The sequence below is a fragment of the Lepisosteus oculatus genome, chromosome 29 (assembly GCF_040954835.1).
Source record: "Lepisosteus oculatus isolate fLepOcu1 chromosome 29, fLepOcu1.hap2, whole genome shotgun sequence".
NCBI classification, from domain to species: Eukaryota; Metazoa; Chordata; class Actinopteri; order Semionotiformes; family Lepisosteidae; genus Lepisosteus; species Lepisosteus oculatus.
The window spans coordinates 9,680,373-9,783,696 of record NC_090724.1 but is presented as its reverse complement, the minus strand read 5'-3'; the positions used below and the strand labels follow the sequence as shown (position 1 = coordinate 9,783,696).

The 103,324-nt window shown below is 49.5% G+C and overlaps 7 protein-coding genes across 13 annotated transcripts; 4 read left to right on the top strand and 3 right to left on the bottom strand.

Annotated features, from left to right (window-relative positions):
- Nucleotides 1-11,969: 11,969 nt before the first annotated feature.
- plin3 (perilipin 3) lies at nucleotides 11,970-18,938 on the top strand. Its single transcript, XM_069185903.1, is given in 8 exon segments — nucleotides 11,970-12,083; nucleotides 14,000-14,095; nucleotides 14,275-14,470; nucleotides 14,983-15,065; nucleotides 15,438-15,552; nucleotides 15,555-15,722; nucleotides 15,808-16,157; nucleotides 16,411-18,938. Coding segments are annotated over 7 exon segments (1,347 nt in total). The 5' UTR covers nucleotides 11,970-12,083; nucleotides 14,000-14,017; the 3' UTR covers nucleotides 16,768-18,938.
- A 539-nt stretch (nucleotides 18,939-19,477) lies between these two features.
- Nucleotides 19,478-33,377, bottom strand: hdgfl2 (HDGF like 2). Of its 2 annotated transcripts, none has more exons than XM_015365804.2 (16): nucleotides 33,182-33,377; nucleotides 32,227-32,303; nucleotides 31,536-31,674; nucleotides 31,145-31,318; nucleotides 30,002-30,133; nucleotides 29,581-29,643; nucleotides 25,024-25,204; nucleotides 24,582-24,681; nucleotides 23,964-24,252; nucleotides 23,719-23,834; nucleotides 21,628-21,698; nucleotides 21,194-21,264; nucleotides 20,996-21,097; nucleotides 20,747-20,906; nucleotides 20,547-20,664; nucleotides 19,478-20,409 (listed from the first exon to the last, which is right to left on the bottom strand). In XM_015365804.2, exons 1-16 carry the CDS (start codon nucleotides 33,251-33,253, stop codon nucleotides 20,310-20,312), a joined length of 1,965 nt encoding a protein of 654 aa, XP_015221290.1. In that variant the 5' UTR covers nucleotides 33,254-33,377; the 3' UTR covers nucleotides 19,478-20,309. The 2 variants fall into 2 exon arrangements, with proteins under 2 accessions (XP_015221290.1, XP_015221291.1); XM_015365805.2 differs by having other exon boundaries at nucleotides 24,582-24,675.
- Nucleotides 33,378-35,349: 1,972 nt separating this feature from the next.
- On the top strand, nucleotides 35,350-42,003 carry ubxn6 (UBX domain protein 6). Its single transcript, XM_006639896.3, has 11 exons — nucleotides 35,350-35,535; nucleotides 36,071-36,225; nucleotides 36,405-36,463; nucleotides 36,672-36,800; nucleotides 36,928-37,025; nucleotides 37,402-37,477; nucleotides 37,573-37,657; nucleotides 37,739-37,958; nucleotides 38,066-38,196; nucleotides 38,615-38,760; nucleotides 39,029-42,003. The coding sequence occupies exons 1-11, from the start codon at nucleotides 35,456-35,458 to the stop codon at nucleotides 39,152-39,154; spliced, it is 1,305 nt and encodes a 434-aa protein (XP_006639959.2). The 5' UTR covers nucleotides 35,350-35,455; the 3' UTR covers nucleotides 39,155-42,003.
- A 934-nt stretch (nucleotides 42,004-42,937) lies between these two features.
- chaf1a (chromatin assembly factor 1, subunit A (p150)) lies at nucleotides 42,938-53,185 on the bottom strand. 2 transcript variants are annotated; one of them, XM_015365682.2, is made up of 16 exons: nucleotides 52,857-53,185; nucleotides 51,335-51,385; nucleotides 50,441-51,159; nucleotides 49,957-50,013; nucleotides 49,492-49,712; nucleotides 49,306-49,366; nucleotides 49,049-49,117; nucleotides 48,552-48,772; nucleotides 48,257-48,425; nucleotides 46,592-46,672; nucleotides 45,729-45,827; nucleotides 45,307-45,562; nucleotides 45,073-45,217; nucleotides 44,676-44,997; nucleotides 44,293-44,380; nucleotides 42,938-43,222 (listed from the first exon to the last, which is right to left on the bottom strand). In XM_015365682.2, the coding sequence occupies exons 1-16, from the start codon at nucleotides 52,915-52,917 to the stop codon at nucleotides 43,125-43,127; spliced, it is 2,718 nt and encodes a 905-aa protein (XP_015221168.2). In that variant the 5' UTR covers nucleotides 52,918-53,185; the 3' UTR covers nucleotides 42,938-43,124. The 2 variants fall into 2 exon arrangements, with proteins under 2 accessions (XP_015221168.2, XP_015221169.2); XM_015365683.2 differs by having other exon boundaries at nucleotides 49,957-50,004.
- A 2,557-nt stretch (nucleotides 53,186-55,742) lies between these two features.
- On the top strand, nucleotides 55,743-70,586 carry sh3gl1b (SH3-domain GRB2-like 1b). 2 transcript variants are annotated; one of them, XM_015365590.2, is made up of 10 exons: nucleotides 55,743-55,971; nucleotides 63,266-63,334; nucleotides 63,492-63,564; nucleotides 63,714-63,857; nucleotides 63,976-64,109; nucleotides 64,199-64,357; nucleotides 64,769-64,872; nucleotides 65,051-65,190; nucleotides 65,542-65,589; nucleotides 67,403-70,586. In XM_015365590.2, the coding sequence occupies exons 1-10, from the start codon at nucleotides 55,927-55,929 to the stop codon at nucleotides 67,594-67,596; spliced, it is 1,110 nt and encodes a 369-aa protein (XP_015221076.1). In that variant the 5' UTR covers nucleotides 55,743-55,926; the 3' UTR covers nucleotides 67,597-70,586. The 2 variants fall into 2 exon arrangements, with proteins under 2 accessions (XP_015221076.1, XP_006639957.1); XM_006639894.3 differs by lacking the exon at nucleotides 65,542-65,589 and having other exon boundaries at nucleotides 55,745-55,971.
- Nucleotides 70,587-70,758: 172 nt separating this feature from the next.
- On the bottom strand, nucleotides 70,759-76,746 carry mpnd (MPN domain containing). 2 transcript variants are annotated; one of them, XM_015365589.2, is made up of 13 exons: nucleotides 76,108-76,742; nucleotides 74,721-74,923; nucleotides 74,235-74,456; nucleotides 74,052-74,148; nucleotides 73,889-73,970; nucleotides 73,695-73,791; nucleotides 73,288-73,360; nucleotides 73,114-73,190; nucleotides 72,838-73,006; nucleotides 72,674-72,744; nucleotides 72,488-72,577; nucleotides 72,223-72,315; nucleotides 70,759-71,597 (listed from the first exon to the last, which is right to left on the bottom strand). In XM_015365589.2, exons 1-13 carry the CDS (start codon nucleotides 76,109-76,111, stop codon nucleotides 71,511-71,513), a joined length of 1,365 nt encoding a protein of 454 aa, XP_015221075.1. In that variant the 5' UTR covers nucleotides 76,112-76,742; the 3' UTR covers nucleotides 70,759-71,510. The 2 variants fall into 2 exon arrangements, 1 of the variants encoding a protein (XP_015221075.1); XR_001480613.2 differs by lacking the exon at nucleotides 70,759-71,597 and having other exon boundaries at nucleotides 72,226-72,315; nucleotides 72,488-72,599; nucleotides 76,108-76,746.
- A 1,482-nt stretch (nucleotides 76,747-78,228) lies between these two features.
- On the top strand, nucleotides 78,229-95,380 carry LOC107079650 (signal-transducing adaptor protein 1). Of its 3 annotated transcripts, XM_069186157.1 has the most exons (14): nucleotides 78,234-78,668; nucleotides 87,866-87,937; nucleotides 88,511-88,630; nucleotides 88,750-88,806; nucleotides 89,869-90,008; nucleotides 91,469-91,600; nucleotides 91,723-91,795; nucleotides 91,929-92,031; nucleotides 92,876-92,971; nucleotides 93,453-93,545; nucleotides 93,885-93,962; nucleotides 94,126-94,197; nucleotides 94,367-94,495; nucleotides 94,707-95,380. In XM_069186157.1, the coding sequence occupies exons 1-14, from the start codon at nucleotides 78,564-78,566 to the stop codon at nucleotides 94,760-94,762; spliced, it is 1,326 nt and encodes a 441-aa protein (XP_069042258.1). In that variant the 5' UTR covers nucleotides 78,234-78,563; the 3' UTR covers nucleotides 94,763-95,380. The 3 variants fall into 3 exon arrangements, with proteins under 3 accessions (XP_069042260.1, XP_069042259.1, XP_069042258.1); XM_069186158.1 differs by lacking the exon at nucleotides 92,876-92,971 and having other exon boundaries at nucleotides 78,231-78,668; XM_069186159.1 differs by lacking the exons at nucleotides 93,885-93,962; nucleotides 94,126-94,197 and having other exon boundaries at nucleotides 78,229-78,668.
- The last annotated feature ends 7,944 nt before the right edge of the window (nucleotides 95,381-103,324 follow it).

Below are 103,324 nucleotides of genomic sequence, written 5' to 3'. Positions count from 1 at the left end.
GTGTTTTGAGACAAACGGATTCTGTGCTCTGTCTGTGGGTGGACAGTCATCCCTTGTCCTGCAGGGGCTCTGGGTATCTACAATAGCTGCCCAGTAACCCGGCTGCTATCGCAACAGCACATTCAATCAAGCAGGCAATACAGTAACTAGTTGCAAAGCACTTGACAGTCAGAATATAGTAACTCAATATCTTGTATAGATAAAGTACAGGTGATCAGGTTCAGAGTAATATCGTATGTAATATCAAAACACCATGACCTGCATCCTGTTTCTTTTTGGCTCAGGAAGACTTAGTTTAAAGTTAAATTACAGGCTCTGTGGCTAAGGATCTGCACCTGTGGCTAGAAGGTTGCTGGTTCAAATCCCATGGCTAGCAGAGGTATTCTACTCTGTTGGGCCCCTGAGCAAGGCCCTTAACCCCAACTGCTCCAGGGGTGCTGTGCTCTGACCCTAAGCTTCTCTCCCTGTCTATATCTCATTGAGAACAAGCTGGGGTATATGAAAAGATGAATTCCTAATGCAAGAAATTGTATATGGCTAATAAAGTGATCGTATCTTATATCAAAGATGTACATGTGGGCTTTTGTCTTCTGACAGGAGGTGTGTTTTGCTTGAGAGAAAGGGAGGTGGGCTGGACTTGAGCCTGGCTGGTCCCTCTCTCAGTCACTCATACACTCACTGCAAGGACCAGAGCCCCGACATTCCCAAGAATCAGGATCCGCAGATGTAAAATGCTGCATCCTTCACAAGTGATATGTTCTCTCTTTCTATGCCTTTGTCGCAGAGCACAGGATCTAACAGCAAAACGCTCAGCTGACTCTGCAGAAAACTCATCAAAAAGAAGTGAAATGCTGACCCTCTGACATTTATCCTTTTTTAGAAAAGGAAGTTTCTGCTGGATGGAGCTGTGTCCCTAGGAAGCTGGGATCCACGATCTCTGAGACACCTCACTGCCTCCTGCTGGCCGTAGTGCACAAGTCCTCTCTGTCTGCTGTATAAAGTCCACGTTATCTACAGTGAAACACAAATCTATGAGACACAGTAGAGGTGCACACTGTACCCTGCTGCTGTATTATTATTGTCTCACAGAGCTCATGTGCAAGCTCTTTCTAGAAGCTCCAAGACAGCTCATCTTCAAACTCATCAAACTGCTGTGTCTGTCTTAGAATGAGACCCGACGAGCAGAAAGAAAGCAGAAACAGGGCTGCTGGCAGAGCGCCAGGTTGTTGCCACGGTGACGGTGTGCCTCCTGTTGGACCCTGGTCAGCTGTGGCCCCGAGGCAGCACTGACTATCCATTCCACTGCCTGCGCACGTACTGTACACTAGACTACGTGATTATTTAATTGATTAAACAGTCAATGAACAGAGTAATTCTGAATACACTAATATCCAGGAATCAGGAATGGGCAGGTCTGGTGTCTGACAAGCCTTGAAGGCTCTGTGTTCCCACTGAGGTGCAAGATACAGCCCTAAAGTCCGAAAGTCTGTACAGATGGACCTCTGAGCCCCCCCTGCCTCTGTTACAGGTGCCATGAAGAGATAAAAATAAAGAGATGACAAACTGACCCAGCTGAGTAATTAATTACCACAATTAAGGAATGAGGAGAGCAGATGAGACACAGTGGTGAGAAGCAGAGTCTGCCAACATTCACAGGAGTCCAGGATCAGAGCAGACAGTGGCACAGCTGTGAGGCACTGACACCTGCTGTCTCCACAGGAGCAATACAGCACCAGCACTCTGACCACATTCACACACAGTGCTACTCTCTTCTTCTAACACAGAGAGTGAAAGAAGGGAAGAAATAAAAAGTACACCGAAGGAAACAAGCAGGACATGGAAAATACAAGTAACATCAAGAGAAGCCAAAAAATCAGCCACCAGTATGAAAAACAACTGGTAAACTTCATTCTTTCTTCTCCTTTTTTTGAAGAGGCCTCTAAAATTGAACTGTTTTACTAAATAAAAGTAAAAAAGACCTAGAAAAAGTTACCTTAAAGTTTAAAACTAAACAAAATACCACTTGGGCCCATTAAACTCAAAAGGCCAAAGCTGAAGAACCTGTTACTAAGGAACAGCGGGGCTGATTGTATTCAAAACGCCCGAGCCAGGCTGTCTGTTTGCTCTTCTCACCTGGGCCCATTGTATTTAAAAGAAGCAAGATGAGTACAGAACAGAAGACAGACCCGCTCGGCCAGCCAAGGCCTTAGCACAGTACTCCAGTACCCTGAGGACGTGAAAACCGTTAAGACCAGGAAACAGTACAAAGGATAAAGGAAAATCCAGAGACCCTTATCACTGACTAGTACCAGGCAGGAGAAAAACACATTAAAACCAACCTGCTCTTTTTTAACTGAGCATCCGAATGCTTATACAAACACCACGAGAAGGGGCATCAGCAAAGGCAGGCAAATCTCCATAGGGGGCGACAGCGAGGTAGAAGACACTGTCCTGACCATCAAGACTTACCACAATGGTACAGTGATGATACAGGGCAGTGAGGCACTCTGGAGCTTTTCAAGGAAAAGTTCACAAATTTTAAAACACAGGCCGACCTGGAGAAACCTCCCCCAGATATAGGAGAGAGACCCAGTAGCCACATGTCCACCGCACCCGAGAGTTCAGCTCCACCTGACTGAACCCACGAACACAGCCACAGCTACAGAACAGGCCAGCAAGAGTGTAGCCCTCGGCAACACTGAAACACACCACCCAGACGCACACAGCCCACACTAAGCCCCCTGTGACCACAGCACAGTGCGCCCCCTGAGAGAGAAACTCTCTGCTCTGGAGCTGGACTTCACTGAGTTCAAAGATCTGATGCTGGGGAGACTCACAGAGCACAACAGCAAAGAGACGAGGTTAGCAAATACCGGAATAAATGCAGAACCTCCAACAAACAGCTCAGGGCACAGATGGAAGAGCTGCTGCAGGACAACAGTAAGCTGCAGTCGGAAGTAGCAGAGCTGAGAGAGGAGCTGCAGCTCGCGGAGAGGACAAGCAAGACTCCCAAAGACCAATGGAGGAAACTCACTACTTCCCACTGCAGCCTGGACTGCAACAGAACAGCCCTGAGACCCAGAACACACAACACTCAACACCCACCCCCAACCCGCAAAGACACATTCAACTCCACACAACCTGACACCCCTACAACCCCTACCGCCAACTCCCAGTACCCCCACCGTAGCAAACACCACACCCACTGCACCCCCCGGCACCCCAAATCCCCTCACAACACCACATCCACCTTGCCGGACACTCAGGGTGGCCCACACACACACCCAACCCCACAGACGGCCACACCCAACACCTCCACCCCACACACTGCAACTCCCACGCAGCCCCTAGACCAGCAGCACAGCGACCCTCCGGCAGACTGGACACCAGAGGCAGACGCACGGAAGTAGCCCTTCTCATCGACTCCAACAAGAGGTACATCAACGAGCACAGGCTCTTCCCGGGATTACAAACAGCAAAGCTTTGGTGTCTGACGACAGAGAAGGCCCTGCAGCTGCTGTCCAAGTCAGTCCTGGGAACACCACGGCACATCATCATCCACACCGGCACAAACGACCTGAGGACCCAGAGGGAGCAGGTGGCCCAGTCTATCAGGAGAGTGACACAGAGGGCCATACATGAGTTCCCTTGTGCCCAAATTATCATCTCCACCCTGCTGCCGAGACAGGACTAGCAGTACCACACCATCCAGAAAATCAACACTGAGATCTCATGGTGTGGCGCCCTGCTCCCAGACATCTACCTGGCCCATCACCCCACCGTGGGACCCCAGCACCTACACGACCATAAACACCTCAAAAAACAGACCATCGGACTCTTCACTAAAACTCTGAAAGATACTACACTGGGCAGACACCCAAACACCACCCCAGAGAGAAGCAGGAGGACAACCAGAGGAACGCCCCAGCACCCACACCCCCAACTCAGACCAGCTCAGCCCACAAAGAACAGAATCAGCACCATCCTACAGTCCTCCAACCCAGACCAACGACCGAAAGGGACCAGAACCAGAACCACAACCCCCCCGACCCAGCACAACAACAGAGCTGGACCGAGCCCCTCCTGCAAAGCTACGCCGCAGCCCTGGCCAGCCCAGCGGTCCTAAGCAGTTTGGAGCTGGGAGAAATCCGGCAGCTCCTGAATTTCATCTGCACCCGACTTGTGAGCTGAACTACCAGGACCCACAGCGACAGACACAACATCAGCGCAATACTCTGTTTTTGTTGATGATGTAAATGTCTGACACGAATTTGATACAGTTCCAGATAACAATAACAAATTGCAAAGATAATTCAAACGCTCACAATTTAACAATTAGTATGTGGAACACACAGGGTCTGCGCTCGTCAGCATTTGAAGAGCACTAATCCTGAGTTTATCAAGAATGTAAAGGAGACAGACATCATGATCCTACAGGAGACATGATGTCAGGGAGACATGGCTACCCACTGTCCCCCAGGCTACAAGGAGATCATGGTGCCCTCTGTCAAAAAACCCAAATCACCCGGGGCAGAGACTCTGGGGGGATCATTGTGTTGTACAGAGTGGAGCTCAGTCACACCATACAATTAGTAAAGAGAGAAGAGTCACGTGTTTGGCTTAAAATCAAAAGAAATATCATCTATACAGAAAATTAGGTCTTCCTGTGTGCTGTCTACATCCCGCCCTCAGAATCGCCCTACTACAGTGAGGGAATTCTCCCCAGTCTCCACACGGAGATTGGTCATTTCCAGGACCAGGGTAACATGCTGCTCTGTGGTGACCTCAATGCACGAAGAGGCACACTGGCAGACTACACCAGCACACAGGGAAACATTCACGTATTCGGGCAATCCCCTCTGTACCACATACCGGTCACCTCACACAGGTGCAGCCATGACACCAAGGTCAACAGCACCGGGCGCGAGCTGCTCCAGCTCTGTCAAGGGCTGGGCCTGTACATCGTAAACAGCAGGACTAGAGGTGACTCTCTAGGCAGGTTCACCTACAGCTCAGCTCTGGGTAGCAGTGTGGTGGACTACGCCATCACCGACCTGGACCCCCCCTGTATCTGTACCTTCACTGTCAGGCCACAACCTCCTCAGACCATAGTCAGACCACACTCTACATGAAGAGAGCACACCAGCACAGAGACACACTGACACAGCCCAGCCAGCTGTATGACCTCAACCAGGCATACAGATGGGACACAGACAGCCTGGACAGATACCAAACTGCACTGGGCCATGACAAAATTCAGACACTGATGGACACATTCCTAAACACTCCGTATCAAACCAACAAATTAGGCATAAACTTGGCCTACTAAAACTGATTTTAGTGACTGACTAAACCTATAAAACTGACTCACCTATTCCACAAATTAGCATCAAAATCTAAGCTAAAAACAACTAAAAAAAACTACCAAAAAACAAAAGCAAAAGAAAAGTGGTTTGATACGGAGTGCAAAAACATCAGAAATTCACTACGAAAAGTCTCAAATCAAAAACATAGACAACCACACAACACAGATCTGCGCCTCAGCGACCGTGAAACTGTAAAACTTTACAAACACACTGAAAAAGAAAATAAACACATACATAAACAAACAACTTGCAGAAATTGAGGAGTCACTTAATCAGAACTGTTTCTGGGAGAAGTGGCACAATTTAAATAAATCAAAACCAGAAGAACTTTGCAAACATACTTTGAAAAATCTATCAAAAACTCCCAAATACAAATCATTTAGGCCAAAACACCATTTATGAAAAACTCGAAATTTTGCAATAGGCTCAATCAAAGACCCCCAATCACTGAGCAGGTGCTGCTGGACAAACTCCAAGCCCTCAGACCAGGCAAAGCCTGTGGCCAAGATGGAGTCAACAACGAGATGCTGAGACACAGCAGCTCGAAGTTGCAACAAGCCCTGCTCAAACTCCTCAATCTCATCATGAAAGTCGGATGTTTCCACGAGGCCTGGAACCACGGACTGATCACGCACATCTATAAGAGTGGAGATAGACCCGATCCCAACACTGTGGGAACAGTGACCTGGGGAAGGTATTCTGCAGTATCCTGAATACACGAATACTGGCCTTCTTTACCGAACACAATGTCCTGAGCAAGAGTCAGATTGGCTTCTTAACAGATAACCGAACATCTGATCAGATTTACACCCTGAGAGACAAACACGTCCACCAAAAAGACAAAGGAAAACTTTTTGCCTGCTTTGTCGATTTCAAAAAAGCTTTTGAATCGATTTGTCATTAAAGATTGTTTTATAAACTACTCCAAAGTGGCATAGGGGGCAAAGTGTACAACATAATTAAATCAATGTATTCAGAGAGCAAATGTGCAGTGAAAATCGGAAACAAAAGGACCAAATTCTTCACTCAAGGCCGTGGGGTGAGACGGGGCTGCAGCCTGAGCCCAACACTGTTCAATATCTATATCAACGAATTAGCAAGAATGTTGGAACAGTCTGCAGCTCCCGGTCTCACACTACACAACACAGAAATCAAGTTCCTGCTCTATGCAGATGACCTGGTCCTGCTGTCGCCCGCAGAACAGGTGCTGCAGCAAAACCTGGCACTGCTGGAGCAGTACTGTCAGACCTGGGCACTGACAGTCATTCTGGACAAGACCAGAGTTATGGTTTTCCAGAAGAAAGCCAGACTTCAGGGAAACAGGTACAAATTCACACTCAACAACAACACATTGGAGCACACATCCAGCTACAAACACCTTGGTCTGACTATCAGCTCATCTGGGAGTTTTGACCTGGCAGTGAAGGCACTCAGGGCTTTCTATGCAATAAGAAGGAGGTTCTTCAACATCAACCCACTAACAACAATCTGGCTCAAAATATTTGAAAGTGTAATCCAACCCATTGCCCTATATGGCAATGAAGAGTGGGGTCCCCACAGAAACTCTGCACATGGAGATCTGAAGAAACATCCTCCATATGCAGAGAAAAACACCTAACAATGGGTGCAGGGCCGAATTAGGCCAATACTCACTATTGATAAACATACAGAAAAGAGCATTAAAGTATTGGCTACACCTAAAAAACAGCAACCAAAATTCTTACCACCACAAAGCCCTGTTGAGCCAAGAGCTGAGCCCAAAACAGAGCCCCCTGAGCCAGCTGGTCCTGAGGCTCACTGACCCAAGCCACACCAACAGTAACTCACTAACTCAGACTCAACCACATCACAGCACAGATCAAACAGCAATATCTCACACACTGGGACACACACAACATAAATAGAATGCTACAGAACCCTACACAGACAATACACACTAGCCGAATATTTAACCAAGATAAGAAACAGCAAAAAGAAACAGACCCTGACGAAGTACAGGCTCAGTGACCACAGCCTGGCCATAGAAACTGGGCAACACAGGCAGACTTGGCTGCCTAGAGAGGACAGGCTGTGCTCCCACTGCCAGCGGGGAGAAATAGATACAGAGGTGCACTTCCTACTGCACTGTGATAGATACAGGATTAGAGAAACATTCTTCCCTAAATTCAGAAATCTAATCCCAGAATTCCCACACCTGCCAGAATCACAACGGGTCCCAATCCGACTGGGAGAGGGAAGAGGGAACTCAGCTGAACTGGCAGCCCAGTATGTGATCTCCTGTTACAGCCTGGGGAACAGTGAGTCTGTCTCCCAATAATGCTCCTTCAGTATACAGTAAATGTCAATATTTTATGATGTCTTTTTTGTAAATGTCTGTAATATGTCTGTAGATTTTATTTTACTTTTACTTTTGTTTCGTTTCTTGTTATTATTTTTATTTGCTTTGGCACCACTGATTGTACCCATCAGTCATGCTAATAAAGCACCTTGAATTGAATTGAATGTCCAAGGACATTCCCAAAACTATGGCACTGAAAACAATCAGAATTTAGGTATGAAAAACAAATCTAATAAGAACAGTTAAATTGAGAGGTAATTTAGCCTGTCTAGTCTGTTTGGTAGTTAGTTGCAAATTGATCTAACGGTATCAGTTTCAACATCATGGCTGGGTAGCTTGTTCCATACTCCCACAACCCTTTGGGTAAAGAAGTGTCTCCTGCTCTCAGTTTTGAATATGAACATTGTTCGTTCTGAAGAAGTCAGCTGGGTTAACCCAGTCATTGTCCCTGGGGATTCTTAATACTTGTAAAAAGTCCCTGAGTAATCCTGTTTAAGTGTCACATACCAGGTGTGGGATGAGCAGGTGCTTACCTCCCTGACGTCTGTAGAAAAGTGAAATTTAAAATATTGAGCAGATCTGGCTGCAGTCCGTAGGAAAATGTGTCTCAGTTAATAGTTCTCAATATTTGTTAACCACATGTGTGTTTGTTCTGTGTTTTGTTGTTTACTGTGTGATAAATCTGTCAGTTGTAACAGTTTCGCTGTGTTCCAGAGCCTTGCCCTGTAGCCTGAGTTGGTTTTGCTCACCTGGGTGATTTGGGAATTTCCATATCGAGATGAGATATTTTGCTGGAAACATCGTCTCTGGTTTCGTCTTGCAAGAAAAGGCTTGAGGGTTATGTCAAGGGGTCATTTCTAGCACATTTGATTCACTTTTTTCTTGACAGATTTAACCTGATGGTTTTCTTTGCTGTTTTTGCTTTCTAAATAAAAATTGATTGTTTTCTTTACCTGCACTAAAACAAAAGGTGAGTGTGATTTAGTTTAACCACATTAGTGCTTTTTTATTATTGTGGGAATATCATAATGGGCTAATTTTATTATGAGAATTAACTAACTAAATCTTCATCACAAGTTGCTATCCAAGTAGTGTATTATATTTAAGTGTTTTTTTATTTTATTTTCTGCCTCTACAGTGTTTTCCAGTTCTACTAATTTGGTATCACTTGCAAATTTGAGTAGTTTATCAACTATGGTATAACAGAATCCAGATCAGTGATATAAACTAGGGAGAGCAGTGGTCCTGATACAGACCCTGTGGGGATTTCCCAATGACATAACCCTGGTGTCCTGTCTAAATTCCACTCTGATCTTCTTTAATCTGTATAATCTGGCATCCCTAAAGTTCTCCCTTAATTCAGATGGTGAAGCTTCTGTGCAGCTGGGCTGCTGGTGCAGAACGCTTACTGTCTCTCTACAAGGTGCTCAACTTCAGTTGCTCTCCTCCTGTATCTCTTAGACATGAAAAGCTCTATAGAAATATAATCAATAGTGATATACAACAGGGGCAGACAAAACTGCACATAGTTTCTGATTAGTTTTTGGTGGAGCTGAAGCAACTTCTGGTTACTTCACCAAACACTAAACTGCAGGTTCAAATGTGGTTTTGGTAGTAATAATCGAATCTTCAAAAACTGCTACATTTTCAGCCCTTCTGCACTGTTAGTTGGCAGAAAGAAGCAGGTGTAAGCCTCACAGGGCAGTGAATGTACATGGCTATGCAAGCTGGGTTCATATTGGCAATGGGTTCTTCAAAGTGGGCAGCGCCAGTCCAGTGTTAGAGTCCCTGGTACAGTGACCGCTGTCTGTCTGGACTGAGCTGCCCAGGAGTGAGGGAAACAGAGAGGCAGGTTCTCACAGTTGGTGGGAAAAATCCATCCATACAGTGAAATCCATCTCTTCCACAGGCTGCAAACTCACTGGCAGTATTCATGTTTGACAGGAGGTGTCCAGGAAGCCTCATGATGTTAAATGAAATGATACCATGGTCATTAACAAGCCTGTTCTCTGTGGGTGTGGCACTGGGCAGAGTGGGCACAGAGGTGGGTGTGAAAAACAAACACCACCAACGTTTCCCAGATACACAGTAACAGAACTATTCCACCAAAACACAGCTGGTTTTCTTTCTTTTCAGGCAGTAGAAGCAACAACAGTAACAAATGAGGGTGGGTCAGTATAGTGTAGTGGGTAAGTCTCTGATCTCATAATGGGTGGGTTGTGGGTTGTGGGTTCCAGTCCCCGTGATGGACCTGTGTCCTGTCTGGGGGGATTCAGTTGCTGTCCAGTCCACCTAATGCCACAGATCCCAGCATGAGCTCTGCCTATGAGTGTACAAGCTGGACTTCACCTCGAGATCAGCATGCAGCTCTGTGCTAAACTAGTGGACCATTTTAACACCAATTACAACAAACTTGGCCACTGAAATTAATCTGCAACACCGAACTCTCAATTGCAGCAAACCCAAAGTAACAGCTGCTGCCCTCTAGGGATTACTAAAGTAAAGAAATAACTTTAAGCAATTTAGTGGCAGAATAAGTAATGAATTTAAAATGTTTTGTCAAATGTGATTAAAATCGCTTTCACACCACATTTATTAATACATGCGTTTATTAATAAAGCGTCATTATTAATAATGAAGTTTAATGTCAATCTTTATCTGTAGCTGTATCATGTAGAGCGTTTATATGCGATCATGAATTTTCATATATCCTGGGTTGTGAAGAGAACTGAAAACAAGGAAATACGTATTTAAACAGGGAATATTTTCTGTCACTTATGGGTGTCAATTGAATCATTTTGTTGTATTTGGGACTCGGCACTTCAGACTCTCAGGGAAAGCAGGGATATTGAGGAATTGGGGCTGCAGGGAAGAACTTGTGTGGGCCAGGGTTTGTTAAAAAAAAAACTTGATGAAGAACAACAAAAGTAGCTCATGAAAGTGCATAAGACTTACCTTTATATACTGCATTCACAAACGTCTTATACGTAGAACCGAAATAGCACTGCGTTCGCTTACTCATATGAAAGATCTCCACTTGAATGTGTATCGATTACCGAGGGCAACAAAAATACGCTATAATACTTGCTCGATTCAAAGCCACAGCTATTGTGCTTGTTTGCTTCGTAGCTAATTGCAATTATTGCAATTGAGCATCTCATTAATATTGTAACGTAACGGGGTTCAGGTGGGCGCCCTTGCCGTTGCCACTTACGGTCGGCCCCGTGGACCCGGGCCTCCGTCGTCACTCAACAGGGTGAGCTAAAGAGAGATCTCCCCACAGCCCACAGAGAGATTTTTGCTCTTTAGCTCTCTTTATCTCACCAGGCTGGGTCCCTGTTGAGTGACGCCAGAGGCCCGGGTTTGCGTCCCCGACGGCGCGGGGCCGACTGTAAGCGCCAACGGGAGGGCGCCTGCCAGAACCCCGTCGCGTTACAATATGTAGTATACCTAATCTGTTGTATTTTATCCTAAACGCAGTTCTTAAGTAAAAAACATTAAAATGTCTGGGTCATTCAGTTATATATAGACACGAAACAGACAAAGTAATTATTATATATTGTAACGCTTACGGCCGACAGGTACTGTGTAAGAGCCGGCGTACCAGAGCGGATGACGTCACTGCCCTTCCCTGTGATAGCAGGACTACAGCTACTGGGTTATCGAGAGATCTCTCTTTGGCTCACCGGGCCGGGTCCCGGGTTCGAGCCCCCGACGGTGGGTGGTCGCCCTAATGCGGCAAGGGCGCCCGCCTGAGTCCCCGTTGCGTTACAATATTAACTTCGCCGACATATACATTTACTGATCAGATTAACTGAAATGTTCTGATTCAGTATCTAAGTAGAACAACAATGCTAAATCCTTATACTAAACACAAGATCATCTGTTCTCCAATTTTGTTCAGCACGTTTTTTCTATACAATTGTACCGTATTAACTAGTCCGCAATTTAGTACACTCCTGTGTGCTAATTCCGAAATTTGGTTGCAATTGCCAAGAATTGCACCAGCCTCAGTATTGCACAACGCGCACAGACAGCAGTGACTGGGAGGAGTAATGATCCGGAATATTCTGCAAAACATGGGTTTTAATACAAGCAGATGGAACACTGTCAAAATGTATTGCAAAAAATAATATTGCTGTACATTAGTTAAAGTAATCTGTAAATTTTTGGTATGACGGATTGACAGATTTTTAATCCCTCCTCCTTCCCCGTGTCAATCACGGGCGGGGCGGAGTCGTGATTGGAGCAGCCTGCGGCGGGGTGGGGCCCGGTGACGTCAGCGGCAGCGTGAGGGGCCGCCGGAGTCGGGAAGAGTGCGAGTTTGGGGACAAGAAGAAAGACGCAACAGGAGACTTCGGCCGTGACCGAACTAGCAGGTACTGTCTGTCTTCTGCCTTTAATCTGCGGGCGAGATGAGTCTGCTTGCCTGTCCTGCGCGGCGGCGGTGCCTGTGTCCCTGCAGAAGGACGGACAGTGCGCTAGAAGTTCGCTGTGAACTTCTGTTCGCTCTGTCTCGGAGTTTCTACTCTGTGTCTGGTGTGAGATCAGGGGGGTGCAGGAGTCAGTGTGTGTGTACACTTTGCGTATATCTGCGAGTGTATTGTGTGCCAGTGTACCTATGTGTGTAACAGTTTGTGTGTAGTAGTATGTAGGCGTTGAGCTGCCTTTTCACTCTCTGAGATCTTGTGATCTTGGTTTGTAAGGGCATGCACTGGGAGAGACTCCTCTCGTCTGCTGCCGCACAGCACGGCTACCTGGGGTGATCGTGGGGCAAACGCTGGGTTTCAGCTTCAAACGTTTTGCTCCAATGTAAAACTTTCTGAAGTTTTCATAGCTACAGTGAATATATTGCTAATATTACAAAACTCATTTAGTAGCAGTGATAAGTTAAGTAGCAAGTTGTAAGTAATAAGGACACGAAGGAACAAGTAAAAGTTCATTCCATGCTGAAAAGAGAAGAAAAGAAACCCAATGTTTCGGCTGTGGAGCCTTCTTCACTGGAATAAACCTTTACTTGTTTCCTTTGCAGCCTGCGCATGCTGACGCAGCTACCTACTTAAGTTAATAAGCAACTTATTAAGAAAAGTAAAAGTTCATTCCAAGATGAAAAGAGAAGAAAAGAAACAACTTAGGAGTGGAGTGTGGTTAAGGTTGTGCGCCTGAGGCAGGAAGGTTGCGGGTTCAAATCCTGTGGCCGGCAGAGGAATCCTACTCCGTTGGGCCCCTGAGCAAGGCCCTTAACTGCTATAAATAACCGACCCTGCACTCTGACCCTCCCTGTCTGTGTGTCTCATGGAGAGCAAGCCAGGGTATGCGAAAAGATAAATTCCTAATACAAGAAATTGTATATGGCCAATAAAGTGATCTTATCTTATCTTACTTGAACTATAAGGAAAACAAAGTCTGTTGCCATTTCTAGAGTGGCCAGTATTGTAAGAGAGTGACTTTCAGAAATGGGGAGTGTGAGTGTGATCCCCGGAGCTACAACCATATCCATATCACCCTGCAACTCACAACTGGCAACCCACTGAAGCTAAGCAGGTGTGAGCCTGGTCAGTACCTGGATGAGAGACCTCCTGGGAAAAACTAAGGCTGCTGCTGGAAGAGGTGTTAGTGAGGCCAGCAGGGGGCGCTCACCCTGCGGTCCATGTGGTTCTTATGCCCCAGTATAGTGAAGGGGACACTGTAAACAGGCCCCATCCTTCGGGTAAGACGTAAAACTGAGGTCCTGACTCTCTGTGGTCATTAAAAATCCCAGGGCGTTTCTCAAAAAGAGTAGGGGTGTAACCCCAGGTCCTGGCCAAATTTCCCATTGGCCCTTACCAGTCATGGCCTCCTAATAATCCCCCTCTATGAATTGGCTACATTACTCTGCTCTCCTCCCCACTGATCGCTGATGTGTGGTGAGCGTTCTGGCGCACTATGGCTGCCGTCGCATCAACCAGGTGGGGCTGCACACTGGTGGTGGTGGAGGGGATCCCCATTACCTGTAAAGCGCTTTGAGTGGAGTGTCCAGAAAAGCGCTATATAAGTATAAGCAATTATTATTATATCCAAATGTCCCTGTCTGTCTGGTATGGATCGCAGGGGCTGCTCAGTCTGTCTCAGAGTCCTTCTGGTGAGGTTGACAACAATCACACAAACACTGTTATAAAAACACCCCCCCCCTCAGCTGCTGTGGAACCGAGACTTTGCTCCCAGGGTGGAGAGCTGACCCCAGGTGTGACGTGTCTGTACCTGTGATCTCCTCGCCTGCAGCACACTGACTCCTGTCCCGCCCCCTGCTCTCCAGGTGCAGTGACGTTGGGACATGGAGGAAACCGGGAACAAGAGCGGCTCCGAGGCCGATGTGGACCCGCCATTGGAACAGGGCAGCCGGGAACAGCAGGTAACACCCCACACCCAGCCCGGCCCAGCCTGGCCTGCCAGGACGAGACCCAGCAGGGCCCCAGACTGCATTTCCAGCCCAAAGGCGGAAGAGGCTTGGGAGTGAGGGGTAAAGGGCATCAGTCTGTTGAGTTTTGGCAGGAGCAGTGGAGTTCTCACTGGGGACCCTGTGTGTTTCAGAGCGTGGTGACCCGTGTGGCCAGCCTGCCCCTGGTGAGCTCAGCCTGCGGCGCGCTGTCCAGTGCCTACAGCAGCGCCAAGGAGAGCGCCCCCTACCTGCGGGGCGTGATGGACGCGGCTGAGAGCGGCGCAAGGACTCTGGGTGCCGCCGCTGCCTCTGGCTCCCGGCCCCTGCTGGACCGGCTGGAGCCCCAGCGTGAGTCTGTTCGAGAACGCCCCGCCGATCTGGAGCGGCCCTGAGTCTGGGCTCCCAGGGTGAACAGATCAGTGCTTCCCCTCAAGAGCAGGACAGAGCTGGTACAGCCTGGAAGTCAGCTGTGTCCTTGCAGTCAGCCCTGTCTCTCAGGGCCCAGCAGACGCAGACAGTCAGGGTTTGGAAGCTGTGCCACCTGATGCCCAGACTGGCAGACTGGAGCAGCTGCAACATTGTGCAAGACTGCTTCTGTAATCTCACCCCTGTTCCACATACCAGGCACTGCCAGGGAGAGAGTGGGAGACAATGACCTTCAGTCTCCATTCCGGTCTGCACTCTCAGCCACTGTCATCTGGGCTCAGGTCAGGATGGGAACACGGGCAGAGAAAGTGCTCTTCACTAGGACACTGGGATTTCCGCCCCGGTTCCTGAGCTGTTCTCTTCTTTATCCCAGCTTGTCTTGAAACTGTTGTGTGTGTCTGTGAGCCTGATCAGTGACCCTGCCTTTCTTGCAGTCACTGTGGTGAATGAATACGCCTGCAAGGGTCTGGACAGGCTGGAGGAGAAGCTGCCCATCCTGCAGCAGCCCACAGAGAAGGTGAGAGCTCTGTGTCTGCCCATCTGTGTGCTCAGCAGCTCTATCCTGGGGTCTCTCTGAACAGCCACACATGACAAAATACCTCATGTTTTTTACATACATTTTGTAGTTCTGTTTAAGAAAATTCAATAAGAAAATTAGGACATTCAGGTGTAAAAAACTTCTAAAAAGTCTGAAACAAATTTATAGTTTAGCAGATGTTGCCATACCAACGCAAAATGTAGTAGAGCAATGCACTTTGTAACACTGAACTGTCTCCGAGAGGACTTCTCTATGGAAACCTCTAAATGTTTTGCCAAAACTGAAAAGTAGCCAGCAGGGTGGGGAATGAGGAATCAGATCATGATCACCTCCCGTCCTCCCCTCTCCCAGGTGGTGGCCGACACGCGAGAGCTGGTCAGCAGCGTCCAGCAGTCGGTCTCGCAGTCGGTCTCCGGAGCCAGGCAGGCCGTGACTGGCGCAGTGACGGGTGCAGTGGGCGTGGCCAAGGGGGCGTGCAGGGCAGCGTGGACGTGACCCGTGCGGCCGTCAGCGGGGGGGTCAGTACCATGATGGGGTCAAGGGTCGGCCAGATGCTGTCGAGCGGAGTGGACCTGGCGCTGAGCCGATCGGAGGAGTGGGTGGAGCAGCTCCTGCCGCTCAGTCACAGGGAGCTGGGTGAGTGCGGGCCGCGGGCTGCCGGGGAGCAGGTCGAAGGTGTCGGATCGATGGCCTGAGTGTCGCGTCTCTCTCTCTCTCTCAGCTGCGCTGTCGGAGCCGGTAAGCGGCGGGGAGGCAGGGCCTCCGGCGGCTCAGCAGAGCTACTTCGTGCGTCTGGGCACCCTGTCGGCGAAGGTACGTGAGCGGGCGCTGGAGGTGTCGCTGGGCCGTGCCCGCCGTGCCCATGAGAGTGCGCTCAGCACCCTGGCGAGCCTCACCACCACCCTGGACCTCATCGAGCGCACCAAGGCAGCGCTGAGCAGTGCCACGGACCGCCTAGGGGGTGCTCAGGAGCAGCTCCTGCAGCACTGGGCCGAGTGGAAGGAGGGCCAGCCAGGAGGGAAGGAGGCAGAGGAGGACAAGGGGCAGATGCAGAGTGACGACCATGTGGAGGTATTTGGAGAGGGACTGGGGCTGTAATAACTGTTTCACTCTGTCCTTCTCACTGCTGTTCTGCTTGTTGTGTGGACTGCACGTCTGTCTCTCAGTCTCTCTGTCTGCCTCTCTCTGTTTGTCTCCCTGCCTCTGCCTGCCTGTCTGTGTCAGTGAAAGCTGTTCTGCCTGACAGTCTGCCCGTCGAGGAGGGCGCTCTGCAGTGTCCACAGCTGCAGCTGTACTCACCTCCTCTCGCTCCGTCTGTCTGCAGTTGGAGGGCCGTGCCCTGTCGATGGCGCGGGGCCTGAGCGCCCAGCTGCGAGCTGCCTGCAGTGGCGTGGTGTCCACTGCGCAGGGGCTCCCCGTGTCGGTACAGGAGCAGGTGGCCGCGGCGCTGCGGGCGGCCGAAGAGCTGCAGGCATCTCTGGGTGGAGCCACGTCCTTCTCCAACCCCCTCTTGGCACAGAGCCGTGCTCGCATGGCACAGGTGCGCCAGTCTGTGGATGCCACCATGGAGTACCTGCTCAACAACACCCCCCTCAACTGGCTGGTGGGGCCCTTCTCTCCCCAGATCACAGAGAAATCTGAGGAAGGGGAGCAGGGGGTCCCCCAGAGCCAGGGGCAGTAAGGGGGGGGACACACAAGAGTGCTTGCAGAGTCAGTTCCTTCCGCCCAACTGTTCAGCCATTCGTATTCTCTGTCTCGGTACACGCAAGGCCTGCGAGTGCAGTGTCTGCTATCCCCTCTCCCCTCTCCCTGTCAGACGTGTTAACAGGCCCTCCTTTCCCTGGTTGCAAGACTCAGTGCTCGGCTGTGTCTCACTGCATGGCTCCCAGTCTGGCATCTCCACTGTGTTAAACTGCTGTGTACTGCCCTTCCACAGGGAAAAAGCAGTGACAATACAGAGCACAAAGAGGAGCACACAGGCAGTTCGTGATTGTCTTTCCCTGTACATGCAGGGCCTGAAGCAGATGCTCTTGTAGAAAGCTGTTAAATGTGTGGGAACAAGTAATAGGTTTATTCCGTGCTGAAGAGAGAAGAAAGAAAACAACGTTTCGTCTGTGGAGACTTCTTCAGGTCACACCTGAAGAAGGCTCCAAGGCCGAAACATTGTGTTTTCTTTCTACTCTTTTCAGCATGGAATAAACCTACTGTTCCTTTGCAGCCTATGAATGCTGATGCGGCTACCCACCCAAAATGTGTGGTAAAACTGGCAGATAGTTTAGGTTTAGTTTTTCAACAGTGATATCAGTATTTCCACTGTTAATCATGTTAGCCTTATTTAGTGCTGCATCTGCTTTAACAGCTTTCTTAATATGAATTTAAAGAACATGAACTGCAAGTAATTAAAGTGTTTTCCTTTTGAAATCTAAGTATAGTGCTGCCCTCCAGTGGACATAAGCAAAACAGCAACGGTGAAGTGTCTGCTTGCTCTGAGCTCCATCCACACTGTTCTATTTTTTAATCCTGCACCAAGAAAATCGATTTAATATAGTCAACATAAATCATTCCAGGCTTTTTATACATCTCTTTAATTATTTTTTAGTTCCAAAAACAAGTAGTTAACAGATCAAGCAGTAGGCCTAGTGAACTGTAGAATCTCTGTTCTAACCAACAACCTTTAATCTCCAATGTAGTGATGTAACACCTGCAGCAATTACAGTGAGCCTGCTGATTATTATATTAACATAATTGGAAAATTAACATTTGAGTTTGTCTGCAGTGAATGATCCACAATTTCAAAAGATCTTAGTTTAAGGCAGGCTGGTCAAGCTGCAGTCATGCAAGACCATTCCTGCTCTTTTCATTGGCTTAAATGTGATAAATCTGAGCTCATCCCATCTGACCAGGGCTGCCACCATGATTTCAATTATACACCTCTCTTTTTTAAGGAACACCTCTTTATTAGTTATTTATATTACTTTGTGATGTTTTTACAAATCACTGTGCACATCTGTCCAGCAGCCATATCACCCTGCAACTCACAACTGGCAACCCACTGAAGCTAAGCAGGTGTGAGCTTGGTCAGTACCTGGATGAGAGACCTCCTGGGAAAAACTAAGGATACTGCTGGAGGAGGTGTTAGTGGGGCCAGTAGGGGTGTAACCCCAGCATCCTGGCCAAATTTCCCATTGGCCCTCACCAATCATGGCCTCCTAATAATCCCCCTCCATGAATTGGCTACTTTACTCTGCTCTCCTCCCCACTGATAGCTGATGTGTGGTGAGCGTTCTGGCGCACTATGGCTGCCGTCGCATCATCCAGGTGGATGCTGCACATTGGTGGTGGTGGTGGAGGGGAGACCCCATTACCTGTAAAGCGCTTTGAGTGGAGTGTCCAGAAAAGCGCTATATAAGTGTAAGCAATTATTATTATCTATGGAATGAGAGTAATACTGCTCCATTCAATACCTGGGTCCTCTATCATTCCTGCACTTGTTACTGACTCAATTGTGTCAATTAGGGATCTTATGCCCACTTTCCTTAGTTTCAGTTCTTACAAACGCTGCTGGGCTCATGATCCAGGGGAGGTGCAGACCTCTGTGATTTGCAAGCATGGGTTTCTACTGATCAGCACAGCTGCACACTGCCAGGCAGTACATCTGGCTCAAGCGCATATAAACCTTGCAGTGCACCAAGAACAGGAATCCTTTAAATACCGTTACATAACATATATCTGCAGAATTTTTGCATGCTTTAATGAACAGTATTTCCCTTCTCTTGAAATGTTTTCTCTCTCTTTTTTTGCTTGAGGAGCACAGACAGTAAACCTTGACTCAAATAAATCACTTTAAAACAACACTGTATTCTTGACTCTGTGTCCATCTGCACACTGTGGGGCTCTGTAGAAGCAGGCTGCATGCAATGTGGCAGGGTTCAGAGGAGGTGAAAGTCTGTTTATATGCTTCTGTACCAGGATTTGGCCACCATCATCATGCTCCTGCACTGTGAAAAGGCAGCTTTTTTAGGTCTTTATCTGAAAACTTTTAGCTACATTTCACCCTGAGTTTCACCATAAGGTAGCAGTGCAGAACCAGAAGTATTATCAGAATCCAATTAAACAAAAGGTACAAAGTGACCAATTTCATTGCAGAATGAATACCCATCAATCAATACAGACATGGGTATCCCTATCCTATATCCAATTAATTACCACTGATGAACTATACTTAACAGTTGAGTTTATTGATCACTCATTCATGCCAGCAAGTGACATTTGTGAAGTTCTAGTGAATTAACGAATCAAAGATACAGGGGCCAAGAATTACAAGTTCAAATGTATTCTTGACATCAGCTCGAGCCTGCAGAAGTACATAAAGAACACACATCAATCAAAGCTTTCTTCATTAAAAAAATCTATTTTTCCAAACTCACAGGGGTTTTGTTCATTCCAAAAAAACAAAAACAAGAACAAAACAAAAACAAGTACCAAAATTAAAACATGGCATTTAGTGGGGGCTCCATCATGAGTGAGACAAACCAGAGAAGACCAGGGTCAGTGAAGCTGGAAGAGATTGGGGAAAAAATTCCTATGGGACACAAGAAGGTAACTTTCGGCTCCAGCCCCCCTCCCCACCGTTCATAATTGATTTGGTTTTCCACTTAATTAAAATGTTACCAGTGCTCATTAGTTTCCACAATGGACACAAGCCTAACACCTCGGACATAACTAATCCTTTGGGCCAGAAACCAGAACCATCCCTTCCTCTGGTGAGGGTACACCAGTCTGCAGTAGTTCTGCTGGCTCAGAAGGACTTCCAGCTCTCACACCCGTTTTTCAAGCAGACAACCAACAGTGCCATCCCTCGTCCTCTGGCTGAGCACGGTGACTGCACATTGAAACATTTAAGTTTAAGACATTTACATAACAGCCCCACCTGCCCCCTTTGAAATATTTCTGATCCAGGTCAATGCGCCATCAACGCAATCCCTGTCTGTACACAGTCATTCTCAGTTTGCTGTGGGGAGGTTTGGAGCACGTCTGTGCTCACAAGGGGGATTGAGGAGAAGTGGAGGGTAGTTGTATAAAAGTTGAGTTAAATGAAAAATGGACTGTTAAAAACAGGCAGTACATCTGGCTGAGATGAGAGCCCAGATTTGCCCAGTTTTGTTTTTTTTCCATTTGTTATAAATATTCTTCCTCCCTCGATGCTCTGCACTCCAGGTGACCTCAGCTCTGCACAGCAGACGGCTCTGTCTCAGTGGAAACGGGGCGATCCCGGTCTATGATGTCATCTGTCTGCAAGACGGCAGGTCTCTCCGGACTGGAGCTGAATGGGAGAGTAAGTCACAAGAGGATTGCTCCACTGTCCTGTCAATGTGTGCATTCGATTTGTGAGAGACAGCCAATGCGTAGCTCACCCAAAAAAATGAGAATGAGGGGAGGGAGAAAAAGTTGAAGACTCACCTGCTTGTGGGAGCAGCTGTGGGCTCAGGGTTTTCATCTTGATCATTTGACTTGGGGCTGTTTGCTAATTCACTGTCTGCTTTTTGTGGCTCAGTTTCACCGTTCACTGGTGTGGTTTCTAAGCAAAAAAAAACCACATCAAGACCGACAAAAGGAAGAAAATAACAGAAAAAAAAGAAAGGAGGGGGAGAGCTGTTTACCCGAGTTGTGCTCCTCGTCTTTGCTAGGCTCCTCCTGGCTCTTGGTCTCCAATTTTTGTTTGAGCACCCCCTCTGCCTTACCAAGGAACTGCAGCTTGAGCTTATTGTAGACCTGTGTGGCCTTCTCCATCACCTCACTGCTCGCTTTGTACCGCCGGATCTGCGCAAGAGCAGGACAGATGTTCGCGTCAGTCAATATACACAGCCAACACAGAGATGGCAGGAGCAGCAGACAACTTCGGCACAGACCTTCTTGAGGGTGGCCACTACGTCTGTATTCTTCTGCAGTATCTGGCTGGTGACCTGCACTGAGCCAAGTTCCTCCAGAGCCTGCAGACAGCGCTGCACATCCTGACTCCCAGAGAGGAAAAGAACAGCAGTGCGGTCAGTGTGGTACAACTGAAAGCTGTCAGAATGGCCAATGTGCTCAAAGCCATAGTCACTCACAGGATTGTCCACCTTCAGTGCAAACTTGATGTCAGTGTGGAGCTTCTGCAGCTTCTCCTCAGGAGACGGCTCTGTGGACAGACAGGCAGGCAGGAGACAGGTCACTGCAAACCTCAATTACAAACAGAGACAGGGATAAGGAGCAAGAGCATCCCCAACGCAGGCACAGCAGCACCTGAGAAACACAACTGGGTGTCGCTGGGCCTGGGTGGAAACTGCCTGTTACTGAATGAGTAAAGCATTACAGAAGTCGCTGAAGTAAGAAACCCTGTATTACAGGTAACAGGATTGAGCAGGAAGGCCTCCAGCAGTACAAGCGCTGCTGTGCGAGTCACTGGCAGAGACCGTGCTGATGTCCATCCCTGCTGCAGCTGTGTTTCCCTGTTTGCAAGTTTCTGAAAAGCACCAGTAGGTACATGAGGGCACCCACTCACCTTTCTTTTTCTCCACTTTTTTCTCAGGGGGCCTCTCCGGCTTCCTCTTGACCTTGTCCAACTTGGGAGGCCTGTGGGGTGAGACATCACCTCAGGACATTAAACCAACAAAAATCCTTCCAGTCTGAATGCCTATCAGCTGGCTTGTTTCTTGCTCACAAACATAAAGAATATCAATATTTAGTTCAAACATTAATCTCACGGAGTCTTGAGAGTCTCAGAGGAAGTCAGGACACTTCTAAACAAAGCTCAGAGTCTGAATAACGGAAGACACTTGGTTTTGAAAGGACAGATTATTCCGTCTGTTGAGTATGAGAGTTTTGTACATGTTCTTCATAGGTTAATGACGACTCCTGTGCCAGAGGTGAAAGCTGGTGGTGTGAGCTGGCACTTATGGGGCTGCACGCAGAGGGAGAGTCGAAGCCAGAATATTGTCTAAACCAGAGGTTCTCAAACTGTGGTACACGGACCGGCAGTGGTACGCGGAGTGCCACCAGGTGGTACGCCAAATGACCCTGGAACTGTGTCGTGTGTGCCGAAAAATTGGGACAGGTTTTCATATTTTGTATTTTAATACATGTTGAATATGAAGCCTACGTACTACGATACAGTGTGCGCTAATACTTCAGTGGACACAAGAGATACTCTGGTATTCTATACCATTCTATAGGAATGCGTGCTACGGAAGCAAGTGACCAATTCTATTTAAAAAAAGCTACTGTATCTCCAGCAAATAGGGAGGAAGGAGAATGTGCGTGATTTTGGAACAATGCCAACGTTGTAAACACAGGAATGCATAGAAATGCGAGCTACGAACGCTGGTGATCTTGTGAGCACAGGAAAGCATGATAGATAACAGAAAAATATTTAAGAACTGTTCAAATTAATTTGAGAAAAATACACCAAGCGTCTCTGTGTTTCGCTCCCATGCGCATGAAATAAAAACTTAAATACTGAAATAAAAACGGAAACGCAGAAAAACGCAAGCTTGCGGATTGCTAAAGCAGGTAAGCAACACTGTTTGAAGAACCTTAGTTACCGTTGACAAAAGAGCTGACACGTATTATGTGTGGAGAAAAAGCTGCTAAACAGCTCGACCTGCTGCCCCCCCCGAAAGACACAGTCATTCATAGAATTATTGAAATGAACGGTTGTGTCAAAAGTACACTGATAGAGCGCGTTAAGATGAGCAGATGTTTTTCACTGCAATTAGATGAGTCTGTAGTCGATTTAGCCAATTTGCTCGTTTACGTTAGATACGAGTTGGAGGGCATGTCCCACGAAGACTTTCTGTTCTGTAAACCGCTACCAACAGGAACTACAGGAGAGCACACATTTCAGCTTCTGAATGAATTTATAGAAGAGAATGACATCGACTGGATAAAATGTGTCGGAGTTTGTACAGATGGTGCTAGAGCGATGACAAGCCGACACAGCGGTGTAGTTGCACGAATTAGAGAGGTTGCTGCAGAAATGAATGGGCGCATTGCAACATCCACCGCGAGACCTTTGCCGTCAAGAAAATGCCTGACGATTTAAAATCTGTTAGACTATTGTGAATTGTATCAAGGCTCAAAAAAATAATTCACATCTGCTTTGCTCGACTAAACAGACTCACCCCTCTCACTGAAATGGTGCTTTTTTATTAGTAGTTGTTACTTTTTTTTTCTGTAAAACACTTTGAGAAGCCACCTTTAAAGGCGCTATATCAAACAAAGTTTATTATTATAATATTTATTATATGTATGTGTGTGCACGCGTGCTCATGTTGGTCATTGAGAATTTCTGGGGTTCCTGTGAGATGATGACTTGTAGGTGGTACTTGGATGCTTTGGTTGGATTAGGGGTGGTACTTGGTCCAAAAAGTTTGAGAACCACTGGTCTAAACTGTGTCCACCATCACACTGCTTTTCAAGTGCAGATAATTTCTGTTTGCTACAAATTAAGATTTTTTCCATTTTATTTTTCAATATACTCCCCGTTGCCATTGGAGACACTAATTTCATCACCTTCTGTCCTCAACCCTTCCTCAGTGACTCCTGCAGGAAACAGACTCTGAAAGGTTTGTGAAGGCATCGCCATCACTCTCACCTCCCACGTGGCTTCTCCTCCGATCGCTGGTGTCTCTTCTCCTTTCTGTCCCTGCCCTCCTCCTTCCTCGGCCTCCCTTTCTTCTTGCCCTCTGGCCGCTTGGCTGCTTTCTTCACCTGGGAGAGACGGGCGGAGCACAAGAAAGTCAGACAGATGCATCCTAAACCTCCAGAGTGTGGAGGCAGGCAGCCTGAGAGGGAGCCTGACGGCGACGAGGACAGAAACAAGCCGACGGACAGACTGACCTCGGGGCGTGGGGGGGAGTCGGAGTCTGAGTCAGAAGGGGCGGGGATTGGAGGTGGTGGCGGCTTCTTGCTCTTCTTGATTGGCTGATCATCATCCACACCCTCATCAGAGCTGCTGTCGCTGCTCGGCCTCTCTCTCTCCTTCTTCCTCTTCTCCTCCTCCTCTTTCTCCCTCTCGCGCAGCCGCCGCAGCTCCTCGGCCTCCTCCCTGCGCCTCCTCTCCTCCAGCTCCCGGCGCCGCTCCTCATCCCGCCGCTTCCACTCGCCAATCCGGTCCGGCTCGCTGTCGCTGCACGGAGAGGCACACGCTTCTTCAGCGTCGGCACAGAGCGCAAACCTGCACAGCGCGTCTGGGACCGAATCACGGCATCAGGAAACAAGCTGCCCCGTGCAGTTCCGCTTCTCTCAAGAAGCCAAGTTGGCAACAAGAGGGCATCTGGCCCATCTAACCTGTCTGGGTTAAAGGAGATATGCAGATCAATCAGCCACTAACAACCAGACAGGCTGGACAGGCCAAATGGCTCCTCTCATTTGTATCCTTTTTTCTAAGGACAGAAAGAAGAAACTTATGGAGGGAAAGAAGAAGGCCAGGAGGATAAAGAAAGGGGAGAGACTAACCTGTCGCTGCTGGAGGAGGAGGAGGAGGCGGCGGCGGCGGCTCTGGCTGGCGCTGGCTTTGGTTTGCGACCACGTGGCTTTGGGGGGGGCTTATCTGCAGCTGGGGAAGAGGCAGTAAGTCAGCACTCACACATCGAGTCTGGGACACACACGTCTGCGCTCACGCACATCTGGACTGTCCCGCTTTGACTGCAGTTCTCCTGATTAAACCCTGTCCTGACCACTTGGCTCACTAAAGGACCCACAGCATTTTTCAGAAGGGCAAGGGTATCATACCCTAAAATCCTCCCTTCATTCAGAACTTCTCACGTCTCCATCTGACCTGCTGATGCACACTGGCACCCAGTCAGAGCTGCACTTCAGCCCTGGGTGAAGTGGGCCCCCTCCTGTACCCCCACGCTACATCAAGAGGCCGGAAGCCCAGCTCACCCCACTGCCTCACCTGGTTTGCGTCCTCGCTTGCCCTTCTTGACAGGCTTGTCCGAGTTGGAGTCGGACTCGGATTTGGATCCGGACTCAGATTCAGACCCAGACAGGGCTGGGCGTGGTTTCTCGTCATCACTCCTTCCTCGTTCCACCTCCGATTTAGAGTTGGAGTCCGAGTCGGACTCGGAGGTCTGCTTCTGAAGAGACCGAGGAAGAGGGCAGAGAGACGAAGAGCTCACTCAATCATACTAAAAAGACCACAAAATGCCTAAAAGTGTTGCCAACATGCCTTGCAAAAGCATTCAGACCCTTGACCAATCCTCTCATTTTATGGAATTACAAATCCTACATTTAAATTTAGTTCTCTGTGATATTTTTATTTCTAAGCACTGAAGCTAAATTAAAAAAAAAATTATTTTAATGTGACATTGTTTTGTATTAGGAAATATTCTCAAGAAAAATAAAAAACTGAAATATGTTGTTGGCATAGGTTTCCAATCACTGTGTTCCGGAGGGTCTAAGTTTACACGGGTGAAAAACATTGGCCCTAATGAGGACACAATTACCCTCTACCTGTGAATAATTAAAATAACTGCCACATTTTCCGGATAAAAACCCCCACAGTTAACGGATCATTATTCAGGTTGTGAATCTGAAGGACAGCTGTGAAAATGAAGACTAAAGAGCATTTCAAAGAATGGAGGGATAAAGTAAAACAAACGCATAAATAAGGAAATGAGTACAAAGCAATATCCAAGTGTTTGGATGTCCCAGTGGGCACTGTTGGTCCAATTATCAGGAAGTGGAAGCTACATCAAACCACCCAGACACTGCCTAGAAAAGGTCATCCCTCAAAACTCTCTGCGTGAACAAGGAGGGCTGAGAGAAGCCACAAAGTGGCCAACGATTACTATGAAGGAGCTCCAGGGTTCAGTAGCTGAGAGCGGAGTGAAGGTGCACCAGTCAACCATATCAAGAGCTCTGCATAACATTAGGATGTATGGGAGGGTGGCACAGAAGAAGCCTTTACTCAAAAAGAACCATGTGAAAGCACATCTGGAGTTTGCCAAAAAGCATGATAGTGATTCAGTTGTGATGTGAGAAAAGATTCTATGGTCAGATAGAGCTTTTTAGCCAAACTTCAACGAGATGTGTAGTGCAAATCTAACACTGCCCACACCTCAAAAAACACCATACCTAAAGTGTAGTATGGTGGTGGTAGCATCATGCTGTGGGGATTAGCAGGGGTCGGGCATCTTGTTAAAATAGAAGGAAGAATAGATGGTGCAAAATAGAGGGAAATACTGCAAGAAAACCTGTTTCAGTCTGGTAAAAAAACGAAGCTTTGGAGATAGTTCAGCTTTCAGCAGAACAATGATCCTAAACTCAAGACCGATGTAACATTGGAGTGGCTCAACAACAAAAAGGTGAATGTCCTACAATAGCCAAGTCAAAGCCCTCATCTCAATCCAATTGAGAATCTGTGGCACTATTTGAAAATTGCTATAATACAGTGGTCAGACAGGCCCTTGATGAAACTGCCCCGTTAAAGACTAAGGTAGTCAAAGCCACTAGACACACTCCATGGTATAATGATCACAGACAATCCCTTAAAAGGAGTGCCACAAATGAGAGCGCAAATGGAGGTCTACTGGTCTACAAGTATTCAAGTCAGCATGGACTGATAGCCTACAGCAATATAAAAAAGCCCTATACAGAGCTTGTTCAGTCTACTACTCTGAACTGATTGAAACCAATAAAAATAATCCTTGCTACCTATTTAAGACAATACCTAATCTTACAAATAAGACCGATTCTATAGCACCATCTAACTTTAGTAGTGACGATTTCATGAACTTCTATAAAGATACAATTAACACCATCAGACTTCAAACAATCAAATAAGCCACAAAGAAGTCTAGTACAGAAACAATATGAGCACCTCTTTAGTGTTTTTCAATTAGTTAATGAACAAGAACTCAAGAAATTAATTAAGACAAAGTCCACCACCTGTCTGCTAGATCCCTTCCCCACTTAGCAAGTCAAAGATCCCCTCAAAGTACTGGCAGGACCTATAATTAGTATGATAAACACGTCCCTTGCATCAGGCCTTGTACCTTATCAATTTAAGGTAGCAGTTGTTAGACCACTCCTTAAGGAGCCAAATTTGGATCCACAAGTTCTTAACTACAGGCCTGTCTCAAACGTCCCATTTCTAAAATTCTTGAGAGAATAGTTGTGGCCCATCTTCAATCGTATCTGGACTCAAATAATATACTTGAGAAATTCCAGTCTGGTTTCCACCCAGGCCACAGCACTGAAACTGCATTAACAAGAGTCATAAATGACATTCTATTAGCTACTGATGCAGGGAATGCAACAGCGCCTGTGGTTCTAGATCTTAGTGCTGCCTTTGACACGGTTGACGACTCCGTTTTGATAAACAGGCTTGAGTTTGAGGTTGGCTTATGTGGAACCATCCTTAAGTGGTTTACTTCATATTTAACTAATAGTTTTCATTATGTTCAAATATCTAATAATTGAACTGCTTCGTCAATGTCACCAGTTCAATTTGGGGTACCACAGGGTTTAGTGCTGGGACCAATATTGTTCTCCCTCTACATACTGCTGCTAGGTAGGATAATACAAAAACATAATATTTACTTTCATTCATATGCTGATGACACTCAAATATACATTTCGTTCACACCTAACGACAACTCTTCTATTATCACTTTAGTTAATTGCATTAATGAAGTAAGACTTGGATGTGTGAAAACGTGTTACTCAATTCTGATAAAACTGAGGTTCTGTTGTTTGGAGGTAACAATACTGATAGGACTACTGTAACTTCAGCACTTAACTTGGGGGATTTAAAATTTTGCCTCAAAGACTCGGCACATAACCTAGGCGTCATATTAGACACAAGGCTCTCATCTAACTCTCATGTTAAAACAGTATCAAAAACATGCTTCCTACAGTTAAGAAATATTGCAAAACTAAGAGTTTCTCTCCACATAAGACACAGAGAAATTAATACATGCTCATGTATACAGCAGATTAGACTACTGCAATGCCCTACTATCAGTGAGCACCCACTACTCTTTCAACACCTTACAGCGAATTCAGAATGCAGCACCTGGAACTGTTACTAGGAGCAGAAAGTACGACCATATAACCCCCATACTTAGCTCTCTTCATTGGCTTCCGGTCAGGTACAGGGCGGACTTCAAAATCCTACTTACAAGGCTCGCAGAGGTCAGACACCTGTCTGTCTAATGTAACTTATTAATGTTTACCATCAAAGTCGCCCGCTTAGATCACAGAATGCAGGTCTCCTCATATTCCATGCATTAATAAGAAAACAGCTGGCAGTAAAGCCTTTAGTTACAGGGCCCCTAGCGTATGGAACAGTCTCCCACCACATATTTGGGATTCCGAGTCAATCTCAGGATTCAAATCCGGACTGAAGACCAATTACTTCAGCCTAGCCTACTCACACCTTACATCAAAGCCTGCTGCACCCATGGCTGCTGGTGCTGCTGTACATGCCACTGTGTGTGTCTCTGTGTTGGCCCACCAAGTACAGTATAGACATCTGCTCTGACCAAACTATCCTATTCCCCTTCCCCACATGTCCGGATGGCACCCGGGATGGGCACCATCTGAATTGGATGCTGCATCACTGCCATGGATCCAAGAGGGCCATTGTGGATATAGCTATCGTTTCGGAGGATTGTGCCCGTCTACAGAGATCTGCATGGAGTGCTGACATACAGAAGACATGATGGATGGATTAATACCCTTATTCATTTATTCCTTTTTTTGAATTGTATAATGTTAGCATGCCCAAAGGGGTTGGGCTGCCAGTTGACCTTGGACCCCAAGAGGTTTTTTTTCTCCTTACTGAGGAGTTTTTGGTTCCTCTCCTCCATTGTCTTCTGCTCTTTTCTGTTCTGTATTCACATGCTTGGTCACTTGCTTTGTTAAGCACCTTGGGGCAACCTTGTTGTGAAAGGCACTATATAAAAATAAATTGAATTGAAAATTGCAGTGCTCAAGCGTCATCCCACTAACCTGAACAACCTGGAGTAAATCTGCCAGGAAGAATGGGCCAAAATCTGACCTGAACAGTGTGCAAAGCTGGTACATACTTACCCCAAAAGACTTAAAGCTGTTATTGCTGCAAAAGGTGGCTCTACAAAATATTAAAATGTGGGGATTGAATACTTATGCAAACAGCATATTTCAGTTTATTTTTCTTAAGAATATTTTCTAACATAAAACAATGTCACATTAAAATAATTAATTTTGAGTTTCAGTGCTTTGAAATAAAAATATCACATTGAACAAAATGTTAATGTAGGATTTATGATTCAGTAAAATGAAAGAATTGGCCAAGGGTCTGGATACTTTTGCAAGGCATTGCATTTACATGTACCCAATGTACAACAGTATAAACAGAAGCTATGTTACTGTTTATTGCCACATCCAGTGGAGGATACAGTTTCTGAACTTCACCGTGAACAGGCTACTTCACACAAAGCTTCAGAACAAACGAAAATCTCTCTACCTTCCTTCGGCCTCCTCCCCTCCGGCCAGCACGCGGGGCAGGCTTCTTCTCCGGAGTGAAGTCCTGAGAGAAACAAGGGGGAGGAGAGAGACAGAAGGCTAAGGACACCGATCTCTCATCCCAATAAAGCAAATGAGAAAAACAAGAAAAGTGTTAAAAAGGAGAAGAAATGGTGAATGAATAAGCGTCTGTAGCAGGTCCCGCTGATGCACAAGGTGAGGGTCTATGAGGTACAGAGTTGCTACGTTGTTTCCTTTTTATGCAGGGTAATAACACCCAGCAGTCTGTACCTGACAAATCCTCATGTCGTGCAGGGCCTGAGACAGACGCTCATTCTGAAGACTGATATGAGGATCACTCAGGCAAAACCCATTGCAGGAATGGTCACAAATCCACAGCTTGCATGCAAGAGGGTCCCTACCTGGTCACTGTTCTTCCTGGAGTCGGAGTCAGAGCTGGGGGATGGCTCCGGCTCGGATGGCGACCCGCTCTCCTCCTCCCTTGCTTGCTCCCTCTCGCTGGAAGAGCCGCGCGCTCGCTTGGCAAGGGGGCGCTAACGGGCACAAGCAACAGCTCAGAGAGGTGAGCAACACAGGAGAGGCGAAACAAAACACAGAGGAGGGGGTGAAAACTATCAAGATGTTAACAGTGTTCTTTTCAAGAAGACACGGAAATTGGGTTAATAACCACTGACTGGAAAACTGCTAATACAGTGCTCACCCATAAAAGGGCAACAAAACCAAACCAACTATTGTTAAACCAAATGACAGACAATTAAATAAGACCACAGATGTTACAACTGCACAATGCACTACTATTACCTCCTTTTGAATAATATGCGATTTACAATTATGGTCACCACATAACCACATTGAATCAGTTGAAATGGGAGAGGTTAGACCTATTCCCAGGTTTAAAATAATAAGTATACAAGAACATCCTACAATAAAAAGACTCAGTTCCTTTAGCTTGCTAGTCCTAAACAGAAGACTACAAGAGAAATACCCCAAGTTATCAAAGGCCTTGACAAGGACAACTTAATGGATTTCTCTACTGATATGGCACAGGAGGTCAAAAGTTAAATTAAACTGTGTCAAAAACACTTGACAGAGATCTAGACAGAAACAAGCATTTATCAGGTCAGAGAAACTGGGATATTACCAAACATACTCCTCATTCTCATACCATATTAAGAAATATTAAAAGTTAAATTAGTTGAAATTCAGATGAATAGAAATGTAGATAACGCACACAATGCATGTTTTCTGAGCAGTAACCTCTCCATGTAAGGCTTAGAGGGTGAAAGCCAGGAAAACTGCAGTGACAGAAGGTTTCCTATATTTCTGTCCCCAGCAAGTAACTTTGCCCAGAATCAACAGCAAAGTACAAAACAGGGGACAAGAGAAAACTATAAGGAAAATGCATTTAGAACTAAAATAGTCCTTACAAAGGCAGAAGAGTACTGATTCAAAGCTATCAGAACAGTAATATGACAGAGCAGGAGTCTCAATCAGAGCAGACCACCAGACGTTGGAACTGTGTATCAAGGGATGTGGTCACTCACCTTGGCCATGGGGGCCTTCCTCTTCACTCCTCCCGCTGCTGCCTCGCTCCCCGATTCTGACTCCTCGTCACTCGGCGACTCGGCCCGCCTCGGCACATGCACCTCGTCCTCGCCCTCCTCACTTCCTGCTCCGCCGTCGGGGGCTTCTGCCTCGCTGGCGGAGGAGCTGGCCGGCTGGGAGGAACAGAGGATTGAGCAGAGGTGAAAAAGAAAGCAGGGAATGACAGAGGGAAGGAGGACGAAGAGGATAAGGATCCAGGCGGACAGACGCGAGTGCCCCTGTTGACAGTTATTAATGGACAGAGCCCGCTCTTAGAGGCTGCTTTCTGACAGAGAGCCCACGACATGACCATCCGGGAACCAGGAGTACGGAGGACACTCTGCGACTCACTGCAGGGGTGCTGTAGGAGGCATGCGGGTTGTTCTGGATCTCCCACAATCCCTCATTGAAACCCTTCCTCTTGTTGGGCTTGCCGTAGCGTTCCCGATACTTCTCATAGGGGAACAGGTCCTTGGGGCCCAAGAACGCACTGAAAAGAAGGAATAGGGGGAAAAAGAGAGAGAAGGGGTTAGAGAGAGAAGCACATGACAACTTCTTCAAACCAGTGGCAGTGTGGAAGTCTTGAGTGCACCGCAGAATCAAGAGATAGGTTTAAAAGGGGCAGATCAGGAGCTTTGTGTAACACTTTTCAAAATGTATCCAAATATTTAAACACTTCCTATGAATAAGCTTAATGAGCTACCTAAATCATGTTGTTGATGCTGACATCCTGGCTTCTTTCAAGAAATGACAGGATGATTCCCGGGATCAACCAGCTGCTAGCTAATGAGTTGCCTTACCGGGCAGAATGGCTCCTCTTGCTCACAGCTGCTCTCGGAAACAAGCTCTCATTTCACCTCCACATTCTACTCAAGTATTTATTAAAACTATAGTGTATGTCGCAATGAAAGAGAAATTACTTCTTAAAATCACTGCCAGTTTTGCAAAACCGTATCACAAAGTGCCGCACAAGGCTTGATGCTACTACAGGTCACCCTGCCTGCAAGGCACCTGCTCACCATCCGCGGTTCAGTCAACTCACGTCTCGTGGGTCCCGAAGAAAAAGATGGGGTATTTGTTGGGCGGCGGCTTCACTGCTCCCTCTGCCACATCCTCAATCTGAGAGAGAGTGGAGGAAAGAGATCAAAAGTTAAATACAGACAACCTTGAGTAGGAACAAGCTGTCCACACACCGTGGTCCCTGCCCTGCTGATCTACCCCGACTCCCACCCTGACAGCCGATCTGGAGCGATCTCTCCTGCCCCCTCTGTGCACTGCTGCAGATCTGAAGGGTCGCCTGCACCCAGCAGGGCCTCCTCCGACAGGGTGCTGCCTCGACTCAGAACACTTGCAGACAAGCAGGTGACAGCGCACAGGCTCACAGAAACGCCACCGAGGACCGAGGCAGGACACTGCAGATCAGTGCACACCCCGGGGAGCGTCTCTGAAATACCTACTGAAGGTGAACGCCACGCTCGGCGCCTACACACTCGCTGCTGAGGGGCGAGAGGCGGCGGCAGGTTCGTGTCGCGGCTGGGCAGCCCCTGGCGCCAGGAGTCCAGCAGCTCTAGCGCGCAGAGCGGACTCCCCGAGCGAGGCAGGCTCGGTACCGGCCCGGCTGCTCTGGGTGCAAGAGGCTGCGAATATGCGGACAGCACCTGCGCGCCCCCGCCAGCGCCACTCTAACTCTCGGCGAGGTGGCAGCAGGGAGAGGCTCCCCGAACTGGGTGTCGGACCGCCTGGCAGGTTACAGCGGGTAAAAGCCGGGATGGGGCAGGCAGCCAGCCCTGCCGTCTCTCCCCGAAACTTTCCGGAGAGTGCTGTATGCACCCCCGCGAGAGCACCCCTGTCCCTGCTCCTCCCCGGCCGTGCGAAGGGACACGGGCTCACGGCGGACACCTGCGCCCCCCGCTGCAGCAGCCCGGTTCTCTGCCCCCGACAGTCCCTCGGCCCCCGGACCCTACCGCCCCCCTGCTGGCCCGGCGGCGCCCTCTCACCCTGGCCGGCCAGTGCGGGTATCCCTTCATCTTGGCGAACACCAAGTCCCCCGCCTGGAAGTTGTGCGGCATCTTTCCCTCGTCTTCGGTGTTTTTCCTTTCGGTATTTGTTTTCGGACGCTCAGAGAACCTACAGACGGCGGCTGCTGGGAGGCAAGAAGCAGCTTCCGGCGATGCTACGGCTTACATGTCGGAAATCCCGCCCCTGCCTTCTTACGGGATTGGCCCCGCTGGACGCTGTTCAATGCGACCCGCCAATCGGATTGTGTGGTGTGGAAAGTTCACAGTGATGCCGCCTAATGGCTTCAGCGTTTCTGAGAATCTCCCCTGAAAATAACATCATAATAATAAGCGATACAACAAATGTTAGATGGGACCGCTTTTATTACAGATAGAAAAACTGTGGTGTCAACTCGGGAACACAGTGGTACATTGCTGCACAGACCACTGTTACCTTGGAGGAGATTGATCAATTACAGACAAGTGCTATTTTGAGATACATTAGTATTGCCGAGAGCAGCGTTGTAATGGAGTACAGTCATGTAGCAGAGATCAGTGTTACTATGGAGTACAGTAATATAGCACAAACCAATGTTATACTGGACTACAAGAATACTGTAGTACATTACTGTATCACCCTCATCGAAGACCACTGAATGCCATTACCAGCTGCTGAGATTTTCTTCACAGGAATAAAAAAAGAGTGCTTTTTTAGTTTTACTTTTTTTTCACTGAACTCTTTTGTCATTTCCTGCAGATGAATTGTTATTCTATGGATATATCTTACTTATCATTGAGTGATTCTTCTGTCTTAGGAAGCATTCATTTAATATCTGGGCATTTGTTACTTCTTTTACGCAAAACAACCGTTCAGATGATAAGAGGTTGAATATTTGAGAGTAGGATTAAAAGTTATTTGAGAATCTGAAGCTAATGTAGTATTGATGTCAGAAATGCAATAAGAAATGAGACTGTAAAGGCTTGTGGGTTCAGTGGTGTATTTCTCTATATTCACCCACAGCTGAAGTGCAGCACCATGTGGGGAGTCATGAGCCAGCAGCCCCTCACAGCATCAATCAAACATCAACAGCTTCACCAACTGAAAGATATTAGAGAAGCCAGATTCCTCAGATCCAGGGTGGAATTTATCCAGGGCCCTAGGGCTAGCATCCCAACCCTTACAGTCTTAGAGTCTTTTAATGATCAGGCAGACAAGGCATCAATCTGAACATCTCATCCAAAGAACGGCATTATCTTTCACAGTGTCACAAGTCACTGTACTGGGACATTGGTTTGGTACTCTAAACCAGAGGGAGAGGCGCCACATACTGGTCCAAAAGACCAATTACAACTGAATTCTGTTTTTCTTAGTACCTTCCCACCCCTATACTGACCAGGGTTAGTCCACCCCTATACTGACCAGGGTTAGTCTATCAAGCCAGCAGCCATATCACCCTGCAACTCACAACTGGCAACCCACTGAAGCTAAGCAGGTGTGAGCCTGGTCAGTACCTGGATGAGAGACCTCCTGGGAAAAACTAAGGTTGCTGCTGGAAGAGGTGTTAGTGGGGCCAGCAGGGGGCGCTCACCCTGCTGCTCATGTGGGTCCTAATGCCCCAGTGTAGTGACGGGGACACTATACTGTAAACAGGCGCCGTCCTTCGGATGAGACGTAAAACCGAGGTCCTGACTCTCTGTGGTCATTAAAAATCCCAGGGTGTTTCTCGAAAAGAGTAGGGGTGTAACCCCGGCATCCTGGCCAAATTTCCCCATCGGCTGTTATCAATCATGGCCTCCTAACAATCCCCCTCTGTGAATTGGCTTCATTACTCTGCTCTCCTCCCCACTGATCGCTGATGTGTGGTGAGCGTTCTGGCGCACTATGGCTGCCGTCGCATCATCCAGGTGGATGCTGCACATTGGTGGTGGTGGAGGGGAGTCCCCATTACCTGTAAAGCGCTTTGAGTGGAGTGTCCAGAAAAAGCGCTATATAAGTGTAAGCAATTATTATTATTATTATTATTATCGGTACCCATGATTTTTTATTATAGAGCAAAGGGATTAAATTGTGTTCATTCGCTCGCCCTCCAGTTGCAATGACACCGCCACAAAGATCGAGGGCGCTGTGCCTAACTTCTTCACCTGCTTTCGGAATCTCGACCCTTCTCTTCACTGTGGCGTGTGATGTCACACCGGGCGCACTTCCTGTGGCTGTAATTGGATGTAAACATTGCAGGATTTACTGTACCTTTTCTCCAGTGTGCGCCGGCAAACATGAAGAAGTTTTTTGAGGATATCAAGAAGGACATCAAGTTCAAGTCGGCTGGTCCCGGGCAGAAGCTGACGGACGAAAGGTTAACGCCCATCGCAAATGCGGCACGGGAACAGGCTGTGGGCGGGCAGGGTGAGAGGGCTTGGGCGCTGAGTGTGGCCCGCAGCCCCGGCAGAGTTCACAGCTCGGCTAGGAGTGGTATACTGACCGAGTCCCGTTCAGCCCAGGCCTCAACCCTCTCACCCCGCTGTGGCTCTGCGGAGGCCGTGCAGAATGAAATAGACTTGATTGTATTTCTGTTTCCTTGTAACACTGTAAAGGTTGTACTTGAAGAATTAATACAGATGACTAAAATGGCTTCGTGCACATTTAAAGTTATTTACAGATGCGGAATGAAGTTCTTAAGAGAAGATGACGGATGCGCAGTCTTAGCCGTGTTGTGTGAGCAGAAATAGAGCTGTGTGCGGTAATAGGTCAGTCACTGTACCCAGTGACCCACAGGGCGGCTTACAGAGTGAAGCAGCAGTCGTCAAAATGTTGACGATATCGTACAGAGGCAGCACACCGCGGGTAGAGCGATGTGAGTTCTCAGTATCCCTGTGCCCCTCTCCCCGCAGCCAAAAGAGCCCCCCAGTGAAGACCAGCACCCCCTGCAAGCCGCGGCAGATTCCCACGGAAGGAGCGCAGAAGGCGGCGGCCGCGGCGCTGGCCAGGGTGGAGCAGGAGCACCGCCCCCGACCTCTGACCTCGCAGGACGCTATCCGCTCCCAGGGTGAGTGCAGGCTCACCCTGCTGCCCCCGGCACACTGTGTCCTGTCACCCTGCTGCCCCCGGCACACTGTGTCCTGTCGCCCTGCTGCCGGGGCACACTGTTCTGGAAATATAGATTGTTAAAAAAAGAACAAGAGTGGCACAACTCTTCTAATCATCGCTCTCCCCTCTTTTGGTCAGTGAAGAAAGAGCTTTTGGCAGAAGCAGCAGCAGTTGGGAAACCAGCAGAAAGCAGCGAGGTAACGACTGACTAACAACCCGACACAGCAGCTCAGGGCTCTTGCTGTGGGGGAGTGGAAGCCTATGGGGCTTGAGGGAAGGGACAGACATTTAAAGTTAATTATGTTGTTTCTGTTTCTGAGCTTGAGGATATGTTGTTTTGGGATTTTAATCAGAAGAATAAGCTCTCTGGGTCAAAAACATATCTCTCTTGCCTCCTCTGCCCAGTCCTCCAAGGTGCCAGTTAAGGAGGCAACCTGTTTCTCGGTGTCTGGAGTGTATTTCACCTGCCCTCTAACCGGAGCCACCTTAACAAAAAGCGAGAGGGAAGCGCACATCAAAGAAGCTATACTGATGGTATGCCACCTTCCCATGCTGCTAATGCAATGACAGCCTGTCACAATGATACACACCCAACAACTAAGTGATACAATAAACACAAAATAATTATTTTTCTCGTTGCACCTCTCCTCTTGTCTCTCAGTGGTTTGCAGAGGACCCCCTGGAGGCCTCCGTCATGATGATCCACACGTTCAACAAGGACAGGGAGAGACTGAAGGCCGGGATCGACATCATCAGCAAGTGAGAGGGGGCGTGGCTGTAGTGGGCAGAACTCTGGGCTTCAGGTCCGAGGACTGCGGGTTCATACCCCAAGTGGGAGAACTGCTGTTGTGCCAGTAAGCAAGGCACTTACCTCAGATTGGTCCAGTAAACGCCCTGTACGAGAGAGTCTCCAGGTTGTCAATGTCAATTTCTACTCAGCCAACTTAGTTGCCAAAATAAAGGATCAAAACACACCTGAGGTGAGAGGAAGGCTGTATATGAGCAAGAGGTTGAAGGAGGCAGAGAAGGGGGGCATGGGAAAGCGCAAGAAAGGACTTTCTAGCAAGAACTGAGAGGAAGGCCTGGGAAGCACTGTACCTGTTGCTCCAGTTTTAACCAGGTCTCTCCTGTTCAGATACATTGACAACATCTGTAACAACCCCTCAGAGGAGAAATACCGCAAGATCAAACTGCAGAATAAGGTCTTCCAGGTGAGGTGGCAATCTGGGGTTCAGGGGTCTCCTGTCTCACATACGTCTTATCTGAGCTAATCGGTCCCCATCTCTTTTCCCCTCACTCTCTCCAGGAGAAGGTGAAGTGTATCGAGGGGTCCCGGGAGTTTCTCCAGGCTGTGGGGTTCAAGAGCCAGGTTTTGGCAGTCGATGGGCAAGGTGACCTGCGTGAGAGGAGTGGGGCTGAGTGCCTGTGCCGGCGTGCGGCGATGTACTCATCTCTTTCCCCTCCTCTGTCAGATAGCAGCGAGGAGTTCCTGGTGCTGCCAGAGGAGGCGCTTGCCCAGCTGGAGGAGCTGAGAGCAAGCCGGGCACGGCTGCAGGCGGGGGAACCAGTCAGAGCAAAGCTCGACCGCCAGCTCCAGGTCTACCGGCCCTCCCCCCATGCCACACGCTTCGAACTGCCCCCCGACTTCTACAACCTCACCGCGGAGGAGCTGAAGAGGGAACAGCAGCTCAGGTACATGGAGGGGGCGAGTAAACCCGCTCAGTCTGTCAGGAGAGGCACCGTCTCTCAGTGCAGCCATCTCTACCACTGTGTGCTGTGATGGCGCATCTATCCACCAGGAGCGAGACGGTGGAGAGGAACGCTCAGCTGCGCACCAAGGTGATGAGGGAGCGGGACGAGCAGCGTGAAAGGAAGAAGTATAACTATGCCCTGTTGAGAGTCAGGCTACCCGACGGTAACCTGCTGCAAGGTGGGGCTTCTATCACTGTCTTATTGGACATGTTGCCCGTCATGTTTTTAACCCAGTAATACTAACTTTATTATTAACAAGTGCAGCCTTATAAGGAGTAGATTCTGCATCTGTACTTGACATTTTTTTTACCTCGGAGCTTGGTTAAAATTGGTAAGTCCTGCTATGGAGGTGTATGCTAGTCACATTCGCACAGGTGAAGCAACTCCCACCAGAAGTCATTCTTGTATTCTTATCAGTCTCAAGTTACTTGTGACATCCAATTAAATTCATTTTTCACAACAAGGTTGTCCCAAGGCGCTTTAAAATGCAAGTAACCATACACTTTGTGAATACAGAACAGAAGACCAGAAGACAACGGAACATTGTGGACATTAGCCATGTTCATTAAGTGCTGTTAACGTGTTGCGTCCCACAGGCACATTCTATGCACGGGACAAGGTGCCAGCACTGTACGAGTTTGTGCGAGGGGCGCTGGTCAATGACTGGCAGCCCTTTGAGCTGATTGCCCCAGGGGGGCAGAAACTGAAGGAAGAGGAGCTTGCCTTGAATGAGTGCAATCTGGTGAGACATTACACCTGCCCTTGCCCATACCGTCATTCCAATCTAGCACAATCCATCACGACAGGACAGCAAGTCCTCTAAAACACAACCTATGATGCACTCAGTTCTGTTTCCTCTGATCTCTCTGTAGTTTAGTGTTCAGTTAAAGTGCCCACACCTAGACGGTCTCTAAGTGTTATTTTCCCTTTTTTCCCTTATCTGCATATCCAATCTGTTGCTTATGCTTCCCATCTCTCATCCATCTTTTTCTTTCCACTGCTCTCTCTAGGCTCCAGCTGCACTGCTGACTTTCTCCTGGGATGCTGCTGTCCTGGCTGATATCCAGGCATCTGGCACACAGACTCACAGCATCCTGAAGCCAGAGCTGTTGGAAAACATCAAGACCCTCACTTGAGCTGGTTCTGCACTGCTACCTTCTCCCTCCTCCCTCCATCTTCTCTCTCTCTCTTCCCAGCCCTTCTCCACCCTCGCCATCTTCCTGCCGTTACCTGCCGTCCCCAGTCCTGCCCCTGCTCTCCCAGTTAAAGGCTGCAGAGTCTCACCAGACAATAAACGGGAAGGGTCAAGGAAAAAGAGCAAAAATACAAGTGTTTGTTTCCGAACAGCGTCTTGAATGTTACACATACTGGATGCCAGCGATGGTTTTGAAGACACTAATTGTATGGAGGACCTCTCCCATGCCTGTGGAGGGTTGATACTCCTGTGAGAGACTAATTCCACTTCACCAGGACTGGAAGACAATGACTGACCCAGCCCAGAGACCCCTTGTGCTGGAGAGCCACCGTCCACCAGGGAGGAAGAGTCCACCTGAAATCAAGTTTCTTTCACTCCCAGCCACTTCAGGTTGGGTACCAGTTTGAGGCGGGAGAAACCGATGGTAAATACTTTACAAGACTCTTGTTCGCATCTCAGCTAAGAATAAGTCTTAACTCAAACTATAAATCTGTGTTTTAAGGATGTACAGTAGAACTTGTTGGAATGTGGCTCTCCAGAAACTGGTCTGCAGTCACAAGTTAGTCTCTTTAAAAATAAGTATTGCAGAGTATTTAGAGAATGAGAAAGATACAGTTGAAGGTATATTTCTGTATTTGACATTTTTGTTCTGTTTTGTGCAGAGCTTGGCTATGCTGTATTCTTGTGCAACACTGACAGCCCCACTGCTGCTCCTTAGACAAGAGTTTTTCAGATTTGCACTGGGATGGGAAGGTGTTTTTGATAAAGATCAGTAGACCCTTCTAGTAAAATTGGTTTATGCACTTAATTTTTCTAAGGATGCCTCCCAGACTGGGGCTGCACAGCTCTACACGCAGGGAACAGTGGAGACCCACTTGGCTTTACTGCTCCAGGTAGCTGCTGTCAGTGTGGGTGTGCTCGGTCGTGCTGTAAGGCACGGGAGGCCTCTGTTTGAACAGTCCCGGAACAGTGCTCTCGGGAGTGAAAAATAAGTAGGCAGTCTAGAAAGTGGAAAGCATAGATCTTATGACATTAGGAGCATTATAAACTTCATATGGACCAAGATAAGAGTTTAAGACATGAAAGTGTTGATTTTCTAAAACCAGATACCAGATGGAGAGACTTATTTCTTCTTCTAGATGCCCACTGAGGTGTAGCAGCTCCTCAGGCTGTTTTCCATTATTCTCCTTCTGAAACACTACTTGGCACTCTGCTTATCAAATGCACCCCAACACCAATGCTCCTTACCTGTTGAGAGCAGTCAGTGTCCCAAGAAGAGCAGACTGCCAAGGACAGGAGACTGTAACCAGACTGATTTACTGTGCTAAGTGTAGTAGCCTATGCCGTAACAAAACTGAAGTGTCTTTTGAGTTCAGACTTTCCTTCTAAATAGCATTTCCCAACCCCTCTATTACTGTGATGAAACCTTCATTTGACAACTTCAAACGAGAAGATTTTATAAATGTAGCAGGAATTTTCATAGCTCTCAGACAGAGGAACATTTACTTCCTTCAAAAGTCCAGGGCTTTTTTTAGCCCAACATCAGACAACTTGAGCCTGGTGCTTGAATGTGTTGCTGAATCAGTAAAAAGAACTGCAAGAACAATATCTTTAATAACTAGAGAATAGAACATGTACTACACTGCCATTTCATAATGCATAGCCCATTTCTTCTGTTCTAATTATTGATGTTGTTTAGTAATTGTAATTGTTCACTCTGAGAACGGCTGTACTCAGTTGTACTGTACACAGATAAACAATTTTATATCACTGAAAAGTCACAATACCAGATTTACACAAATATTCTTCTACACTTTTAAAACCCCATCATGTCTCAAAGTGATCTGTTTTTTACAAGTGGAAGGTGTGGTGCAGCTCTGCCGGTTCTCAGCCATGATTCTCCTAGCGACAAGTTCAGACATCGCAACTGCCCTGTCCAGAGCTGGACTGTAAACCACATCCAGAATCTCACCAGGAGAGAACTGTGCGCTTCAAACGCCAAACTTGGATGAAAAGACACCAGAGGGCTAAAAACATGGATTCACAAAGTTTTTGTATTTTTAAGGTTTAGATAAAACAGTTTTAATATAAAATTTTGTTAGAAGGTAAACAACCAAATCACCTCATTTTTGCACTCTCGAGTTTGAAGACATTTCAGGAATTGAGCAGAGCTATAGTCAGTCCTGAGTGCAGGCAGGAGCAGCCTTCCTCCTCTCACACAGCGAGACGCCAGCTCTCCAGGCTCACAGACAGCCTGCACCGAATCGCCTCTCAATGCTTCTGCTGGCCGGCTCCCCAGCATCAAGCCAGTTTTCACCCTGGCTGAACTTAACACTGAACCAAAAACTGCTTAATCATTTTTTACTTTGTTTTCAGGAAATAATACAGCTGAAGAAGGTAGCTACTAAACTTCACAAATCTGAGATTTAAAAAGTACAAATGAGGCCAATTGGTACAGCTCCAAAAAAGAGTTCATACATAGAAATCCAGAGAAGAGGGTAACCCTGCACTAGATACTACTGTTGCAAACGTTTATAGTTCCATAGGCTGGATAAAGTTAACACCTTTAAACACCTTTTTGGGGGGTTAAAGGGATTATTAGGCATGTTTTCCTAATTGTGCAGGTTGCTTATTAAAGGAGAGATGTAAACATTTTAAATAACAGATTAATTAGATGTAAAACAGCTTTGTCTCAGTATACTATGTAAAGCTCGGCACGTGTCTGGCTAGAAACTTTTAAGTCCTTTTGCATTTTCTGAGCATCTTAAGTAATAAAGTGTGCAAATATCATTCCTGGTGTCTGCTCTTAAACCTCTGGAACTGATCCGTATTCAAAATGGGCAGCCTAGAGATTTCCACTAATTCTTAGTATCACTATAATCCAGCCCACACTGTATAGATAACTGTGTTGTTCACGTTTATGGTTCAGGATTTTGAGTACAAGCCCCCTCAATAATACCACTAGAGACCGATCGCTTCCAGTCCACTGCACTGCAGTACTGTGTTACACCCAGTTACTTCATTCCACTGCTGGTGAGCAGGAAATATCTAGCTGTGGCAGCGCAGCCATATCTCAGCACAGCAGGAGTGTGAAGCCAATAGGTTTTGTTTTGTGTCCAGCAGTCTTATTTTAAACCATGACAACTTTTTAATAGGATCCAGATAGAGGCTTTTGTTGCCATCCCCCGTCTCTGTGTGAGAAAGTGCTTTAGTCAGCTCCTTAATTACACAACTACCAGCAAAACCAGCTTAATGCACACTGTTTTGTAATAGTCAAACTATAACAAACAAGAGAGGTGTTCCATTTTCCTAGCCTCCTACAAACCTTAGGAGTACAGTTCTTCACCCTGACCTAAATCAAAATCAAAAACCACCCTTTCACAAACTGCAGAATCATGAATTACTGTCTGCAAACAGCATGGGCTGGTGTTTGTTTTTAAATAATGCTTTATTAAAGACTTTATCTACACTTGGAAATTGCCCAATCAACTGGGACCTCTGGTCAGGAGATTAAAAAAATATATTTTTCCTGTTCACCTTCAAACATTAATAAAATCTAGGGGAAAAACAATTTTCACTGATGCCCCTTCTTCACTTAGCAGCCTGAAAAACAAATCAGTCTCTGGAGTAAGGGGACATCCTGCGTTGTGAATGAAGAGGCAGAAGGAGGGGTGGGACTGTAACTACAGGACCAGGGAGACAAGGTGTATGAAAGTGCGATACATTTCATTTCTTAGTTATTTTTTAATAAAGAAAACCAGTTCAAGTATTCTTGGGAAACAAATAGAACACATATATGTGAACATTGACGAAGACATTAAAAGAATCAATAAAAAAAGCCAACAATGTACTACACCAGTGATCATGGTGGAGTGTCAGCTTAGCAGTGACCTCCCCTGACAGAAGGTAGGTCAGGCACTGGAGGGGGTAGCAGCAGCTGCAGGGAGGTCAGAGGTCGTGACCTCCATGTGTTCCGTACTCTCCTGCTGAGCACCATCTCCTACTGAACCTGCAGGAGGTGACAAGGGCAGTTACCTTCCCGAAAAATCCTACCAGACCCCCCCAGACAGGTTCTTCTGTGTCTCAGCAGAATATTGATCATTCTCATATTAAAAAAATTTAAGGCAGTTCATTTGGACTAAGTACTGATAAGGGGTTGAATACTACAACTGGGGTGATGTGATCAATCATGTAATCCCAACTGGGGAGATGGAGTACCAGAGAGAACTGTACCAGGACCACTGCTCTTCCTAACTGATATCAGTGATTTACATTCTAGTACAGTTAAGAAACTAGTCAAGTTTGCAGATCATGCCAAAGAAAAGTCAGCAAAAATAGAAGCTGTAAAAAATTCAAAAAGACTTAGAATTCAAGACTGGGCAAACACCTGGCAGCTGTTTGATTTAGGCAAATACAGAATTTAATACAGGCAGCAAAATCTGTAAACACAAAATTATAAACACTGAGCCTGAATAGGCTGTTTTTCAAAAAGACCTAGATGCAGATTTATGTGAAGTAGGAAAATTGGTTTAAATAATTGACATGCTAGAAGAACTGAAGCTTTTTAGTTGTAAAAAGACGACTATGAGGGGGGATCTGATTCAAGTATTCAGAATCCTTCAAGGTATATTGCATGCAAAGTCAATCCAGTAGCCTTCTTGCGTTTTAAAAGTGAAACGCAAACCAGGTCACAGGTGAAAAACAGAGGGAACCATTTAAAACAGAACAGGAGCCACTTTGTTGTTACCCAAAGGGTTGTGAATGAGGAACAGGCTAACCTTAACACGATCAAGGAGCTATCCTGGCTCTTTTTAATAAAAACAGCTGGAAGAGATTGGCAGATCAATTGCTACTATATTAACTACAAAATGGAATAGACGGGACCTCATCACACTTGTAAATATTGCTATGTTTTCATTATTAAATTAACGCTGTAGATTAAATCATTTTAAAAAGTTCAAACTTCATCTGTACACGACTGATTCAACGAATGGGTTCATTTTTGACATCTCGCCTGGTAGGAGAAGGAAGTGCGCGAGTGCTCTGCCCAGCGCGCTGTGATCGATCACCCCTGCGCACCTGTGTGAGCCTCCACGATAACACAGTCCGCATCATCCTCGTCTTCCTCCGTGTCGGCCTGGAACCCATCCGTCTCCATCGCCTCTCCCTGAGGGAGAAGCAGGTGATCATGCAGGCTAGACCTTACTGAAACTGGCTTCAAGAGTGCAGACTAAACATCTGAACAGCAGCTACTCAGCACAACAAGATCAGCAGTATGTGGTGTGCATCTTGCAAGCTGTATAGTTTATAAATACTACAAAGAACTATAAAACTATATAGCCTATATATATTTACACACTATACATTACAAAGCCCAACAAGGAGGTTATTAGGAGTAAGTTATTAACTCCAGGCACTGCAGTAGGGGCCTGGATCAACAATGTCAAGACTACGAGACCCACCTGCTCTGCGTCTCCACACCTCTTCATGAACCTGGTGATGGACATGCTGCCGGCACTTTTCCGCTTGGCGGAGGAGGACATGAGCGGGGGTGCAGTGGACATTGGGGTCGGGGGGGAGACGCTGGAATTGCTGGGGGTCCCATTGCTCTCCTCTCGGGCACTGTGTGGCCCCTGGGTGAGGTAGCTCCACTGACAGGGCACTGGCAGGCCCTCCTGACCGAAGCGCTGTAGCACTTCCTGATGGACGTACCAGCAGCAGCGGCGCCAGGCCGGTCGCTTCTCATACACTGCATTCTCTGAAATAATCCGCTTCAGACGGTACCTGGGGAGGAGAAGCGAGCTGAGCCAGGCAGAGAGCAGGAACGATAAAAAAACTCCCCATGGGTAGGGTGTCTACCTGGTGGGCACGCTGCCATCATCGCCCGGCTCCGGACTGGTGGGCTGCGGCGGGGGTCTGCGCCGGCAGCACTCCTGAAACTCCATGATGATGACTTTACTGCCGTGCGTGTTCCCGTGCAGCAGGGGCAGGAGCTGGGAGAGGACTGGAAAGAGGGAGAGGGCAGCGGTCAGCAGGGAGCAGGGCGAGGGCACTCGGACTTATGTCTGCAACGCTGCACCAGAAGGCGCTCACTCTGCTCGTCCCGCCGCTCCCGAGCGCTGCTCTCGGGGCTGCCTGCCTCGTCGCCAGGCGGCACGTCCAGCAGGCAAACGGCGTGCAGTCGCAGCATCCTGTTCTCCGGCCTGTCGGGCTCCCCCTGCGCCTCCCACACGCACCCCAGCACCACCGGCTCCAGCACGTGGAATTTCTTCCCCTTAGACATGAGCTCATCCCACTCCCGGGCCTTCAGCCGCTGCCGCACCTTCTGGTTCTCCGGATCCGCTCGCTCCTGGAGGACGGAAGTCATTAAAGAGCAGCGGACATGAGGAAGGGAGAGTGGAGAATAAGAGGCAGAGGGGATAAGGAAAAACCAACAGCCCTCAGATCTGGGCTTAACTATCTGGGCTGAGTGGCACCAGTTCAGTCTGCAGAATACTGGAATGAGCTGCCCGTACCTCCTCCTCAGATGCTCCCTCCCCCTCGGACAGGTAACCATGGGGGACGAAGAATCCATCGTCATCGTCGTCTTCGTCACCACCCTCCTCTTCCTCATCCTGCCAGAACAACAAACCATGAGTTTCACTCATCAGAGTCCCCGGACAAGTGCTGTGCTGGTCAGCATCCCCGTGACCCATTCATTAGGATAAGAGATTTACAAAGGTAATGGCTATAAAGGGGAACTCCAGTGCCTGTTTCTCAGACCACTTATTAAATTGCGTTAACAATCAATTCATTGATGGGGTAGAAAAAGTAACATATTTCAAATTAAGCACAATATCGTGAACTTTGTGAAAGTACTGTAAGACACCATGTTGTCGCAACCCCTGGTCTTGCATTATCATGAATTGCTATGTGATGCTGCCCCTCCTGCTCACTACTGAATAAGTACAGGTTGTGCAGCAGAGGAAGTTTTGTCTGGTTCTGAATCACAGAATATGGCACTGCGGACACCTGGAAATCTAGTTTATTTTGTGATGTAAATTGGAGGTTTTACTGTGCACATTTTACATTTATTGTGGTTTGAAATACAATGCCTCAATGCCAATTTTTTCTATCCCCAAAATATAAAAACAGCATTACAGTTTTCCTTCAAAGAAAATAGGAATAGGGGTTCATCAATAGGGGTTGAGATTGTGGAGTACAGGATAAAAGAACTAAATAAATGCACCACAGTAACAGAGCACCCCTGGCTGACAGCTGTACAGACTGCAGGCCAACAGCCAGGGGGTGCTGGAAGCATCCAGGGATGCCATTTTGCAGGTAATATTTTGAGCATAAAGAAAAGCAGTTAAACACTCTAGCCCCTCCCGATACTGACCCCCTCACTGTGGGACAGACTCTCGCCTGGCTCCTCCTCCTCCCACTCCTCATCACTGTCTACATCGTAGTCCAACAGCTCCTGGAGACCAAGACACAGAGGAAAACACCAGATTAAAATACATCACCGAAGTCATGACCACCTGAACCAGAGCTGTGGAACAAGAAGCACCAGAAGAAATATTTCTAACAGACATGCCAGGAGGCCACCAGTCCTGCAAGGCACTCCTCACCAGTCATGTGTTACACAGTCACTGGATCCTGCAGGGCTCTAGAAACTGAGGTCAAAGCTCTGAACACACTCACCAGCACTGCTGCTGGACCAAAGACAGGAGCTCATAAAACTGCAGAGAGCAACACTTTCTTATGCAATAAGGAAAACCAACACCATGCTGACAGGAAATTGTACAAGAAAGCTCTAGACCTGATCCGGTAAAAACACCAATTATGACTAACAAGCTCCTGTCACACTATTTGATATTTTAGTTATATTTCACTACATTACAATCTTTTTACAAGCCATTAAACAATATTAAACAAACATGGACTCCCAGAGTTTGTTTAAATAGAAGCCCATATACCCAACACTTTTACCATCAATGCAAATGCCTAAATATACACTTACTGTAAGAAGCAGCTTTTTTTAGTACACTCGTACCTCTTTTTACAAACGAACTTATGATATGATTCTACAAAGCACGTGAAATGTTACCCACGTTTGGAATAAATTCCGAAAAATACGAAGAAACAATACAAAGCAAATTTGTGGTTTAGACTGTCACGGACCCTAAAGGTGTGAGGAAAGAAAATTCAAGTGTGTGTGTGATTACACAAAAACAAATGAAGTGGTTACTGTATAGTAAAGTACTTTGGTAGGATTAATTATTTCTAACTATGTAAGCAGTGTTTTTTCAATAGTAAAATAAAACAAAAATATAAATGTTATTACATTTTCTTTTCTCATCTTTGTCAAATTTTCACAATACAAAAGGGTTTTACGTTTGTAAAAAGGGGTATAGGTGCAGAGATGCCCCTTCTTAACCTGGAGTTACCTGACAACTTAACAACACAGCTTACAGTCACGATCTGACCCATTCAACACTTCAAAAATTAAACATTTCCGCCCTTTCACAAAAACTGAAAGTTGGCCCAGAATGCAGTATCACATGTGAAAGAACTTCTCCAACACATCATGCGCATCAGAACCTCTTACCCTGGTGTCAAAGCCTGGCAGATTCTGAGGTACGACGTTCATCCTTTCCTGCCCAGGTGTTTTCCTACATGATGAGCTCTGCAGTGAGACGATCTGCTCGGCACACCCGCACCAAAGACCAGTACACCTGCACCACGTACCCACAATGCGTCAAGAGCTCCTTACAACCCCACACAGGCACTGCGACCTGAATGCACCCCAGTTCTCATTCCCTTCGGTTTACAAGAATCACAAAAATGACTGAGAGAGAATCTTCATCGCCGTTATAAACCACCACGCAAGGAAACAGATCAGACTCCCAGTACACTGCAGTCTGGTCCTCTCCCAGTTTCCCCAGCAGCAGCTCTGAGGAATTCACCTGGAGCAGTCTGCGATGTGGAGGGACTCTAACCCATTTCAGCACCACACAACACGAAGAATGGAATTGCCCGGCGGTGGCGAGGGCTGCCTGACCTTGTCCTGCTGCAGGGGGCAGCGAGGGGAAATAAGCCGGCTCCTCTTGCTCCAGGTGCCCCAGTATGCCGGCCGGTAGTTCTCGTGGAACTGCAGCAGCTTCATGCGGCTCCACTGCCGCCGGTCGGGCACGCCGTCCGGCTTGGGAACCTCCACCACCAGCACACAGCTGGCGCCGGGAAAGCAAACGGCACTGGTCAGTCCCTCCCCTGGCATTCACACGAGCGCAGGCCTCAGTCTCGATCTGCTTCAGCCCCACGTTCAACCCCACCCCGCCTGCCCCTCCCTCTCCCACCTGTTCACATCCTCTGTGGGCCTGGGCCAGGTCGGGCCACTCCTGCGGTGCTTGCAGCTCAGCCAGTGTCTCCGGCAATCCAGACTGTGGTCCGGCTCAGCCAGGTACCGGTCCAGCTGCTCCAGAGCCTCCTCTTCACACTGAACCCGACTCAGTGGCGCCAGAACCATGTTCTCCTTGATCTCAAAGGGCGCAAACTTCCCACAAGCAGCAGCCAGAGTCTAGGGGAGAGGGACAGGACGGGCAGATCAGAGGCCTGAGCAGCTGCAGGGCTCTTGCATAGGAGGTGTAATGAACTGGAAAAGCAAACAGCTAATATTTTCACCTCCAAGCTATGGAAGTGCTTTATGAAACAGTGTAAAGATGAGCTACCTATGTGAAAAGCACCTTTCAGTACTCCAGCTTTTGCCATTTTTTATTACCCAAACTGAACAATGTCTTCAGATGCAGGTCCTGACAGGTGCTTTATGAATAAAAGCAATCATCTGCACTCCTACCTTTGGCACCTGCAGGGTCTTGGGTTTCTGTAGGAACCGGGTGATCTCCGCTTTCTCTGCTTTGATCCGCTGAAAAGGGGGGGGAGAACAAAATGACTGCTTGGCCAAAGCAGTTGACTGGGGGGGACCAGCACCCCACCAATGAGGATAGGGGTAAATGAGCCCCTGCTCTCCCTGTGGGCCAGACAACAGCCAAACATGCAGCAAGATATAGGGAGAAACGTGCATGACGAGCGGGGGAGTGAAATAACACTCACATCCTTCTCTTCTTTCAACCGTTTCTCCTCCTCTTTTTTCCTTTTCTCTTCCAGTTTGGCTCTTGAAAAAAAAAAAAGCCAGAAGAAGGTTAAGAGGCTCCCCGGCCCTGAGCAGACGACGGTACCGTCTTGGCATTCGGCGCCGAGACGGTTTGCCGAGCCGGACCGGGGCCGAGAGACACTCACTCCAGCTTCACCTTCCGCTGCTCCTCCTTCGCCCGCAGCTTCTCCGCCTTCTCCTTCTCTTCCTTCTCCTTCTTCTCCCGCTTGTCCCGCTCCTTCTCCTCCCTGCGCCTGCGCGCCTCCTCCTTGGCCCGCTCCCGCGCGGCCCGGGCCTCGCTGCGCTGCTGCTCCCTCTCGGCACGCTGCTCCTCGCGCTGGCGCCGCCGCTGCTCCTGCTCCTCGCCCTGCGGAGAGGCAGGCCGTCAGGGGGCAGGCCGTGCCAGGCAAGCGCACTGCTCCGGGGGCACCGACCTTTCAGCCCCGAGCTCACTCGTACTGGACCAATTCAAGTTGAAACATTAGTTTATGAGAAACGGTGCCCTTTCCCAATTCCCCTGTGTTCCTTCACCCCCAGAATGTCCCCGCTGGAAGGGAACCCCGAAGTGTGAAACGCGTCTGGACCCAGTGTTCCCATTTCGAGCCCCTTACCTTGAGGGAGCGCCTCTTCACCTTCTTGTCTTCTGTGGCCTGGGGGGTCTTTGGTCCCTTGGCAGAGAGATGGGAGAGGTGAAGGGAAACAGTTCTCACAGAACTGTCACACTTTCCCCCCCTAAACCTCCCGCCACACAATCTGAAGAACCCTTTTCACGTTCAAAAGCCAAAAACCAAAACCATTAGCCCATTTTCACACCAGGATCTGGCACAAATTCTCATACAAAGAACAATGTGACAGACCAGCTTTTGTGTTAAATATAAAAGAGTGGAACAGCCTGGTTTTGCAAGAATTCAATTTTCATCCAATTTTCTGTCAGGTCCTACATAATGCCCAAAGCTAAAATAATCCTCAGAGCTACAAGCGCATCTGTCACACGTCTGCAATGTCCTGATCAACTGGGCTGCCTTTCGAACTCCCACACTGGAGACCTGCTCCTATCCCCACGGGCCCTGGCAAGTCCCCCTCTCGTGTACTCACAGTGCTGCCCGGGGCTTCTGCACGAAGCGGCGTGCCGCCCTTAGCCGGCTCGGGGGAGCTCTCCACGGCGGACAGCGAGCTGGAAGATGAGGGAGAGAGGAGCGACTCGTTCTCAGGGCCAGAAACGCTCTCCTCCTCCCCCTCCACCTCGGCCTCTGCCTCGAGGGCCTGAGGGTGCTCGCTGTGGTCAGGGTCCTGTGTGCAGGCTGGCTGGGAGCTGGGTGAGGCACCTTTATCAACACCAACCTCCTCTTCCTCCTCCTCAACCTTTTTCTCCACTTCTGCAACTGAGTCAATTGCCCCACCCCCTGTCTGACTGTCCAAGGGGCCTGTCTCCATAGAGGCAGTGGTGCTGTGGGGCTCAGGCATGCTAGTCGGGGTGATGGAGCCCCCCGCAGGGGCAGTGTCCTGGGCCAGGGCAGGGGAGGGGGCAGTGTCTGGGGCAGGAGCAGAGTTCGAGTCCTCTGTGAGGTCGATGGTGACGCAGGGCTCAGGGGGAGCAGTCACCCTCCTCGCCCGGCTCATGAAGCCATCCAGGGGCCCCCGGCCGTTGACCAGGATGGCACTGCGGGGAGGAACAGGCAGCGGGCTGCGGTCCTGCTCGTTCTCGGTGTCCGAGGCGCTGCCCTCTGGGCTAGGCGGGGCAGGGGGTCCTCGTGTCCGTTTGGGCTCTCCATTCTGCTTGGGCACAGGGTTTAGGCGTTTGAAGGGCAGACGAGCTGGACAGACAAGGAGAGCAGAGTCAGGCTTTCTCAGTGACAGAGAGCTCATCAAGCACACCAGTCCACCAGCCTGGGATAAAGAGAGGGGCTCTGATGATCCCTGCCCCTGAGACTTGACGCACTTGATAAACAGCCTGCCCCACCAGGGTGGGAGACAAGGAGACAGACTCACCCTGGACCAGCTTCTTCGCTGCAGAGCTCGACTTGGTCTTGCCCTCCATACCTGCAGACACACAGCACAGTCAGGAAAATGCCAAGAGAGTTCACTTCCTGTCTCTCCCAGGCGGCAGCGTTAGTTTCTGGGCACCCCAAGTACACCCCTGAGGGCCCCTAGGGGCACCTGTAAACCACTAAATCCCACTAGCCTGTCACAGTGCCTGGCTGGAGATGAGGGAGCAGGAGTACAAAGGGCAGCATGAAAAGAAACACTTGCAGACAGAGAGAGATAAATTACAGAGCTCTGGAATACCTCCCAGACAGACCAAGAGACTCTAAGAAAGAGCAAGACCCTGAACAGCACCCTTCCCCACTGAACCCGGGAGGCAGACTGGATAGCTTTATCGGCTTTACATCTGCCCAGCCGGCTCTCTGCTAGATTAAAAGACGGGTGGAAAGAAATGGGACATCTACAATAGTTTCCGAACTGGCGTTTAATGAATGGGAAAGCCGGTCACACAGGTGAAGCGCACGACCAAGTCATCGAAAGCACAATCTGCATCAAGAGATTCGGGCCCGTTTCCCGACCAGGGGGGACACGACAGAAAACATCCGGCTTCTGCAACGCTCTTCACTGCAGGTCTGCGGGCTTTTACTGCTCTGCAAGACCCACCGCCGCCCGCGATTCACAACGGCCCCGCTGCCCCCGACAGCGTGCTGTTTGAGAAAGTGGGCGCAGGAAATCGTTCAGTTCAGAGAAAGCGTGTACTCTCCCGCCTTTCAGCAGAGCCGGAGCCCCCGGAGTGCCGAGCCGCTGGGCCTACACGCCTCCCGCAGTCGGGGAGCACGGAGATCGGGGGTGAATGAGCCCCAGCAGTCCCGATGGACGGTCCTCCCCGCCGATCTGGCCGGCTCTGGGTATGATGTTGCCGGCCGGCCCGATCGCCTCCACACCTCGACTTCTCCTGTCGGGGCCCCAGCCCGCTATTCGATATCCGGGTCCTGCTGGCGGGGTCTGTTACAGCACTTCCCCAACGCAAATACCCTTCTCTCCGGCGCCCTGCAACCCCACTGCCACCGGACAGCAATCACAGCTCCAGATAGATCACTTTAAAAAACAAAACAGCCCTCAAACGGATCTGACAACACAGCCTGTATGGGTCTATATCTGCCAGGCAGGGCTTAAGAAGTGCTTTTAATGCTTGTTTCGGGCTTTATTTTCTTTGTTTCTTCACAGCGAGTCGAGCGGTCCGCACTCCCAACGGAGACACGGACACCCCGGCTCCCGCTGCCACGCCGGCGATCCCCGTGACCAGCGCTGGGCAAGTCCGGCTGCAGCCCGACCGAGTCAGCCCCGAGTTACAGAACCGGCGCGGGAGCCCCCGACACACTCCGTGCTTTTTAAACCGGTACCGCGATTCTGACGGCAGGGCCGCGAAAATCCCCTCATTCTAAACTGGACCCCGACAACCCCCAACCCAGTCAGCCAGCAGAACCCCCAGGGACTCTCACAGGCCCGCGGTCCGCCCCGGGCTCACCTCTCCTCCTCGGGGTTTGCGCTAACGGCCCCTCCGAGGACAGCTCTTCCGCCGCCAGCATCGCTCCGCGACACTCGCCCGGGAGCGCAACACAACACCCCGCCGGACCGAGTGGACCAGCTCGACAGATTCTGCCCGCTCCCCCTCACAGACTGAGGTTTCGTGCTTGCGGCTAAGAGTTCTTATTCAACTTCAAAATCTTCTTTCCAAAACTTTAAACTATTTTTAATTAAGCCGCTGCCCTCCCGAGCTCCCTCTCTGTCTCCCACTCTCAGAAGGCGCTAGGAGCTCGGAATTGGCGGGAGTCTCGCACTGACCCCAACAGCTTCAGCTGATTGGCCAGATGTCGGAAACTACCCAAGAGGGGGGCGGGGACTAGCCTATGATATCCTGAAGGCTATCCCCCCACGAATACGCCTCTTCAGGGAGCTCTCGATGCTCATTGGCAAGTACTTGGTTAGTCACGTCACTCTTAACTATAGTTCTGATATGTGATTGGTTCAAGGGACACTGGCACAGGTGCGTGACTGGCTCTGCGAAACTGTCGCTCAGAGAAGAGTAGTCGGCAGGAAAGGAGGTGATTTGCCAGGTGGTTAGAAAGCTACAGGAGGGTGGCCGCTGATTCGTGCGCGGACTTGTCAGGTTAAAATGAGGTGTTGCTAGGCAACCAGATTGGGTGCAGAATCTAGAGACAACGTTCACAGCTGGTATTGCAATCCTAACGGATAATACAAGCACACAGACATATTCAAGAACTAAACATAGGATTGTTATAAAAAAAAAATCAGAATCCATGAAACTGAAGGTTGGCTCCGCTGAAGTCTTCTGTGCTTAGCGTGGCTCTGCGGTTCCGCAGCCTTCCAGGAGGGGGAGACACAGCACCACACAAAATAACACAAAACAACAACACAATCTGCTTCCCCAGGACAAAACGTTTTTCTCTTTAACCTCTCTCTCATACAAATAAAAGGAAATATAAACTTCCACAACATGACAATTTTCTCTTTTTTTGCGATATACACATATAATAATGACCAGGAATGTGTTTTTCTCTACTGGAATCTGAAAAAAAGACATCAGAAGATCAGAGAGATATATAGAAAATAATATTGCAATGGGGTCTAAACCAATATATATTTTTTTAAATACAACAGCAAAAGAACAATTAAGGAGATTACAACATGAGAAACGTTTGGAAAATGGCTGATGGGAGAAATAAATAATAATAATAATTAATAATAATAATAATAATAATAATAATTGCTTACACTTATATAGCGCTTTTCTGGACACTCCACTCAAAGCGCTTTTCAGGTAATGGGGACTCCCCTCCACCATCACCAATGTGCAGCCCCACCTGGATATAAAAATAAAGATCATATCTTAGGATAGTACACAGAGAGTTCTCTGTACAGGGAGTACAGATAAGGGGTACATGTTCTGATTGGGGTGCTGGAATTAGCAAAGTACCCCTAATTTAACAGAATAAAAGGTTTTCTCAAGGTTAATGAATTTGAGGTTTCCGATATTCCAGTGAGTATTCCATGATTCTTCACAGTCTGAACTCTAGGTCCGGCCTGGAGCTCCTGGGCCCAGAATCGGCCCACTGTAGTCGTCTCTAAGATGCTGGCAGGTGGCAGCCCAGATGCATTCTGGGATGAGAAGTACAATGGCTTCACTCAGCACAGATCAAAGGTCAATACTGTTGTACTGCCCAGAGCCAGCTACTGCGGTCTGGAGGTCAGGCTGCCTTGCCTGTCCTCAGCGTCTCTGCAGTGGTGCTGTTGAACCTGCTGGTCTGCCAATCCTACATGCTGTGATGAGATGTTTCACCCCCATTTCAGTTACTGTGATATGGACATGTCCAGGTGATGTTGCAGATTATCACGGAGTGACGCGCTCAGTGCCGGCAATCCCATCCTCCTTCCCAATTCCTGATGGCACCTCAGTTCTCAACCTTACTAAACGAGCACTGGGGCTTCTGTTCACCATCCAGTGTTGATCATGGTGTCCAGTCTCACTGGTCCTGTCTGTGTCTGTGACAGTGTCCACTCTCACTGGTCCTGTCTGTGTCTCACCCAGTCCTGTCTGTGTCTGTGCTGGTGTCCAGTCTCACTGGTCCTGTCTGTGTCTCACCCAGTCCTGTCTGTGTCTATGCTGGTGTCCAGTCTCACTGGTCCTGTCTGTGTCTCACTGGTCCTGTCTGTGTCTGTGCTGTGTCCAGTTTTACTGGTCCTATCTGTGTCTGTGCTGTGTCCAGTTTCAATGATCCTGTCTGCGTTTATGCTGGTGTCCAGTCTCACTGGTCCTGTTTGGATCTCACTGGTCCTGTCTGTGTCTCACCCAGTCCTGTCCATGTCTATGCTGGCGTCCAGTCTCACTGTTCCTCTCTTGTTGCCACTGTTTGTTTTCCTGTAAACTTAATATAATTTAATCTTCTATTTTTTTCCTGTTATTTTCCTTAACCTCAGGAAATACCTGGTAGTTCCCCTGAAAACAAGGTAAAGTTTTCATCTCCAATCTGGAAATACAGAGTGTGAAAACCTTTTTTACATTGAAAATCTGGGAAATGATTTTTTTTTACAGTTTTTAAATCTAAAGATTTATTTGTCTAGTCAGGCTTTTAATTAGTGTTTGCCTCTTCTCCTTTTTTCACTTTTTTATCACTGTCTTTATCTCTGTTCAATGTTACTTTGATGTTTTACGCTGCAAACAGCCCCAAACACTGTGGGTGTACATGGGCACTAAAATTAACGCTTGTAAAATTCTCTCCCATACCGAAACTGCGCGTACCCGCTGCCCGCCTGGAACTGACTTCCTGGGCAGCAGGTGGCGCTGTGCGAACACAGAGGAGGTCGCCCCCCCCCACCGCCCCTCGAGGCTGCCCTGGAATGTCCGTCGGTCTGCGGCTGAACAGGAAGTCTCCGCGGTTGCCATGTAACTTCCTGCAGGGTCCTGGGAGTCCAAGAGACTGCAGGGCCGGGTGGGTTCCGCGCAGAGAGCGAAGGCTGGGTTATAACCGAGAGAACCGGGGCTCCGCCTTGCAGAGAGGAGCGATTCCGAGTCCAAGATGTCTGTGGCGGGGCTGAAGAAGCAGTTTTATAAAGCCAGCCAGGTCAGTGCACAATTTGCTGTTGTTGTTTTCGTTTTATTGCTATCTTGGTTGCTTAGTCTTTCTGTTAGTTGGCTTCGAGTTGTTGTTTTACACGTCAGCGCGTGTCTTGACGGTTTTGGGGTGACTCTTGTCGTGTCGTTACTGCCGGTTGTGTAACTCTTGTGTAGCGATAGTGTGTTGAAGCAGGTCCTTGGACGTCCAGAGAGTCGATTGACTCTGACTCGTCAACACGTTTCTGTCTGTGAGTATAACTGCGCCTCTGTCCGCACGCTTGCTTTTGGGATTTTGAGAGGCTAATTAAAATAGGAATAGTTATATAATATCTTAGGGAAATATGTGTAGTTTGAAGGACAGTTTGTAGCAACACGATTCTTAAAGTAATTGTTATTTTTTTTTCCTGGGACTGTAGCCCCTAGTGTGTTCTACTGGACTGGGACTGTAGCTCCTATTGTGACATGGCTGTCCTACTGTACTGAGACTGTAGCCCCTAGTGTAACAGGATTGGTCAACTGCACTGGTATTGTAGCCCCTATTGTAGTGGGACTGTTCTACTGGACTGGGACTGTTGCCTGTATTATAACAGGACTGTCTTGCTGGACTGGGACTGTAGCCCCTAGTGTAATAGGATTGCTCTACTGGACTGGGACTAGCTTCTATTTGTAATAGGACTGTCCTATTGGACTGGGACTGTAGCCCCTAGTGTAACACGATTGGTCTACTGCACTGGAACTGTAGCTCCTCTTGTAACAGACTTCTGCTGGACTGGGACTGGTCTACTGCATTGGGACTGTAGCCCCTAGTGTAACAGGACTGTTGTGCTGGACTGGGACTGTATCCCCTATTGTGACAGGACTGTCCTGCTGCACTGGGACTGTAGCGCCTAAGGTGACAGGACTGTCCTGCTGCACTGGGACTGTAGCGCCTATTGTAACAGACTTCTACTGGACTGGGACTGGTCTACTGCATTGGGACTGTAGCCCCTAGTGTAACAGGACTGTTGTGCTGGACTGGGACTGTATCCCTTATTGTGACAGGACTGTCCTGCTGCACTGGGACTATAGCGCCTAAGGTGACAGGACTGTCCTGCTGCACTGGGACAGTAGCGCCTATTGTAACAGACTTCTGCTGGACTGGGACTGGTCTACTGCATTGGGACTGTAGCCCCTAGTGTAACAGGACTGTCCTGCTGCACTGGGACTGTATCCCCTATTGTGACAGGACTGTCCTGCTGCACTGGGACTGTAGCGTCTAAGGTGACAGGACTGTCCTGCTGCACTGGGACAGTAGCGCCTATTGTAAAAGACTTCTGCTGGACTGGGACTGGTCTACTGCATTGGGACTGTAGCCCCTAGTGTAACAGGACTGTTGTGCTGGACTGGGACTGTATCCCCTATTGTAACAGGACTGTTATGCTGGACTGGGACTGTATCCCCTATTGTGACAGGACTGTCCTGCTGCACTGGGACTGTAGCGCCTAAGGTGACAGGACTGTCCTGCTGCACTGGGACAGTAGCGCCTATTGTAACAGACTTCTGCTGGACTGGGACTGGTCTACTGCATTGGGACTGTAGCCCCTAGTGTAACAGGACTGTCCTGCTGCACTGGGACTGTATCCCCTATTGTGACAGGACTGTCCTGCTGCACTGGGACTGTAGCGCCTAAGGTGACAGGACTGTCCTGCTGCACTGGGACAGTAGCGCCTATTGTAACAGACTTCTGCTGGACTGGGACTGGTCTACTGCATTGGGACTGTAGCCCCTAGTGTAACAGGACTGTCCTGCTGCACTGGGACTGTATCCCCTATTGTGACAGGACTGTCCTGCTGCACTGGGACTGTAGCGCCTAAGGTGACAGGACTGTCCTGCTGCACTGGGACAGTAGCGCCTATTGTAACAGACTTCTGCTGGACTGGGACTGGTCTACTGCATTGGGACTGTAGCCCCTAGTGTAACAGGACTGTCCTGCTGCATTGGGACTGTATCCCCTATTGTGACGGGACTGTCCTGCTGCACTGGGACTGTAGCGCCTAAGGTGACAGGACTGTCCTACTGCACTGGGACTGTATCCCCTATTTTGACAGGACTGTCCTACTGCACTGGAACTGTATCCCCTATTGTGACAGGACTGTCTAACTGGACTGGGACTGTCCTACTGCACTGGGACTGTAGCTCCTATTGTAACAGACTGTTCTACTGCACTGGAACTGTATCCCCTATTGTAACAGGACTGTCTTACTGGACTGGCACTGTCCCACTGCACTGAGACTGTAGCTCCTATTGTGACAAAACTGGTCTACTGGACTGGGACTAGCTCCTATTTGTAATAGGACTGTCCTATTGGACTGGGACTGTAGCTCCTATTGTAACAGGACTGTTCTACTGGACTGGTACTGTAGCGCCTAATTATACTGAATTTCATTCTCCCACAGTCCCACAGTCCTTGTCAGGTTATCGTTTTGTTCTGACCTACCTGGAGAACTGCTCTTAGCATTCATCTGAAAGTAGATCTCGTGAACAGTTTCTAGTAATTCTGTACCTGTGGTGTCATTTGCACAAGTGTTTAGAAAGGTTAATGATGCATGTTGTTATTTTGTCTAGTGTGTATGTGCTGTTGGGGCCTTGATGGTGTTAAGTTACCCTACGCAAGTGCATCATTGACATTTCTTATTATAAATATTATGCATGAAATATTCCCCATCAGAAGAAGCTGAACTTTGGTTATATATTTAATTTGAGTTACTGATGCGTGGAAGATTGTGATTCCTAGGAATTAATTGGCAGAGCACACTTGGGAATTCTTATTTACAGGGTAAGGTTAAGGTCTGATAATGTCCACATTCCTGCTTCAGACCTGTTATTCCGCAATACGGGCTTATAAAGAAGAGTGAACCACATCTTCCATAAGGAAGCTTTAAATGAATTGTACAGTCACATCGTACAGATGTTTTCAGTATATCCAAGTGTGTTCCAGGAGGCAGAGACTGTCAACAGAGAGAGAATCAGACTGTGGTTCAAATGGCTCAGATTCAGTCTGTTGTCTGACTGTGGTAGTCATTGTGATTGCCCATCTGATATTATGTGCTGTGTGACCCAATAAGAAATTAATAATTGTTTTTCCTCCCTTTTTTCATGGAAGCAATATTTTGTCTAAAGTAATTTTAGGTTGTTTTGAGTTCTAAATAAATGCAGAGAAGAGTCTTCTTGTTTAAAGCGAGTAATTTTAACAGGCTGCAGTCTTAATATGTAATTTATTTATTTTAGGGATCACTGTCATTTTAGTGATTTCTATTCTTGCAGTAAATGGAAGATGTAGCCCAGGCCCTCCCATGATGTGAATTGGCTGTGTTCCTCTGGGTGCATTTTGTTGAGCTTTTTGCACCAGTTTGTTGAGAAGAAAATGCCGAGACATGTCCTTTCCAGAAGAGAGGGAGGAGACTGGGGCTGTGGTAGCCGAGAGGGGAAAGTGATTGCTGTGTTCCTCTGTGTCTGTGGGTTCCTAATGTCAGATTCATGGCAATATGTCTTCATGTTGTCATGCCAGTAAATCATTTCAAATAAAACTTGTGTGGCAAAGAGTAGAGAAGCAGAGAATGAGTGGACACTGCAAGCCCACTCTGCTTAACAGGGACAGCGTGCCCTCCTCTCTCTGTCCCCCTGTCATCCTGTCTCTCTTGCCTCTCTCCCCTCCTCTCTCCCAGTTTTGCTGATTTCAGCTCTCCTGACTTCCTGTCGGAGTAGCCAGTCAGGACGAGGCTAAGATTCCTCGTGAGCAGAGAGAGTGGGAGTGAGGAATCGTTTGAAGTGGCTTGTTGAAAATACAGGCAGTAGGAGAAGTGAGAGAGGCAGAGAGCTTGTTGTTCTTCGTGACTCTTTCTGTGATCCGTCTTCTGGCTCCTCCTGTTCCTGTGATCAGCGGCAGCAGAGACCCACGGACAAGCAGGTTAACATTTACTGCAGGAGCGTAGGCGGCTTTGGGGTGGCTGTGCAAGACAGGAAACTGACACGACCTCTTTCTGGAAGGGACCTGAGCCCATATCTCTGCTCTCTTTTCTCCCTCCCTGTCTCCTATCTTCCTCCTCCTTATCTGTGTGCTGATGCATTACAATACTGCCAAAGCACAACAAAGAGACGATCATCTGCAATGGCAACAGATTATTAATAACCGCAATGCAGAAAGCAGGAAAAAGGAACAAATATATAAAACAACAGGACACTGAGAAAAAACAGCTCTGTCTACTGATCTTCCACAATGAGAAAATCAGACTGCCAATAGTTGGCAAGTATCACATAACCAACACAATACAGCAAATATTTCCATATTAAAAATATTTTTTGAAAAATAGAACACACACAATGTAACATCACAATTCTTAGCATGGCAGTCAAGATCAGGGGACACTTAAAAGGTAATTAGAACAACATTGAATAATTAACTTAAGTTACTGCATGTTATGCATTATTATTTTTTCAAAGTGAACTCACAACTCACTGTCTAAAATCTGTATGCTTTATTTTTCTTAATGTACATTGCTCAGTAGAGGATTTGTTTTATTCTCGGTATACTTGTCTGCATCTCTCACTGGCCCTCACTCAGTACTCATCTCTCTCTGTCCCTTGGCCACTCACAGCATAACCCCTAACTCTTGTGCGCAGACAGACAGGGTCACTGTGAGCAGCCCCTCAGGCTGGACACGCAGATGGACAGACAGGGTCACTGTGAGCAGCCCCCAGGCTGGACACACAGATTGACAGTTGTTGAATGAAGCTCGTTCCATACTCCTGTGTCCCTTTTTCTAATGAAGCGCCTCCTGAGCTCGGTTCTAATGCGCCATGAGATCATGTGAGATCATGTGAGCAGCCCCTCAGGCTGGACACACAGATGGACAGACAGGGTCACTGTGAGCAGCCCCTCAGGCTGGACACACAGATGGACAGACAGGGTCACTGTGAGCAGCCCCTCTGGCTGGACAGACAGACGGATGGACAGACAGGGTCACTGTGAGGAGCCCGTCAGGCTGGACAGTGCAGTGTCCAGTGCTTACCGTTAGACAATGACACTGGGGCTGTGCCCCCCCCCCCAGCACCCTCAGTCTCCCACCCTTTCTCTTTTATTTAGTCTCCCTCCCACAGGCTTATCACACACCTCCTCACCCTTCACACCGAGCTCTTTCCTAATCAGCTGCTTTTTATTGGCAATACAAGTCATATAGGTCTTGCGCAACACATGCTTCGTTTATCTGTCTTTCTGACGTGCTTGCTCCCTCGTTTCTGTCGCTCTTGCTCTTCTTCCTCTGTCCGTCCACCATGCAGCGCCAGCAGCAGGCTGGGAGACCCATGCCAGTGTGTGAGTGGGGTGGCACAGTGTGTGCCCCACACTGCCAGAGCCACCAGCCTGGGAGAGTCAGATACCGATAGCCGCACAGGGAAGGGACAGACTGACTCACAGATAGCTGGGTGTGAGATCATGTGTGCCTGCGTAGTTAGGAACTGAGTGACAAAAGGAGAAATAGAGAGGGTGGCACGCCTCTACTCAGAGACAAAGCCCTGGTGCAAGTGAGTGACGTCATTGGTGTTTTATGGAAGTGTGAGGGTAGAGTTCAATTAATTATACAGTATACCGCAGGGTGCTGTAGTTGTTTGTGTGTGTGAATTGGATTTCACTGAATACAAGAATCCAGGAACATAATAAGAATTAAAAACAGGGTGGCCTTTCGGCCTGTCTCGCTTGTCCAGCCTTTAGGGGCTGATTGATCCCAGAATCTCATCCAGCCAGTTGTTGAATGAAGCTCGTTCCATACTCCTGTGTCCCTTTTTCTAATGAAGCGCCTCCTGAGCTCGGTTCTAATGCGCCTCTCTGTACTTGGCTGATAATTTTGTCCAAGTGTTTAACATTTGTACCCACGTATCCAGCTGAGCATTTTACTGGAGCACCCTGAGGGTACCACAGCTGTGCTGAACAGCAACAAGTCCAGTGATCCTTGTGCAGAGAGACTGCGTAAGGCAGTGAGGCGTCTGCAGTCTCTACAGCATGTATATCTGTGTAGGCAGATGGAGTGAGAGAGTGCCGAGAGGGTGGAGGGAAGGACAGAGTTAACGTGTTTGCCATGTGTGCAATGCAGGAGTTGACAGATCATAAAACATTTTTTCCACTGGAGCAGAACTGGCCAGCTGTGGATGCATGAGTGTGTCTGTGCGTGTGCCTTACTGCGCTCGGCCTGTTAGGTTCTGCGATTCTGTGATATTGGCTCTGTGGGACACACACACCCCTTGCGAGCGACGCCAGGCAGAGCAGCGAAGGAGTGTCTGATTTTCCACTCCTCGCCTGGCGTGCCGTGCTGGGTCAGGCCTGCAGTGGAAACTCAAGGAAACCAGCCAGATCTCATTGCTCAGCTGTGTGTCTCCTCCAGCTCTGAGCCCTCAGTAGGCTGGATTGGCTGCATCACACAGATGAAGTGGGAAAGCAGAATGTGCTGCACTACTATAGTGTAGAAAGTGACTTATAATCAGGGAAGAAAAGACCTGGAGTAGACAGGCTGCTCTGACATTCAAACACTTTGCTGTTTTCTGTTTCTGCCACTCAACCCATTACAGTGGAACTGCAGCCCCAATATCTCAGACCAGTTATTAAATCTCTGGATCAAAATAGATTCATTGACGGTATAGAAAAAATGTACAGATTTCAAATTAAGCACAAAAATCCTGAACTTTGTGAAAGTACTGTAAATTGCCATGTCGTCGCAAACCTCTGATCTTGCGTTCCCACGAGTTGACTTGATGCAGCCCTTCCTGCTCACTAGTCACTGTAATAACTAATTTAACAGGTTGTGCAGCAGATATTTCACTGTAGAAAGTTTCCAACGTGATCTGCATGATGAGCTAACTAGTACTGTAGGTTCCATCGGCAAAATGGTCTCAAAATCAAGAGCAACATCTCTATTGAATTAAAAGAGATGGACTCACAAGCCTGCTTGTTTACAATGTGATAGAGCAGCTTCACGTCACTGGGAGAACATGGCACTGCACATACCTGGACATTTAGTCTATTTTGTGATGTACACAGTAACTTGTAAAACCCCCAGTTTACATTTACTATTATTGTAGTTTGAAATGCACTGATTCTTTCATAGCCTGAAATATAAAAATAATGTAACTGTTTGCCTTTAAGTCACATGACAAAATTCACAGTATTAAATAGAAATAATGGTACATATCTTTCTGGATGATGTCCCTGAAACAATTTAAACCTGAAGGTCTCCTGTTGTGCTCTCACGCTGTAGTCCTCCCTCTCCCTGTAGATGGTGAGTGAGAAGGTGGGGGGCGCAGAGGGAACCAAGCTGGATGAAGAGTTCAAGGATCTGGAGAGGGTAAGACCCGCATGTCCATGTGTGACCGTGTCTCTGTGCTGTGTGTAGTTTTGCCAGTGTACTTCTTAACAATTTATAGATAGGTGAGCGTTTGTGTGTCTATGTGGATCTCCTTTTCTTTTTGTGTGGTGACCTCTGCCCTGTATGTGTCCTTCAGAAAGTAGATGTGACCAGCAAGGCTGTGACGGAGGTCATCTCCAAAACCTCGGAGTACCTGCAGCCCAATCCGGGTGAGGGAGATGGGGAAGAAGGGCGGAGAGGGAGGGGAGGTTCACTGCCCGAGTCTTCTGGGTTGTTTACACCCAGCTAAAGATCTGCCTGGTTCGGCACCTTTGTGTCATTAACCCCCTCTCTCTGCCATCTGCCCCCCCTGCCTCAGCATCCCGCGCGAAGCTGTCGATGCTGAACACGGTGTCGAAGATCCGTGGCCAGGTGAAGAGCCCAGGATACCCGCAGGCAGAGGGGCTGCTGGGAGAGTGCATGGTGAAGTATGGCCGCGAGCTGGGAGAGGACACAAACTTCGGTGAGGGGAGGGGAAAGGGGGGTGTGGGGGGGTGCCAACTCTTGTGGCAACGAGAAGCAACATGATAGAGAGGTGAAAGAGGTCTGACCTTGCCTGCTGTTCCCCATCCAAACTCCAGGTGGCGCCCTGCTGGACGCAGGAGAATCCATGAAGCGGTTGGCAGAGGTGAAAGACTCTTTGGACATCGATGTCAAGCAGAACTTCATCGACCCCCTGCAGGGGCTATGTGACAAAGACCTGCGAGAGATCCAGGTAACAGCACTCGGCAGGCGTTTCCTCAGCATGAGGGGCGCGTAGAATGGTCCTTGCTCTTACGCACCCTGTCCGGCTCCCACCCTCAGCACCACCTGAAGAAGCTGGAGGGCCGGCGGCTCGACTACGACTACAAGAAGAAGCGCCAGGGGAAGATCCCCGATGAGGAGGTGCGGCAGGCGCTCGACAAATTCCACGAGTCCAAGGAGGTGGCGGAGACCAGCATGTACAACCTGCTGGAGACCGACGTGAGTGGCTGGCAGGCTGTGGGAGTCTCGGGGTGCACGCTGGGAGTCTCGGGGGGTGGGTGCTGTGGGGGTGTGTGCCTGAGAGTGTGGGAGTCTCGGGGTTCACACTGTGAGTCTGAGAGTGTGGGAGTCTCAGGGGGGGCGCGCTGTGTGTCGGAGTCTCAGGGGGCGCATTGTGGGGGTGTGTGCCTGAGAGTGTGGGAGTCTCTGCCAGAAAGACAGGTATTCTTGGGGCGTCTTTGGCTGTTCTGGGGTTCCTTGGGTGGTCCTGGGTCATGGATGGTTTTGGGAAGTATTGGGGAAATTGGTAAGCTTTTTGGGGAATATTGGAGAATCTAATTTTCACCCAATCCGAGTGCAAATGTTCTCTGAACGGTGTGTGTATTTATCTCCCTGCCTATGTCTGCACAGATCGAGCAGGTGAGCCAGCTGTCTGCGCTGGTGGAGGCGCAGCTGCAGTATCACCGGCAGGCGGTGCAGATCCTGGAGGAGCTGTCCGAGAAGCTGAGGACCAGGTGAGCGAGCCCTGAGCACGAGCTCCTGCCGGCTCGAATCAGCACGGCAGCGTCTGTTTCAGCATGGTGTTGCTGTTCGCTGTTTCGGGTGTCACTGTAAACGGAGTTATTGAATCGTTGTATCACCGAGTTGGTGCTGCATGTGTGTTAACCCTGTGTTCTCCTGGGTGCTCTGCAGTATGAGCGAGGCATCCTCTCGCCCACGCAGGGAGTACACCCCCAAGCCCAAGCCCTCCCTGGATTATGGAGACGCCGATCAGTCCAACGGAGGCTTCTACACCCCCGCTGCAGCTGCAGCACCAGCGGCCCGCTCCTCGGGTGAGATACGGCCGAGCACGGGAACTAGCTTGCTGATGTTCGCCGTTATTTTCAGACAGTTCATTTTTTTTATTCACTGGAAGACTGATTTAACCTGTACAGTTTTCATTGTTTTTACTTCTGTATATTTGGTTTTCCAGTCCCTGGGCAACCGCTAGTGTTGAAGAAGATCTGTAGTGAATTAGTATTAGCACTGCGCTTCAGGCGGAGAGAAGAGCTGGGTGTGTGTTAAGGAGCTGATCTGTTTACCAGTTTACACTGGCCAGTTGTTAATCGATTCACGAGGAAGCAGGGGTGAGGCCTTGAGCCCTTGTGACACTGTGCTGTGTTCTTTCCCTGTGATGTCATCAGCATCGTCGTTCCACCCGCGCAGAATGTCTTCCCGATCCTACAGCGCCTGTGAGTCTGAGAGAAGGGTGATCTGGGCGAGGTGTGTGTGTGGAAGTGTGTGCTGGCTTGCAGTATAAAGAGACCACTGAAGTACTGCTGTTGAACACAAAGCATAAAACAGAGCAGACACAAACTCAGCAGTCTCTGCTATCACATTTCGATAACAGGGCCTGACGCAGACTGAAGCAGAAGGCGGCTCTTTATACCACAGAGCGTGGGAGTGTTCTGTGTGCTTGTGCCTTCCTCCCTCAATACCAAGCTGTTTGAGGTGATGCTAGCATATTTGTTCTTGCAAATATTCAGACTGTAAGAAAGATAGCCCCAATAAAATAAAAAACGATTAGATATTGGGTTTTTTAGATTTTTCTGAGAATATTTCAGAAACTTTTTTTTTTTGCTGTCTTTGAAAGCTGCACAGAGCTGCACTTAAGGAACTAAACACCCCAAACAGTGGGAGCTGGCCTGGCCAAGCCCGCCTGCCTGTGTGTGTGTGTGCCCAGGGCTGTGTGAGGTGGGCCTGCTGTGTGGTGTCCTAACCCCATGCTCCAGCAGGCACCCAGACTGCAGTGGGTAGTGCAGTCCTGGGCAAACTGCTCCGGTCACTCCAGCTCTCTAACACCCTGGCTGCCCTGCGCTGTCGGGACTTTGGGGGACGGGCAGTTCCACAGCTCACAGCCTGGCACCAGGACTTCCCTGGCCCAGTTGTGCCCCTCTCTCTGCCCCCTTTCCCCCACAGTGTGATGGCAGTGTGCTCTACACTTGTACCCTGCTCCAGTCTGCAGCGCTGGGGTGACACTCAGGCTGAGTGGGCTTGCAGTGTGGCACCTGATCGTGCCTGACTGGGCCGTGCTGAAGGCAGCAGTACACACCACCAGCCTGCTGCAGACCGCATGGGAGTACAGCAGGACACCTTATGCCCTTGACGACTGACTTCTGACCTTGCTGCTTTACTGGATTGTGGTGCATCACTAACACTGGGCCGGGTCTGACATCGCTCGGAAACAGGCCAGACCAGGGTATCCCTGACTTTTCCCTCTGCTCCTGGGGCTGGTGGAGGTCTAAACACAGCACACCCGCTGTGCAGTAATCACAGAGCAGGCATTGTGAGCGCCAGCCCCAGTGGGCTTTCTCAGCCTGTCCTGATGTGCCCATTGGTGGGGGCGACACCACAGGCAGTGCTGACCTGTCACATGGCCAGGAGTTTCTGGGGCTCTTGCTCATTGCCCCCTGCCTATTGGGGAGGCACAGGGGCCCCAGTGCTCCATTTGAGAAATCATGTGTTTAAGGGGAATCAGCAAACATTTGGCTTCTCACAAGATCTCCAGTTAAGTTTACTTTATTTTGGTTAATTTAAAGGACTTTTCAAAAAACAATTCCAAGTGGAGGAAAGGTGCTGGCAAGTCTGCAGGCTGTGTAACACGCCTTTACCTCTGACAGCAGCAGCAGAAGAACAGGGAGACTGTGCCAGATCTCTCGTTTCACCTCAGTACCTATACTGGCTCTCTGGGCCTGCCTTCACACCCAGCAGGAGCTTCTGCTGCCTGCACTATAGCTGACTAGTGTTCAGAGAAAGAGGCGGATGGAAAAAACAGATTTATAGACTGAGCTCGACTGTGCTGTTCCTGCTCTGTGGATAAACGGATATTCAGACAAACAGGTATATGCAGGGTATTCATATTCTGTGCTGGATGGCATTTGGAAGGCTAAAATTAAACGGTAAATGAGTAAGCAAGCCCTGGCCAGGAGTGCATGTAGAGTGTCGGCCTGTCTCCTGGTCTGGCTGTGAGTCTGTGAATCTGACCGAGCCTGTTTCTCCCCCCAGCCATGGACCAGCCCTGTTGCAAGGCGCTATATGACTTTGAGCCCGAGAACGATGGCGAGCTGGGATTCCGTGAGGGCGACATCATCACCCTGACCAATCAGATCGATGAGAACTGGTATGAGGGAATGCTGCACGGCCAGTCAGGATTCTTTCCCCTCAACTATGTGGAAGTGCTGGTGCCCCTGCCGCACTAGGGGGTGTGGTGGTGGATGGGGTGGGAAGGGGTATTTGGGAGGGACGGGGGGCAGAGAAGGGCATCTGTAATGGAGCTTATATAGTGTTACTATTTCAGTGCCTCTCTCTTCATTAAAATTGTCATCCCTGCACTGAGGCACAGAGGGGGAGAGAGAGTGGTGCAGAAGGGGGGAAGTATTGAAACATTCCTGCAGTAAAAAGAGTCAGTCATACAGCTGTCCTGCAGCAGGGGTGTGTGTCGGGGGGCTCTATACACTTTAACTCTCAGTGCTGTATCAGGTCCTGAGATCTGGGGAAAATGGCGTTCTCTGTAATGCTGTGAGTTTTTAGTCCCACCTACTGGTTGTGTTGGTGCAGCTGTGACAGCCCTTATTTAGAGGTGTGGCAGAGCTGTGATGGAGAGGGACAGAAATAATCAATCTCATTGATATCACCACACAGCTTCAGGTCCCACTCAACAGTGCAGTTAACACTGTTCCAACAGGTTTAACCTCCCTGAGTTGCATATCTTCTCTACAGTGCTGTGTTCAGGTGAGATGTTGCCAGTGTTCATGTGTCAGTGTACAAAGTTGCACAGGGCCCCCTGGTGGCAGTAGAGAAGTGCAGCAGTATTCATGCAGTTGGACAGCAGGAGTAGCTGACAGTACAGTCTGCAGATCAGTACAATAAAGGGCAGATTCTTATTTATATCCATTTGCTCTATAGAAGACATTATATTGATCTGAAAATCACTACTTGTTCATAAAGAAGGGAGAATGAATTGGGAATGATAATAGGGTTGAGCTATAAGCAAAGACCGTCCCCTCCCATGAGGGTAAGATCGGGGCTGTTTCATCAGCTAGAAGGCAGGCAGCCTCTTGTCTCTGTACAACGCTAAACAAAAATATGACTGAAGGAAAAACACTACACTCTGAAAGACGGTCCACTCCGGTGTTCTAGGAGAAGGGGACGGCAGGAGAGGGCGGAGGTCGGAAGATTGTAAGGGAAGGGTAGAGCAGGCATCTGAAGGAGCCAGAGCATCTGCTGCATCTTATTATAGTTTTTCAGTAAAACACCTCTGTGCCTAATCAGTGCAGAATGGCTACCCCTTAGCCAGTGGCTGAAGGTGTACATGAAGCCTGAGGGAGGGAGGCTCCTGGGAGTCAGAGGGGAGACCCCCCACTGGCAGCTGGCTCATGCAAGGACCTACTGTCTTCACCTCACTCTGCCATTGAGTCTGCCTCTGCCGCCAGACTCCGCTCTGCCATTGAGCCTGCCTCTGGCGCCAGGCACCGCTCAACCAGAAACTGCTAGCCTGTTTGTGGTCTAATAGATAGTTCAGTGCACAATTAATTATGTAAGCAATGTCCCTGGAGGAGTTTAGTTCTGTCTGACTGATAGAAAAGGAAAAAGTACAAACCTAATCATAACTACATGAACATTAACTACATTTCCTGAGCTGACGACTTTAATGCCACAGCAAAGCGCTGTGTGTCCTGTCACTGGTGTCTGTCGCTGTCTCTCCCTGTCTGTCTCGTGTTGGGGACACTGCTGGCGGTGCCCAATGTCTCGGGGGGAGGGGACTCGACTCCACAAGGGAGCTGCAGAGGGTCCCAGCTGTAGGTGTCAGGTCCCATCCAGGGGACAGCTGCCTCCCCTAGCAGCTCTCCAGGAACAGAGTCCAGCCCCTCTCTACTAACTGGACTTGATAGGACTGGGACAGACTGGACTTTTGTATTCAGTCACTTTGGACTGTACTTGACTAGACTGTTCAAATCCCAAGGAGAGGAGTAGTAAAATCATTTTGTAATTTTTTTATTAAAATTTTGTTAAAGCTCTGCTTGCATTTTGTGTTCATTGGTGGCATTGTAACAGAAACTCTTGAGTCTAGTGAACAAGGCAGAAGGTCAAGGTTTCAAAATCCTCAAAAGCTGTATCTTGGCCTGTCAAAGGAGTGTGTTAATAGCAGGCAGGGCCAGGGTGGAAGAGTGTGATGTTCATCTGTGACCAGACTCCCACATGCTGGCCCTCTTCAGATCCATGTTGGTTTACTTTAGTTTTGAAGTCACTATCTGGAATGTGAGGGACTCTTGAATTCACGTGTTTTGGTAAATGAGAAGTATATAGGCCTTTAAAGCTTTCTGTGTTTGAGAGCAAGAATCTATCCTAGCCCACTGGGCTTTCATTGTCATAATGTTCTCACTTTTAAATGTATTAAACTTTTAAAATGATCTGGCTGTAGTCTTCTAATATTGTTTACGTATTCTTTATGTATTAAAAGTACATAGTGTTCGGCAGTGATTTTATTTCCTAGTCAATGGCTTGTGGTGCTCAGTGGATATACGATGACAGGCTGAATGCATTCTTACTTCACTGAGTGCAGACTGGTGAGAGTACAGGGTCTGTCTATAAAAAGAACACTAAGAGACACAGGGGTGTTTGCAGCCTCGGCCTGCCTGACTCAGCTGTAGCCCACATTCCAGCATGCCACCTGACACGGTGCCAGTCCAGCGGTCCTGCTCGGCTGCAGTGCTCAGGAGTGCCCGGGGCTCTGTGGCAGCGAGAGTGGCTCAAGTGAGCTTAGTTAAACCTCCATTCAGCAACACAAGGCACAGAGGCCTGGCTGTGGCCCTGCTGGTCTCTGTGCAGAGACACTACGATTGTCACACTACATTGAAAAACAAAAAGGGGCCGTTTCTCTGTTTAATCCTATCTGAGAGTCTATCTTTTGATATTAAGAAATTAAAACATTATTCTGTTATGTTATTAAGCAACCTTGTAGTAAAAACTGTATCTTTTTATACAAACTAATCTTGCATGTAGGTCCTCCATTATGGAATTACACCTTAGAGTGGAAAAACTGCTTAATTACTTTTTGGCTATGCTCTGAATTAATTTACAATTTTAACTAGTATTTTTCCTGTTCAGTATCATACTTTTGTACTAGTGTAAAGTTTAGTATATCTTTATTCTTTTTTTCAAACTTTCAATAAACGAGATATCTGCAGAACTGTGCTCAGTGTTTTTCTTCCACTGTGATTCTCCATGGTGATGCTCCAGATTCCCGGAATCCAGGTCTGTGCCCTGAGAGCCGTATGGAAGCTGTCAGGCTAGAGCTGGACACAGCAGCAATGGTGGCCCCTGTTAACCCACAGGAAAAATACTTCTCGAAACAGCAGAGATTGAAATTCCAGTGTCTGTATTCATATATTCAGCAGGTAAATCACATTTGAACCACTCCATTACAGCAAGAGACTCATCTAACAGAACAGAGAACTATCCTGGTGAACAAACTGTGCAAGCTTTTGGTATGTTGTGATTATTACATAACTCAGATGAGTTCATACCGCTGACACCAACTGGACCAGCGGCCCCCAGTCCAACTGGCTGCTGTGCAGTGGAACAAGGAGAGCATCCTTGACCAGGCCAGTTTACTTTTTTCATAACAGAGTGCTTGTCTGTCTTTCCTGTCCCCACAGAGTCTTAATTATTAATATCCAAGTTTATTTTAATACAATTCATGGTGAAACAGCCTGTTTTGTTAGTGCAAGAAACTGATTTGGATGCTGTTGTGCAGTGAAAAGCCGACACCCACACCCACAGATAAAAGAAGGAAGTCCACTGTTCGTGAGAGCTCAGCAGATTTCACTGTGGGCTGCAGGCAGTTTAAGCTCAGCTCGTAATACAGCACTGTCACTCTGTGTACTAGTGCACTCGACTCAGTCTCTTGGGGGGCCACAGTCCAAAATATTTTCTAGGTCATTCTAAATAATCAACAGCAGGCCTGGGAAAATGTGGTTAGTCCCAGGTCTGTGTGTCCTGAGGGAGGTGCCAGAGGGACAGTGTAGGCGCTGCCTGACTGCAGAGGCCCCAGCAAAGAGGCTCCAGTAACTTCAGGATTCCAGTGCAGAGCAACACCCCTCTTCGCCCTGGCTCAGTGCGAGTTGCTCAGGTGGTTGTAGACATGCTCCAGGATCTGACTGTAGGCCTGGTCTTTGGGAGCATGACCACTGAGTGAGCCCTGCAACATGGAGACACCGCAGGAGAAAGAGTTAGGAGACAGATGGGGTCATCCATGAGCTTGAACGTTTCCAGCACAACTGCAGGCAGTGAGTATAAACAGATGCTTGTGTCATTCAGCAAGTGAAAGAGTGTGTGAGCAATGTTCCTTCTAATTTTTCCTTCTAAAGTTGTGCACATTTTTTTTCCCCAGTGAAAAAACCTGTGTGCACTAATTTGAGTGTATGTAAAATTGTAAACCTGCAATTATATTTTGTTATTATTAGTCATTCTCATAGAAGCATAGAGATCCAAAAGACCGGGACAGCGATTCAACAAACCCAGTCATAGAGACTGAGTGTCAAGCGAGCATGAGCAGGGAGGTACGAGACTACGAGAGCAGAGATATAGATTATCGAGTAGCAATAATAGTGCACACAGCCATGTTGGGCCTCTCGCAACCAGTCTTGTAGTCAGTTTAGCATTTTTCAATTGATGACCGTGTTAATTTTATTTTTTTGCGGGGGAATTTAAATTTTTGTGCGCAGTTCAATTTACTATGTGCGCTGATTTCATAACCTGTGTGCATGCACACACCTTAGAGAGAACATTGTGTGTGAGAGAAGAGACAGACTGTGTGTCCAGACCTTTATCTTGTCCAGGATGGTCGTCTCCGGACTCCACAGCTGAGTGAACTGCACCAGGTCAGGGGCCCCACGATAAAACTCCACCAGCAGCATCTGCAGCCAGTCAAGCACACGCAGAATGAGAATCAAGACATGGGGAGAGAGCTGCACAGCCAGAGCAACACCAAACGGAGAGAACCGGAATGGACAATCACACCACTGATGAAAATCTCCAGACAGAAAGGCAGAGAGGGAGGGAGACTGGGACGTGCAGTGTTGCTAGTACCATCTCATTGAGGACATCACTGGTCAGGAAGTTGTCTTGGACATATGTCACCTCCACCGCCACTGGGATTCCATAGTCATTCGGGCGTTGCTAGGAGACAGAGGAGGACATGCTGGACTGTTGTTAGCAGACAAAGGGTAGGAGAGGCATTCCACTGAACTTTCTCTTCAAGCAGAATGAGCTCACCTCTGGGGGAGGAACCACCCAGAACGGGGTAATGGTGGATGCCACACCCTGGTTGCCATGGTAATAGGGGCCTGTGAGTGAGAGAGAGAGAGAGAGTGACTGTGAAAAGACGGCTCAACCCCCCCCCGGTGTGAAACAATTGGAGCCCCCACCAGCCTGCTCACCGCAGATGATGCCCAGGCACGGCTGGAAGCCATTGCTGCTCCCCTGCAGCCGCAGCTGATGGTCCATCTGGGAGTCAATGTCCTGCAGGGAGGGAAGGGCGGGGCCCCGGGGGTGGCTGTGATACCAGCCCACCAATGACAGCCCACGCATGAACAAGTTCTGACAGATCTGTAACGGGACAGGTCAACCAGTGCTGTCAATCACCCACACCACTGGCACAGAGTCCCCTCCCTCCACATTCCCCAATGACAGCAGCAGCAGCTGGGCAGTCCTACCTCCTCCTCCACTGCGGGGGCAGAGTCGCGGTCAGCCAGTCGTGAGCGGCAGGGGAATGCCCTCAGCACTGTGAGAACTGGGAATGGGAGAGAACCGTTGCACAGGGAGATTAAGACAGGAGCAACAAGCTGGCAGTAATCGCCCCTCCATATGGTACTGCCCCCTGTACTCACGCTGTGTGCTGGTGTCCCAGCGGCCACCCAGGTATCCCACTACCTCACTGGTCGTCAGGTGACAGTGGAAATCCTGACAGAGAGACGGAGGAGTGACACACAGGAACTGTGGGTGGCCTGTCTGCTGTCTCTCCCTCCATCTTTCTACCCTACTGCAGTGCGCATCCTGCAGGACCTCAGACTCCATGCACGTCTGCACTCTGCACTTTTTGCATGGTCTGCCATTTCGTGTTCAAGGTCCAGTGTCATATCCCACAACACATTTATTGTTCCTGTTATTATTCATTATGTTTGTTATGTACTGTTGTACTGTGTCCTGAGAGATCGGCCCAAATAAGAAGCCCAAGGTCCATGAACATATGGCAATAAACTCCTCTACTTCCTCTCTACTTCTACTGTCCCCTCACCATCAGCAGCAGGACGTTGCTGGACACGGCCACATTGAAAGGCTGGAACCTGTTAATGGCGGAGAAAGCCGACAGCTCTACTAAGGTGTGTGGGTCCCTAGAAAACAAACACAGAGACGCACGTGTCTCAGAGAGGAACGTGAGCAGTAACGCAGTGGCGCAGACACCCAGCACCGTCACAGCAAGGTACTGACCGGCCAGAGTCGCGGCTGCCCAGGGCGCAGTATCTCACTGGGACTCTGTCTCTGTCTGTCCGTCTCTGCAGTGGGCTGCCTTCTGCAACACACAGACATTCATGGCTAGCTCTCTCTCGCGACTCGCTCTGGGAGCGTCTGTCCACAGCGCTCGCCCTCTTACCTTGCTTCCGACTCCTGTCCTCCGAGGGCAGGGCTGTCTTCCCTTCCTCCTCCTCGTCCTCCCCCATCTCCTCGTCCTCCCCCTCGCTGGCCAGGCTCTGAGGACACAGCGAGCTCAGTATAGTGGCAGTACGATAAGAAAGCACTTCTCTCCCAGCCCCATCGGCCTCCCCTCCTCTCTCACCATCTCTGCACTGGGCTGGTACTTGTGCAGCCAGCTAGTCTTGTACTGGACCAGTTTCTGCCCGCGGTACCGGACAGAGGCCCAGCCACAGCCGGACTTCTTGGCTGGGTTGACAAGCCGCTTGCAGTGTGTGGCCCAGGCGCTGGGCGAGTTAAAGACCTGGCCCGTCTCCACCCAGCGGATCTTCCCATCTGACAGCAGGTCCCCAACAAACTTCTTACCCTGAGAAGGGGAGGGACGGGGGGGGGCGGAGTGAGAGAGAGACAGATAGAGGGACAGGGGTTGGGGAGAGAGAGAGGGACACAAAGAGGAGTAGGGAGGAAGTGAAAGAGAGGGACAGGGAGGAGTTTTTTTTTTTTTAATTGTCAACTTTTGAAACACAAAATGGCTGAAAGTGCAATGTGGGTGGCCTCACTCTACCACGGTGATGGCTGGGGAGAGGGAGGACGGGGGGAGGGGAGAGGATAGGGTCAGCAGCTCTGTTACCAGGTAGTGGATGGACAGCACCCCGTCCCCAGGCTCCACCAGCCCGTCCTTCAGCAGGACCCGGAGGGTGATCCCACGCCGCGTCAGCACAGAGCCACGGCCAGGGGGCGCCCTGGAGTCCACCTCCTCCCCTGCACTCAGCTCCTCCTCCTCCTCCTCCCCTCCCTCCTCCAGCACCGGGGGAGGCGAGGGGGGCTCTGAGCCTGGGACAGACAGACGACAGACACCTTCAGCAGTGCTTGAGGTCAGTCCGTCTTCCACACTGCAACTGTCTACATAACCAAACACAAGCTGTGTAACAGCAAGAGGACAGCTGGTCCAGCGGTCAAGGTCCAGTCCCATTACACCAAGAGGACAGCTGGTCCAGCGGTTCAGGTCCAGTCCTGTTACACCAGGAGGCTTCTGGGCCAGTCCCGTTACACCAGGAAGACAACTGGGCCAGTGGTTCAGGTCCAGTCCCGTTACACCTGGAGGACAACTGGGCCAGTGGTTCAGGTCCAGTCCCGTTACACCTGGAGGACAACTGGGCCAGTGGTTCAGGTCCAGTCCCGTTACACCTGTCTCTGTCGCTGGTGTGAGAGAGTGTTTGTGCTGAATAGATTGTTGTCAGGAAAACCCCTGTTCATGCCCAGTGTTTGATCCATCAGAGTATGTCTGATCAATTATCAACTGAAGACTTCACAGCAGGTGGACCCTGGAGTGGATTAAACTGCTGAGCACCGGGACTCTAACTGACAGCACTGTAAAACCTGGAGTGGATCAGACTGCTGCGCACTGGGAATCTGGCCTATTTGTAAGTGGACACTCAATTCCATTCAATTTATTTGTATATAGCGCCTTTCACAACAAGGTTGCCACAAGGCACTTAAAGCAAGTGACCGTACATGTTGTGAATACAGAATAACTCCAGTTATTCTATGTTCTGTTTGATTTTGAAATTTTATAAACTTTGGGAAAGTTTTGGCTATGAGGTGGAGAAGGAGACTGCCTTCATATGAAAGGAATTTTCGGTTTTTCAAAAAATCAGAGCCGTTAGGAACCTGGCCCCCACCCCAACACCCAAACAGACCCCCCGGCTGGAAACAAAACCTTTAAAATAATTCACAGTGGGAGCTGCGACCAGATACTACTATTCCTCAGAATCACAGACCATAATGTTCATAATCATCACTACATAACAGAATACTTCTATTCCTCCTAAAATTATATTACAATGAAGTTTTATTTAAAAGGAAAAATGTAAAAACCTAGTTAAACAACATGATAATTATACAGTCCGCGTCCCCGGGTAGTCGCAGCCCGCACACAGAGGCCTTGCCAGGATTAATGGCACTCCGTGCTGAAGTGGATTGCACATGACTAATGTTTTTATTAATAATTTTCTCACCCATATTTTGCAGGAGCTTCGATTTGGAGTCCCGTACCGCGGCTTCCTGGCTTAAATTACCCTTCCTTACCGCCAGCTGAGCGGAGGGGCCGTCAGGCTTCGGGGTGGCTTTCTAAAAACACGCAGGTCAGAGCCGGCGGGCGGCTCTTGCTCAGACCCAGAAAATGAAGGCGCCTGTCTCATCCGCTCCGTCCGCGCCGCCGAGCAGGGCTGCTGTGGAAACCACGACAACAGCAAGTGCCGAGCGTGTGGCGAATGTGTCCGTGTGTCGCCTGCGTGTGCGGCTCCCCGTCCTTCCGTGGGGTCTGGCGTTGTTGTTCGCGCAGTGTTTCCGGAAGGCGACACGCTCCGCTCAGCGGGTAGGAAGTCAGCGCTGCGCGGCGATGCTCCGCTTACATTTAAATCACCCTGCCGCTAACAGGAGCCTCGGAAATGCGCCGAGCGACACGTCAGCCCGGCTTCCCTGGATAACTGCACTGAACATTTAGCAGCACCCCAGTGTCCTGTCTCCTGATCCTTCTTTCTGTCCGCGTCCGGGCGCCGTGACGGCGAGCTGGTACCAGAGAGAAAGGAGACACGGTCCCCTTCCTCCCCGCTCTCTCTGTTTCTGTCTTCTCCTTCATCGGTGGCTCCACACGTGATTCAGGCTCCCAGGACCACGTGTGACGTCACCCAGCGAGGTCAGCTTCTTCAGAGCAGCCCGGCTCTCCCTCCTGAGAGGGCACCCCTGTGGAGGGGTCATCCCATCCCCACCCCCAGCCTGCAGCCCCCTTCTTCTCCCAGGCTGGATCTGTCTCCTTCTGAGTCTTTGGAATCTTGTCCTGGGGGGTCCAGTCCTGGTCCTGGTGCTGAAGGGACCAGCACTCTCCTGGAGGGTCCAGTGCTGGCACAGTCCTGCAGGGTCCAGTCCTGGTCCTGGTGCTGGAGGGTCCAGCCCTGTTCTGCAGGGTTTCCAGCTCCCTGTAGCAGCAGCACCTGAAGAGCTGCGAGGAGAAACCTGCAGACGCACACCGCACCCCAGGACCCTGTCCAACAGCCACCTGCACTGATGACACAGCCGTTATCTGTGCCAGAGGTACACAGGGCTCTGCAGGCAAAGGGCGGTTCCAGTGGGGTTCTGGGGGAGTTCTTGTGGTGATCTGGTGAGGGTTCTGATGGGGTTCTGGTAGGGATCTAGTGAGAGTTCTGATACGGTTCTGGTAGGGATCTAGTAGGGGTTCTGAAGGGGTTCCTGTGGGGTTCTGGTGAGGTGGAGCGGATAAGTCACTCAGACGGTGTTACTGGATCCTGGACCCCTGCCCTGGTGCTCCACAGTGCCCACTGCAGGGGCTCCTGAGACCCCGCGGCATCATGCAACTACCGTTTCACTAGCAAAGCTGAAGCCCTGTCTGCTCTCCAGGAGCTGGAGATTCAAGTGACTTATAAACCTGCTGCACAGCGCCCCCTGCGGAGCGGAGTAGGGCAGCCCCATCTACAGAGTTGAAAACGGCGACAATTAGAGCTAGTAAAGTCAGGAACTATTCACCGGAGCTGCGGGAGTGAGGAGCGCTGGTACTGCAATTCAGGCCGAAACTGGAGAAGCAGCACCAGACGATTAACCGTGTTTTAGACGCTTAAATAGCAGATACACTCTTGCAAGAGCTTCCTATCCTTTTCACAAAAGTACTGCTTCAGTCCCGCAAATAACTATTATTAGCTGCTTCAGAACTGTTAACAGGACTGCTAATTACAGCGATGGACATTTTCTACATGAGACGCTGCGCGTCTTGCGCTGCTGGGTTTTTCCCCGGTTTTTCTGTTTCGTCACGGCTCGAAGAGTCTGCCGCACTGCCGGGCGGGAGAGAAAGTCCCTCCCCAAACCAGCAGGCCCGCCTGGCCTCCCGGCAGCGTCCGCAACACTACAGAGCTCGGAAAATAACCTGCTCGCTGAGCCTCGGCACAGCGACGCTTATTCTTCAGCAACACCTACAGAATGTACCCTGTCTCATTTCTGTTTTGTTGCGTCCCCACCGCACACGCTGCTCCGGCAGGTGATCCCTGGCTACCTGTCCGCAGGTGAGCCGGGCTGTCCCGGCCAGGGGCGGGGCGGGGCGGACGGCGCGGGGGGCGGGGCCTCAGTGTCCCACCTGGAGTGACTGACAGCGAGGCAGAGCTGTGCGAGCGGCCCCGAGTCCCGGGTCATAAGCACTGACGGACAGACAGAGCTGTGGCAGGAGGCGGGTTAGATTTTCTTTCAGTGGATTAATACCAACATTTCCCGTTGGTGATACCACCGGCAGTGGCTGCTCCAGCTGTACATTCGTGCCAATCGTCGTGAGTGACCTTAGGTCCAGTGCTCAGAGAGCGGGTTGTCCAGTAACGGGACGACTGAGCTCGCAGAGGAAGGAAGAGGAAAGGAGAGACCCAGCGACCCGAAACACACACCGGGACCGGCACCGGCACAGCAGCCGGGTCGCATGGCGTCTAGCAAGCCGAGCCCGAGGCAGCGCGGCCAGAGGGCGAGGGAGCAGCTGCCCTGTTACTACGAGGGTTTCGTGGAGAAGAGAGCGCAGGGCGACAAGGTGGGAGCCGCCGGGACATAACATTCTGTTATCATGTTGTATACTCTTTCCTGTCTTCTTAAGGGGCTGTTTTTATCATTTCAACTTTTCAGCGTGGAAATGTTTTTAAAGCTCGTACGCCGCCGTATCTCCCCTCTCGATCCTCATTTTCTTATTCTGGATCAGCAACGAAAATAAAATGTGGATTCCTCTCGATAATCGCAGGTTAATGATTTAACTTTACTGAGAAGTCGATTTTTTTATTAGCTCATGAGAGATCGCCTCTAGTGTTTTATATAGGCTGTGCTCTGGTTCTGTAGGACTGCTGCCAGTGTGTGCGCGAGTCTTTTGTAATTGGTTATAATCCGAACTAGTGTAGATGTGGGAATGTGTTATTATTTCATGTTGAAAATATCTGGCACTTAATCATGCTTTTGGATATTTAGTTTTTTGTCTAGGGGAGAGAACTAGCCAGTGAAAGCAGAGTCTGATTCAGGAATGCAGCAGATCTGCTCTGAAGGTCCTGTGCTGTGTGTGCCCAGGGCTGCTGGCCAGGAGCAGGAGGACACAGGAGACCCAGGGGGTCCTCCGTCCTGCTGGCTGGCCGGACTGGTGACCCTGTGGACCTTGAGCGAGGACAGCACTTACCTCTTTTCCTGAACCGTAAATATGAGCTCAGAGCTGTCTGAGAGCCTGGTTAGATAACGATTCTCAGATATCCAGCATTCTGTGACTCAGGAGTTGTCTGCTATGATATAACAAGGAAGGGGGCAGAAGGGGCAGTCTCTGTCTGCTGTGCTCTTTGACTGTGTGGAGGTGTGTCAGGCATGGAGGCTTCTATATCTGACGTGTGGAGGTGCATAGTGTATGTTTATGTGCATGTATTTATATACAGTACGTGTGTCTGCTGTAGGAAGCGTACGCCGCCGTATCTCCCCTCTCGTATGTGTCTATATATTGCTCATTGCTTTCTGTCCTGTTCTAGTTGGGGAATATTAATAGCCCATTCTGTGTCTGTGGTCGGAGCAGTGAGGTGCTGCGTGCTCTTCTCTGTCACAGCACTGTTGTTCTAAATAGTCTGGGGAGTTGAGGTAGGGCTCGTCTGAAGTTCGAAATAGTGGAGTTCGGATGCAGAGAGCCAGGTCAGTGTGTGTCTGCAGCTGGGGGGGGGTTCACACAGACCAGCACAGCTCTGTCTCTGGTCTTTACCCCCATCGTAAGAACTCAAGAAAAGTCACATGTGACGCGAGGCTGTGCTGTCCATATGTCTCCTTGGTGTGTGTGTGACTATGACTAAGGATGAGAGAAGAGTAGCCTCACCCTTATGCGCAAGTATGTAGCAGAGGTACATTGTAGAAAATCCCTAAGATCTGTAGACCCTAAACAGAGTCGAGCTGGTGGGGAAAGGCAGGTGTGCGTCTGGCAGGGCTCCCTGTCCAGCTCAGCCAAGAGAAAGGGCTGGTGTTCAGGGTGGGAGGCCCCTGCCCATGAGTTCATGAGTTGAGCACAGGTGTACGTGGCACACTGCTACAAGATCAAATCTGAATTATTCATAGGGCATCGAGACGGCTGTCGGATCTAAACTCTCTGATTTGAATCCTAATGGACTGGCCTGTTCTTAAAGGAGGAAACCCGGCTCCTGTGCACTGCCTGTCCAAGGAGGGGGGCATAATTGAGGTCTGTGCTGCTGGGGGGGCAATCTGGATATAAAAGACCAGCTGCTGCCACAGGGCTGGGGGGCCCTCAGGGTTCTCAGGGAGGAAATAACAAAAAGATCAGAACAAAGAGACCGAAGAGAGAGGGGGGAAGGGGGGGTGCCGGGGAGACAGACCTCATATGCAGATTTACAACAGCTGAGCTCCAGCTCCTAATGATCCTGGAGGGGAGCATCTGTGTGTGTGATCAGAGCGCCTGTCTCTTCTTGCTGTTTCACTGACCCAGTCACCGGGGGCAATAAACACATTCAGCCAGCAGCCCTTGCACTGCTATTTAATTCTATAGTTTCCACTTGACCCTCTCTGCCTCAATGTCTGCCACAAACAGCAGTATGGCAGTGGGAGTGGCAGATGCAGGGAGTTTGATGGACAACAGTCCATACTGGAAATGAACAAGACTACAATTAAACAGGCTTCCTAGAGCAGCTGGGAGATGGAATGGAGATCTGGAAAGCCAGAGAGAGGATTAGGGCTGTGGTTGGGGTCTGAAAGTAAAGAAGAGGTGGTAGAGAGAACAAGCCAAACAAGAGAAGGCAGGAAGAGAGAGACTGAGAGGGGAGAATAAGATGGAGAGCAGTGATGATTTGTCTGTGTGTGTGTGGTGGTGGGGGGGTGTTCACAAAACACCTCAAGAATCTGAGGAATGCAAGCTACTTGCTCACCTGCACAACCCTGGCAAAATCTGAACTGGAATTTCCTTTGCGGACAGCCTGTCTCACAGCCTGCCTCTCTCTTCTGGAGAGGAGGCAGGGTTGTTATTGTCTTCATCAGAGCTGTCAGTGCACATTCCAGAGCTCCGACACTGACAATCCCTTGTCAGTCATAAGAAATAACTTGAAGGGGAGAGAGATTGGGCAGCAGACCCTGTCAGGCAGGGAGAACTCTGCATCTGACCTCAGCAACAGGGGAAATGTGTATTTTAATCGTTTTTCTTCTCCGTCTAAAGCCTATGTTTTGAATCATTCTGCACCCAATTTACAATCCATTCCCAGATATACTTCCAGCTGGAGAGCAAGTCAACAAGAAGGTCTCAAACTCAGTTCCTGGAGGGTCAGGTGCCTTCTGGTCTCTGTTCTGACCTTGGTTATAAATTAAACAATTATCCAATTATTGCCTTAGCCAATTAAAGGATCCTTCTTAAGGTCTTTAATTGTTAATTACTCAAAACATTTCAGTTCAGTACAGATACAGTTAGCTATGAAAAAACCTCACTGCCTGGTTAAAAGTCTCACATTTATGGAGGTAATTCAGTAATTCGCATCCTATATAACTAGGAACTTAGATGGAACAAGCTCCAGAAGACACGTGACTGCAGGAACGCCGTTAAAGATTTGCCTGCTGCGTCTGTGTATGTATCAGAAAGACAAGTCAAATTCTTAATTCCCCGCTGCTGTACCTGTTGCAGGCTGCAAGCCCTTGACCAGGTAGCACTGTGAATTATAATCTGGTATTAGCTCATACTCAAGAGCCCTGCAGCTGGTGACACCTGAAGTGGATCAGAGTGCTGAGTACAGGATTGTTTCCTGCTTAATCAGAGGGCTGGAACTGGAGTGACAGGTTAATGTTTAGATTCTTCTACAGCATCTGAGCCTGGAACATGTGACTGTGTTTTGGACTGCAGCAGGAATGACCATCATAATAATGGGTCTCAAAGAAATGCACCTACTCTACATCTAGAGAGGCAGTGTTGTACTATATGCTTTGTAGTTAACGTTTGTCTGAACAGTTACTGCTGCTGCACAACTTCACACAGCAGGTCCTCACACTCTCACGCAACAGGTCCCCTTGCTCTCACGCGCTCACACAAGACGCTCACACGTCCTCACGCTCTCACACAGCATGTCCTCACGCTCTCACGCTCTCACACAGCAGGTCCTCACGCTCTCACACAGCAGGTCCCAACGCGCTCACACAACAGGTCCTCACGCTCTCACACGCTCACACAGCAAGTCCTCACGCTCTCACACGCTCACACAGCAGGTCCTCACGCTCTCACACGCTCACACAGCAGGTCCTCACGCTCTCACACGCTCACACAGCAGGTCCTCACGCTCTCACACTCTCACACAGCAGGTCCTCACGCTCTCACACAGCAGGTCCCAACGCTCTCACACGCTCACACAGCAAGTCCTCACGCTCTCACACGCTCACACAGCAGGTCCTCACGCTCTCACACGCTCACACAGCAGGTCCTCACGCTCTCACACTCTCACACAGCAGGTCCTCACGCTCTCACACGCTCACACAGCAGGTCCTCACACGCTCACACAGCAGGTCCTCACACGCTCACACAGCAGGTCCTCACACTCTCACGTGCTCACACAGCAGGTCCTCATGCCCTCACACAGCGGGTCCTCACACAGCAGGTCGTCGTGCCCCCACACAGCAGGTCCTCACACTCTCACACGCTCACACGGCAGGTCCTCACGGTCTCACGCGCTCACACAGCAGGTCCTCACGCTCTCACACAGCAGGTCCTCGTGCCCCCACACAGCAGGTCCTCACACTCTCACACGCTCACACGGCAGGTCCTCACGGTCTCACGCGTTCACACAGCAGGTCCTCATGCTCTCACACGCTCACACAGCAGGTCCTCACGCTCTCACACAACAGGTCATGTTCTCACACGCTCACACAGCAGGTCCTCACTCGCTCACACGCTCACACAGCAGGTCCTCACTCGCTCACACGCTCACACAGCAGGTCCTCACTCGCTCACACGCTCACACAAGAGGTCCTCACTCGCTCACACGCTCACACAAGAGGTCCTCACGCTCTCACACGCTCACACAGCAGGTCCTCACGCTCTCACACGCTCACACAGCAGGTCCTCACTCGCTCCACACGCTCACACAAGAGGTCCTCACGCCCCCACACAGCAGGTCCTCACGCCCCCACACAGCAGGCCCTCACGCTCTCACACGCTCACACAGCAGGCCCTCACACTCTAACACGCTCACACAGCAGGCCCTCACGCTCTCACACGCTCACACAGCAGGTCCTCACGCCCCCACACAGCAGGTCCTCACGCCCCCACACAGCAGGCCCTCACGCTCTCACACGCTCACACAGCAGGTCCTCACGCTCTCACACAGCAGGTCCTCACGGTCTCACGCGCTCACACAGCAGGTCCTCACGGTCTCACGCGCTCACACAGCAGGTCCTCACGGTCTCACACGCTCACACAGCAGGTCCTCACACGCTCACACAGCAGGTCCTCACGCTCTCACACAGCGGGTCCTCACGCTCTCACATGCTCACACAGCAGGTCCTCATGCCCTCACACAGCAGGTCCTCATGCCCTCACACAGCAGGTCCTCATGCCCTCACACAGCAGGTCCTCACACGCTCACACAGCAGGTCCTCACACGCTCACACGCTCACACGCTCACACAGCAGGTCCTCATGCCCTCACACAGCAGGTCCTCACACTCTCAGTTGCTCACACAGCAGGTCCTCACGCTCTCACACAGCAGGTCCCCACGCTCTCACACGCTCACACAGCAGGTCCCCACGCTCTCACACGCTCACACAGCAGGTCCTCACGCTCTCACACGCTCACACAGCAGGTCCTCACTCGCTCCACACGCTCACACAAGAGGTCCTCACGCCCCCACACAGCAGGTCCTCACGCCCCCACACAGCAGGCCCTCACGCTCTCACACGCTCACACAGCAGGCCCTCACACTCTAACACGCTCACACAGCAGGCCCTCACGCTCTCACACGCTCACACAGCAGGTCCTCACGCCCCCACACAGCAGGTCCTCACGCCCCCACACAGCAGGCCCTCACGCTCTCACACGCTCACACAGCAGGTCCTCACGCTCTCACACAGCAGGTCCTCACGGTCTCACGCGCTCACACAGCAGGTCCTCACGGTCTCACGCGCTCACACAGCAGGTCCTCACGGTCTCACACGCTCACACAGCAGGTCCTCACACGCTCACACAGCAGGTCCTCACGCTCTCACACAGCGGGTCCTCACGCTCTCACATGCTCACACAGCAGGTCCTCATGCCCTCACACAGCAGGTCCTCATGCCCTCACACAGCAGGTCCTCATGCCCTCACACAGCAGGTCCTCACACGCTCACACAGCAGGTCCTCACACGCTCACACGCTCACACGCTCACACAGCAGGTCCTCATGCCCTCACACAGCAGGTCCTCACACTCTCAGTTGCTCACACAGCAGGTCCTCACGCTCTCACACAGCAGGTCCCCACGCTCTCACACGCTCACACAGCAGGTCCCCACGCTCTCACACGCTCACACAGCAGGTCCTCAGGCTCTCACTCGCTCACACAGCAGGTACTCACACACACATGTAGTTGGTCCTCAGTTTTGGGTGAACAATGAAGCATAAGTTGAAGTAAGTAACTTGACAGTGGGACACATTAAGGCAAAGCCTGAAAGCCTCCAGGCAAAACGTTCTTGACCTTGTACCCACTGTTCTGGCCATTCTCGTGTACAGCAACAGGCAGAGTGAGTCAATAGTTAACTAGGTCATATACGAACACTGGTCTGATTTACCGCAAACAGATAAGAATGAGGAAATGTACAAAGAGGGAGAGGCAGTGTGTGATACAACAGGTTTCTCCTAAGGACAGCAATCTTGAACTGCAATTTATTGTGAAGGTAAAAAATTTCCAAGAACCTGCACTCTTTACTTCTCTGTTAAACTGTTCTGAAATCCCAGCCTTTCAGCCACTGACAGGGGTCCGAGGTGTTGGAGGCACAGTGGGGGGAATGACATACTGCTTTCCCACAGTGCCAGGGGGCAAGGATCACAGGGAGGAGGAGGCCATGCAGCTCATCCGGCTTGCATAAAATCATCCTGGTTTCTCAGTTTTCAGTTGAACCAGAATGTCCAGTTTTGTATCCTGATAGCTTCCTGTTGAATCCATAGCTAGTGTTATAGACACAAAAACAAGATATAGAGTTACATACCAGTGTACTGACCTCTTAATCTTTAAATTAGTTAATGTACTAGAGCATCTGGGATGAGTGAGTGCTCACTGACATTAGATGGGGCATCACCTGTCTGAACTATTATCACCCTACTCCCCACCTCGCAACCTTCGCTCTTCTAATTCTGGTCTTACTGTCCCCCAGGCCCATTTACACTCTAGGGGTGACAGGCCCTCAAGCTCTGGAACTCTTTGCCCAAGGATATAAGAGAGTCAGCTTCTCTAAACTCCTTCAAATCTAGACTCAAAACCAGTTCTCTACTGAACTGGTTCCATTCTTCACCCCTCTGCTTTTCTTAGTACCACCTTCCACAGTCTCCTGTTTATTGTTGTTGTCATTCTGTAAAGTGCTTTGAGGAGCCACCTTTAAAGGCGCTATATAAAATAATGTTTATTATTATTATCACTGTATTGTATCAAGAAGGGGCTTAGAACATGAGAAAGGTCACAAACAAAAGGGGCCCATTTGGCCCATCGCCCATCGGCTGTTACTTTGGAGTTTGGAATTGATTCCAGGATCTCATGCCGGTGTTTCTTGAAAGAAGACAGCAGTCACCTTCCACATCATGGCTGGGCAGCTTGTTCAAGACTTTGCTAACTTGTAAAGAAGTTCCCCCTGTTCCCAGGTTTACAAGCACTTTCAGGTAGTATTCACTACTGTGCCCTCTGATTTGTGTCTCACTGCTTGTCCAGAAGAGGTCCACTGGGCTGATTTTGTCGATGCCTTTGTAGATTATGCCGGTTCAGGGACGCCAAATATGTAATCATAGTGGCTTTCTGAAGGCACCAGTTCTGTAGGGTTTGGGCATTTACTGAGACAATTATTAATTGTAGCAGTAAATCACAAAGTTGATTCTTTTGGGTGGCTTTAGAATCCAACCATGCGACATAACTCAAACAACGCGCACACACAGGTACTAATACACGAGGATACATTTATTAATACATAGAATATGCATATAAACCTAACAGATCTTATCGAGAGGGTTATCAGAATACAAAAGATATATATTCAATCAGTTACAAAGTGTTACACATCAAGAGGACATACGTTCAGTATATCATTCATTAAGACCGTTTCGTAAAGTGAACTTGGTTACAACTTCTACATTAGATACTCAAACAAGTACATAACTCTTAGGAATTAAATTGATATCAACTGGTTGGGATAACAATTGAATTCTCGAGCTGTAATGCATTGAAGTTGAATACTCATCCAATCTCTGGGGATTCAGATCTCCTGCGGGCACAAAGGAACAGTTGCAGGCTGTTGCTGTCCAATCCGCGCTCTCTGGCTCCGTGCCAGGCTGTGCTGTGCGGCTTGCGACGGTGCGCTGCTGATGCTCACTGTTGGCTTTAACTAGCAAAGTTTGTGCACAGGAGAAAAGATGACTGTGGGTCCCAGCAAGTCAGGAAGAGGACCAGTTCGTTTATGATGAAGAGCTAGTTCTGAATAGTAATTCAGCTGTCCACAGTTCCGACCTGTTCACGAGGCCTGCTGCTGGTTACTCTCTGGCAACCTCCACTCTAGACTCTTAGAACAAAGGAAAGTTCTGGCACTCGGACACACTGGCCATTCCGTGGTTGTCCGGGCTGAGTCTCAGGATGGTAAGGAGGCGCGCTGCAAGGATGTCCTGCCCTTGGGAGCCTTCTGCTCCTGGGCCGTCCTGCCCTGGAATTCTCCTTTGAATTCCCTTTAGAATCTTGTCTGAATCTTGTTGAATCTCCCAGGCTCTCTCTGTTGCCTGTTTTTACCTGGAGGAACTTCAGCTCATTGATTGGCTGAAAGTTCCATGGGCATCAGAGTCCCACGTGGGTTACTCGGCCCTACCAGTCCCTGATTGGTTGATCAAGGTGAGATATGAGTCACTTAGTCCTGACACTTAGGAATGCAATCCAGATGTCCAACTCGCACTCCCTAGACAGATAGGCACCAATGGATGACCATTGATCATGATAGCCAGGCTTAGCTAAGTGCATCCCCCTTTGGGAGCTGTCCTTGGACCTTAAATCACCTTGCATGAATGGTTTCTCTGTGGCTGCACCACAGAGATGAACAGAGAAATGAGGCCTAATTTGGGAAAGCTCAGAAACACTTAATTCTGTCTTATTATTAAGCCTCGCCGCTACACCTTTGAGGAATTTAATACTTGAACCAGGACCCAGAGTTATCTTCAGGGTCTGTTTTAGTCTTGTAAGCTTTGGTCCTACTGGTAAAGAGACAGTTTAAATCAGACAGTCTGGCTTTCAGGCGTCTCAGAGGTGTAGACAAACTCAAGCAACAGGGAAAAATCCATGTGCACGAGGAAGTGTTCTCAAGGAGGGTTGCACAAGGAAGGTAATGTGAGTAAGGATGCACAAGGAGGGTTACACGAGGAAGGGAAAATGAGTAAAGGTGCACAAGGAGGGTTACACGAGGAAGGTGCACAAGGAGGGGTGCTCCAGGTGAGTGCACAAAGAGGGGAGCCACCGTGCAGGCCTTGTGCTCTGCTCCTCTCTCCCTCTCTCTAATGGCCCCTGTTTGTTTCTGCAGACAAATCGGCGGTTCTGGACCTGCCTGTGTGGAGACACACTCTTTTTCTACAACAACTCCAAGGACAGCACAGTGAGTACCCAACTGCAGAGAGCTTTGGAATACTACTGCTGCTACTACTACTAATAATAAAATAAAACAGTAGACCAACTGAAAGATAACAAACTAGAGCATTTAGCCTCTCTGGCTTGGTTGGTTTCAATAAGCTAAGAGCTTCACAAAACTGAAATGGATAATTACCCAAACCTTAAATACAAAAGAATAAGAAATCATAAAGGCAGACCAGACTGTGAAAACCAGGCTGTAAATGGAGGTTTTTTATGTGGATTTTATACTGCTTACTTTTTGGGGGCCTTTGAATTCTCAGCATACTGCATACTTAAGGATTTTCTTTGCAACACCTGTGATCACCAATAACCAGCCAGGATTGTGTCAGGGTGTTTGTGATTCTGCTTCATCCAGCAAAGTCACTAGTTCAGCTCATTTTGTGTATCATCTGACCTGGTGGCAGCAAAATACTAAACAAATCTGCAAATCTGCAAGTATCTATCTATCTAACTCTGTGAAAAGGGTCAGGAGGAAAGACAAGGGGTCTGTGGCAGAGTCTTCCTCATGTTCCACATGTCTGCCCCTGTTTGTCCGCAGTACGTGGAGAAGCTGGAGCTCAGCGGCTTCGTCTCTCTGACAGACGACAGCAGCCGAGACAAGAACCTGGAGGCTGGCCGGCTTAGCCTGCGTATGAGAGATGGGGAGATTAAACTGACGGTGAGGCGAGACTGCTGCACCGTGGGGGCAGGAGTGGACCACATTGTCAGGAACACAGCTCGCCCAGTAGGGCCTCACAAGTATGTTAATCTGCTCTCCCTCCCCACTCTGTCCCTCAGGTGCCCAGTCTGGAGGCTCGCGAGCTGTGGAAGGGATTCATCCACTCAGTTGTGAAGGTCAGTGAAAAACCTCTTTGTTTCTTCAGTCCCTCTCTTTTTCAATTCAATTCAAAATACTCTAGTCTTCCCCAGAGTGGCAATTTAAGAGTTCCCATCCCATCTGTAATCATCCTGTTTCTTTAACCTCTCTGATTCCCCATTTTCTAAGTTCAGTTCAAGGTGGAATTAGAGGGATTAGATTTCTGAATTTAGGGAAGAATGTTTCTCTAATCAGAGTATCTGTCACAGTGCAGTAGGAAGTGCACCTCTGTCTCTGTTTCTCCCCGCTGGCAGTGGGAGGACAGCCTGTGTCACCCAGTTTCTATGGCCAGGCTGTCACTGAGCCTGTACTTTGTCAGGGTCTGTTTGTTTTTGCTGCTTCTTATCTTGGTTAAATATTCGGCTAGTGTGTATTTGTCTGTTTAGGGTTCTGTAGCATTCCAGTTTATGTTGTGTTTGTGTGTGTGTGTCCCAGTGTGTGAGATATTGCTGTTTGATCTGTGCTGTGATGTGGTTGAGTCTGAGTTGTGGTGCTGACCTGATGCTGGTTAATGTCTGTGTGGCTTGGGTCAGTGAGCCTCAGGACCAGCTGGCTCAGGGGGCTCTGTTTTGGGCTCAGCTCTTGACTCAGCAGGGCTTTGTGGTGGTAGGAATTTTGGTCGCTGTTTTTTAGGTGTAGCCAATACTTTAATACTCTTTTTAATAGTGGGTACTGGACTAATTCGGCCCTGCACCCGTTGTTAGGTGTTTTTCTCTGCACATGGAGGATGTTTCTCTCTCTCCTTGTCTCACTCATCATAACATACACTTTGAAAAAGGTTATACATGAGAGTAGGCCATGTGGCCCTTTTAGGCCCATTTAGATTCAGATAGGTCCAGCCATTTCCTGAAAGATGCCAGGGGTCAGCACCGCAGCCGGTAAGCTTCTCCCAGACTTCAACCCTCCACAACCCTTTACATGAAGAAGTGCCTCCTGTTCTAGGTTTTAACAGTTCTGCCCCCTAGTTTCCACTTCTGTCCTCTGGTTGTTTCACTTGGATGGGTTGTGTTTGCAATATCTGAGTGACCTGCCCTCTCCAGCTCTCTGTTCCCAGCTCCCTCATCCTGCTCCCTGGCCAGCTGCACATGCTGCACGAGGTGGTGGAGAAGGAGACGGCACGACGCCAAGTCAAACCACTGTCGCCCTCACTCTACATTGATGTGCTGGGAGACATGCCAGCGTGAGTACACCTCGTCTCCCCCCAGCGTGAGAGCCCCTCGTCTCCCCCCAGCGTGAGAGCCCCTCGTCTCCCCCCAGCGTGAGAGCCACCACAGTGACAGCTGTGCTGTTTTCAGGAGTGTGTGTGTGTGTGTGAGGGCTGTGCTGTGCTGTGTTCAGGAGTGTGGGTGTGTGTGACGGGTGTGCTGTGCTGTGTTCAGGAGTGTGTGTGTGTGTGAGGGCTGTGCTGTGCTGTGTTCAGGAGTGTGGGTGTGTGTGACGGGTGTGCTGTGCTGTGTTCAGGAGTGTGTGTGTGTGTGAGGGCTGTGCTGTGCTGTGTTCAGGAGTGTGGGTGTGTGTGAGGGCTGTGCTGTGCTGTGTTCAGGAGTGTGGGTGTGTGTGAGGGCTGTGCTGTGCTGTGTTCAGGAGTGTGTGTGTGTGAGGGCTGTGCTGTGCTGTGTTCAGGAGTGTGTGTGTGTGTGTGAAGGCTGTGCTGTGCTGTGTTCAGGAGTGTGGGTGTGTGTGAGGGCTGTGCTGTGTTCAGGAGTGTAGGTGTGTGTGAGGGCTGTGCTGTGTTCAGGAGTGTGTGTGTGTGAGGGCCGTGCTGTGCTGTGTTCAGGAGTGTGGGTGTGTGTGAGGGCCGTGCTGTGCTGTGTTCAGGAGTGTGGGTGTGTGTGAGGGCCGTGCTTTGCTGTGTTCAGGAGTGTGGGTGTGTGTGACGGGTGTGCTGTGCTGTGTTCAGGAGTGTGTGTGTGTGTGAGGGCCGTGCTGTGCTGTGTTCAGGAGTGTGGGTGTGTGTGAAGCCTGTGCTGTGCTGTGTTCAGGAGTGTGGGTGTGTGTGAAGGCTGTGCTTTGCTGTGTTCAGGAGTGTGGGTGTGTGTGAAGGCTGTGCTGTGCTGTGTTCAGGAGTGTGGGTGTGTGTGAGGGCTGTGCTGTGCTGTGTTCAGGAGTGTGGGTGTGTGTGAAGCCTGTGCTGTGCTGTGTTCAGGAGTGTGGGTGTGTGTGAAGGCTGTGCTTTGCTGTGTTCAGGAGTGTGGGTGTGTGTGAGGGCTGTGCTGTGCTGTGTTCAGGAGTGTGTGTGTGTGTGACAGCTGTGCTGTGCTGTGTTCAGGAGTGTGGGTGTGTGTGATGGCTGTGCTGTGCTGTGTTCAGGAGTGTGGGTGTGTGTGATGGCTGTGCTTTGCTGTGTTCAGGAGTGTGGGTGTGTGTGACAGCTGTGCTGTGCTGTGTTCAGGCGTGTGGGTGTGTGTGACAGCTGTGCTGTGCTGTGTTCAGGCGTGTGGGTGTGTGTGATGGCTGTGCTGTGCTGTGTTCAGGAGTGTGGGTGTGTGTGACGGCTGTGCTGTGCTGTGTTCAGGAGTGTGGGTGTGTGTGACGGCTGTGCTGTGCTGTGTTCAGGAGTGTGGGTGTGGGTGTGTGTGACGGCTGTGCTGTGCTGTGTTCAGGAGTGTGGGTGTGTGTGATGGCTGTGCTGTTCCCCAGGTGCTTCCTGCAGGTGTCCCGGACGGAGGCCGAGGTGCTCCTGGAGAGACACCCGAGCTGCGGGAGCCTGCTGCTGCGGCCCAGGAGAAGTGGCACCTCCTTCGCTGCCACCACGCGCCAGGAGCTCGACGGGTAGGTGTCTCCCCATTTCCCTCCCTCGCCCAGACAGGCTTCTCCCACAGCACTGGAGCTGCAGACTCCCAGTCTCCCTTCGTGTTTCCAGTAGCCTCTCTCTGCTTCACCTCTCTCCCCAGCTCTGCGGTGATCAAGCACTATCGGGTGACCAAGAGGGAGCAGGGCGGATTCCTCATCGATGTCGAGAACCCGGTGAGTTTCCACTCCCCCTCTCCCCACGGCTCGCCCGAGCTCAGCCACTGCCCCAGGCACAGCCAGCAGAGCCTCAGCAGCTCCAGCCCCTCTCTCGTCCTTCTCCTGACTCTTGCCCGGCTCTCTGTTGCAGATCCAGTGCGCGACTCTCCATGATGTGGTCGGCACCCTGATACAGAAGACAGCGGGGACCTTGCGGCCCTTTGTGCCGGAGGAGGCGTATGAGGAGAGCATCAGTAAGACACTGAGTCCACTAGCACAGCACTGCGGCGCCCAACACTGCCCTACACAGCAGCACACAGACACTGCAGCTCCACATCCCTCAGTGGTGCATGGTAGGGCTGTGCGTGACGCCGTGGGAAGAGTGGTCAGATCCGTGTCACTCAGTGGACTGTATGAGCATAGCAGCAACCTGCCTGACTACATCCACTGCCTACTGAGGCCTGCTCAGGGCTGGGGTCACCTGGGGTCACCTGGCACCCAGTCAGCCCTATTACAGAACTCCACACAGACGCATTCTGTGAACTGGGAGAACGCAGTCCTGAAATGGGGTTAAAAGTGGTGTGTAGGCCTCTGTTGTACTACAGCAGCACAGTTATACAGACAATAGTGCAGCACTGATTCTGGAGGTTTCCGAACCGGTCTTTCTCTGCTCTCTGACACATCAACAGTTTTCTGAGAAGTTTCTCTCTTCCCCCTCTTTCTCAGTCCCCCCTTCCCTTCATCTCTGTCTCTCACCCCATCTTTCTGTGCCTCTTACCCATGTTAATTTAATATTTTCATATTATAATAATATTTAATATGATAATTGCCAGCAGCTCTATCACCCCGCAGCTCCCAGCTGGCAGCCCCACTGGAGCTCAGCAGGTGTGAGCCTGGTCAGTACCTGGAGGGGAGACTCCTGGGAAAGCTAAGAATGCTGCTGGAAGAGGTGTTAGTGGGGCCAGCAGGGGGCGCTCACCCTGGGGTCTGGGGAATGGCAGCAAGAGGCTGGAGATTCTTGCACACAGATGCTTGCACACACGTTACCACCTACAACCCTGACCCTCAGCTCCATGATGCCTCCTCTCTCCCTCCCAGGTTTCATCCAGCCAGACTGTGAGAACGGAGAGAGGACCCTACAGCGTGCACTACAGACCCCTTCCCCCAACCCCCCTTCCCTGCCCCCAAAACCAGGTAACACCTCAGAGGGCTCCCAGACTTTCAATCACCTCTTTTTCTCTCTGCCCTCACTCCCCCCCCACTGTCTCTCTGAACTCAACCCCCCTTCACTGTCACTCTCTGCCCTCTATCCCCCCCACTCTCTGCCCTCAGTCTCACTGCCCCCCCCCACTCTCTGCCCTTGGTCTCACTGTCTCTCTGCCCTCACTCTCCAAATTCTCCAGTCCCCTCCCTCTCAAATTCACAGTTTCAAGGAGCTCCATTGGCATGATCTATGACCATCAGTCCAGTTCATCACTGGACCTGTGTCAGTAGTACACATTGTGGAAGGGTCTCTCTCCAGCTCTCGGTTTCCTTTCTCCTGAGCGCTATTGCTTGATTTTGTCTCTCCGAAGCAGGTGTGTAGAAAGCAGGGGCAAGACTGTTCCTGCTTGTTGGTGGTCATGCACTTTACTGTTGATGCTGGTGTGATAGTTGTCTTTGTTGTTGTGTTCAGGTGACTGCCCTTTTTTCACTGTGCCCTGGGCACGGACTCCCAGCCCTGACCCTGAGTCAGACTCCGATGAAAGCCTCTACCTCAATGACCCCAGTGAGTGGACAACACCCTGTCTGTGCACCTCCCCGAATCTGTTCAGTCAGTTCATTGTGTGTCTGCGGTTTTCACTTCTTGTCTCTCACTCTCTGTCTCATCCTCTTTTGTCTTTCCCTATATCTGTTATCACTCCACCTCCCTGATACTGTCTCTGTCTGCCTCCCTGTGCCTCCCTGTGCCTCCCTGTCTGCCTCCCTGTGCCTCACCCTGCCTCACCCTGCCTCACCCTGCCTCACCCTGCCTCACCCTGCCTCACCCTGCCTCCGTGTGCCTCACCCTGTCTCTGTCTGCCTCCCTGTGCCTCACCCTGCCTCTGTCTGCCTGCTGCTGTTTCAGAGGGTTTCAGTGACATTGGGGAGACTACAGAGAAGAACAACGTACTGAGCCGCGCCCCCCAGCCACCCCCCAAACCAGGTACCCACAACACCCAGTACGTCACTGTAGTGGGAACAGGACCTCGTCTGCTTAGAGGTTCACCTTCTGTAAAGAGTTCATAAAACCTGTCCAGTCTGCTTGCCTCTCATGTTTAAAATAAGAGCACATTTCACATCGTGACTCACACGTGTCTGTGTTACAGTGAGGAATCCCCAGCTTGGTCCCCAGAGTGCCCTGTCCAAAAGCCCACCACCCAGCGCATCTTCCAGCACCTGTAAGAACCATTAACACCCTCTGCCTGTGTCTGTGTGCTTGCCTGGATATCTGCCTGTGTGCAGTTTGTCCCTGTCCTACACCTGCCCTGTCAGTCCGAGCAAGGAGTGTGGCGTCCTGTCTAGCAATGTGCTGCTGTGTGTCTTAAAGACTCTGCTCTGCTCTGCCAGGCCCTCCCGCTGCTGGCAGGCAGGCCCTGAAGCCACCCCTCCCCCGCGCCTCCAGTGCCGCAGACACAAAGACGGAGAACATCCTGAGGCCTCGGCACTCACTGGTGTCCGCTGACCCCCTGCCTCAGAGTGAGTGACTCCCACACTGGCACCGCAGCAAACACAGCTGCACTGCGGGCGCTCTGACGATCCGACTGGCTAGCTGATTTCATATAGGACCACCGTACTTCTCATAGGACACCTGATTACATTTCAATTTAAAGTGTTCTTTCCTTTTTAAGCAGTAGGCAGTGGCTCGGGGAGGAACCTAACTTGCTTGTCTTTGTTTCTGCCCGGACAGTGATAACGGAGGAGCTGAGACTCAAGTTGGAGAAGAGACGACTCCATCAGGACTGAGCTCTGGCCAGTCCTCTCCTGCTCTCACTGCCCCTTCCCCACACTGCCCTGGTCCTCCTCCCCGAGTCAGGCTGTGGTCCAGGTTCTGGTTGCTACCCTGAACACAATACCATAGGCTCACATTTGTCAACCTCACTCTTTTGTTTTCATGGACTTTTCAGTGCCTTAAAAGAGGGCAGCAGCCTTCCAGTACAGTGGCTATTTAACTTTCTGTTCTGATCAGCAATGGGAGCAGTCCAGAGAATAAGGGGCTGAAAGTGGAAGATGGACCAGAATGCCCCTGACTCCAGACTGAAGGAGCAGCCCGAAGTGAGGAGCAGGCTGGGAAGCAGACAGCGTGCTGCAGGATTCTCTCTCCTCTCGAGTTCCAACGAGCTGAATGTAGATGTATAGTGGGCTCAGTACAGAGGCGAAAACTGAATCGTGTCACAGGCAGAAAAATAACTTTTTAATTTTTCAGTGTTATTCTTATTCTTCAGTGTTATTTACTCTCTTTTTCTAGTGTGTACTTTCCTGTGTGCTAAGTAGAATGATCCAACAGTGTTATCTGATTATTTAATTGCACTTTGCTGAAGGAAATAAACATATCTCTATTTGCTGATTTCCTTAACAAAGATATCCAGCGTGTCATTGTGAGTGTCTGTACAACGGGGACTGAGATATCCAGTGTGTTACTGTCAGTGTCTGTACAGTGAGGACTGAGATATCCTGCGAGTGTCTGTACAGTGAGGACTGAGACATCCAGCGTGTCACTATCAGTGTGTGTACAGTGAGGACTGAGATATCCAGGGTGTCACTGTCAGTGTCTGTACAGCGAGGACTGAGATATCCAGCGCATCACTGTTAGTGACTGTACAGCGAGGACTGAGATATCCAGGGTGTCACTGTCAGTGTCTGTACAGCGAGGACTGAGATATCCAACGCGTCACTGTCAGTGTCTGTACAGTGAGGACTGAGATATCCAGCGCGTCACTGTCAGTTTGTGTACAGTGAGGACTGAGATATCCAGTGTGTCACTGTCAGTGTCTGTACAGCGAGGACTGAGATATCCTGCGAGTGTCTGTACAGCGAGGACTGAGATATCCAGCGTGTCACTGTGAGTGTCTGTACAGAGAGGATTGAGATATCCAGCACGTCACTTTGAGTGTGTGTACAGCGAGGACTGAGATATCCAGCGCGTCACTGTCAGTGTGTGTTCAGCGAGGACTGAGATATCCAGTGTGTTACTGTCAGTGTCTGTACAGTGAGGACTGAGATATCCAGCGTGTCACTGCAAGTGTCTGTACAGCGAGGACTGAGATATCCAGCGTATCACTGTCAGTGTGTTTACAGCGAAGACTGACACATCCAGCGTGTCACTGTCAGTGTGTGTACAGCGAGGACTGAGATATCCAGCGTGTCAGTGTCACTGTCTGTACAGTGAGGACTGAGATATCCAGTGTGTTACTGTCAGTGTCTGTACAGTGAGGACTGAGATATCCAGCGTGTCAGTGTCACTGTCTGTACAGTGAGGACTGAGATATCCAGTGTGTTACTGTCAGTTTGTGTACAGTGAGGACTGAGATATCCAGTGTGTCACTGTCAGTGTCTGTACAGCGAGGACTGAGATATCCTGCGAGTGTCTGTACAGCGAGGACTGAGATATCCAGCGTGTCACTGTGAGTGTCTGTACAGAGAGGACTGAGATATCCAGCGCATCACTACGAGTGTCTGTACAGTAAGGATTGAGATATCCAGCGCGTCACTTTGAGTGTGTGTACAGCGAGGACTGAGATATCCAGCGCGTCACTGTCAGTGTGTGTTCAGCGAGGACTGAGATATCCAGTGTGTTACTGTCAGTGTCTGTACAGTGAGGACTGAGATATCCAGCGTATCACTGCAAGTGTCTGTACAGCGAGGACTGAGATATCCAGCGTGTCACTGTCAGTGTGTGTACAGCGAGGACTGAGATATCCAGTGTGTTACTGTCAATGTCTGTACAGTGAGGACTGAGATATCCAGCGTGTCACTGCAAGTGTCTGTACAGCGAGGACTGAGATATCCAGTGTGTTACTGTCAATGTCTGTACAGTGAGGACTGAGATATCCAGCGTGTCACTGCAAGTGTCTGTACAGCGAGGACTGAGATATCCAGCGTATCACTGTCAGTGTGTTTACAGCGAAGACTGACACATCCAGCGTGTCACTGTCAGTGTGTGTACAGCGAGGACTGAGATATCCAGCGTGTCAGTGTCACTGTCTGTACAGTGAGGACTGAGATATCCAGTGTGTTACTGTCAGTGTCTGTACAGTGAGGACTGAGATATCCAGCGAGTCACTGTGAGTGTGTGTACAGCGAGGACTGAGATATCCAGCGCGTCACTGTGAGTGTGTGTACAGCGAGGACTGAGATATCCAGCGCGTCACTGTCAGTGTCTGTACAGTGAGGACTGAGATATCCTGCGAGTGTCTGTACAGCGAAGACCGAGATATCCAGCGTGCCACTGTCAGTGTGTGTACACCGAGGACTGAGATATCAAGTGTGTCATTGTCAGTGTGTGTACAGCGAGGACTGAGATATCCAGCGTGTCACTGTGAGTGTGTGTACAGCGAGGACTGAGATATCCAGCGTTTCACTGTCAGTGTGTGTACAGTGAGGACTGAGATTTCCAGTGTGTTACTGTCAGTGTCTGTACAGTGAGGACTGAGATATCCTGCGACTGTCTGTACAGCAAGGACTGAGATATCCAGCGTGTCATTGTCAGTGTGTGTACAGTAAGGACTGAGATATCCAGTGTGTTACTGTCAGTGTCTATACAGTGAGGACTGAGATATCATGCGAGTGTCTGTACAGGGAGGACTGAGATATCCAGCGCGTCACTGTAAGTGTGTGTACAGCGAGGACTGAGATATCCAACGTGTTACTGTCAGTGTCTGTACAGTGAGGACTGAGATATCCAGCGTGTCACTGTGATTGTGTGTACAGCGAAGACTGAGATATCCAGCGCGTCACTGTGAGTGTTTGTACAGTGATCACTGAGATATCCAGCGCGTCACTGTGAGTGTGTGTACAGTGAGGACTGAGATATCCAGCGCGTCACTGTCAGTGTGTGTACAGTGAGGACTGAGATATCAAGTCCGTCACTGTCAGTGTATGCACACCGAGGACTGAGATATCCAGCGCGTCACTGTGAGTGTCTGTACAGCGAGGACTGAGATATCCAGCGCGTCACTGTCAGTGTGTGTACAGTGAGGACTGAGATATCAAGTCCGTCACTGTCAGTGTATGCACACCGAGGACTGAGATATCCAGCGCGTCACTGTGAGTGTCTGTACAGCGAGGACTGAGATATCCAGCGCGTCACTGTCAGTGTCTGTACAGTGAGGACTGAGATATCCAGCGTATCACTGTCAGTGTGTTTACAGCGAAGACTGACACATCCAGCGTGTCACTGTCAGTGTGTGTACAGCGAGGACTGAGATATCCAGCGTGTCAGTGTCACTGTCTGTACAGCGAGGACTGAGATATCTAGTGTGTTACTGTCAATGTCTGTACAGTGAGGACTGAGATATCCAGCGTGTCACTGCAAGTGTCTGTACAGTGAGGACTGAGATATCCAGCGTATCACTGTCAGTGTGTTTACAGCGAAGACTGACACATCCAGCGTGTCACTGTCAGTGTGTGTACAGCGAGGACTGAGATATCCAGCGTGTCAGTGTCACTGTCTGTACAGTGAGGACTGAGATATCCAGTGTGTTACTGTCAGTGTCTGTACAGTGAGGACTGAGATATCCAGCGCGTCACTGTCAGTTTGTGTACAGTGAGGACTGAGATATCCAGTGTGTCACTGTCAGTGTCTGTACAGCGAGGACTGAGATATCCTGCGAGTGTCTGTACAGCGAGGACTGAGATATCCAGCGTGTTACTGTCAGTGTGTGTACAGCGAGGACTGAGATATCCAGCGCGTCACTGTCAGTGTGTATTCAGCGAGGACTGAGATATCCAGTGTGTTACTGTCAGTGTCTGTACAGTGAGGACTGAGATATCCAGCGTGTCACTGCAAGTGTCTGTACAGCGAGGACTGAGATATCCAGCTTGTTACTGTCAGTGTGTGTACAGCGAGGACTGAGATATCCAGCGTGTCACTGCAAGTGTCTGTACAGCGAGGACTGAGATATCCAGCGTATCACTGTCAGTGTGTTTACAGCGAAGACTGACACATCCAGCGTGTCACTGTCAGTGTGTGTACAGCGAGGACTGAGATATCCAGCGTGTCAGTGTCACTGTCTGTACAGTGAGGACTGAGATATCCAGTGTGTTACTGTCAGTGTCTGTACAATGAGGACTGAGATATCCAGCGTGTCACTGCAAGTGTCTGTACAGTGAGGACTGAGATATCCAGCGAGTCACTGTCAGTGTCTGTACAGTGAGGACTGAGATATCCTGCGAGTGTCTGTATAGCGAGGACCGAGATATCCAGCATGCCACTGTCAGTGTGTGTACACCGAGGACTGAGATATCAAGTGTGTCATTGTCAGTGTGTGTACACCGAGGACTGAGATATCAAGTGTGTCATTGTCAGTGTGTGTACAGCGAGGACTGAGATATCCAGCGTGTCACTGTGAGTGTGTGTACAGCGAGGACTGAGATATCCAGCGTTTCACTGTCAGTGTGTGTACAGTGAGGACTGAGATATCCTGCGACTGTCTGTACAGCAAGGACTGAGATATCCAGCGTGTCATTGTCAGTGTGTGTACAGTAAGGACTGAGATATCCAGTGTGTTACTGTCAGTGTCTGTACAGTGAGGACTGAGATATCCAGCGTGTCACTGTGATTGTGTGTACAGCGAAGACTGAGATATCCAGCGCGTCACTGTGAGTGTTTGTACAGTGAGGACTGAGATATCCAGCGCGTCACTGTCAGTGTGTATACAGTGAGGACTGAGATATCAAGTCCGTCACTGTCAGTGTATGCACACCGAGGACTGAGATATCCAGCGCGTCACTGTCAGTGTCTGTATAGCGAGGAGTGAGATATCCAACGTGTCACTGTGAGTGTCTGTACAGCGAGGACTGAGATATACAGCGCCTCATTGTGAGTGTGTGTTCAGCGAGGACTGAGATATCCAGCGTGACACTGTCAGTGACTGTACAACGAGGACTGAGATATCCAGCACGTCACTGTCAGTGTGTGTACAGTGAGGACTGAGATATCCAGTGTGTTACTGTCAGTGTCTGTACAGTGAGGGCTGAGATATCCAGTGTGTCACTGTGAGTGTGTGTACAGCGAGGACTGAGATATGCAGGGTGTCACTTTCAGTGTGTTCAGCGAGGACTGAAACATCCAGCGTGTCACTGTCAGTGTGTGTACAGCGAGGACTGAGATATCCAGCGTGTCAGTGTCACTGTCTGTACAGTGAGGTCTGAGATATCCAGAGTCTAACTGTCAGTGTCTGTATAGTGAGGACTGAGATATCCTGCGCGTCACTGTCAGTGTGTGTACAGTGACAACTGAGATATCCAGTGTGTCACTGTCAGTGTCTGTACAGCGAGGACTGAGATATCCTGCGAGTGTCTGTACAGCGAGGACTGAGATATCCAGCGTGTCACTGTGAGTGTCTGTACAGAGAGGACTGAGATATCCAGCGCATCACTACGAGTGTCTGTACAGTAAGGATTGAGATATCCAGCGCGTCACTGTCAGTGTGTGTACAGCGAGGACTGAGATATCCAGCGCGTCACTGTCAGTGTGTGTTCAGCGAGGACTGAGATATCCAGTGTGTTTCTGTCAGTGTCTGTACAGTGAGGACTGAGATATCCAGCGTGTCACTGCAAGTGTCTGTACAGCGAGGACTGAGATATCCAGCGTGTTACTGTCAGTGTGTGTACAGCGAGGACTGAGATATCCAGCGTGTCACTGTCAGTGTGTGTACAGCGAGGACTGAGATATCCAGCGTGTCAGTGTCACTGTCTGTACAGTGAGGACTGAGATATCCAGTGTGTTACTGTCAGTGTCTGTACAGTGAGGACTGAGATATCCAGCGTGTCACTGCAAGTGTCTGTACAGTGAGGACTGAGATATCCAGCGAGTCACTGTGAGTTTGTGTACAGCGAGGACTGAGATATCCAGCGCGTCACTGTCAGTGTCTGTACAGTGAGGACTGAGATATCCTGCGAGTGTCTGTACAGCGAGGACCGAGATATCCAGCGTGCCACTGTCAGTGTGTGTACACCGAGGACTGAGATATCAAGTGTGTCATTGTCAGTGTGTGTACAGCGAGGACTGAGATATCCAGCGTGTCACTGTGAGTGTGTGTACAGCGAGGACTGAGATATCCAGCGTTTCACTGTCAGTGTGTGTACAGTGAGGACTGAGATATCCTGCGACTGTCTGTACAGTGAGGACTGAGATATCCAGCGTTTCACTGTCAGTGTGTGTACAGTGAGGACTGAGATATCCTGCGAGTGTCTGTACAGCGAGGACTGAGATATCCTGCGAGTGTCTATACAGCGAGGACTGAGATATCCAGCGTGTCACTTTGAGTGTCTGTACAGCGAGGACTGAGATATCCAGCGCGTCACTGTCAGTGTGTGTACAGCGAGGACTGAGATATCCAGCGCATCACTACGAGTGTCTGTACAGAGAGGACTGAGATATCCAGCGTGTCGCTGTGACTGTCTGTACAGTAAGGATTGAGATATCCAGCGCGTCACTTTGAGTGTGTGTACAGCGAGGACTGAGATATCCAGCGCGTCACTGTCAGTGTGTGTTCAGCGAGGACTGACACATCCAGCGTGTCACTGTCAGTGTGTGTACAGCGAGGACTGAGATATCCAGTGTGTTACTGACAGTGTCTGTACAGTGAGGACTGAGATATCCAGCGTGTCACTGCAAGTGTCTGTACAGCGAGGACTGAGATATCCAGCGTGTTACTGTCAGTGTGTGTACAGCGAGGACTGAGATATCCAGCATGTCACTGCAAGTGTCTGTACAGCGAGGACTGAGATATCCAGCGTATCACTGTCAGTGTGTTTACAGCGAAGACTGACACATCCAGCGTATCACTGTCAGTGTGTTTACAGCGAGGACTGAGATATCCAGTGTGTCAGTGTCAGTGTCTGTACAGTGAGGACTGAGATATCCAGCGTGTCACTGCAAGTGTGTGTACAGTGAGGACTGAGATATCCAGCGAGTCACTGTGAGTGTGTGTACAGCGAGGACTGAGATATCCAGCTTGTCAATACAAGTGTCTGTACAGCGAGGACTGAGATATCCAGCGTTTCACTGTCAGTGTGTGTAGAGTAAGGACTGAGATATCCAGTGTGTTGCTGTCAGTGTCTATACAGTGAGGACTGAGATATCATGCGAGTGTCTGTACAGCGAGGACTGAGATATCCAGCGCGTCACTGTCAGTGTCTGTACAGTGAGGACTGAGATATCCATCGCGTCACTGTGAGTGTGTGTACAGTGAGGACTGAGATATCAAGTCCGTCACTGTCAGTGTGTGTACAGCGAGGACTGAGATATCCATCGTGTCACTGTGAGTGTGTGTACAGTGAGGACTGAGATATCAAGTCCGTCACTGTCAGTGTGTGCACAGCGAGGACTGAGATATCCAGCGCCTCATTGTGATTGTGTGTTCAGCGAGGAATGAGATATCCAGCGCCTTATTGTGAGTGTGTGTTCAGCGAGGACTGAGATATCCAGCGTGACACTGTCAGTGTCTGTACAGCGAGGACTGAGATATCCAGCACGTCACTGTCAGTGTGTGTACAGTAAGGACTGAGATATCCAGTGTGTTACTGTCAGTGTCTGTACAGTGAGGACTGAGATATCCAGTGTATTACTGTCAGTGTCTGTACAGTGAGGACTGAGATATCCAGCGTGTCACTGTGAGTGTGTGTACAGCGAGGACTGAGATATCCAGTGCATCACTGTAAGTGTGTGTACAGTGATCACTGAGATATCCAGCACGTCACTGTGAGTGTCAGTACAGTGAGGACTGAGATATCCAGCGTGACACTATGAGTGTGTGTACAGTGAGGACTGAGATATCCAGTGCATCACTGTAAGTGTGTGTACAGTGATCACTGAGATATCCAGCACGTCACTGTGAGTGTGAGTACAGTGAGGACTGAGATATCCAGCGTGACACTATGAGTGTGTGTACAGTGAGGACTGAGATATCCAGTGTGTTACTGTCAGTGTGTGTACAGTAAGGAATGAGATATCCAGCGAGACACTGTCAGTTTCTGTACAGCGAGGACTGAGATATCCTGTGTGTTACTGTTAGTGTGTGAATTGTAAGGACTGAGATATCCTGCGATTGTCTGTACGGAGAGGACTGAGATATCCAGGGTGTCACTGTCAGTGTGTGTACAGCGAAGACTGAGATATCCAGCGCGTCACTGCGAGAGTTTGTACAGCGAGGACTGAGATATCCAGCGTGACACTGTCAGTGTCTGTACAGTGAGGACTGAGATATCCAGCGCATCACTGCGAGAGTCTGTACAGCGAGGACTGAGATATCCAGCGTGACACTGTCAGTGTCTGTACAGCGAGGACTGAGATATCCAGCGTGT

Bases quoted from the DNA above. Each gene is read 5' to 3' on its own strand.
- sh3gl1b (XM_015365590.2), top strand. From the start codon at position 55,927: ATGTCTGTGGCGGGGCTGAAGAAGCAGTTTTATAAAGCCAGCCAG. The intron at 55,972-63,265 runs GTCAGTGCACAA...CTCTCCCTGTAG, and splicing joins AGTTTTATAAAGCCAGCCAG to ATGGTGAGTGAGAAGGTGGG. The intron at 65,191-65,541 runs GTGAGATACGGC...TGATGTCATCAG, and splicing joins ACCAGCGGCCCGCTCCTCGG to CATCGTCGTTCCACCCGCGC.
- mpnd (XM_015365589.2), bottom strand. The intron at 73,007-73,113 runs GTAGGACTGCCC...GTCCCGTTACAG, and splicing joins CCCCCGCAGTGGAGGAGGAG to ATCTGTCAGAACTTGTTCAT. The intron at 72,745-72,837 runs GTGAGCAGGCTG...TCTCACTCACAG, and splicing joins GTGCCTGGGCATCATCTGCG to GCCCCTATTACCATGGCAAC.
- LOC107079650 (XM_069186157.1), top strand. From the start codon at position 78,564: ATGGCGTCTAGCAAGCCGAGCCCGAGGCAGCGCGGCCAGAGGGCGAGG. The intron at 93,546-93,884 runs GTGAGTGGACAA...CTGCTGTTTCAG, and splicing joins CCTCTACCTCAATGACCCCA to AGGGTTTCAGTGACATTGGG. The intron at 94,496-94,706 runs GTGAGTGACTCC...CTGCCCGGACAG, and splicing joins CGCTGACCCCCTGCCTCAGA to TGATAACGGAGGAGCTGAGA.
- chaf1a (XM_015365682.2), bottom strand. From the start codon at position 52,917: ATGCTGGCGGCGGAAGAGCTGTCCTCGGAGGGGCCGTTAGCGCAAACC. The intron at 51,386-52,856 runs GTGAGCCCGGGG...GTGTGTCTGCAG, and splicing joins GCAAACCCCGAGGAGGAGAG to GTATGGAGGGCAAGACCAAG. The intron at 51,160-51,334 runs GTGAGTCTGTCT...TTGTCTGTCCAG, and splicing joins AGCGAAGAAGCTGGTCCAGG to CTCGTCTGCCCTTCAAACGC.
- ubxn6 (XM_006639896.3), top strand. From the start codon at position 35,456: ATGAAGAAGTTTTTTGAGGATATCAAGAAGGACATCAAGTTCAAGTCG. The intron at 36,226-36,404 runs GTGAGTGCAGGC...TCTTTTGGTCAG, and splicing joins GGACGCTATCCGCTCCCAGG to TGAAGAAAGAGCTTTTGGCA. The intron at 37,026-37,401 runs GTGAGAGGGGGC...TCTCCTGTTCAG, and splicing joins GGGATCGACATCATCAGCAA to ATACATTGACAACATCTGTA.
- hdgfl2 (XM_015365804.2), bottom strand. From the start codon at position 33,253: ATGCCGCACAACTTCCAGGCGGGGGACTTGGTGTTCGCCAAGATGAAG. The intron at 31,319-31,535 runs GTGAGTCGCAGA...TGTTCCTCCCAG, and splicing joins CCTCCTACAGCACCCCTGCA to CCGGCCAGCTCCTCCGCCAG. The intron at 24,682-25,023 runs GTGAGGCAGTGG...CCTCTTCCCCAG, and splicing joins CAAGCGAGGACGCAAACCAG to CTGCAGATAAGCCCCCCCCA.